Source organism: Dreissena polymorpha, chromosome 12 (assembly GCF_020536995.1).
Source record: "Dreissena polymorpha isolate Duluth1 chromosome 12, UMN_Dpol_1.0, whole genome shotgun sequence".
NCBI classification, from domain to species: Eukaryota; Metazoa; Mollusca; class Bivalvia; order Myida; family Dreissenidae; genus Dreissena; species Dreissena polymorpha.
Genome location: NC_068366.1, coordinates 64,672,686 through 64,816,864, shown reverse-complemented (window position 1 = coordinate 64,816,864; position 144,179 = coordinate 64,672,686). Strand labels below are relative to the sequence as shown.

General features: G+C 35.2%; 6 protein-coding genes and 2 long non-coding RNA genes across 10 annotated transcripts; 5 read left to right on the top strand and 3 right to left on the bottom strand.

The window, feature by feature from the left end:
- The first annotated feature begins 14,577 nt into the window (after nt 1-14,577).
- Nucleotides 14,578-15,415, top strand: LOC127852680 (uncharacterized). The gene is made up of 2 exons (XM_052386630.1): nt 14,578-15,213; nt 15,410-15,415. Exons 1-2 carry the CDS (start codon nt 14,578-14,580, stop codon nt 15,413-15,415), a joined length of 642 nt encoding a protein of 213 aa, XP_052242590.1.
- A 9,000-nt stretch (nt 15,416-24,415) lies between these two features.
- LOC127852936 (serine/threonine-protein kinase ULK3-like) lies at nt 24,416-59,230 on the bottom strand. 2 transcript variants are annotated; one of them, XM_052387016.1, is made up of 14 exons: nt 58,999-59,204; nt 43,221-43,361; nt 40,368-40,488; nt 39,630-39,734; nt 38,362-38,505; nt 37,788-37,870; nt 35,859-36,014; nt 34,581-34,686; nt 33,326-33,366; nt 32,899-33,010; nt 32,485-32,552; nt 31,030-31,105; nt 26,645-26,806; nt 24,416-25,681 (listed from the first exon to the last, which is right to left on the bottom strand). In XM_052387016.1, the coding sequence occupies exons 1-14, from the start codon at nt 59,134-59,136 to the stop codon at nt 25,662-25,664; spliced, it is 1,473 nt and encodes a 490-aa protein (XP_052242976.1). In that variant the 5' UTR covers nt 59,137-59,204; the 3' UTR covers nt 24,416-25,661. The 2 variants fall into 2 exon arrangements, with proteins under 2 accessions (XP_052242976.1, XP_052242977.1); XM_052387017.1 differs by lacking the exon at nt 43,221-43,361 and having other exon boundaries at nt 58,999-59,230.
- Nucleotides 59,231-59,395: 165 nt separating this feature from the next.
- Nucleotides 59,396-82,948, top strand: LOC127852934 (zinc finger protein 474-like). The gene is made up of 7 exons (XM_052387014.1): nt 59,396-59,651; nt 65,973-66,305; nt 72,842-73,915; nt 74,213-74,417; nt 75,582-75,759; nt 77,442-77,622; nt 79,824-82,948. Exons 2-7 carry the CDS (start codon nt 65,990-65,992, stop codon nt 79,979-79,981), a joined length of 2,112 nt encoding a protein of 703 aa, XP_052242974.1. The 5' UTR covers nt 59,396-59,651; nt 65,973-65,989; the 3' UTR covers nt 79,982-82,948.
- A 2,869-nt stretch (nt 82,949-85,817) lies between these two features.
- On the top strand, nt 85,818-92,750 carry LOC127852937 (arylacetamide deacetylase-like). Its single transcript, XM_052387018.1, has 7 exons — nt 85,818-85,983; nt 86,337-86,530; nt 87,691-87,789; nt 88,126-88,246; nt 90,643-90,706; nt 90,867-90,988; nt 92,000-92,750. Exons 2-7 carry the CDS (start codon nt 86,387-86,389, stop codon nt 92,671-92,673), a joined length of 1,224 nt encoding a protein of 407 aa, XP_052242978.1. The 5' UTR covers nt 85,818-85,983; nt 86,337-86,386; the 3' UTR covers nt 92,674-92,750.
- A 3,087-nt stretch (nt 92,751-95,837) lies between these two features.
- Nucleotides 95,838-98,535, bottom strand: LOC127852949 (uncharacterized). 2 transcript variants are annotated; one of them, XM_052387034.1, is made up of 2 exons: nt 98,135-98,535; nt 95,838-97,007 (listed from the first exon to the last, which is right to left on the bottom strand). In XM_052387034.1, the coding sequence occupies exons 1-2, from the start codon at nt 98,155-98,157 to the stop codon at nt 96,332-96,334; spliced, it is 699 nt and encodes a 232-aa protein (XP_052242994.1). In that variant the 5' UTR covers nt 98,158-98,535; the 3' UTR covers nt 95,838-96,331. The 2 variants fall into 2 exon arrangements, with proteins under 2 accessions (XP_052242994.1, XP_052242993.1); XM_052387033.1 differs by having other exon boundaries at nt 98,139-98,529.
- Nucleotides 98,536-99,436: 901 nt separating this feature from the next.
- LOC127852956 (uncharacterized) lies at nt 99,437-103,101 on the top strand. The gene is made up of 2 exons (XR_008036373.1): nt 99,437-100,488; nt 100,812-103,101. It is a non-coding gene; the product is annotated as an uncharacterized LOC127852956 (long non-coding RNA).
- A 32,767-nt stretch (nt 103,102-135,868) lies between these two features.
- LOC127852957 (uncharacterized) lies at nt 135,869-138,868 on the top strand. The gene is made up of 3 exons (XR_008036374.1): nt 135,869-136,042; nt 136,255-136,354; nt 138,409-138,868. It is a non-coding gene; the product is annotated as an uncharacterized LOC127852957 (long non-coding RNA).
- Nucleotides 138,869-141,033: 2,165 nt separating this feature from the next.
- LOC127852950 (uncharacterized) lies at nt 141,034-144,092 on the bottom strand. Its single transcript, XM_052387036.1, has 2 exons — nt 143,797-144,092; nt 141,034-142,027 (listed from the first exon to the last, which is right to left on the bottom strand). The coding sequence occupies exons 1-2, from the start codon at nt 143,919-143,921 to the stop codon at nt 141,532-141,534; spliced, it is 621 nt and encodes a 206-aa protein (XP_052242996.1). The 5' UTR covers nt 143,922-144,092; the 3' UTR covers nt 141,034-141,531.
- Between the last annotated feature and the right edge of the window lie 87 nt (nt 144,093-144,179).

Genomic DNA, 144,179 nt, shown 5'->3' with positions numbered 1-144,179 from the left:
AAGAAATTGAATTAATAAAAGACCCCCCCCCCCCGCACACACACACACTCACACCCACCCCCCACCCCCGAAAATACACATTGGTCAAAACGTTCATGTGTTAGAATTATCTGTATTCACAAAATTTATTTTAAAACGCATGTTTAGAAACAAATATAAAGTTACGGTCAAACTTACAATTAGTGCAATAACCAAACATATAAATACAATACATAAAAAGTACGTTTCGAGCGATAGTTTTCCATGCATATCTATATACCCAACAATGGGTAGTGCTTTCAGCATTAAATAACGCGTTGCTAACAGGCATAATAGCAGCATCCGATCAATATATAATAAAACGCTTTTACCGGTATATTGTCCTATGATATCGGGATTTTCATCTTTAACATGTCTCTGCTTACTTTCTTTCCGATTACTGCTTATTTGTCAGTGATATTTTTGAAGGAAAACAATACACACATTTAAATTGAATTACTTTGGAATAGCAACTTTTTATTTAAAGGTTCGTGTCATGTAATCAAATGTTCCCAATTTTGGCCATTATACTGAGAAAAGAACAATTCAGTCATCACAGACAATATTTTATAAATATTATGCAGAAATGATACCTTGTTTATGTATAATCATCTCTTTACTGTTTTTTTTTTATCGCCACTCTTATTTGTTACTTACTGCATGAATTGTGTTGTTCATTTTTACTTAATTATAATTTATAATTAATGTAATACATCATTGTTGCAAACGGACCAAATTAAAGTAGAGAACTGGATCGGACATTTTTTTACCTAATAGACACATTTTGACAGTTTAACGTTACGTTTAAAAATATATGTATATATGTTCGTTTTTGGTTGAAAATTGCAAACACGTTAATGGCGTCGCACTGGAGTGCGGCGACTAGTATGTAATGCATTTATTTTTCGCTTAAAGGAGAAGAAGTTATTTTACGGATCAATGTATATATTTTTGTTTTAAGAAAATCTTGCATAGTGGTGATTTTTTGTGTGTAAATTAGTGTAAATAAGTACTGCATTTGTGCCTATTACATTTATTACAACATTTATTGCCAATAATGCAAAGCTAATTGTTTTAAATAATAACTGATCACAGGGAAAAGATCTCAGGGACTGGGCAAATACGCGAAACTTTCTGGTTTTGTATAAAAACAAAACATAATCAAAATATATTTATTTTGTAGTTTTTCTAACAATAGCGCAGACTTTTGCTGTTCGAGTTTTGGTTAACGCGTATTTTCTTCAATTTTACAAGACGACAGCGATTACACGGTTTATTGTTTTATTGATAACCGTTACACTACAGTCACTTATAATGCAGTAGGTGCCTAGTGAGATCGGGAATAGTCGGTCGATATCGCCGTATTCGGAAAGCGTTTCGGCTTTAAGCGATATCTACGGTAAATTCCGGAAATTATACTAAATACACGAAATAAATTTGTATTTTTTATTTAAGAGTTAAATATGCTTATCTCTTTAAGATTAAATACTATAAAATACAAATATAAGTTAAATTAATTCGTTTCATAAAATATTTGTGTTCATGACGTCACGGTTGTTGACATTTTCTTAGCAAAATTAAAGTGCGAAATAAAAGCGAGCGATTTGCAAAATCGAAAAAGAAGCAAACACCGATCGACAACGTTGTGCTCGATAACAATTGTTCATTTACCGAGCTCTGCGATGGCGATTTGTGTGAAAATGACTCACGTAAAAGCTATTCGCATTTGCTAAATGGCGTGAAAAGAGTAAGCAGAAGTGGGTGGGGGATGGAAGAAGATTGATTGACTCGTTGAGCTGGAGGTTTTGCAAAACAAATTACAGTATGGTCAGTTTTGTAATCTGTGTCCCATTCCTTTGACAATATATAACATTGTTGGCGAACTACAAAATGGCCTGTTGTTTGTTGTGAAAACCCTGACTGTAGAAAAGTCAACCGTGTTGCTTCAGCACCATCTCAAGATCAGGGGAATGCCATGCTTTGACGTAAATACCAAGCTTGGAACAGGTATGCATGTCTTCATTTTTCAACCTGCCATTTCTATCAATGTATAATGCCATTGATCTTTGGACTTCTTACACATTTTCAGACCCCTTTAAATTACAAGTGTCATTCCCAGTGAATATTTGTTTATCGTGTAATATATAAGGAAACATTCCGGTGTCCATCATATTCAGTTTTCAAATTTAGTTTCGCATTTGTGTTGTTAAATCCAATTGATTGCTCATTCATGGTATTTAATAATGTAATGATGATACGAATGGATTCTAAGAAAATACATTGTGACGTCATTATTAAGTAACTACGGCCTTATTTCGTTTTCATGTTCTTATCATGTTCAATTCTCTTTTCAGCAATGAAAGTCAGTTTGGGCAGGCCGGTGACGGTAAATAACTTACTAACAACTCTAAACATAACGCTTATTGCAAATAGAAAAATCTTAAGAAGATGGAGGCTCGTGCTGGGGAGGCCATCAAAAAAATCTCAACTGCGTCGTCTATCAAGGCTGCCATTGATGCTTATGAGAAAGAAATAGAGTAAGTGTAAAAACTAACTTTTAATACAATGTTATTGACTATTCTGGTGCCAAATTTTAATATTTTTTCTCATCAACTGTCTTCATATTTCCTATTCCAGATGAACATGAAACATATTATTAATAATTGTTTTATTAAAGGCACTATGTTCATAGTTTGGTAAAATTAGATTTAAAAAAAAATTTGGTTAGAACCCCAGGACAGGCACATTATTAAAAATATTTGTGATTGTTATTATAAATTTTAAAAGCTATTCCAAATATTACAATGTTTTAAAATAAATTTATTACTTTTAGTAATAAATCTTATGAAGGAGCATAGGTATATTAAAATTCTGAGCTATTCATATAAATGGTGAATTCTTTTCACAAGCGATAATTTTAGTTCAACGACTAGTCAATATATAATGTGCTTTTTGTGCAGAAAATTGATTTTTCTCATAACCAACGATCATATAAGGCGTCAGAATGAAACTTAAAGGGGAATTAAAATTCATGAAATAAGCATTGTGTGAATTTAATTTTGTATATCAGTTCGAGGTACAGTAATGCCTGACATTACTAAGATTGCTGCTGTGCATTTGAAGACGGGTTTTAAGTTCAGAATGCATCAATTGATTTAAATCGCTTCTGTGACGGACAGTAATACTTCATGGTCGCGATTGTAAGATTATTTGTACTGAATGAAAATTGATAACCAATTGAAGCTAATTGCAGTATACAACGTTTGTCCATTTAAACCACCTAATAGCACCTATTAACGGATACTCACACCTACTTATCATTAAATATGTATAATTTACGTTTACACTGAAACTTAGGCAACGTGAAGCTTCCTGTAGCTATGTGTGCAATAACAACAATAAATCATTTCGCAGTCATCGCTTCTAAGAAAAGATCGAACACAATTACTTATTATTATTATTATTATTATTTATTTTTTTTTTTTTTTTTTATTATTACAGGAATTACTTATCCGAGAGCGTTTTAATTGATGGCGAGTAGAAATTGCAGCTGTTGATGTGTTAAGAAAAAACTGTTAATGGGTGCATTTTTTTTAATTTTGTGATCACGATCAATTGTGACACAGCACAATCAAAGTCTTTTACAGCGGCTACAATACATGCACGCATCACCATGGTTCCTAACGGCGTTTCAAACTCGCGTGGTTTAAGTCACATGCCTCTTCTTAACATAAACATTTAGTGCAAACTGTTCCTATCCAATACGAGAGGTAATATAAATAATCGAAATACGTATGCATTATTTACAGTTTATAATCGTTTTGAAATCATTCTATTTCTGAATTTGTATACGCGTTCCCTTAAATTGTATGTAAAGAAGTATGTTAGTACAAAGGTTTCCGTTTTATCGGTAAGATTATTGTCATCGATAACAATTATTTGAAACCGGATCGGCTGGACAAATTTGTAAAAATCTAAAATACAAATCAGAGATTCGCGGATTCAAGTCGACGGTTACCGCACAAATATATATACTAAGCACTAGTAAACAAGTCAACCAAAGAACAGTGAATAATTAGCTTACTGACCGTGATATGACTAAAAAAAAGACTGTTGCGAAGGGCGGACACTATTAATAAAACCGAATATTCGGGGGAGACTACAGCGACTTGTTTTTGATATCAGGCGCCACCGAGTGACCTCCAGTTTGGTGGTAAATTATGTATTGAAATTATGAAGAAATTATAGTGAAAGACAATTTTGGGTGGGTGTGGCCTATTATGGGCGGGGCGCCCCAGGGTTGGTAATGGGGCCATACATAGTTGAAATTGACCGCATTGCAATAAGGAATGATCAGTATCAATTTGAAGTGAATCGGTGTAGAAATGAAGAAATTATAGTAAAAGGCAATTTTGGGTGGGCGTGGCCTATGTGGGCGGGGCACCCCAGGGTTGGTATTGGCGCCATGCATAGTTGAGATTGACTGTTTTGTCATAAAAGAGGTTCAGTATCAATTCGAAGTGAATCGGTGTAGAAATGAAGAAATTATAGTAAAAGGCAATTTTGGGTGGGCGGCGCCTATGTGGGCGGGGCGCCCCAGGGTTGGTAATTGGGCCATGCACAGTTGAGATTAACTGTTTTGTCATTAAGAGAGGTTCAGAATCAATTTGAATTGAATTGTGTAGAAATGAAGAAATTATAGTAAAAGGCAATTTTTGGTGGGCGTGACCTATGTGGGCGTAGCCTATGTGGGCGGGGTGCCCTAGGGTTGGTAATGGGGCCATGCATAGCTGAGATTGACCATATTGTCATAAGAGAGGTTCAGTATCAATTTGAAGTGAATCGGTGTAGAAATGAAGAAATTATAGTAAAAGGCAATTTTTGACTGCATTCTATCTCTTCTCTCATATGCAGGTGTCCCTTTGCGCCAATTTTTTTATAATCCCTTGTATAAACATTAGATGGATGAGCTAAACCATTTCACAAATGAGTTAACACAAACAATTGAATACTTAATACATATCTGCGCCACTTCTGTGTACTCTATGCGCCACTTTGATTAAAAAAAATTTTTTATATCATTTGGCAGGTTATTTACTTACCTCCTTTTAAAGCTTATTACTTCCCTTGGATTTTATTTTTTTTACCTTTGACCTTGAAGGATGACCTTTACCTTAACCTTTAACCACTCAAAATGTGCAGCTCCATGAGATACACATGCATGCCAAATAACAAGTTTCTATCATCAATATTGCAAAAGTTATGGCCAATGCACCATACCGGGGGCATAAAAATAAGTGAAAATCTCTGACCTGGCCTCACCCAAACCCCCATAACTTTTGACCCAGGGGTCAGATTAAAATTCCGAATAGTGCAGGGTCGCACATATGCTCATTGCTACCATGTGTGTAAGTTTCAAGGTTCTAGTGTTTATAGTGTAGGATGAGATAGTGGCCAGGACGGACGGACGGAAGACGGAGATAACCACAATATTCCAACTTTTTCTCTGAAAAGCGTGGGGGTAAAAATAACTGTGTATGTATATACAGACATAAAGTATATTTATGGCTGTTAAACTTCCCAGAAAACACCGCTAAAAAGTCCCAAACACAGCTAATAAACACATAGCAGCCGTTTTAATGCAAACATTCTGCCATTCTTTGACTCTTTTTAAACCCTGCACGAGTTGAAGACCGTGTTGTTGCATGCCTTTTCGGCAGATGTCTTAATTACGGTATAATGGTCGACAGACACCGATGGATAGTTTCTATATGACGATATCATTTAGGGATAAGCGTGCGTTATTACTATAAAAATACAATGTAGTTCCTATTGATAAATGAACTACGTGGGCGATAGAACAAGCTTATTATATAATTGTTAAATTATTCATATTTTAAGTTAACAACATGTGAATACGGAGAAAATGCAATGATACAAGTAAAAAAAGGAGACCCTACTTTCCGCTCTTATCAAAGGATTGTTCCTGGTTTATGCTCTATGATGCAAATGGAACAAATATAAGTTTTATGAGTAAAAATAAAGTTACGTATTTGTATCAGATCAAATGGGAACGCATATATAAATATAATTGGCGTCGCTCTGGAGAGCGGCGACTAGTATGTAATGCATTTTTTTCGCTTATGGGAGGATCAATGTATATATTTTTGTTTTAAGAATATTTTGCATAGTGGTTATTTTTTGTGTACATTAGTGTAAATAAGTACTGCATTTGTGCCTGTTATATTTATTACAACATTTATTGCCAAGAATGCAAAGTTAATTCTTTAAATTAATAGCTAAACACCGGGACTGGGCACTAAAAAAAGATCACAGGGACTTGGCAAATACGTGAACCGGTAAAACTTTAAATAAATAGTCAACATTTTTGTCGGAATCTTTCAACAGTCACCGTGGTGTAGCGGATGAGGTGTCCGCCTAGCAATCGGGAGTTGGTGGGTTCGAGTATTAGGCGGGAGCATTTTTTCATATATTATTTATTTTATTTATATATTTAAATATATTATATTTTTAATATATATATGTTTTATATTATTTTAAATAGAATTTAAAAATACTGCGTTTTAATGATACCTAAATACAACGTTAAACATTTTTATTAAAATTAATGGATGCCGCGTGGTGACAACGTTAATTAAATTTCTTACATCTCTTAAATATCTTATTAAAAAAATACACGTGTTTTTATATTAACAAATAAATGCAAACAACACACCTATTTTGCATGTATCTTTGTTGTTGTTTATGGTTGTCTATCATAGGCCCTAAGTACTATCCCTACCACATATAGAGCGCGAAGCGCGACACGTATTATTGATTGTAACAATGAGTTGTGATAAAGGAAGCAGCCGCTTATCAAGGAGGAGCTGTGTCCCAGCAACCCGTTTCCCTAGAGTCAAGCACTCCTCGGAGTTTTTTTAAGAACCACATATAGAGCGCGAAGAGCGACACGTATTACTATCCAGGTGATATGGACCCTTTGGTATGGACTTTTTTAGGTGACACTATCAATGCGCATTTTGTGAGATGAAGCAGATTTTTTAAAACCTACACAGTTCTGTTCCATTAATGAAAATTGCACACAGATGCCAGTAAAAAAGGGAAACCAATGTTAATAAAATGAACTAAGGAATATTTGGGGGTTACAACACAAAATCATAGAAAATGGTTATTTGGGGATTATAACACAACATCATAGATAATGGTTATTTGGGGGTTATAACATAAAATCATAGATAATGGTTATACCAGTATCTTTTTCTATTTTGATTAAAATAATCGGCCAATATATTAATATTTACAGTAGAAAAAAAATCGTTCCATGTAACTTCATTGAGTGCCTTTTACACTTATATTCCCGACGCCCTTTGATGCTTTGCATCAATACTTATCTTGTACATATATTAAATTCATTTTTTAATATGATATCAGATTGCTACATAATACATCTATTAAATTCAATGTTTGAAAACAACCTTCCTGAAACATGAATCTAGACGGATACATGCTTTTCTATAGATAGTAATACTCCCTTATAATACCATTGGTATTTTAAATAAAATAAAATGGATAAATCACCACAACAATAACATTGATCAATCACCCTACTAGACACTGTGCATATTATTATTTATAATTAATAATTGTATGCTGTAAAATTAAACTTCCAGATATAATAGTTTCCCAGTTCCACACGGTGAAATTGACCTTGCAACCATGTATGCATATTAACAATAAATATGATGAACGTAGAAAGCAAACATTGGAACGTAAACTGTTTCCTAAAGTGCTTTGGCTTCGGAGGCCAAGACAGTGTGGAATAATGTCTGTCTTTTTGCCGTTAATATTATCTCCAACATGGTATGGAATGTTCCATTCAATGATATTGTCAAAAATTAATACTACGAACCATCGAACTTTTCAAACGTATCCCAACGAACAGGTGTTTTTATGCTTTTAAAATAACGGATAAGATTTAAATTAACAATATCCCCTCCAATCTATTAAAAGTATGCATTTACTTCAATAGTCGGACTAAAATTCAATTATTATGAAAAGAGGATATACATAGAATGACTTCATTCCTCCGGTGGTTATTTTAACAATCCTGTCTGTTCGTTTAGCTTCCAGCGCAAATTACATGCGGTCTGCGATTTTTATGACATTCACATACATTTTCCCATATCGTAATAGAAAAGTAAAATATCACAAAATCCGAAAATTTCATCGCCTTTAGATCCACTGTCTACTGTCTACTGTTTTCATTATTTCAGTTATAAGCTATCTACATCAAACATGCTCTTACAAATCATTCTGAATTATTATACAAACTATAATTATCATCTGGAGCAAACTTTTTTTATTGCATTTGACGTTTCAAAATTAACAGTCATTAAACTAATTTCTCAATCAACTGGTGATGATGCATTTACATGATTTTAAATGTTTAGTTTATATTAATCAATCCAAATTTCAATTTGTCAGTGTACATTTAAAATCCGAAACGAGGTGAGTGTTTGAGTGTAGTACACACAACTAAAACGCATGTGTATCTAATGTGTTCACTGACACGTTAATCGCATTATTTAAGCATTACGCTTTATTAACATTTTTTCTGAACTTCAGTTTTAATTTGTGTATTTTAACATTGAGATTGTGAATTATAGTCATAGTTTGAAGTCTCGTTCCATGTTATTTTCATATACATAACGCATCCATAAATTGCTGCGTCCTGTACACTTGGATTTGTCAGAAAAGACAACTTTTAACTAAACTAGTTATTTACGGCAAAATTGTGAGTTTTGGAATAACATGATGGATGAATTAATGGATTTATGTATGTGTTTGTATATTATGTTACTGTTAAGGAAGTTTCTGCTTTAAATTTGTTCACTGCGATTAATTGTATAACATGAACCTTCTGAAGTGAAAGTAAAACACACTCTTGCAATTTTGCTCAATAGATTAGTGAATGGCCTCTATAGTCGGATCATTATATGAAATTAACTATCAACCATCGGAACATTGCAAAAAGGGTATTGGAACAGATCCTTGTAGGGTACGAGGTCTTTACAACATATTAAAAGTTGACTTAAATCGGACCCCCGATGTGATTTTGGTGTCTATACATAGGTTTCGGGATGCAGATATTTCATAAAGATAATAAAAACATTTATAAGTCTATTAGCTCCCTTCAAGTACATGTACATGAACTGCTACATATAAAACATGTATGTTTGTAATACTATATATTGAAAATAAAATTTTGAAGATAAAAAAAATAAGTCTATAAGCAACACAGAAATTCAATATGGTGTCAAAATGACCGCTAACACAATGACCGCAAATGCATCTATATACAACTAATGACTCAAATTAGATTATGCATATGCCTACCGCAACTGTTTGGTGGACAGGAAACACATTTAAGATCATTCAACACGAAATTTGGCAAGTGTAAGGTATTCAATATGTTATTCAACAACGCACTGCTACATGCTACACACATTTCAGAGGAATTTGACTAAACATGGGTCTAGATGGATAACCTGGTTTTAGTCTTCCGAAGTGACCTATAAGCATTTCAAATTAATCATCTAGAACCCCATGTTGCACTGGTACAAAATTACTTTTCAAGACAGCGCGTATTGTTTAAATATTGTTTGATTCTTACAGCATAGCTCTTTTTGTGTCAGACCATACGTTTCCTGTTTGAGATTCTTGGGTCCCGAGGAGGAGTTGTACTGCTTTACTCTTTTTTGGAGCGAGACGACGCAGCAGATACAATATTTTCTGACATGTTTACTCGAAAGGCTACAAAGAAGAAGAATCATGTACTTGTCCAGACCTTATAGACACACCAACTATCAGCTTATGTTTAGCTTATGGTTAGCATGGTTATGATGTTAATCAAGTCGGTTTACGCTGGGTGTTAGCTGATGCGTTTGCATACAGTGTCCGACTGTCTATCAATATTTTCTGCAGCTGGGCATTTCAATTACCTGCAACCTGCTTATTAATATCTGCAGCAAATAAGCAACTTTGCGGAAACGCACCCAAAAGTTTATCGAAAGTTCGTTGACAGTTCTCTCGTTGTTCGTATGGGCAATCAGGACTGGGCTAAACTAAGAAATAATCCTTTCATTTAGCAAACAATGAGGGGGTCTCTTTAGAGCACATTTAGTATGTAACAAGGCAGTTAGATGACCGAGGAAATTCAAACCCTTTGAACCCTATATGCACCTGTAACATCAGATTAAAAACAATGCGATGCAGAATGTCACAGACCTGGCCCATACTACAAGTTCACAACACAAAAACTCAACTTAGGCCGGAATCAACAGAGATGCTTCACATCTCGAGAAAATGCGGTCACAGATTACAACCTTTTCACCCTAAAGAGCTGATCCTACTCCGAGAAACATTGTATATGGGATAGTTGCTGGGTCAGATGGGAATGCTCATGCATTTCATGAACAAACGCTAAACCTATGGTGAGTTTTACCAAAGAAATAGTTTGTTCATGCAAACCTGTGAAGTTTTTGTCTCGTGATAAAAACAATGCAGGCATGAGTGCTCAGATCAGCACAGCTCTGACTAAAAGGTGATGTTATGCCCTTCTGTCGCCTGGGGATGAAGATATTGGTATTTTAAAGCAACAGTTGAAAGATCCCGTCACAGCACAACAACGTTCATGGGCGAGGATACATATTTACTTAATATCTTGCTCCTGCATTACTCCCAAAAGGACAATATGACCATCTACTTCCGCTCTGATGTAAACACATAGTCAAAGGAACATCACATGTGTTATATATAACCTTGATTAATGTTACTAACAAAAGTATTGTGTATGATGTGATATTTGACAGCTGTATATGTTCATAACTTGGAATACTTCATTATTCAACCGCTTAATGATATCAAAAATTCAATCTTGTCTACCAAACTATGGCGCTTTACATAACAATCCAGCACGTTTGAATCAAACGTTATGGACTTGTGGTCCTTCGCATTGTGTTGGTTGCCATTCTTAGAGCCATGCTGGATTGTGTAACATAATAAGGCAATATGTCTTATGATCTTAATAATGTTGCCCCCTGCCCCCCCCCCCCCCTGATACCTAGATATATCAACAAAATCATCCAATTTGAGTTGATAATAACATAGTTATGATCATTATTAGGTTTAGGCGGCTATCTTTAAAAAGAATCTTTCTGAATGCCCGATTTCAGTAAACTTGTAATGTTTTATAAAAGCACCTCATTCTCTATAAGGATCAGTTACAATACATACTCTATCAATGTTTAGGGGGGGGGTGTTAACGTGTAAATATAGATATAAACAGAAACAAAACAAAAGTATATCGTTTAGTACTGAGCTTATAATATGTGTGCATAGTATAGTCTCTAGTTCGATTTCGAATTAAAATAATTTATTAACGTTTTTTTCTAGTAAACTTATTTTAGACTTTTATTTTAGACTTCAACGTGAGCTCTTCATGAATTTATCGACTTTAAGACAGCTTTCGACCGCGTTTGGCATGACGGTCTTACTACAGATTATGCGGGAATTCAACATTGATGAAGGGCTGGCGCAGGTCATCCAATAACTCAATGGAAATTAGCGTACTCAGGGATGTCTGCTCTCTCATGTCCTGCTTAACATTAAGGAGACCGTAAAAGATCTCAATACCTTTATCACCTCCAACGGTGAAAGACCCATCTTCGACTTGAGATTCGGAAATGCCATTGATCTCATGTGTGGAAAGCGCATTAAACTTCAAAACCTCGCCAACAGACTCTATTAAAGAGCATGAATATACCTAATTAAGGGCAGAACGGAGTAGTGGAAGAGCACGGTGAGCAACACGACCAGCACATGTGCAGACATCATCGTGTACTTCCAGTATGTTACAGAAGTGACACGTTTTTCAGTACATGGCCGCAAGCCTCTCCAAGGATGGTACCAGAACAGCTAAGGTTCGAATAAGAATAACCATGGCGACCGCAGCGATGGCTGGCCTAAGCAGATGATTGAAGAAAATCCGAGCATTGATTGTTTATTTGAAAAGAGTAAGAATAACTTGAAGTATGTATAAAATTACACAGGAGCAGTAGTTGTCATGGTAAAATTACTTAAAACGTATATTTAAACATATAGAATAATATGGCCGTAGTCTAGAAAAATACGTTTAAGTTCTCTGTTGTTCTCATGCAATCTTAAAACACCCATAATGTAACAATCTTAAAACATCCCTTATTTTAATGTTTTATTTTAATACCTATTGATTTTGTTGCACGAAATATACTGTAACAAAATAATGTGTCTTACATTTAGTATTTTCAATTCATACGAAAACTATGGTAATGCTGATTGCTGGAGAGTATTCATATCGTATAAACACAAGCCATATTTGATTTTCTTCATCCTTTTATTCCTAGTATAGCATTATTGCATTAAGTAATTAAATTATAGAAGTTAGGATTCGTAAGTGAATCTACTCTTTCACGTATATCTTTCCGTTTCAATGAAATTACGCAGCGACATATGGATTCAATGCGTCAGATATTTGCGTTTATCCTTGATTTTTAGAAAACAGAAACTTAGTTTTGGAATACACTTTTGCATTTAAGCCGAAGAAAAACCTTAATATGCATTTTGTGTTCTTCTGATTTTAATTAGCAAATGTTAATGCGTATTCAATTTATTTCAAATTTGAAGTACTCATCAAATCGACCATTTTGTTCGAGACAACTCAATTCATGTATGTGCTTTCTAAGTAAACTACACATTAATGGTTTCATTTGCATCATTGTATTATTGCAGACCTGCAAGCACATTATTGTATATCGCAAAATGTAAATTTAGTAATACATGTGTTAAATATACAATGTATGTTATTGAAGACTATATTTTAAGGTTAAAATGGCGGGAAATAAAACAAAAACAACTGCAAAAAACTAGGCAATTATGACTAATTATTTTTCAAACACCATGCAGTGTCTTTTTTAAATAGCTAACGCTTATGTTGTTCCACTTTTTAAAATATACATTCCGGTTATTAGATTGCTGGTGTGTTGTTTCGATTATCGATTAATTATGACCAATATTTGAATGACATGATAATAAGATTTTACCGATAGTGGACGCCTTACAGAAACTGAATGTTCGTAGTGCCACAAATAACGAGCATTACAAAGTGTAATTCATTAAACAGCTATTAGTATTTATTAGCGAAAAAGTCTCGCCATAACACGAAGTTGCTCTAAAACGTAGTATGTTTATTTAAAAAAATCCTCTTATTTTATGACCCATTGTCAGAACTGAAAATTAAATATCTTATTGAAATAAGAAAAATGTTTTCTTAAATAAATTTTAGCTTCAATGATGCTTAAAGTTTAGCTATGTATGTTATTGTTACTAAAATGTATTACTTAGATGTAGTAAAAAAAGAAACTCACGAATGGATTCCTTCATGCACAAAATGAATGTCGAGGCGAAAAGATTGATATATCATATCTTTTAATAGATAATCTTGTACAGATAACGCAAACTAGAAAATGCTCAACGACAACATAAAAAATGTTCACATAAAAGAAACGTAGATTCAAAAGTTTGGCTTGAGTGAGTTTAAGAGTATCTTGAATATAGAATTCACCGTTCTTGCTGCTACATCCTTGTTTTTGAAAAAATAAACACATGTCACATTGTGCAACGGTTTTCTCATGACACAACTCATCATTATTATTCCTTACACACTTTAAAGTAAAGCCTAAAAATTAAAAAAGGGTCAGCACAAATTTCTGACAAAAACATCATTATCTCTATTTATTGCACCGTATTACAAGTAAATATAAGATCGAAATGAGAGCAATATACGACTGAATGTCATGCTATTATTTCAAAAATAACCCTTACGAAATAAACAGGTGCATATAATTGCTTGTTACAGTAAGTTGTAGGAGTTATAGGTACAGGAGCGGTCAAAGTATAGATTAACAATATCACGAATGTGCCTTCCATAAATATGTGAATGCATTCTCAAGAATATAATGCAAACATCGTACATGGCAAGGAAAGTCTATAGCAACTGCGGCAAGTTTATGACGTTGCTTAACAGCACCAACACGCGGTATGGTAATTATTTCTCTGGAATTAGCGGACATTTCTGACGATGCCAGAAGCGACGGACTCAGCGGTAGCCATTGTTAATTTGTAAATGGGTTTGCTATGATCTGAAGTTTTATGGAGGAGATAACGAGGAATCCAAAAAAGATTGTGTTTTACTTGTGCGTGATAATATTTCTGGAAATAAGAAGACACGCGGCGTTGTACTTTTCAGTAAATATATCAGATTGTCTATTATTGGTGTCATTGTAACAAGTAATAATAATGCTACAGTAGTGGATATTTAAAATTTGCTCAACACATCGACGGGTTTGTGAAAACAGCTTGTATTTCAGTGTTTTATGTAAGCGTCGATTTGGTTTGCAGCGTCATAATGAAGATGAAACTTTCTAGAAACATACTTCTAAAATGAAACGCATCGACCGGATAAGCGTTACACACATCGCAGGAATCCTGTATGTGGTCTGCAAGCTAACAGAAGGCTATATTTCCGGTTCGAAAGTGTCCCAAGCCGTTCACATAGTGACAACAGTCTCAACTTCCGATCAGTACGCCGACCATGCATTCATGGTGGAAACTTGCGACAGTGTCCGCGACCGCTGCGTCTCAGACCCGAGCTGTGAAATGCTACTGCACAGCATCAAGACTTTCTGTGCAAACGTCGTGACGGGCGAGAGCTCGACCTGCACAGAGCAGTGTTCCAGGGCCTTATTCAAGATGGCCATGCGTGCATATTCGGATTTCGCTCTCGATTTCGTTAACTGCGATTGCAATGGAAGCTTTACCTGCCAATCCATGAAAGGTTTGATCGAAACGTGCACGAAATCTGTTGTAACGTTGATAAAGGGCGCACAAAGCGGCTACGCCTATAGTTGCCGCCTCGGCTGGTGGATTTGTGCGCAGGATCCGGAGTGTGAACTCGCCAGGATAACGTCGGAACTCGAGTGCCGTACCATGCTTGACGGCATTGAGTGCACGAGTTCTTGTAACAGCAGCATCGGGCATCTCTTCCGACAGCCCTCGGCTGTTGTCCTTAGCAACTGCGTTTGCGACGGGGTCGATCGACTGCCATGCATTTCGTTCCTGTCAAAAATGTATAATCTGTGTTATAATTATCTTGCTAACTTAAAAATGGTCAGCGGACCGGTTTCAAATACGACCACTGCGTACACATCATCTGGCAATGGCCACATGATCCCAATTCTTGTTCTACTTATATTATCAAATTTGCTCTGTTTAGGTTTAAGAGTTTAACGAAAACAGCTTCTTTTAAAACTGCGCTTGTTAAAACAACAACTCCACATTGAAGATGGCCAGTTAGTTTGTTTAATTGGTGTACGACCATTACATAATAATGTTCACTGAAAAACTTTTTGTGTAAAAAATGCTCGGACAATACTGCTTTCCGGTTAATCATTGTGTAGCGGAGAATAAATGATTTTGACATTCAAGATAGAATTGCATGTGCTTGGCGTTCACGCAAATATTTTTGCAATTGTAAATGCATTGAGACATGAATAAAATTGTGGTTAAATGGATGGTGTTAATGAATGTGCTTATTTTGCACATACTTGTACATTTCTATGTTGTTTCTGATGTGTTTATCTAGAAATTTAAGTTTTAATATATTTGACAACACCATGCATGTACCATGTCTTCACGTATGTGTTCGATTAATTAGCAGTATGTTTGATAATATATATAAGCATTTCACATCAAGTTCCATGCAATATATATGTTATTATTGCAGGATATGTGTTTGATTCTGTATACTGCATTTTACAATAGGCACGAACATGCCCATTGATTTCACATAGTATTACGAAAAATAATTTTGCCAATATAAAAAGTTTTGTGTTGCTTTTTTGGTGGTAAAATTGAGGCATTACATGCTAATATGAATTGCGTATAGCGATTATGTAGCGAACGTTTATTTTCTATATATAAAAAACAAGTACACAAAAATGCAATATCATATACATGTACCATTATAGGAGTCTTCACACATTAAAAAAATTCGAAATGTTTTATAATGGAGTATTTTAATGCCATAGTACCGTATGTCTTTTTCTACTACCCTTAAATTTATCAATAAATAAGAGCCATTTCATATGTTGAAAGAACGGTAATTCTATGTTTTATCAAATCAATATAAGCAAAGTCAAAACATCAGCGGGGGATAATTCGTTTTTAACAAGCTTTAATGTTTGCATTTAAGGCTAATATCCAATTGACGTCAATATAACAGGGGACAAAATGCACGACAAACACCAATCTTTAAATCTGGAGTCAACGGTATTAGAAGGATCAATGCAAAACATTACATGGGGGTTAAATCCGGTTTAAGGGCGCCAATAGCTTACACTTCGCTCAGATTTATTTACAAAATTAATTGCTTATATTATTTTGTAGCTCTAAATGAATTAACAATGTAAATAAAAAATATGTAAATTTAACACAGAGTCTACATTTTTTATTCACTTGAATAAACAAGCAATAGTAAAGCTGAATTGACACACGTGTTTCTTAATTGTTTGAGACCCGGTTTTGCATTTTAACAAAACACTAAGCCTTAGAACCCAATGAACTTCATTGAGGAATCTTTTTGCTTTGTTGACAAACACGTGCAAACGTTTTTAAAAAGCTACTACTGCTATGAATAAACGAAAACTTCCAGTATGCATCTCACAAAATAACCAGCTACTGTATTATGTAAATACTAAACGAACTTAATTAAACTGATACTAACTTACAACCAATGCACTGATTATAAATGTCAGAGCAAGTTGAAACAAAGGTCAAAGGTAACTTTATTGAGTTAAGCATGAATTCAGAATAACAATACATCGGGTTGCATTTTCTGCAGATTTGTTTTATTATAGTAGCATAACACGCGCAAATTTTTGTATATACAAATAAGAAATACCATAACAAAGATATTCTTCGTTGTTGTTGTTTGTTTTTTTTGTTGAAGATAATCAGTTGCATAAATGGGATCACAGATTGTGGTTGTTTTAAATGTATCTGTGCAGTTCATAGTTGAATTATCAGGTCAATTATGAGATGTTGGGACAGTTTTGGTAACCTATTCTTAATTATAAGATAATTTCGATAAAGTATCTTAGGATAAAACACAGAAATACTGTGAAAAGGATGATTTGGTAACAGAGCATACGTGTTTCAGCCATATATACATTTATTTCAAATATCTATCACCGTATTCTTCGAACAGACCCATTTTACTGTGCAGGTATTTAATTTATTATTTAAAATATTGTGAAACATCGCTAGCATGCTTACATTTATTGGCAAGAGTGATGGAATTATTATTATCAAATTAATATAATATGGAACCTACCATGTTATAATTGTTAAAAACAAATTACAAATTGTATATGAGTCGCGTTCTGAGAAAACTGGGCATAATGCTTGTGCGTAAAGTGACATCACAGATTAGCCTGTGCAGTCCGCACAGGCTAATCAGGGACGACACTTTCTGCCTTAACTGGATTTTCCTGTAGAAGAGACTTCCTTTAAACGAAAAATACCATAAAAGCAGACAGTGTCGTCCCCGATTTGCCTGTGCGGACTGCAGGGGTTAATCTGGGACGACACTTTACGCACATGCATTAAGCCCAGTTTTCTCAGAACGCGGCTCATATGTACATACCCTGTGTGCATGATTATCATCGCATACACAGAATATCTTCCTTTGTGATGTTTCTTGTCAAAAGATAATTCTCATTTCGCTTAATTAAACGCGATAGCTTTCAATGGACCATTTCCAGACAGGTACATGACACACCAATCTTGATACCGTGCGTTATGAAATGTACATAAGCAATTTAAAGGGAAGACAAGATAAAACTGCAGGAACGACGGTTCTTTTAAATGCAATAATTAAACTTGTTCAAAAGTTAATTCTGAAAATATTATAACATAGCTTTTTAAAAAACAAATAACTGAATAGGAAACACCAATATTTATATAAAACATAATATAATATACTACTGCACAGAATGCAATAAGGGGGTACGTTTTAAATATGAGCACATTTTATAATTATAAAAGCTCAGGCGCTGAAAATGTGCCAAATACCAATTGTCGAACACCTTGTAATGATGTATTGATTTCGAGATTTGAGTGGGAACTTGCTGTAACCGCTTTGTCATTTTGCTTAGAATATAAAAGTTCCACGATGGACACTCAGTTTACATCGATGCAAAACAAAATGCTGCATCCCTATCTTTTTGTTTAATTACTTGAAAAGTGCAATGTCAACGCCAGTTGAATGTTGCATTACGACAATTTATTAATGCGATAAATAAGTACAGTGTATTCTTAATTGACAGAGGTCAATGTCAATATGGATAATATGGGTTGCATGATAAGACTTAGAAAACAGTTTGTATCACATTGTGTCAAAACTAACACCCTTTTGTGTACTTAAAAGCGTTTCAAATGTATGCTTTCGTAGGGCGCGCAGTCTCTTTACACAACATTTCAACTTATGAAGACAGTGAATGATGCTTTAATGATTTGGCTCACTTTAAGCAATACAACAATTAAATGTAAAAACATTATTGTTAAGATCCTAATTCCCATCTACACAAAAACGTTGTTATATTGCAATGTAAACACCCAAGATGTCCATGCAGATGACTGATTGTACATGTCAGCATGATTTCGCGCGCTTTTCGATCAGAACTCTATATTAACACAACCAACACGTTCAATTAAACAGAACACACATGTTGTGTGTACCTAATTTTTGTGTAACTGTTTGAACAGGAATTTTCATACACGCACTGTCAATTTTCATATTCTTACAGTTCCATAATGGAAGTAAGTTGCAAAGTGTGTTTACTTTTTTTAAATTTATATGCACTATTTGACTAACGGTTAAAAAGACATTATTGTACATGTTTTACATGGATAATTGTGCAACCCTCGAAGGACCCAACAAATTCGTGCAATGGCGTGAGCTCGAAAAGAGCGAAAACTTTAAGTATGCAAAAAAAGTTATAGACCATTCACAACAATGGTAATTTGAAAGAAAACAACTTAAGAATCAACCTTTTTACAAGATGTGTTTGAGACACAATGTCCCCCTATATGACGTTTGACCTTGAATGATGAACTTGACCTTGACCCTTCACCACTCAAAATGTGCAGCTCCATGAGATACACATGCATTTCAAATATAAAATTGCTAGTTTCAATATTGCAGAAGTGACATTACATGAGCAATTTTGACCCATATATTTGACCTTGAAGGATGACCTTGACCTTGACCTTTCACCACTCAAAATGTGCAGCTCCATGAGATACACATACATGCAAAATATCAAGTTGCTATCTTCAATATTGCAAAAGTATTCATAAAATAAGCGATTTGGGCCACATATATTTGACCTCTGACCTTGAAGGATGACCTTGACCTTGACCTTTCACCACTCAAAATGTGCAGCTCCATGAGATACTTATGCATGCCAAATATCAAGTTGCTATCTTCAATATTGCAAAAGTACTCATAAAATGAGCGATTTTGTCCACATAATTTTGACCTCTGACCTTGAAGGATGACCTTGACCTTTCACCACTCAAATGTGCAGCTCCATGAGATACACATGCATGCCAAATATCAAGTTGCTATCTTGAATATTGAAATACTGCAAAAGTGTACATTAAATGAGAGATTTTGACCCATATATTTGACCTTTGACCTTGAAGGATGACCTTGACCTTTCACCACTCAAAATGTGCAGCTCCATGAGATACATATGCATGCCAAATATCAAGTTGCTATCTTCAATATTGCAAAAGTTATTGCAAATGTTAAAGTTGGCGCAAACCAACCAACAGACCAACCAACAGACAGCGCAAAAACAATATGTCCCCCACTACTATAGTGGGGGACATAATATTAATTGATGTCTCAATTCTTTAAAAGAAAGACGAAAATAATAGAAGTTTTTCAGTCAACGCAACACCTTATTCTGCTACATTTTACAAGTACATGTAGCTTCAATATGAATATGAAACAATATGATTAAGCAAAATAGATTTGCATCGTTTGACTATTATATAGGTCACCAAATATTTTATCACTGCTTTTTATTATGAAATATAAAAAGTAACTGTTTTGCTGAAGTATTCAAAAAATATTTCGAAGGCCTATTGTAATGCCCTTCCTAATATGCGTAGCTATGTTTGATTCAATCATTGGCAAATATTTCAAGGCTGAAGAGGAGATTAAATCAAACATGTAAAAAAACATTTATTAAATTAATTTTTTGGTACACACACACTATTTTGTATACACAAAACTGCTTGCATGTAAATAATTATTAATTCATTCACTGTGCTGCATAAAAATCTGTGAAATATCCATTTATCTCATTGTTTTACCTAATGTATATATAATGTATATAAACAACTGTAGCATAATCTAATAAACATCTAAGACTATCAATAAAGACCCAAGAAATTGATTACATGTTCCTCGGATTGACTTAAAAAATACTTTGAATGAAATAAAATCATTTTTGCAGGCCCAAAATAAAATTTAAATGAAATAGAACTATTTTAATTTTCAAACTGTGCTTGCTGTGTCTATTTTCTCCATATTCAATTGCTTTCACCAAAGACCTACTGAAGTAATTATTTCTGTTAAGGCTAGTTTTTTATGACAAAGACTGTTTAACTGTTAAATATACAAAGCAAGTCATTTGTATACTTTTGCACCGCGGTCACTGCTTGCGACTATGAAATGTAAACTGCATCATTTGAATACATGCAAAAATATGATCCAACTGGTTGTATTGAGCAAATAAAAGCCCACAAAAAATAAAAATAAGTTATAACTGATCCTTAAAAAACTAAGGCCTTTTTATTGAATAAGCTAAAATTACTTTGTAAGTAATGTTGGTCCGCTAAGATATTAATGAAGGCCGACCAAAATGGCCACCCTTGATTCTCAACCAAAATAAGGTGCTCATAGTTTGTCATCCATGATTGACAGTAGAAGATTCAAAATATCACAAGTTATGGGTAAATGTTCACAATCATTAAAACAATTCTAAGACAAGTCATCTGAGTCAGGTGACTATTTTATTACTTGCAATATATAACACTTTTTGTGTTGAGCAGAAATGTTCAATTACTATGGCCATTGGACAAATGTGTACTTCCAATACTGCTCTTGTTTTGCATCTCTGATTATATAAAAAAAAACAAGATGTGTTTGTGAAACACTATGTCTCCACCCCATATATTTGACCTTGAAGAATGACCTTGACCTTTCACCACTCAAAATGTGCAGCTCCATGAGATGCACATGCATGCCAAATATGAAGTTGCTACCTTCAATATTGCAAAATGTATGGCAAATGTTAAAGTTTGACGCAAACAAACCAACAAACAAACCAACAAACAGACAGGGCAAAAACAAATATGTTCCCCAGTATAGACTGGGGAACATAAAAAGAAAAATCAAGTAAAAAAAACACAAGTAAAAAAAACTGATCTATTTTCTTTGGCTCTACAAATATTCATATAAAACAAGAGATGTGTTTGTCAGAAACACAATGCCCCCTAATGTGCCGCTTTTTTTTAATACTTTTGACCTTGAAGGATGACCTTGACCTTTCACCACTCAAAATGTGCAGCTCCATGAGAAACACATGCATGCCAATTATCAAGTTGCTATGTTCAATATTTCAAAATTTATTGCAAAACTTTAATGTAAGTTTAAAGTTTTGGTGACAGAATAACAGAGTGACGGAATGACAGACAGACAGGCCAAAAACAATATACCCCCAATCATTCGATCCAGGGGCATAATAAAAACAAATTCAGGTTGTACAAAAGCTGCATTGACATGTGAAGCGATGAGAAATAAATATGAAAGACAGCAATCAAAACACAACTAAATCAACAACAACAAAAATATCTGTAAGAAATGGATGCCCCAACATCCCGCTTAACATAATGTATTCTTAAAACTCATGTACAAAACAAGAGTTCCGCGGTCGGAGATGACCGCATTGAAGCCGGATTTTTGATTTAAATGACAGGAAAGTACCTTTCGTGTTTTTGTCAATGCAATACTTAAATTACTGAAATATTGTTCAAAGGTCAAAATGAAATGTAAGTACTTTTCAAGGCATGAGCAAACCTTGTGTTATGTTTTGAATGCATATAACAATTTTAACATTTTAACATTGAAGGTCACAGTGACCTTGACCTTCAAATGAATGACATTGAAATGAGCAGTGGTGATCTTCTAGTACTGGCCAACCTTTATGTCAAGTTTGAAGACTCTAGGTACAAGCATACCAAAGTTATAACATGGAATAAGAACTTTAACATTTTTACCAACCAAAGTTATAAGAACTTTAACATTTTTACATTCAAGGTCACAGTGACCTTGACCTTAGAATGAATGACCTTGAAATGACCAGTGGTCATCTAAGTGTGCTTGCAAACCTTCATGTCAAGTTTGAAGACTCTATGTCCAAGCATACCAAAGTTATAACAATTTTAACATTTTAACATTTAAGGTCACAGTGACCTTGACCTTCAAATGAATGACATTGAAATGACCAGTGGTCATCTTCTAGTACTGGCCAATCTTTATTTCAAGTTTGAAGACTCTAGGTACAAGCATACCAAAGTTATAACATGAAATAAGAACTTTAACATTTTTACATTCAAGGTCACAGTGACCTTGACCTTCAAATGAATGACCTTGAAATGTCCAGTGGTTACTTACTAGTTCTGGCCAACCTTCATGTCAAGTTTCAAGACTCTAGGTCCAAGCATACCAAAGTTATAACAACTTTAACATTTTTACATTCAAGGTCACAGTGACCTTGACCTTCAAATGAATGACCTTGAAATGTCCAGTGGTTACTTACTAGTTCTGGCCAACCTTCATGTCAAGTTTCAAGACTCTAGGTCCAAGCATACCAAAGTTATAACAACTTTAACATTTTTATATTGAAGGTCACAGTGACCTTTACCTTCAAATGAATGACCTTGAAATGACCAGTGGTCATCTGTTAATCCTGGCCAACCTTCATGTCAAGTTTGAAGACTCTAGGTCCAAGCATACCAAAGTTATACCATGAAATAAGAACTTAAACATTTTTACATTCAAGGTCACAGTGACCTTGACCTTCAAATGAATGACCTTGAAATGACCAGTGGTTACTAACTAGTTATGGCCAACCTTCATGTCAAGTTTCAAGACTCTAGGTCCAAGCATACCAAAGTTATAACAACTTTAACATTTTTTATATTGAAGGTCACAGTGACCTTGACCTTCAAATGAATGACCTTGAAATGACCAGTGGTCATCTGTTAATCCTGGCCAACCTTCATGTCAAGTTTGAAGACTCTAGGTCCAAGCATACCAAAGTTATACCATGAAATAAGAACTTTAACATTTTCGAGCACGCCGCCACCCCGCCCGCCCGCCCGCCCCCCGCCCGCCCGACAACATCAATCTATAAGCCGAGATTTTTTCGAAAAAAATCCGGCTAAAAAATACAAAATATTGAATTTTCAAATTCAAACATCGGTTTACATATTTGTCAAGTTTTAGCCCCCAAGCAGCAATTGTTTTTATTTAATTATACATAACAAAGTAATTTGCTTAAAAGGACCATAATTCTGGTTATGTCAACACATCCAAACAAAATATGAAAGCTCATTAATTCACATGCAAGTTGATATGCTTGCAAAGTTTCATTCCTGTAGCAGAAAAACTCTTCAAGTAACAAGCAACAGAAAAAATGGAACAGGTGGATAACTGCAAATCTTTATAACCCCTCCTTCTACAATTGGGGGACATCAATATTACAATATTACAACTAGTGAATTGACCCAAGAAACTAGAAATACAATGCCAAGCTAGGTCATCATCAAGCTTGCATCATAAATGGTCGACGCAAATTAATTTCATGAACCAAATATGGCCTGTTTGACACAACGCTTCAAGACTGCAGGCAAAATCTCAATGTAATAAACAGGATTTTTTTTTAATTTGTTGAAAACCACATTAATAACACAACAAAGTTTTGGGACACACACACAGACACATACAATGACAGACAGGCCAAAAACAATATACCTCCGATCTTTCGATCCAATTTGATGCATAGTAAATAGACTATACGTGTAAACCCTGTTGCTAAGTAGACAAAAAAAATAGTATTAACAATTAACTAATGAAAATACACAATATTATATTTTTAATCTCATTTTACAACAATTTGTGAAATTTAAAGGTGAAATATATTTTTTCAGGCTGAGATAAGATTTGAAACTTGTATTGTTTTCCAGCAGTTTTACAGAGTTGTATATGTTCTTTAGCTAAATGAAGTCAGCTAACTTTTTTTGTTATTCTAAAAACAAGATGTGTTTGTGAAACACAATGTCCCCCTATATGATGTTTGACCTTGAAAGATGACCTTGACCTTGTGAAGGATGACCTTGACCTTGACCTTTCACCACTCAAAATGTGCAGCTCCATGAGATACACATGCATGCCAAATATCAAGTTGCTAACTTCAATATTGCAAAAGTATTCATAAAATAAGTGATTTGGGCCACATATATTTGACCTTTGACCTTGAAGGATGACCTTGACCTTTCACCACTCAAAATGTGCAGCTCCATGTGATGCACGTGCATGCCAAATATCAAGTTGCTATCTTCAATATTGCAAAAGTATTCATAAAATGAGCGATTTTGGCCACATATATTTGACCTCTGACCTTGAAGGATGACCTTGACCTTTCACCACTCAAAACGTGCAGCTCTATGAGATACACATGCATGCCAAATATCAAGTTGCTATCTTAAATATTGCAAAAGTATTCATAAAATGAGCGATTTTGGCCACATATATTTGACCTCTGACCTTGAAGGATGACCTTGACCTTGAACTTTCACCACTCAAAATGTGCAGCTTCATGAGATACACATGCATGCCAAATATGAAGTTGCTATCTTCAATATAACAAAAGTTATTGCAAAATGTTAAAGTTGGCGCAAACAGACCAACAGACCAACAGACAGACCAACAGACCAACAGACAGGGCAAAAACAATATGTCCCCCACTACTATAGTGGGGGACATAAAAACATGTCATATACTGTTTTGTTAGAATCCGCATAATTGTTTTCACTTGTATCAGTTAATGGATTGTTCATTGTAACCTGAACAATGTGTGTTCGTACAAAACAAATTGTTGTGCACACACTGTACAGTACCCTGTTAGTGTATACATTCACAACACAGTCCAAGTCTGTACATCAAAACAGATCTGTAGAAAGTATAATACTGATTGCAACGTGGAAGCTGGTGTTTTTGAGATATCATGGCCCCCTGACACAAAAATAATCTGTTAAACGGTAGATTATTGGAACATTCTAAGTTACACTCAACCCTGAGGCTGCAGGAACCTGTCAATGGCACATGTTCACTGTATGTGACACCATTCTGAAATCAATAAAAACACTCTATATTCACCACAGGGACATACTGATACAGATGTTTGACGCTCAAAAGTACATAAAGGACAAACTTTTCTCTCCCGGTGCATTTAAGTAAAGAAATGAATAAATTAGCTCCCCTAGTTTGCAGTAAATTTAGTGCTAAAATTAAAGCAAAACATGTATTCCATTGTAACAACATATCTGAGCCACGTATCTTTCATAATAGACACATTTTATTTTTATTCACAATATCTGTTGATAACTCTGCACTGACTCAGAAATAGAAATATGTTGAAAGACTCTTCAGCAAACTTTGCTTTTTTCTGACTAAAAAATTATTTATTTTGGCCATTATTGGCAAATATTTCCAATGCCAAGTTGTTTCATCAGTCTTGTCTTCAAATTGCAAAGTGATGTTTTGACACTGAAGTTAGATAAAGTTTTGTTATAAAGGCAGTTAACGTTTCACCTTTGAACAATTTAAATGAGGAATGTCCTTTCAGAATATTCTGTATCTATGTAGATTTATGAATAACCCTTTAAACCCTTTAAACCCTACAGTGTTTCGTAAAATAAGATCATTTTGTGCTAAAATTCCATATTTCAAGAGTAAAGGTAACTTTTCCGTGCTGAAAAAAGTCCTGTTACAACATATATTTATGAGTTCAATCATACTTTCAATGATACATTAATTAGTTGAGTCATATATTTATGAGTTTAATAATATAATTCTTAGTTCAGTAATATATATTATTAGGTCAATTGGTCACATATGAGGTCAATCTTACATAATTTACCATTATCTTATATATTTCAGCTATGTTAAGGAAATAAATGCTAAAATTCAACATTATCTCAAGAGTTTCACCATTGCAAAACTGATCAGAAAATTACAAGCTTTCATATAAATCAATATTGTGAGTTGAGACTCATTTAAGTGCATCTGTAGTTAAGTGACCTGGCCTACCTTGATTCATCATGACGCCCTCTTTCTCCTCAAGGCTGGTCTGCTGTTCCATGTTGTCGTCACACTTCTTCACGCTCAGGTATGACTTGATCCCCTCGGCCCTCGTCATCCACCGGTCCACATTCTCTCGCAGCAGGTCTTTACGTTTACCTTTCTCTTCAGCTGCACAATGGTGGAGAATACAATTCGGAACTTAACATCGACCCTTCTTTTTGGCTAAACAAGTTTGTAGGATACAGTACATAAACATAATAGGTAATTAAGAAAGTAGTAAATATCGCAGGATAATGGGCATATGCGAGGATATACTTTCAATATCACAGCCCAATTGAATGTATTTCAGTCTCACGTCATGGTATATTAAAATTACCCTATATGCAGGAATATTGAAATGGGATTAACAAAACAAACAAAACAAGAGCACCACCTAGCGGATGCAGACCGCTCATCTATTTTTCTTTTTAAAGGTGAATGGACCTATCTCAATACTTCAATCAACAAGAGGGTCTGAAAGGCCCAAAGTTGCTCACCTGAGATAACAAGATATTATTGGGACAAATAATCTGACCAAGTTTCATGAAGATTGTGGCCTCTAGAGTGTTAACAAGGTTTTACCATAGCAATATAAGGAAAAATGCCCCGCCCCCTGGCATCCATGTTTTTCAACCAACCAGCATTGTTTTTGAACTTGTCCAAGATATTATTGGGATGAATCTTCTGACCAAGTTTCATGAAGATCGGACAGTTAAAGTGGCCTCAAGAGTGTTAACAAGATTTTACTATAGCCATATAAGGAAAAATGCCCCGCCCCTTGGCAGCCATGTTTTTCAAGCAAACATAACCATTTTCAAACTCATCCAAGATATCATTGAGACCAATCTTCTGACCAAATTTCATTAAGATTGGACAATAAATGTGGCCTCTAGAGTGTTAACATGGTTTTACTAAAGCCATATATAGCCATATAAGGAAAAATGCCCCGCCCCTTGGCAGCCATGTTTTTCAAGCAAACATAACCATTTTCAAACTCATCCAAGATATCATTGAGACCAATCTTCTGACCAAATTTCATTAAGATTGGACAATAAATGTGGCCTCTAGAGTCTTAACAAGGTTTTACTAAAGCCATATATAGCCATATAAGGAAAAATGCCCCGCCCCTGGTGGCCATGTTTTTCAAGCAACCAAAAGCAATTTCGAACTCATCCAAGATATCACTGTGACAAATCTTCTGACCAAGTTTCATGATGATCGGAAAATAAATGTGACCTCTATAGTATTAACAAGGTTTTACTATAGCCATATAAGGAAAAATGCCCAGCCCCTGTGGCGGCCAAGTTTTTCAACCAACCGGCATCATTTTTTAACTCTTCCAATATATTATTGGGATGTATCTTCTGACCGAGTTTCATGAAGATCAGACTATAAATGTGGCCTCTAGAGTGTTAACATTTAGATTTTACTACAGCCATATAAGGAAAAATGCCCCGCCCCTTGGCAGCCATGTTTTTCAAGCAAATGTAACCATTTTCAAATTCATCCAAGATATCAATAAGACAAATCAATAAGAAGATCAGAAAATATGAGTGGCCTCTAGAGTGTTAACAAGGTTTCACTTAAGCCATATAAGGAAAAATGCCCCGCCCCCTGGTGGCCATGTTTTTCAACCAACGGGAATCATTTTTGAACTCATCCAAGATATTATTAGGATGAATCTTCTGACCAAGTTTCATGAAAATTGAAAAATAAATGTGGTCTCTAGAGTGTTAACAAGATTTTACTATAGCCATACATAGCTTTATAAGGAAAAATGCCCCACCCCTTGGCGGCCATGTTTTTCAAGCAAAGGATATCATTTTCGAACTCATCCAAGATATCATTGGGACAAATCTTCTGACCAAGTTTCATGAAGATCAGAAAATAAATGTGGCCTCTACAGTGTTAACAAGGTTTTACTATAGCCATATAAGGAAAAATGCCCCACCCCTGGCGGCCATGTTTTTAAACCAACTGGCATCATTTTTTAACTCTTCCAAGATATTATTGGGATGAATTTTCTGACCAAGTTTCATGAAGACCAGACAATAAATGTGGCCTCTAGAGTGAAAACAAGATTTTACTATAGCCATATAAGGAAAAATGCCCCACCCCTTGGCAGCAATGTTTTTCAAGCAAACGTAACATTTTCGAACTCATCCAAGATATCATTGAGACCATTCTTCTGACCCAATTTCATGAAGATTGGACAATAAATGTGACCTCTGAAGTGTTTACAAGGCAAATGTTGACGGCCCACAACGCATGACGGATGAGGCACCACGGACAAAAGGCGATCACAAAAGCTCACCATGAGCACATTGTGCTCAGGTGAATTAAAAAGGGGTGTGGGGTTGGTTGGGGGTGGAGATGGATGTATAGTGTAGGGCTGTGGTCATTTAAGAGATGATCTTTGAAAAATAGGGAAAAAAATGGGGAAAAAATGTGGGGGGGGGGTATTCTGAGGTGGGGCATGAGGGATGGTTTGGGAGTCCATTGTGGTATGTAAGGTAAGTGTTGTTTTGTCAAAGTATGAATTAAATCTGTTCATAAATAAATAAGTTATGGCAATTTTAGCAAAATTAATAGTTTGACCTTCAGAGTCAAGGTCATTCAAAGGTCAAGGTCAAATTCAACTTGCCAGGTACAGGTACTGTACCCTCATGATACTAAGAAAGTATTTAAAGTTTGAAAGCAAAAGTCTTGATACTTTAGAAGTAAAGTGGATCTAAACACAAAATTTAACCAAATCTTGTACAGTCCCCTCATGATAGTTAGCGAGTGTTTTATGTCTGAAAGTAATCACTTTGATACTTCAGAAGTAAAGTAGACCAAAACACAAAACTTAACCAAATTTTCAATTTTCTAACTTAGAGTATAAAGGGGCCATAATTCTGTCAAAATGCCAGTCAGAGTTACATAACTTTGCCTGCACAGTCCCCTTATGATAGTTGGTAAGTTTTGCAAGTATGAAAGCAATAGCTTTGATACTTAAGGAATAAAGTGGACCTTAACACAAAACTTAACCAAATTTTCAATTTTCTAAGTATAAAAGGGGCCATAATTCTGTCAAAAGGCCAGTCAGAGTTACATAAACTTTGCCTGCACAGTCCCCTTAAGATAGTTAGTAAGTGTTGCAAGTATGAGAGCAATAGCTTTGATACTTTAGGAATAAAGTGAACCTAAACACAAAACTTAACAAAATTTTCAATTTTCTAAGTATAAAAAGGGCACATAATTCTGTCAAAATGCCAGCCAGAGTTATCTAACTTTGCCTGCCCAGTCCGCTCATGATAGTTTGTAAGTGAGCCATGTTTGAATGCAATAGCTTTGGTACTTTATGAGAAAAGTGGACCTATACACAAAACTTAACTGGATGCCGACGCAGACGCCCACGCTCAGGTGATGACAATTGCTTTTTCTATTTTTTAAATAGATGAGCTAAAAATTGTTTTAACCAGATTGTCATTGTTATGCCGGATATTCTCCCAGTCCCTAATTATCCATGAGGCAGAGTAGGCAACTGCCTATGGGCTCTGTGACTTTTAGGGGCCCTATGAGACTGTGACTAAAGAATTTGTTTACTCACTTAATTAGCCTAATCTAATGACTTGACAAAGCCAATTATTTTACATCAACATTAAGTTTAGATTTAAGGCTTGACATTGTCTTATCGAGTGACACTGATTGCTTTCTAAACTTTTTAATGTAATAAGTATCATGCCATATTGGCATTACGGTATTTTAATGACAAGGTCACATTTTTTGTCTTCAAAGAATTGGCACTGGTAGTATATTTAACAAGAGTGACATTGACTGTGTTCTGGGTTCTAGTAGGCATTAGGTTGACTAAGGGCCTGGGTAGTGGGCCCCAAAGTTGTATTGCCTATGGGCCTCCACAGTGCTTGTGCCAGGATTGTACCCCCCCCCCCTTCATTCTAAGATGAGTTTTTGTACTCCAGATATCCTGTCAACATCTTTATACTATTGGAGTTATGCTTAACAAGAGATTTCCAAGCAATATGGTCCTCTACCGGTAAAACTCCACCATTGTCGGATTAAAAAAATATATATATTTGTTGCCAAAGCAACCAGAATTCTTGATGTAGGAACAAAATGAAATGATGTGCATAATTTCCATATTGCCATCTATCCGTGTTTCAAGTTTCATGAAAAATATTAAGAACTTTTTAAGTTATCGCAGGATCCAGAAAAGTGTGACAGACTGACTGACTGAGGCACAGAGCGCAAACCATAAGTCCCCTCCGGTTTCAATAAAAGAAAGGTAACCAAAAGGGCATAACTTCATAATACTGTATTGAAGTGAAACAGTGATAGGTAATACTCACATTTTAGAAACTGTATGGAGGTGCCAAGAGCAAGTTCGTAATGCTTCAATGCCACTTCATACTCTTCCTTTGCCTCCTAAATTGAATAGGGAATGTTAGAGATGGTTTGGTGGATATTAAGTAAGTGTTATTGCATGCAAGGCGCATGCTACACAAACACCATTAAAGAATAAAACAATTCCATATTTTATTCCTTTTTTATTTTATGCTTTTCTGTGGTGAATATGGACAAATAAGTGATTTAAAAGCAATCAATCACTGTTATTTATAATTTTCACCATTATAATGTGAAAAGACATTTTTAATTTTATATCAAGATGTTATTATGCCAGCAACATACTTCAGTTATACTCTTTTTACATGACAATAAATAGTGAATCAAGCATTGAATAAAGAAATGTATTTAGTAGATTATTGTTTCTGTGTGTACTAAACAATATAAACTGTAGAACAGACACAATGATCTAGAGTATATTTAATGGATTCCGTGGAAAATTGATTTCAATTGATCAGTGATCAGGGAAAATAATATTTTCACGAGTGGCACAACCACAAGTGAAAATATATTTTTCTATGATCACAAGTGAGTTAAAAGCAATATTCCACTGAATTCAACAAATTTGCGTTTTATTGTATGCTTTTTGCACCGTTTATTTACACTATTAAAGTTTAAATGGAGAATTTTGCTGGAATGATGACGTCATTTTGTTAAAAAAAGACTTCATTTCACAGTAAACCACCGGAAAGTATTAAATAAAAATGTTTCTGTGTTTTCAAAAATAGAGAGTTATGAATATTTAACATACTACAAGCAAAGAAGTCTAGGTTTTCAAACAGTTGACTTAAAGTGGGTATGCTCGATTTTTATATGTTTAATTGTAATTTATTGATAAAAATATGTCACAATAACACAAAATAGGCAAGAAAAATTATACATTGAAGACGAATTTCATGAATGCAGCAAAGACAAATTAGCGCCCCCAACCGATTGTGACGAAGATATTTCATACATATTTTCCTACATTAACCGAAGCATTAATGTTTTTATTAGAATGTGAGAGAGTGTTCGTGTATCGTATGAATAGATATCATTGCAGGAAATTAAAATGATCCGTAAAACTAAATTTAGATTCACATCGTACATGCATGATCTACATGCTGGCGAATTCGACTGTATTGACATAATCTATTTTTGAATTAAATATCTGGCTTATTTTGCATTTTTCGACACATGTTCTTCTTAACTTTTAGTTTACTTTATATTGACATTTATGTATAATAAGTTTTTTAAACATTTTATATAAATTTATAAATATTTGACAAAAAAGTGCATACACACTTTAAGAATGGGGATTTCACACAGAGAATTTTGGAATTTCTATCAGATCACTTTAAATTGTGATATTTTACAAAGAAAATAATCAAGTTTCTGACCAGAATATAATAAGCATTTACCTCAATTACTGCAGCATTAGTGAGTTTAATAGCTGCCTGCATTTCATCACAACCAGCAAAAAGATCAACTGTAATAACAAGAGAAAACCATTCTCAAGAAACTGGCCCAATAAACGATTGTTACAAAGATATCCAGCTTAGTACTAGCATGTTAGCCAGACTTTAAAAAAATCTGATATGCAAAAAAAGAACAAATCTTGTACAATTTTTTTTTTAATATCATCTATTTTAACCCCGATTGATTTTCTATGATAACTAATATTTCACTGGTCATAGTGAATTTCCTTCCGTTTGTTAACTTGAAAGTTTTCTGGGAAAACTTGAAAGTTAAGGAAAATTGCATCATATTCATTTTTGGGGGAGGAGGGGCCGATTTGTAACCCATGCTTAAGAAGAAAAAGAAGCTGTGCATACACATTTCTTCCTCTCTGTTCTTGGAGTCTGAGCGTCTCACAGAAGACCCAAGCTCCCTTACTGGCTTCAACAGGGCCTTGATCTCTGCAGCCCTGTCCATGTACTCCTGAACCTGGAACACAGAGAACATTTGGGTCTTGATCTGGGAGACTGCTGGGCTTAATGCATGTAAGTAAAGTGTTGTCCCAGATTAGAGACTTCCTTTAAAGGAAATATACCATAAAAGAGGAAAATGTCATCCCTGATTAGCCTGTGTGGCTTTTTGGTGTAAGACATAAGCCTTTTTGCAGTAAGAACCAATAGAAAGTGTTTACTTTTTATTGTATTATTATACATTTGAACATGTTTTCCTGCACAGTCATTAACACAAAATTGGAAAGAAACACTACTTTCAAACTTAGCTTAAGAGCAAAATATAATGCTTTACCCTTTTCCGTAAGACTTCTTTCTTGGAACTGTCCCTTTCAACTGAAATTGGGTCAAGAGGAATAAGTTAAAATACGTTATTTATAATGACCTGGTGACCTACTTTTCAGACGCTGTAACCCACATACAACTGGGCCTAGATATGGTCAAGATTAACATTCCAATTTAGGTTCATCAAGAATGAGTCATAAATGAGGTATTTGGAGTTGTAAAAATGTTTGGCTTTATTTTTGTCAGTTGATCTGGTTTTGGGAGGCATGTGAGAGAGATTCAAACTCAGCCCACCTATTGGCAAGATAATCATTCTGAAAAATTTTCATGAACATTGAGTAACAAAACAATGGCCTCTAATGCGAAAACAAGGTAAAAGTTGATGAAAAACGAGCCAAGACACCTAACACCTGACAATGGATTAATAACAATTACTTCATCTTGACACAAAAAATGCTTTTGCAAGTATCATGATGATTGAGCCAAACTTTCGACTTCAAGATTGTTCAAAAAAACTTAAATACATCAATATCAGGAAGAATGCCCTGTGTCCTGGTGATCGCATTCTTCAACAGACTGGAACTCGATCAAGATATCATAAAAACAAATGATTTAAGCAAGTACATGTAGGATGATGATTGGGCAAAAGTGTGACTTCAATAGTCAAAACACAGCTTAATTATAGCTATATAAGGAAAACTGCAATGCCTAACCCGAACAGTTCTTTCCATGAATTATGTCAGAAATAATTTGTTGATGTGTGGGCAAAAAATGTAAATTATAGGGTGTTCACAAGCTATTTCTTTAATATGGCCTCAATTAATCCTATTTCAAACTCAGCCTAGATATAAAAGGGAACAAAAGATGTGTTTGTCATAAACACAATGCCCCCTATTGTGTCGCTTTGAAGCAATTGACCTTGACCTTTCACCTCTCAAAATGTGCAGCCCCATGAGATACATATGCATGCCAAATATCAAGTTGCTAGCTTCAATTTTTAAAAGTTATCGCAAAACTTTAACCAAGGTTAAAGTTTTGGGACAGAATGACAGACAGACAGGCCAAAAACAATATACCCCCGATCGTTCGATCCGGGGGCATAAAAATGTTATTTATAACAAATAAATTAAATGTGGCCTTTCGAATGTGAACAAGGTAAATTATGATGACTCAAGACACACAATGTACAAAAGAGGATCACAAAAGTTCACAAAGAGCACGCTGTGCTCAGGTGAGCTATAAACCACCGGATAAGCCTTCCTTACATTTTATGGCAGGGAGGAAATACTCCACTGCCTCACAGTAATGTTTCACAGCAGCGGGGTATTCTCCCTTGCCATCAAGGATCACAGCTTGCTTCACCAAGGATGTCTACAAAACACAGTATGAACTCATTGTTTTCATGTTACTAATACCAGTCATGGCAATTAAAAAAGGCAACACCAGTCACATGGGAATGCACTGAAACCAGGTTTTCCTAATTAATGTACTTAAATTTAACAAATTGTGCAATCCAAGGCTTTGTTTTAGTGTTTTTTTAAATGGTAATTGGGCATTTATTTTCCTAGATTTAGAAAGTGCCATTTAAAGGTGGTGTTAATATTGAAGAAAACAAACTAATGGCATGTAATTTCAGTGCAATACCTCCATCCAAACTCAAGTTATTTAGATTGAAAACAGTTTTTCTGTTTAAAGTTACAGAGAAGTTAGCCTTGATCCAACTGGTTCCAGGTGCAATCCAACTGGTTCCACATGCAATTCAAAGCTAGTTCTGATAATAAAATGCAAAATTTAAGAAAATACCTGAATAAAAAGCTATTGAGTGGTCCCATTTATATATTTTTGTAAAAACAATGCCCTTAATTTTGACCAACCTTGTCCCAGATGAAATTTCTATCTAGGTAATCATATATACTTCCTACACACACAATATCAGCACGATATCTCCATTGCAACTTAAGACGTTGACCTGAAACTATATTTTATATTTTAGTAACATTGACCTTGACCTTATCTGACTGGCCCTAAATAAACTAGGTACTAGGTCTGCATATGAACAACGTTTACACACAATTTCAGAACAATACCTCTATCTAAGCTTAAGTAATTGACTTGAACCTTTTATGCAACATTTTTTTTTACCTTGAACTGTTGCCAGATGCAATACCAGACTATCTATGTCTGCATGTTAGGTACATACATACAACATTTCATTGCAATACCTGTAAGAAAACTGAAGATATTAAGCTTATGCCATTTTTCTATTTAAGAAACAGTGACCTTGAACTTTATTATGTCTCCAACCTAGGTAACCATGCCAGCTTGATTTATTCAAAGTTTTATCAATATTGGTCCATGAAAACTTAAGTTTAGACCGTAAAACAATACTTTCATGCCACCCACCAAGCCACAATAACGAAATATAATAACCAGAATTTTAAACTTGGTATAACACCTGGTTGAAAACTTCCTAGATGGAGAACAGCTGTTACATACAGCTTTTTTTAGCTCATACATCAACGTCGTCAGCAGCGGTAACTTACAGCTTTTTCCAGACATCCAGGTGAAGGGGAATGCTCGAGGTCAAGGAATGGATGCTCAAAGAACTCCCTGAACGGCAGCCTCTTTTCTGGGTCTCGTACCAGCAGCCCTAGCAGCAAGTCCCGACAGTGGTCCGACATATCCACACCATACGGAAGCTTAACATATGCACATTAGTCTTAGGATACATGTTGGTGTCAAATATGAACACCCTATTTATAAATGATACTATATGTATGCAAAGTCACAGTAAACTTGGTTAAGTACAAAATATTCAATGACGTCATTTCGCAGTAAACAGTGAAAATTATCGATAATTTTCACTGATAATTTTCACTGTTTGAAACAGTGAAATTATCAGTTTTAATTCACTGATATTTCTCTATAAACCACCGGAAAGCATAATATACAATGCAATTATACATGTTTCAGGCTGACATCATCAGTTTTTGGACATTATTACAGAAATAAACAATATAGAGTTGTTGAAATACACAGGCGCAAATAATCATTACCTCTATTACAGTTGAAATACCATGATGTCTGTTATTTAGCTTGTTCTAAATATTTGACATGTTTACAGAAATAAAATGACATGTGTTAAAACTAATATACATTTGTTTCAATAAGTATCCAAACTTTTGAAAGAGTGTTAATGATCCTCACCATCAACATTATTTATTATTATTAATTAAGATAATCATCATTCAGGGGTGTCAATAAGCCAAAATCTAAAATCCTAAAAATAAGCCTATCATTTTGGGACCAGAGCAAAAAAGGGTTAATAATTCATGTAACTTTGTTTACTATTGTATATAACTTTGTAAACAATATGTCAAAGTAAAATAATTTGTGTTTAAGATGACATTTTGTGACAATAATCTTAAAATTACAGAAAAAAATCCTCTGATTTACATCAATATCAAAATTGATCCTTAAGGGCCAAAATCCTGATTTCAGGAATAATCCTGAACTTTGACGCCTCTGATCATTGTCAAGAATCGTTCTTGTATTTTGATAGGTTACATGATAAATATTATCTGTCTAATAATCTCCAAGTCTTTTTAATTAAATTTGTACTTCAGATTTTTTACACACACAAAAGGATAGAACAAATATTTTGAGAGTAAAACGTCTTTAAATCAGGATGCACCAGGATGACAATAATTCTCGAGTTATACAAGTTACAATTTATCCAGGTTTCCATACTGAGAAGTGATAAATATTAACTAAAATGTTAAACTTCAAAGAAATAATTTATAGTTGCAACATTAATCATAGGACAATATGTAATGATATTAAGGTTATTTCAAGTTCGCAATTACCAGTAATCAATTTATTTCCAATTGACACAAGTTAAAAAGCATCCTCATAATCCATTTTGCAGGTTTCTAAGATGTACCGCTGTCAGTCAGTCTCTACAATGCACAGAGATGTGATAAACCACCTTGAGTAATGCCGAGTAAAGTTCTATATCATTCCATATTAGGGACTGGCACATGTCCTTCAGTTATCCATGCTCAACTTTTATTGGGTAATTTCACATATTTGCAAAAAAATTGACTTTATGATTTGTGCCTTGTTACTGTTGGCTTACAAGTTATCAATGCTTGAGTCATATATAAGTTTTACTCTAAATTAAAACTGCACCTGTGACAACATCATCTAAGGTCATGCGAAAATGGGTGATATGCAATATGCTGTCAGCATAGATCAAAATCAGGCCGCAGATCCACGAAGCCTGGTCAGGATATACATGTACCCTGTCCACTAACAATGCAACAATACCATATGTTGATTTATAGTTCACAGGGTAGCTCTTAACCTGACTTCATGAATGCTGCTCTGGAGGAATCCTGGGCACATATGGCATAAGGTCCTTTTTTCGCATGATTGGGAACATATCACTAAACAGTTGAAGGAGTCCATACCTCGATAGGTGTGGTGTCCCAAATTTTATCCTCCAGCTCTCGGAATGACTTGGAAGCGTACGGAGCTCTGCCAAACAGGCATTCTACAACAGCAACAGTACACCTGAGGTGATTAATGGACTGAACAAAATTCACCAGTATGAATTGAAGGCGTTTTGTGTTATATTGGATGTTTAAGCGAATAGCAAAAGGCATATATATATATATATATATATATATATATATATATATATATATATATATATATATATATATATATATATATATATATATATTATTTCAGTTTGGGGATACAATAATATATAATAATTTGTTCTGAATTTGGACAGTGTTTAATAATAACTCACATGATTTTCAAATCAGTGTGTGGTAGAATATTATTCAAAAGATATCTTTTTGTACAACTCATACTGGGTTCACTTGTAAAAACTATAAATTATCATAATATCAACCATTATCATCAGCAGCAGCAGCCTTAAAACCAACACACCACCAATAACAACATCCTCAACATCATAATTACCTGCATGGCCATGACAACACAGACATTAGCCATTGGGGAAAAACCACATACCATACAAAATGACCCCAATCGACCACAAGTCGACGCGTGCATCATACTTCCCCCTGCAGATGATCTCAGGGGCCATGTACAGGGGGCTGCCCCTCAAGGCATGGAGCTGATCTCCACTGTAGAGGTGCTTGGCAAATCCAAAATCTGCAAAAAGGTGATTTAGTTTAAACCTATTTATTTTAGCTTGATTGCATCGAAAGCCTGAGACTTATATAAATGCTCTCGAGTCCGTTTCCTAGGCCTAGAACCAGTACTTGCCTGGTGTCTTTGGGGAAGATCTAAAGAACGCTCCCACAGTGGGGAGCGAACCCGTGACATCCCGGCCGCTAGGCGGACACCATATCCATTACACCAATGATCACCAATCAGGTGATTTACATTCATTCTTATATTTTAAAAAGCAATCATTACTAATTAAAGTGAAATTCCATTCTGAAATACAAGTGAGTGGTACAACTTTGATACAAGACATGGCAGAAGACCACAGACCTGCCAGGCATAGCCAATAAACATGTCAAAAGGCCTAGGAGAAAATGCAAAATCCTTAACTTAATGTCTGATGAATTTTCATATTCGTACACATAGTATATGTATTGCAGACTCAATAAAGAGTGGTAACATTTACAACTGTCTTTATTTATTGCCTTCTGTAGGACAGCCCGGTCCATAAATTTTGAAGGAGTTTTCCTTGTTTGTGATGCGTCAAGATTTTAACAATACATAATTTTTCATTTTTTGTTTTTAAAATACATGTATACTTATGAAAAGATGATAAACAAGCAAATTCGTTGAATTGATATCCCCCGCCAATATGCTTCTCGACACAAAAGTTTTTTTGACGGATGGACAACGCCCTTTGACCTCAATGTGTGACCTTGACCTTAGCCCCTAGGATTATGGGTGTTGAATGTGAAGCACCCCCATATGATTGAGAACAACTATGGCAAGTTTCATGGCTCTGGCTCATGTGTTAATGGAGATAAAGCTGTAAGCTTATATAAAAAGCTTTTTTTCAAGATACAAATGGCCATAAGTCCGTTATTAACAGATGGTGTACAATGCCATTTGGCGTGCTTCATCCTGTTATCCATATATATACTCATACCAAGTTTCAATGAAATCTGCCTAAGCACTTCCAAGATATAGCTCCGGACGGACGAACGGAGAGACGGACAGACGATGCCAAAACAATATTCCTCCGCCTATGGCGGGGGATTAAAATGATATTATTACTACCATACTCAGAAATGACCACACCGGCAACTTACCGGCAATTTTGAGGACAGGTTCTTGTGAAGATGTACAGAGGATATTCTGAGGTTTGAGATCCATGTGTGCAACATTGTTATCATGAAGAAACTTCATGGCTGAAACTAGAAGAGTCAAACAGAGACCCAGGTGAGCCACATTGCTTACCTGAAAACAACTTCTTTGTTCTCATGCAAAGCATATCCCTGTAATGAGATATACCTATCAATATTTTAAGTTTTAATGGATTATGATGGTTTCAATTTGTGAAAACATAAGGAATGTTACATATAAGACAGGAATTGTTCAGCTGTTTTATGGTTAAATTTGATTTTAACTACTAACTTTACATTAACATTGAAGGTTAAGAGATAGGCATTGCACTCCACACGTTGTTGGCTATGATTGTTTAAATTTGTCACAAGTAACTTTGAAATAAATCAATACATGACAAGTATATGGCTGAGACAGGAATTTTTGGCTGGATAGAAGGACGCACAGACGGGCATTTCTACTGCTATATGCAACCTTCTTCATAGGGGGGGGGGGGGGGGGGGGGGGGGGGTGCATACAAATATGTGTATGAGGAAACAAGTGAAAAGTTGGCTTATTAATAGTCATTAAGGTAAAGTCTGATCGTGATATGAGGTTTATTTTAAGCTATGATGGCATATTGTGCTGTTAAGCAAAAGATTTGATTTGCACGTTTGGAAGAGGAACCCTCCAAGAAACACTTCCAAGCATATGTTGTATTTTACCAATGTGGCGAAGGAATTTCCTGACAGTGTACTCTGGCAGTGTTCGTTTCTTGCGAAGGAAAAGAGACAGATCACCTCCAGCGCAGAACTCCATAATCAGGTAGATATAGGTGTCATCCCACTATAAAATATTTTTATACATTGCAGATCCACTTTTCTCAGAAAGTATCAATGCTATTGCATTCAAACTTGGTACACTTACTAACTATCATGAGGGGACTGGGAAGGCAAAGTAAGATAACTCTGGTGTGCATTTTGACAGAGTTATGTGCCCTTTTTATACTTAGAAAATTGAAAATTTGGTTAAGTTTTGTGTTCAGGTCCACTTTATTTCTAAAGTGTTTTCATACTTGCAACACTTACTAACTATCTTAAGGGGACTGTGCTGACAAAGTTATATAACTCTGACTGGCATTTTGACAGAATTATGGGCCCTTTATGCTTAGAAATTGAAAATTTGATTAAGTTTTGTGTTTTGGTCCACTATACTCCTAAAGTATCATAAATATTGCTTTCATACTTGGAAAACTCACAAACTATCATAAGGGGACAGTACAGGACAAGTTGCATAACTCTGGTTGTCATTTTAAAGGAATTATGGCCCTTTTTTGATTCAGTTACTTTGAATATATGGTTAAATTTTGTGTTTAGATTCACTTTACTTCTAAAGTATCAAGGCTATTGCTTTCAAACTTCAAATACTTTCATGCTGTCATGAGGGTACTGTACCTGGCAAGTTGAATTTTATCTTGACCTTTGAATGACCTTGACTATCAAGGTAAAATTATTGAATTTTGCTAAAATTGCCATAACTTCTTTATTCATGATTAGATTTGATTGATACTTTAACATAACAACTCTTACCTGACATACCACAATAGACTCCACCCAAACCATCCCCCATTTGTAAAGATCATCTAATAAATGACTACACCCTCACACTATACCCCCCACCCCCAATTTTTTTTTTGAAACATGGTAAAAAAAAACAAATGTATATTTTTTTTAAATACCACCCAAGAATACCACCCCCCCCCCCCAAAAAAAAAAAAAAAATACATTTTGTGTTTGCATTTTTTTCTTATTTTTGGAAGATAATGTAATAAATGACCACACACCCACACTATACACCCCTCTCCACCCCACCCCTCCCTCCTTTGTGATTTAAGTATTCAGATAGGTCCCTTCACCTTTAAAAGAAAAATAGATGAGCGATCTGCACCTGCAAGGCGATGCTCTTGTTTTTATTATTATTATAGAATGATACAATAAAATGACGCAAGTGTTAACTCAAGCTTTGTCACGGACGCGACGAATACCCCCACATGCCGCATTGACACAGAATGTTTTGCATGTTGTCTTCACAAAAAAACAGCCGACAACATGCTCAATGTTTAAAACGCACTAAGTGACCTAATGACCTAGTTTTTGACCCGGCATGGCCCATTTTCGAACTTGACCTACACATCATCTAGAAACAACTTCTGACCAAGTATGGTGAAGATCGGATGAAAACTACTTGAATTAGAGAGCGGACATCATGATGAATGTTAAATAACGCACTAAGTGACCCCGTGACCTAGTTTTTGGCTCAGCATGGCCCATATTCAAACTTGGCGTAGAGATCAGAAAACTTCTCACAAGATTGGTAAAGATATTGGATGAAAACTACTTGAATTAGAGAGCAGACAACATGCTGAATGTTTAAAACGCACTAAATGACCCAATTACCTAGCTTTTGATAAGGCATAACCCATATTCAAACTTGATCTATACATCATCTAGATACAGATTCTGACCAAGTTTGGTGAAGATCGGATGAAAACTACTTGAATTAGAGAGCGGACACCATGCTCAATGTTTAAAACGCACTAAATGAACCCGTGACCTAGTTTTTTACCTGCCATGACCCATGTTCGAACTTGGCCTAGACATCATCTAGATACAACTTATGACCAAGTTTGGTGAAGCTCAGATGAAATCTACTTTAATTATAGAGCGGACACCATGCTCAATGTTTAAAACGCACTAAGTGACCCCGTGACCTAGTTTATGAGCTTCCATGACCCATGTTCAAACTTGGCGTAGACATCATCTAGATACAACTTCTGACCAAGTTTGGTGAAGCTCGGATGAAAACTACTTTTATTAGAGAGCGGACACCATGCTCAATGTTTAAAACGCAAAAAGTGACCCCGTGACCTAGTTTTTGACCTGCCATGACCCATGTTCAAACTTGGCCTAGACATCATCTAGATACAACTTCTGACCAAGTTTGGTGAAGCTCGGATGAAAACTTCTTTAATTAGAGAGCGGACACCATGCTCAATGATTAAAACGCACTAATAAACCTAGTTTTTGACCCGGCATGACCCATATTTGAACTTGACCTAGACATCATCTAGATACAACATCTGACCAAGTTTGGTGAAGATCGGATGAAAACAACTTTAATTAGAGAGCGGACACTTAATGCGGACCGACAGACAGACCGACAGACAAGCTCACTCCTATATACCCCCCTAAACTTCGTTTGTGGGGGTATAATAAATGCAATAGACCAGAAGTCAAAAAACTTGGTTTCATATGGCAAAAGAACATAAACGAACAAATTTTGTATCTAAATATATATACATTATATCTACATGTAAGAATGCGTATGAATCTATGTTTGCTATTTTATACAATGTCTGAATTGTTTCAATCCAATTGCAAATATCATTATTCAATCAATGCAAACAAGTTCAATCTAAATATATATTTTATTTCTGGTTTTCTTCTACATAATATTGCATGATGAGATAAGCCTGTTCAAAGACTGACTACAATTTAAGTTAATGCCAGAACAGATACCTGGAAGTCTTTAAGCTCTACTATATTGTCATGCTTCAGCTTCTTCAACAAAGCTATTTCCGTTAGAAGGTTTTCTGTTGAAGCCTTGTTGAGACTGCTTTTCAAAACACATTTTATGGCAGATACTTCCCTTGTTCCTTTCTACAAGTAAACAAACCAGAAATGTGTCATAGACACTGATGCCCTTACAACATGTTTGAAAAATCTAGTATTCATTCAACAATAAAGAAAAAGACACAGGGCCATAGTTCAGCCAAACTGGTCACATTAACTTTAACTTCATTTATTATCATCTACTCATTATGGTCAACTATCTGTGAATGTTTGAGCAAAATTCAACCCGTTGTTTAAGAGGAGTTAAAAATGGAAAAGTGTGTAACAAGAAATTATACAGTGTTACAACAGTCAAGAATTCTGCAAAAAGCTCTTCTCAGCCAAGTTCTCTTCTTTTTGTCATTTTACTGTAAAAGTTTCAGCTAAATCCACCCAGTTACATGTATAAAGAGTTGAAAAAACAAAAGTTTGGTAATTTAAGTTTGTCAGTTACATCACATTGATGTTAAAAGTTTTGCTTAAAATTTAAAGAGATCTTTTCACGTTTTGGTAAATTGACAAAGTTGAACAAGATGTGTTTGAGAAACACAATGTCCCCTATATGACGTTTGACCTTGAAGGATGACCTTGATCTTGACCCTTCACCACTCAAAATGTGCAGCTCCATGAGATACACATGCATATCAAATATAAAATTGCTAGCTTCAATATTGCAGAAGTGACATTACATGAGCAATTTTGACCCATATATTTGACCTTGAAGGATGACCTTGACCTTTCACCACTCAAAATGTGCAGCTCCATGAGATACATATGCATGCCAATTATTAAGTTGCTATCTTCAATATTGCAAAAGTTATTGCAAATGTTAAAGTTGGCGCAAACCAACCAACCAACCAACCAACAGACCAACCAACAGACAGGGCAAAAACAATATGTCCCCCACTACTATAGTGGGGGACATAAAAAAGTTGTTTCAGATTCGCAAATTTTTGTTTTAGTAATGATATTTGTGAGGAAACAGTAATACTTAGTGTTTTATCCAGGCCGTTTTAGCATGGCGCGGCGCCACGCCGCTTTTTGAAGCGCCTCGCTGCCCCTTTCAAAGCAAATCAGCGCCACGCTGCCCTTTTCAAAGGCCGCCGCCCTGTTTTCCGCCGTGCGCGACCTTATTGATAACATCTTAGTTGCCTCTTAACCAAGCTTCTAAGCCGACTATTATCAGCGAAGATTCGCGCGGTTGTGAATTCGTCATGCGTGAATAACCATGTGTCAATATCAATCGATAATTTCAGTGGCTTTGTAACACTAATCGGTCCGGATACAATCGTGTACAGTTACTTAGGAGACTTGATGAAAACCTCGATGTTTTTCACGTGGAAATTGTGCATTTCATGCATAATTCAGTTATATCAAAACATTTATTTTTACGCGTAATTAAATTAAAAAAAAACACCAGTTGTATCTGTAAAATATTGATTTGATTTCAATTTAATGCAAAACAGTTTTAAGTTAATAAAAATTAATTTACAGGGCTTGCACTAAGCGGCGTACGGCCGTATATTACGCTCGATAATTGTTTCCATACGCCGATTACAAAACCCCATGACGTCCACTGTACTTCCTGAAAATTGGCCATACGCCGAAAATAGCAACCCGTGACATATTAAAGCTGTCGATTAAAAAAACGCTCCGCCTCCTATCCAATACAATTGGCGCAGGCTCACAGTAGATGTGTGTTGATGAATTGACCAGTCGCCAAATTATCGATCGCTCCGCCCACATAGTCACGTGGTCTAGTGATTAGAAAAGTCCGACAAGCAGATCGCAATTATAGCGCATTACGTGAGTGAAATACTATACTTGTAACGATGTATCATGCTCTTTTTATTAAAGCCGCACACTTAACTAAACTGCTTTGTACAACTTTAATACAATCATAAATGCTTTAGAGAGAAATGGCGTAATCAAAATAAATGAGTTAACAATCAGAAACGTTTCTTACCGGTATACATATTATAGGAAGTTGATGAAAAATCAGTGGTAAAAATGAGCATTTATTTCATATTGATTTTGAACTTGTATTAAAACCGTCTGGCAGTGAATCCGGTTGCTATTCATATATAATTTTGAAAATATTTTTATTAAGTGCAAATGACACATCCATATCATGATGGGTTTTTTGTTTATTAAAAATGGTTAGATCTTTGTTTTATAGTGTTATTTTTAAAAAGACACCGATTTTTTAAATTTAGACAGGGGTTCTGAAATATTTTAAGAGTCTAATTGTCCACGGACAAGTTGGACCCACAAATTCACATGTCTGTACCAAAGAAGTACTTGTCCGTACTTTTAAGATAGATAAAGGAAAAGGTCATTACGAATTAAGCAAATAATACAAGCATACACTTTTGTTAACTTATATTTTAAATTATAAACATAGTTAACAAGAAAATTGAACAAAAAATACAAGCAAGATGTGCATATAATAAGATCACGTTTAAGTCACACATGATACTAGTCTTATGTATAAGACGCGCAAAGAATTTAGAGATACTTTTTATGTGGGCTAAATTCTTTGGAACTCCAAATATTACCAATATAAAAAGTAGCTTAATATTTGAGAGCGTCAACAAGTTCGACTAACATGATACCATCTCGGATATTTAATAATCTCAACATGACTAGACAATTCACTTTAAATAAAATAATCTCCGTTAATTATAAGTATATAATTATCCGCTAATAAAGGAAACTCCTTACGAAGTTTACATTTACACACATCGGCAACGTTTCAAGCCAAGGAAAATCAATTAGCCAAGACTCAAAAAATTCTCGTTTCCGCTTGGCGTCGTGTGTTCATCATATTCATACTTGGCTTTTCTCTTCTTTTCCGACGCTGAACTGATTTTATCATTGGTCTGGTTAGCGTCATGGCTAGACGTTGAAGTGGTTTTATTATATAAAAATCGAATGCAGGTCGTTAGAACATGTATGCGGCCATTTGCAATGTACGAAAAGTGTTATCTTAAAATTCTTATGCGTGATTGACTGTTGCTATACACATGTGTGCTGGTTTCTCTATTAAAACGTGGACATAGGTCCCTGATTAAAATTGTTTTCTTATGCGTGATTGGCTGTTGCTATATATACTCGTGGACTGGTTTACCACATTAAATAATTATTATCGGAAAATAACATACCTCCAGTTAAAAAAGTGTGCTAGTCCGCAGATTAATCATAAGCTATTTATATAAACTTCGTTGTTTTTTTTTTTCGAAAAGTATTGAAGTTTCGTTCTTGAAACAAATTTTACCACGGAAATTTTACTTGTCCGCGGACAAGCTAGTTTCTAAAAACTGCTTGCCCGGAAGGGTAAATTGACGAATCGGACAACTCGGACAGCATATTTCAGAACCCCTGATTTAGATATAAATTAAATTTTGATTGTAACCATAATATAATACAGGCCTAATTTCGTGGTTACATTAACAGATCTAATATGCATTTTATTTCATTTATGTTTAATGGGAACCTGCTACATTTCACTATCAATTGGTATAACGGTGCTGTTCACGAACATTCGAATTTAATACATTTAGCATATTATGCATTTGTTTATTTATAGCAAGATGGCCCTTATATGTTAATAATTGTTTAAGAGGGTAACTCATTTAACAGTATTCTAAGACTTCTTTGAAAAGCTATAGTTTGTATAAGATATATATCCTATGGTGTTTAATCTTGTTTTTTGTTACTACATGAAAATATAAAACACAGGATAAAATATACATTCTGGATTTTGTTGGTTTAATTATTCAACAATAAATCTCAAAACTATACATACAATGTTTGTGTGTAACAAAGCTTGTTATTAAGTCACTATACAGATATATTTGTGCCCTTTTTATGGATGTCGCGCGCTAAAGTGCCCTTTTTTGAAATTTTGCACCACGCCCCTTTTCCTTCCTGTATAAAACACTAAATACTGAACATTTACCATGGTCTAATATAGCCATTATATGCATCTTTTGACGATTTAAAAACCTGAAAATTATAAAGCGTTGCAACGCGAAACGATTGAATAATTTGGAGAGTTCTGTTGTTTTCGTTTAATTTTGTGAAACTAATACTATGAAGATTGCTTATATAGAGTATAAAATACGCCGTTCGTACATACTTGGCAGGAAGGCCAAGCGGTCTAATTCATTTTTACTCCAGGACTCCGGGGATCACTGGTTCGAGCCCTTATGCGGTCTACTTTTTTTACTTTTTAAAATTTTATTCTTGATTTTGTACTTGAGCTTTTTAGATCCAATGTGAAAAGGCCCCTTTAAGTTTATATCAATTGTCCATTTGTTGTTTTAATTCAATAAGAAAGTGGCTTATGCAGGCTCATCAAATCACATGTTAAGTCATGTTTGATGGGAAACATAAAACCACTGCAGGATGAAACACACACATTACAAAATGTGCATCTTTTTATAATTAAGTAAGTAACAAAAACAATAAGATTATTTTGGCTTATATTGCTAAATCTTCAAGGAATTCATCATTCTTGATTTAAATAAAAAATATTTGTATTTATTAAGAAAAAGGAACACAACTTCAGAAAAAGGACTTAAACAGGAAACATTCACTGTGAAATTTGTTTTGCTTCAAATAATGTCTATTACCAAACAATGCTTTTTCTAGCATTTTCTATGGATTTTATATATAAATGTCTGAATGAATATAGTGACTAAAGTATCCATGAAAACCATCAGAAAGAAGAATTTTCTAAATTTCTCGAGGTTGCAGGAATCCCTTCAATAACTTAATATAAACATTATAGTTGAAACCTTTTTATTTTAGCTTGATTGCATCGAAAGCCTCAGGCTTATTGAAACGCTCTCATGTCCATTTTCTAGGCCTAGAACCAGTACTTGGTTTCATTGGGGGAAATCTGAATAACGCTCTCACAGTGTGGAACGAACCCATGACAACCCCGTTGCTAGGCAGACACCTTATCCATTACACCACGACGACCTCAACATTTTCATTCATTCATTTTAACCAAACCAGCAAGCTAAGTAGGGTAGAGCAGTGTATAAGTTAATAATAAGCATTTTAAAAACTGCGCAATAGTGAGGAACAAATTATCAACGGGTCAAATTTTAAGGAAGTACTACAATCATTTCATACAACAAAATTACGAAATACATTTTGACTTTTAAAGGTTAAGAACTAGTATATTTTGAAAAACACAAGCATTCTATCATTCTTCGAATTAGCCTATAAGCCCGTAGCCCGAGTCGATTCTTGGGACAGTCAGTCGATCATAAATGCATATTAAATAGCCCGACCGGTCGATTGAATATTTTAGCGTAAAATAATAAACAAAGTGAAAAAAATACATGAACACCGGTCAGCCACTTTGGGTTAAAGACATAATCAATGGAAGTAGTCGGTACAAGTCGTTAGCCAATCAACACCAGGGCTCGAATTTAACTTTTTATTCTACTTGAAAAACATTGCGAGCAGCTTCAATACCAACTCGCAAAATCAAAAACATGCTCGCAAATTTTGCTGGAAACATAATTTAATTTTGTTTTTTTATTCAACAGTTAACTTTGCTTTATCTTTCGTATTGCTATTTCCATCTGTGGGCAAAAAGAAACTAGTTATTTATCACTTCGATGCCATGTCTGTTCAAGTTCAATGAACACATGTGAATTAGTCGACTGTTTAACGTTCTTTGTACCAATACCATCCTCGTATCTGTACTATAAGTATACAAGTCTATATACAAGGTGCGCGCTTCCGCATACGGGTATTAGGATGTTCTATGACCTATGGTTTAGCGTTCAGGACGTCAAACACATTTAGCAATATTACTGGGTTTTTTTCACTATTTTTTTACTCGCAAAAAATTACTAGTGGCTTAAAACTTAACTCGCAATCTGTATTTTTCACTCGCATTTTATGAGTGTGCGAGTGTTAATTTCGAGCCCTGAACACGTCTGAGTTCCACTCTTATGGAGACTCCGGAGATGGACTATTTTTTATTGATTTTTGATTGGTTAGCGGATAGAAAAACAACTGACGACAAATCTTCGCTACTTTCCGAAAATCACTGCAATTGAAAAAGTTTGAGTGAACGATTAGCAAAATAAAGCACTGCAATAGCATATATTTAAGCAATATGTTAACAAAATTATATATTTATTACGTATTTGCTAAGTAACTGGTTTTCATTTTTCTTGAATCATACGATATGCACATTTGATTTCATGTGCAAAACACTTTCATATTCTCGGACTGTTATTTTCGGATACAGTTTTGTTTTTGTCGATTAAAATTTTTTTTTCGACATTCTTTATGAAAATGTCTATAGACATTTAAAGATATTCCGATCTAACTTTTTAGTCTTTTAGCTTTAATTTTTAACGTATTTACACCTCGTCTGCTCGCACTTTACCGATATCCCGAAAGGTTACATATCACTATAATTAGTTTAGGCCTAAAACCACAAAATCCGATACCGTTGGATTTTCGTACTACAATCTTACGTAAAAAATCTTCCAGATTCGAAATCAACAAAAAACAAGACATTTATAAATTGTCTGCATTATTGATCAAATTTTAAGATATTTGTTGGTTTTCCGTTTTTAGAAGCTGTTCTGCGAAGCCGAAGGCAAGAGCTGAGCATCATACAAGCCATTCTATCCAGCAAAACTGACAGTTTTGGTTTACAGAAATCAACAAAGGAGGGATTCCTGATCTATCAAATTTCCAAGCTATACACACAGTTATTATCTGTGGTGATCTTTATTGGTTCTGCTTGTTTACTTGGATGGAACATGTGTGAACTTTTATAGAACTTTGAAAAGTCTATATATGTCTATCTATAAACAAAAATCAGCTATTGTATAATAAGATCAGATGTGCAAACAATGTAAAAGGGTTGTTAAATTAACAATTTGTAGGCAATTATGCTGAAAAAAAAGGAAGTTCCCATGCAAATTTTGTCTGTATATCGACAAGTGTCTGCCGATAATTGTCAAACTAGTAATACAAAACTTACCACAAGTATGTAAAAGCACTGAGTACCTGTGATCATTTTTAGTAAGATAGTGTAATTCTAAACAGTAGCAAATAGCTTGTTTAGTAATTGCATAATGTAATTAATATGATTTCCGTTCTATTGTGTAATTAATAAATTGGTTGTTACTTGTTAATCCATGATAAATGTTTTATGGCTAGTACAAAACCAGCAATGTTAATTTTGTAAAAGGTAATACAATAACACCACTTAGTAATTTCATATACGTAAATATTCTTGAAATGTAGGTTGATGATTGTGTTTTAGTTTTACTTATTTTGTAACTATTATTTTATGTGCAAATAAATGATGTGAAGTGTTTTGTATCTCCACACAATACCACATACCTTTTTATATATGTACTGTGTTATGTGTTATTTGAATGTTTAAATAAAAAAAAATGGATGATATAACATGATGCATTCTAATATTTGCATTCATATTGTAACTATAGAGCTAAGTGTATGCAGTTTAGACTGTGATTTTAGAATTGCTACAAAATGGCTAGTTTTTTAGTGGCGACAAAATTTAAACTATTCAACAATAGTTTGTGAAAGAAAATTAGAAACCTGCAAGATACCTGTATTTATTAAATATTTTAATTGCGAATCAAGTATGTTGTTATGCTGTTACACATAATTATACATTGATAATAAATAAGAAGACAATTAGTGGTGTTAACGTTTCCCAACAGTAGAAATCATTCTTCTGATGAAGTCAGTGATATACAGACGAAAGCTCCAGGTATGGCTTTCAATACGTAGTGTGTGTTATTTGACAGTCTAAAACTTATTGGATTAAACAAAAATCCTGTCAAATTTGTCAATCAAAATTGATTTGACACATCACATGATTTTGATTATGTTAAATCAGTGTACTGTATGCTAAATGCAACTGCTTTAGCAAGCTGTCAAGTTGAATTGAGACATTTGATGAAACAAACTGTTTCCTGAGTAGGACCACAGGGGACAAAAATTCCACTCGTCCGCTCGTATTGACGAGTGAAATCTTGAAAGGACAAGTGAATTTCCCTAAAGCTCTCGTCCTACAGGACGAGTGAAAAAAGCTGATGTTAAAAAATAATATTTCTGACCAGTAAGACTATTTTTCATTTAATAAAATCATTTTCTAAAAGCATATCTATTCCGAAAGTAGAATGCGAATGAACCGGAAATTGTAATTGTAAATTTTATACAGCAGGTGCGCGTTGTTATGCGAGACTTGTGTCCAGAGTAAATATTGGCTTTTTGGTGTAAGCTTTGCGCGCACATGTTGACAGGGAACCATGCGACTGCAGTCACTGTTAGTATTGACTTTTAAAGAATTATTTAAGCGCGAAGTACGGTTTTAAACCAGATTTAAACCAGTCTGAATTTCGTTTGAAAAATGTCTGACATACGAGCGTTCTTAAAAGGGGGCGGGGGCGATGTTCAAACGTCCGAAGCGGAAAGCATGCGAGCATTAGAAAAAAATATTTATTTTGTGTTCCTCATAAATAAAGTAACTTATTTCACTGCTTAGCAGTGATATACTTTAGGAAACTTTATAAGTCATATCAGCCCTTTGCAATCTTTATTTCACACATATTTGAAGGACGAGTGCGTGTGTTTGCAGGACGAGTGAACATTTTAATGCACTCGTCCTGCAGGACGAGTGCAGTTTATGAATATTTTTGTCCCCTGGACCAGTACTTAGTGTCTATATGACGTACCATGACGTCGAAAGTCTGCAAGACCTACTAAGTAGATCGAGAAATGTACTTCGACGTACAATTTTCACCGACCCTTGAGTGTTAGCCAATCAGAAGACACCTTACGTCTGTTGCTTTTAGAGATTTTTGACATTGAACATTATTATTATTATTTATACCGAATTATGCCACAATCGACCGCTTACTCATAGATATTGTGCGTATTTATGAAACATTATTATTATTATAATTTATACCAAATTATGCGACTATCGACCGCTAACTCATAGATATTGTGCGTATTTATTGACCTGGCGTGGCGGAATTAACCTCTGACTTATGCAAGTTATGGTTATCACAAAATACCACCAACGGGGAGTTTATAATACATTATTTATCCCATTAATGCTTGGTAACTGGTTACCGTTGGGAATTTCCAACACAGTAATGCGCTGGACGGTCGTGATACTCCGCCCCGCATGATCATTTCAGACACACAATATGCTGAACAATTTTAATTTTAAAAAGGTAACAATTGAATCTTCTTCAAATTTGTATATAATCTATTTCAATGCATTAAATACTTGAAACTTCTATGTGACGTTATTTTGCCATTCTGATATTTTTATTCATTTTGTCCTCAACTAAAGTTTTAAACATTTATTATGAATAAATCTGAAGGAAAAGCGGCTCAAGAGACTAGTGTTTTGATTGGCTGTTCAGAAAATGTGTACGTAGAAGTACAAACATGTATGTCGAAGTACAAATTGTACTTTGTCGTACAAATATATACTTTGAAGTGTATTTTATATTCATGTCGACGTACAATTATTGTACTTCGACGTACATTTCTCTTTTTAACGTGTAGGTCTTCTTGACTTTCAACCCAAATGGTACGCCATAGTATGTCTTTAGGGTTATCTAAAGAATGCTCCCACTTAAAGGATCAATACAGAGACCTCCCAGTGACTAAGCCAGTTAGCAGACACCCCATCCACTATACCACAAACACCGAACCAGCTATAAATTCCTGTGGCTAGAAAACAAAAAAATATATAAGATGCTAGATCTTCAAGCTTGGAACATGTAACTCGTTTTAAGATTGATTTTTTTGGATGCATTACTAAATTATTGCAACAATTATCATATTTTGAACACAATCATGTCCATATATTTATTAATAATACGGGCAAAAGCCCGCGAAGCGGGCGTTGACCGTTCATACATATGGGAATTTAGACATAAAATTACATAAGAATACCACATATGGATACGTCTCAAAAAAATTTGCCACGCGACATATATTTTCGCGATGCTATTTATGGCCTTGAACAAATCAAAAACACTTTGACATATGCTAAATCACATGTAAATACATACCTCAGGAAAAGTTATATCAATGACATCATAATTGTGTAGCGAATCGCACTAAATATTCTCGCATTATTTGTTTTTCTTCGCAACCGTTCCAGAATTAAGTCATTACTCAATTATCTCCCCTGAATGCTCTTCTTCAGTGAGTATAAGCCGAAGACTGGTTCACTACATATAGTTACAGTCTTTACCAAACACAATTTAAGTGAACATAACCCGTCTTAAATATATTGCCGAATCTTAGATTTCTGTCGAATTTATTTGCTTTGATCTTTTCGATATCTTATTGTTATTATTATCCTGACAAATCACAAACGCTTGTTAAAAAATTATTTGTTTTAAACATTATAGTTGGCATCTCTATTCTTCCAGTATTCTCGCGGTATTTCAATAACGACACCCTACTGTTTATTTGTCAGAATATGTGACGCATTTTCATTCGCTCTCAGAAAGCATTCTATACATAGATGGTGACGTCACTTCGTTATTGTGAGTAAGACCGGTGTGTACACAATGTCTCAGAAAGACGTTTTACGTGTGATTATGAGCAATATTCTGGTAAGTTGTCGTTGTTACCCACCAGAAACACATTTATTCACAAAATTTAAAGATATTCCGATCTAACTTTTTAGTCTTTTAGCTTAAATTTTTAACGTATTTACACCTCGTCTGCTCGCACTTTACCGATATCCCGAAAGGTTACATATCACTATAATTAGTTTAGGCCTAAAACCACAAAATCCGATACCGTTGGATTTTCGTACTACAATCTTACGTAAAAAATCTTCCAGATTCGAAATCAACAAAAAACAAGACATTTATAAATTGTCTGCATTATTGATCAAATTTTAAGATATTTGTTGGTTTTCCGTTTTTAGAAGCTGTTCTGCAAAGCCGAAGGCAAGAGCTGAGCATCATACAAGCCATTCTATCCAGCAAAACTGACAGTTTTGGTTTACAGAAATCAACAAAGGAGGGATTCCTGATATATCAAATTTCCAAGCTATACACACAGTTATTATCTGTGGTGATTTTTATTGGTTCTGCTTGTTTACTTGGATGGAACATGTGTGAAATTTTATAGAACTTTGAAAAGTCTATATATGTCTATCTATAAACAAAAATCAGCTATTGTATAATAAGATCAGATGTGCAAACAATGTCAAAGGGTTGTTAAATCAGGCTTCCTGAAAAGGCCGGTCCTCCGGTCTTGTCCGGCAAAATTCTTTACGGTCCGGCGAAGTTTCTAATATCGCCAGTCCTTGTGACAGGCAAAAAAATGACTTAATACCGAAAAGTCATACTAGCCAAAAGAACGATAACACCCAATTAGAATAACTCTTTTCGTTAGTTTCGAGCCTTTTTGTAATTAAGAACACTATCGCGTCACTAGTTCTTAGGAGTGCTCTCCCTTTGTTTTGTTTTTTTGAGAACGTCAATTTGATTGGTCCGATTATTACCATTTATCCATTTACAAAGGTTGTAACAAAAAACTACACATGGAGAAAATGCTTATACAAATGATCGAAATTGTCAAATTTGAAGTTGTCATCATCATATGTAAGCAATGTTTTGCTTTATGTATCGTCGGAACGCATAAAATAACACGGAAATGTGCTTTTTATTAGTGTAATATCGCATTATCATTTTATTTTTGATAATATAAAACAGATAGTTTGGTAAAAGATTGATATTGTACGGAGAATATATAAGAGTATATTTTGTACAAGTTGACTACATAATTACACATTATATTGAATGAATCACATATTTTAAAATTACAGTGTGTTACATTTGCATAAGAACACATAATGATTTGATGTTATATGTTCCAAAATCAATTACTTATAGTTGTCCAATACTTATACACAGGCTGCACATTGCAATACATGTAAATATGAGTTAAACTTTACTAAATTCTTCAGTTATACACTCGCGCTGTTCGGACAGGTGAATTTTTGTCCGGACAGGCAAACTTTTCCAGCAGCCTGTCCTGTTGACAGGCACCTTTTGGGACTTTTCAGGAAGCCTGTTAAATTAACAATTTGAAGGCAATTATGCTGAAAAAAAAAGGAAGTTCCCATGCAAATTGTGTCTGTATATCGACAAGTGTCTGCCGATAATTGTCAAACTAGTAATACAAAACTTACCACAAGTATGTAAAAGCACTAAGTACCTGTGATCATTTTTAGTAAGATAGTGTAATTCTAAACAGTAGCAAATAGCTTGTTTAGTAAATGCATAATGTAATTAATATGATTTCCGTTCTATTGTGTAATTAATAAATTGGTTGTTACTTGTTAATCCATGATAAATGTTTTATGGCTAGTACAAAACCAGCAATGTTAATTTTGTAAAAGGTAATACAATAACACCACTTAGTAATTTCATATACGTAAATATTCTTGAAATGTAGGTTGATGATTGTGTTTTAGTTTTACTTATTTTGTAACTATTATTTTATGTGCAAATAAATAATGTGAAGTGTTTTGTATCTCCACACAATACCACATACCTTTTTATATATGTACTGTGTTATGTGTTATTTGAATGTTTAAATAAAAAAATGGATGATATAACATGATGCATTCTAATATTTGCATTCATATTGTAACTATAAAGCTAAGTGTATGCAGTTTAGACTGTGATTTTAGAATTGCTACAAAATGGCTAGTTTTTTAGTGGCGACAAAATTTAAACTATTCAACAATAGTTTGCGAAAGAAAATTAGAAACCTGCAAGATACCTGTATTTATTAAATATTTTAATTGCGAATCAAGTATGTTGTTATGCTGTTACACATAATTATACATTGATACACTGCAACTCCAATATATCGCGGTTGAAGGGGTCCAAAGATCGCGACCGTGATATATCCGGCGCGCGATATAAATTGTCAGTTTATGTATGCATGTATATGTATACATTAGCATCATTATGCAATCTCAAAACACGCTATTTACCAACCTTATTCAAGTTTTTGTTATATCCATATGTCATTAATTGGTATAACACAAAACATTATTCCATGTGAGTATTTTCAAATGCGTATAATTAAATTTTTAATCTGAAAAACATTGCCGAGTTTTATTGTTCAAGAAAGCATGCACAAATTAGACCCATGTACAAAATGACGTCATTCATTTCTCATGAAAAGCATGCACAGCATGGGGTTTAATAGTAGAGCATTGTGACTAACTGATCTATATTGTATACTGTATCTAACGCACACAGATTGTTGAGATAGGTCAGTATTGACTTGTGACATTTACTGTTATAATTGTGTACACCTTCATGTGTGCACTGGTGCGTTTCGGCAGTTCAAAGCAAATTCAATAGAACATTGTAACACCCGAAATGACCTGTCATGTTTGACAAATGGGTCTTTGTTTATCGCAGTACACAGGTGTTAATGTGATGTACAATGTAAGCAAACAATCTGGTCAAAACTGGATTATGACTGTTGGATTAAAGTTGGTGAAAAAAAGGGAAAAATACTTGCTTGAAACGGATTTTAATGCATCAAATTCTCAGATAAAAACATTTTATTTAAGGATTATGCTCGTCAGATTTTTGGGAGCCATAGCCGATTCGCGATATATTGGACAACGCGATATAACGGACCGTGATATATTGGAGTTGCAGTGTAATAAATAAGAAGACAATTAGTGGTGTTAACGTTTCCCAACAGTAGAAATCATTCTTCTGATGAAGTCAGTGATATACAGACGAAAGCTCCAGGTATGGCTTTCAATACGTAGTGTGTGTTATTTGACAGTCTAAAACTTATTGGATTAAACAAAAATCCTGTCAAATTTGTCAATCAAAATTGATTTGACACATCACATGATTTTGATTATGTTAAATCAGTGTACTGTATGCTAAATGCAACTGCTTTAGCAAGCTGTCAAGTTGAATCGAGACATTTGATGAAACAAACTGTTTCCTGAGTAGGACCAGTACTTAGTGTCTATATGACGTACCATGACGTCGAAAGTCTGCAAGACCTACTAAGTAGATCGAGAAATGTACTTCGACGTACAATTTTCACCGACCCTTGAGTGTTAGCCAATCAGAAGACACCTTACGTCTGTTGCTTTTAGAGATTTTTGACATTGAACATTATTATTATTATTTATAACGAATTATGCCACAACCAACCACTTACTCATAGATATTGTGCGTATTTATGAAACATTATTATTATTATAATTTATACCAAATTATGCGACTATCGACCGCTAACTCATAGATATTGTGCGTATTTATTGACCTGGCGTGGCGGAATTAACCTCTGACTTATGCAAGTTATGGTTATCACAAAATACCACCAACGGGGAGTTTATAATACATTATTTATCCCATTAATGCTTGGTAACTGGTTACCCTTGGGAATTTCCAACACAGTAATGCGCTGGACGGTCGTGATACTCCGCCCCGCATGATCATTTGATTTCAGACACACAATATGCTGAACAATTTTAATTTTAAAAAGGTAACAATTGAATCTTCTTCAAATTTGTATATAATCTATTTCAATGCATTAAATACTTGAAACTTCTATGTGACGTTATTTTGCCATTCTGATATTTTTATTCATTTTGTCCTCAACTAAAGTTTTAAACATTTATTATGAATAAATCTGAAGGAAAAGCGGCTCAAGAGACTAGTGTTTTGATTGGCTGTTCAGAAAATGTGTACGTAGAAGTACAAACATGTATGTCGAAGTACAAATTGTACTTTGTCGTACAAATATATACTTTGAAGTGTATTTTATATTCATGTCGACGTACTTATTGTACTTCGACGTACATTTCTCTTTTTAATGTGTAGGTCTTCTTGACTTTCAACCCAAATGGTACGCCATAGTATGTCTTTAGGGTTATCTAAAGAATGCTCCCACTTAAAGGATCAATAAAGAGACCTCCCAGTGACTAAGCCAGTTAGCAGACACCCCATCCACTATACCACAGACACCGAACCAGCTATAAATTCCTGTGGCTAGAAAACAAAAAAATATATAAGATGCTAGATCTTCAAGCTTGGAACATGTAACTCGTTTTAAGATTGATTTTTTTGGATGCATTACTAAATTATTGCAACAATTATCATATTTTGAACACAATCATGTCCATATATTTAATAATAATACATGGTTATCAAAAAAACTTAAAAAGCTTTTGCCGGTAAATTAGGTAGCACCTATAATCATATTACATGGTTATCAAAAAACTTAAAAAGCTTTTGCCCGTAAATTAGGTAGCACCTATAATCATATTAAAATGTATGTTAACCTTTTCGGGCTATTGAAACTGTCTTCGGGCTATTAAAAATTCTATCCGATTAGCCCGAAGGGCTATTGGTCTAAAATATTTATTGTGAAGACTGATTCTATGGAATATATATGAACACATATAACGCAAAAAATTAACTATACCTATATGCTGTAATAATCAATGGAATTATGTATAATATGAACAAAAACAACGTAATAGAAACTACAGTCAGCAAATTCGAAATGAAAGTAAAATCTTGATCGCGAAAATACAATACAAATAGACGTATACGAACAATACCTTTCGAAAAGCTTTGTAAACAGTTGCGTATGAACCACTTCCAAGTTTTTCTACAAAAATATAGTCTTTTAACCTCGGTGCTGGGATCAGGGAACCCCCTCGCGACACTGGGGCGCTGACAGGTCTAGCAGATGACATTTCCGCATTCTTTTTTTGTGACTTCAATCTTAGAGAAATATGATTTACCCCAAAGAAATAAAACAACAATAGAATCTAATACTTTTTCTGCAGTTTTTATCTGTGTTTAAACTGAATGTATACATAGTACTGTTAAATAAAAAAACTAACAAAAGAAGATACATTTCAGCGAAAAAAGGCATAGTGTTCATCTCTAAAAAAATAAGATCATTTGTGGTGCTTTCACTTTCACTTTCGGCTAATTAAAGTTTTGTTCTACTTTTTACCGATATGTTAAAAAACGGGTGAACCAAGTGTCCCCATTACATTTTACATAGTTTTAATAATTCTGTTGACACCATATATTTCCCGTGTGTGATTAATGTGAAACAAAGTGTGATGAATCACCAATTTACAATTTTTACAGAAAACAACGACACTTTCTGCTTGGAAATGCGGTTACCATGTGTTTTGAAGTTGTTGTTTATAAATGGCCGCCTTCTGTAGTTACAGCAATAACAACATGCGTTTATGATGTGAGTTGTATAATGCTGCAAAGATTTATCCAAAATCTCTTCTTTTTGTGAACATAAAACTGTATCAACCCCCCTCAGCATACATATTGATATGTTTAATATTCCGTGAGACTACATGTAGCCACTTAACGATGTTGCAGTATAGCACATAAACATATTGAGCATTTGATCAATAGATCTAATGGTATCAATTTTGGTGACCAAAAGGGTTTTTGGAAATCATTTTAAAATTGACCAAAATAATACAATAAGGATAAAAAGTATAATTACTTCTGATTAATATTTAAAAAATGTGTATTATTTTTAAAATAGATTAATTCTCTGTACCAGTCAATTATATTTGACATGCCCATGTTTTGGTGATAAATTGTGAATGGAATCAGTTTCAGTAACATGCATACATTTTTACATAGCAAGTGAAATCCATGAATACAATATTTATTATATCTAAAAATACACATCTTAAATGTTTCAAAAGAATAACTGCAATATTTTCACAGTGATGGGTAGTATTTCTGATGCTATTAAATGTCATTTTATAAAATATAAACTTATGTGAACAATGGCATATTTTACCAATATGATTAAATACAACTTGCAAGATTTTGAAACTTAAAATTAATGAAATAAAAGACATTTCATCCAGTATTTTTGCATGTCAATGATATTTAATAAATAAAAGTGCATCAAGCCAAAATCATTTAAGGACCAGCACCATTTTAAAATACATTGTACTCAAAAACTTTAAAATACATTAAATGATTGAGCTATTGTTTATATTGTTTCAGTTTGTGCTGAATCATTGTGCTATTGATTATATTGTTTCAGTATCTGCATATTTTTTTATGAATATACAATGATTTAATGAATAAGTGATCAACTATTACTATATCACATTTCCAATACTCTGAGTATTCAAATCTGTTACGCTACTTTAAACAAGACTATTGCCAAGCAATATAGTCCCCTACCGGCTCCAACATTGTCAGAAATTCCACCATTGTCAGAATTTTTGTTGTTGCCATAGCAACCAGAATTTTTGACGTAGGAACAAAATGAAATGACGCGCATAATGTTCATATTGCCATCTATCCATGTTACAAGTTTCATGAAAAAATATAAAGAACTTTTAAAGTTATCGCAGGATCCAGAAAACCACCATTTTCAGCAGTAATTCTAGTCTATTTGTTGCCATAGCAACCATAATTTTTGACGTAGGAACAAAATGAAATGACGTGCATAATGTCCATATTGCCATCTATCCATGTTTTAAGTTTCATGAAAATATATTAAGAACTTTTAAAGTTATCGCAGGATCCAGAAAAATGTGACAGACTGACAGACAGAGTGCAAACCATAAGTCCCCTCCGATGAAACCGGTAGGGAACAATAATAAATTAAAACATATTTATATCTTTTGGCAAGTACAATATATAGCAAAATACACAACCAACGACCTCATGGACATATCAGTTTCGAAATACCTTTCCCCTGGCTCAAGCCGGACACGAGCAAACCACTCCATCAAGTTTCTGCCATTATCGACATCCACTTCATACTATCGCCACAGCTTTTTTCCAAGTATAATTGCCACCTGGAACAACCTACCAGCCTCCATCGCTGAATCCCCTGACTTGGTATCCTTCAAGCGTGGGCTAGCAACAACCAGATTCTGAATAAGTTGTCAGCGCCAGCTACAAAGTAACTCCTAATGACCCCTCGTGGCTGTGCCGGTTGAGGTTCAATCCTCTCAGCGGCCACCGTAGCCGGAGAGGCATGAGGGAGAAGGACGAAACGTAGCTGGTGTTCTGCTTTACTTTCCTTCTGTCTTTTAACTATCAAGCTCTTCTTACTTTACTGTCCCTCACTCTTTATTCTTATTCTTTCACCACCCGTTGCATAATAATCATGCGTGATTGCAGTGATGTACAATGTAGATGTAGACAATAGCTCCTTGGGATTATGTTTACACATTATTGGCAGTGTATTAACGAAAAATATAATTTTGTTTTTTTCTCATCTTTGCCAGTGGTCCCATCTGGCCACCAACCTGCTTTCTCCATGCGTCTCGGTTCTGGGCGAGTGTCTCCAGCTGCCCACATGTTTGGCCCATCTGCTTGGCATCAGCATCCAGGTCACGGCGCCAGGTGTTTCTAGGCCGCCCTCTCTTCATTTTCCCTTGGGGGTTCCATGTGAGAGATTGTCTTGTCTTATTGGATGCAGGCTTGCGAAGGGTGTGGCCTATACAACGCCAACGTCTCTGAAGGATATCTTCTTCTTCAACTGGCTGCTGCTTTGTTCTTCTCCATAATTCTTCGTTGGATATCTTGTCTAGCCAGTGGATCTTGATGATCTTCCTAAGGCAGGTATTGATGAAGACCTGTATTTTCTTTATGGTGGTGAAAGTGGTTCTCAAGGTCTCTGCTCCTTAGAGGCGTAGTGGCTTCACGATGGTATTGAAGAGCCTAATCTTGGTGGTGATGCCAATTTCGCTGGATCCCCAGATGGTCTTCAGCCGATGGAAGGCTGCTCATGCTTTTATGATGCGAGTTCTGTCCACCTACTCCAGCACCTTGCCCTTGAATGTGAGGGGTGTGTTTTGGATACGTTGGTCCTGAACACCTTGCTCTTCCTTTTGTTAATGGTGAGGCCCAGTCTAGCTGAGTTAACGGCTACCATGTTTGTCTTTTCCTGCATCTGTAGTTGGGTGTGGGTTGGAAGAGCCAAATCATCGGAAAAGTCAAGGTCTTCCAACTGTTTTCAGAGTGTCCACTGAATTCCATTCAGCTTCTTCTCCGTCAATGTCTTTATTACCCAGTCTATGGCCAGCAGGAACAGGAAAGGTGAGAGTAAGCAGCCTTGCCTCACACTGGTTCTCACTTGAAAGTCATCCGTGAGCTGTCTGCCATGAACGATTCTGGAGGTCATTCCTTCATAAGACTTCCTGATGATGTTGGTGACTTTTCTTGGCACTCCATAGTGTCTCAGAAGTCTCCAGAGAGACTCACGGTCAACACTGTCAAAAGCCTTTTCATAGTCAATAAAGTTGACATACAACAGCAAATTCCACTCCAGGAATTGTGTTAGAATGATGCGCAGGGTTGCGATCTGATCCATGCTCAATCTCTCCTTTCGAAAGCCTGCTTGTTGGTCACGGAGATGCGGGTCTACTGCGTCTTCGATTCAGTTCAGCAGGATGCGATAAAACACCTTTTCTGTGATGGACAACAGTGTGATTCCTTGGTAGTTGGAGCAGGTACTGATGTCGCTTTTCTTGGAGAGCTTGATGAGGTAACCCTCTTTCCACTCTGTTGGAATTTCTTCTTCTTTCCATATCTTGCTGAAGAGTGGGTGTAGTAGCTCCACACTGGTCTCCACATCAGCCTTAAGCGCTTCTGCCAATATGCTGTCAGGTCCTGCAGATTTTCTGTTCTTCAATTGCTTGATGGCGCTGCTGATCTCTTCCTTTGTGGGAGTGCAGCAATTGCTTTGCAGATCGTTTGTAGCTGGCAGAATGTCCGGTGGGTTCGCAGAAGCTGGCCTGTTGAGTAGCTCCTGGAAGTGCTCAATCCACCTCTTCTTCTGCCCTTCTTCATCTGTTATTACTCCTCCATTTTTGTCCCTTACTGGCCTTTCTGTCTTGTTAAACTTTCCTGCTAATCTCTTGGTGATTGAGAACAGATCTTTAGTTCTGTTCTGATAGGCTGCCTCTTCCGCCTCTGTTGCAAGCGTCTCTAGGTAGTTCCGCTTGTCTTCTCTTATATTTTGCTCGACACTCCTATTTGCTTCGGTGTACTCTTCTTGGGCTTTTACTTTTGCGGCTCATGTTCTGCTGTTGTTAACACTCGCCTTCTTTTCTCGTCTTTACGCAACTTTCTGAAGTGTCTCTGCTGATGTCCACTCCTTGTGGATGTAAGACTCTGAGCCCAGTAATTCTTGGCATGTTGAAGTCACTGCTTCTTTCACGCTCTGCAAATTCTGCTCTATCTTCTCTTCTTCAAGCAGCTCCACTAGGACCTGGAACTTGTTGGAGAGAGTGAGCTTGAACTCTTCTTACTTCCAGGTGCCTTTCAGTGTGACAGTGTTGTAACGTTGGCGTAGTCAATGGCTGGGCCTCCCTGTCTAACTCCTCTTCAGCTTTAATTCCAATCTGGCGACAAGGAGATGGTCCGAAGCAAGGTCTGCTCCTCGCTTGACATGTACATCCTGAAGAAAGTGATGAAACTTCCTTGCGATGCACAAGTGGTAAATCTGGTTTTCTGTAGACAGATATAGTGACACCCAAGTTTCCTTGTGTATCCTCCTGTGATTGAAAACACTTTTTCTGATGACCAGGTTACTTGTGGCGCACAGGTCAGTGAATCTCTCCTGGTTGTCGTTCATCTTGCCTAACCCTTGCCTCCCCATGAATTCCTCGGTTGTCACTGCCGATCTTGGCGATGAAGTCACCCATTAGAATGATGATGTTTCTCTTTTGTCTGTCTTGTATGATAGTTGACAGTCTATTGTAAAAGTTGTCCTTTTCATCCTCTTTACTGTCGTTCATGGGGGCGTAGCACTTGATTATGTCCACGTTGATCCTCTTCATTATTGTAAGGAAAGAGGCCGTCAAGATCCGTGGTCTGTGTGCCTCCCATCCGATGAGCGTTCTCTGTGCCAACATGGAAAGCATCAGGGCTACTCCCTGGGTGTGTGCTGCATCCTCCTGCTCATGCCCCAAGAACAACAGTGACTCACGGACCGGAAGTCAGTCGCTTCTGCCCAGAGCCAGTCCATCTTGATTCACTGATCCCTAGGATGGTGAGGTTGCACTCTTTCTCATCTCTGCGGCCACTTGTGCTGTCTTCCGGGTCTCGTACATGGTTCGGACATTTCATGTACCGATGGTGGTTGTGGTCCTGGTGGAGATGATGGTCTTCAGCCTGATTGCTTCTAGTTGACACAGGATTCCGGTGTCATACATCCTCCAGCTGGAGGTCACCATCTCCCAGGTCTGTGATGTCTGTTGTTATTCTGTTTGGCGTTTCTGTAGCAATAAGGTTTCAAGGGTAGGGTAGCTAATATTACGACTAACCCTCATCCTTTTTCAACGCAGGCTTGGGACCGTTCTTGGTGGAGTTTATTCTAGACATAGGAAATATGAGTGATAAATATACAAAGGTTTTGAAAGAAATAGAAAAAAACAAGAAAAAACAATAGAATAAAAAGGAAAACAGAAAGCAAATTAGGATGAAGGATTGTAGATGTGAGGACTAGGATTAAAAACGAAAACGACTTTTCATAACCGGATTGTTAAGTGAATTGCCAGTATTCTTTTATTTAAAAAATATTAATAAAATAATCAACAAGTAATAATTAAAATAAAAACAAATTAAAAAGCAATTAAAAAGTTGAGATACAACACTGGCTATATGTGTGCCACAATCCATAGACCAGTAGCATCTCAACATTAATATTGTATTTGTCTAGTGTTTATGCCCCTGGTATGGTAGCATGTAGCAGTAGCACGGACAGTCTGTCCGTCCTGAATTCTGTTTTTTGAATTTTTTCTTAAACACTCGTCAAATATTTACATGATTATTGGTATGTGATTCTACCTGTACGAATTAAATAATGATCAAGTTTACGTTTTGTTCTGGTCTATTGATTGATTGCAAGGTAAAGGGCCTTGGACTCCGTTGTTGTTTTCCAAAACCCTTCCTGATACTTACCTGATTTAATGTGTGGGGGTCTACCTGCATTACTTTCAAAGCTGAGTTTTGTTTTGGTCCATTGATATTTGACTTTCATTTTAAAATAAACAAGATAAGATATGTCATATTATGTACTCTTCCTACCTCAAAACTTTGAGGTCAAATATCAAAGAGATATTTTAAATTTTTAAGACAAAAGTGGAATAAGTGGGCCATTTGCGCCTTATTGACACATGTCTTATTGTACGCATGAACCAAATCACACTCATAGTCCTACAGAGTTAGCTAGCAAATATTCTGCTTAGGTTCATAAAAGTCTATGAACAGTGCACTAAAACATGAACTAATTAAAACTCTGCAGCGGTATTAGCAAATTGCTGACTAAGTTATTATTTAAAGTTGTCATTAATTCATGTAATGAGTGAAACGTGAGCATTGCAACAAGTGAATACCTCTGCAGAAATTAGAGATAAATCAATTAAACAGAGAAAAAACAACACACACAAAATGTTTTTCTTACTATAATTACTATATAAACCTATTGTTATATCATATAATGTAATTCTTTTTTCCCCATAACTTGTTGCTGATTTACTCATATTTAACAACATGTATTGTTTATTTGTAGCATAGAGGACTGCAAACATGCCCAAGAAGACAGTTGTATGCTACATATGTGGGAGAGAATTTGGTTCCTCGTCAGTAACCATTCATGAACCCCAGTGCCTCCAGAAATGGCAAGCAGAAAATGAAAAACTCCCGAAATCACAGCGTCGAAAGACCCCTACCCGTCCAGAAATTCTACCCTCTGTTGGTAACGGAAGTAACACAGATATAGAGCGATTTAATGAAGCTGCCTGGAAGAGTGCTCAAGGCCAGTTGTTACCATGTGAAAACTGCGGGCGCACTTTTTTACCTGATCGACTGGAAATCCATCAAAGGTCATGTAAAACAGTTAAAGGTGAGGCTTATATGTAATATAATTATACTTTAAGAGATGTTTTCAGTATGGGAAATACTTAAAGTAGGTTGAAGGTGGCATTTTTTACATGTTGCTTTTTTTTTCTTATTATGCCCCCCCTTTGAAGAAGAGGGGGTATATTGTTTTGCACATGTCCGTCGGCCTGTCCATCAGTCGGTCCGCCCACCAGATGGTTTCCAGGTGATTACTCAAGAACGCTTAGGCCTAGGATCATGAAACTTCATAGGTACATTGATCATGACTGGCAGATGACCCCTATTGATTTTCAGGTCACTAGGTCAAAGGTCAAGGTCACAGTGACTCAAAATAGTAAAATGGTTTCCAGATGATAACTCAAGAATGCTTATGCCTAGGATCACAAAACTTCATACGTACATTGATCATGACTGGCAGATGACCCCTATCAATTTTCAGGTCAAAGGTCAAGGTCACAGTGAATCGAAACAGTAAAATGGTTTCCTGATGATAACTCAAGAACATTTAGGCCTAGGATCATGAAACTTCATAGGTACATTGATCATGACTGGCATATGACCCCTATTGATTTTCAGGTCACTAGGTCAAAGGTCAAGGTCACAGTGACAAAAAACATATTCACACAATGGCTGCCACTACAACTGACAGCCCATATTGGGGGCATCCATGTTTTACAAACAGCCCTTGTTTCAAATTGTTGAGGTCTAGTTGATATGATTAGTAAAAATGCTGTTGTTGCATGTAGTCATCAAAGCTTATTCTGTTTAATGTCTCTTATAAGGAACAGAACAGAACTTTATTTAAAAAGGGACAAAGCGAATTATTGTTTTAATTTTTAAATTTTCACATATAAGTAATTAAACATTATAATCCCAGCCTTAAACATATATCAATGAAATAGTACAATGTCAAAACACTATATTTCTAGACTAACCTTTTTTAGCCCCAGTCAAAGGCAGAGGGATTTAGAATTAGCGTTGTCCGTCCGTCCATCAGTCCGTCTGACGGTCTGTCACGTTCATGGATCTCAGAAACTATATAAAGATATCAACATCAAACTTCATGGGTGTTTAGATATCAAGGAGGAGAAGTGCCATGCAAACAAACCATAACCCTACACTTTCTTAAATAAGAGTTATTGCCCATTGTTGTTTTTTTGTATGATGTAACTTTCCAGAGCTATCTCTCAGATACCATACAATACTTCAACATGAAACTTCAGGTGTATTGATATCAATGAGGGTGAGTGCCATGCACAAGAACCATAACCTACACGTTCTTAAATAAGAGTTATTGACCTTTTTAGCTCCACTGGCCAGAGGCCAGCGGGGCTTTTGTCATGGTCCTGTGTCTGTCGTGTGTGCGTGCATGCGTCCGTGCGTTAACTTTTTCTTTAAACATCTTCTTCTCCTAAACTACTGGTCTAATTCTGATGAAATTTCTCAGGAATGTTCCTGGGGTGAACCTCTTTCAAATTTGTTCAAATTATGCCCCTGAGGTCAAATTTGACCCTGCCCCGTGTGGTCAAAAAATTGAAAATTTGCTTATACAAGGCCTATTTTGTGAAAACATGCGGGACAACTCTTCTAAATATTGCATTTAAGTTTACAGTAGTTACTCCCCTTTGATTATTAATGTTTTCATAATAATACAGTGTAGTTGTGTGTATCATTTATGTGTTAATTGTTATTAGAGGTTGGGTGTTTTGAGCTCCACTGGCCAGAGGCCAGCGGGGCTTATGTCATGGTCCTGTGTCCGTCGTGCATGCGTCCGTGCGTGCATTAACTTTTCCTTAAAACATCTTCTTCTCCTAAACAACTGGTCCAATTCTGTTGAAATTTCTCAGGAATGTTCCTGGGGTGAACCTCTTTCAAATTTGTTCAAATTATGCCCCTGGGGTCAAATTTGACCCTGCCCCGGGGGTCACAAAAATGAAAATTTGCTTATATAAGGCCTATTTTGTGAAAACTTTCAAAATCTTATCGTCCATAACCATTGGGTCTAGGGCTATCAAATTTAGTATATAGAGACATCTAATAGTCCTCTACCAAATTTCTTCAAATTATGCCCCTGGGGTCAAATTTGACTCTGCCCGGAGGTAACAAAATTGAACAAATGCTTATATAAGGCCTATTTTGTGAAAACTTTCAAAATCTTCTGGTCCATATCCATTGGGCCTAGGGCTATCAAATTTGGTATGTTGAGACATCTTATAGTCCTCTACCAAATTTCTTCAAATTATGCCCCTGGGGTAAAAATTTGACCCTGCCCCGGTGGTCACAAAATTGAACATATGCTTTTATAAGGCCTATTTTGTGAAAACTTTCAAAATCTTCTCGTCCATAACCATTTGGCCTAGGGCTATCAAATTTGGTATGTAAAGACATCTAATAGTCATCTACCAAATTTTTCAAATGATGCCCCTGGGGTCAAATTTGACCCTGCCCCGGGGGTCACAAAATTGAACATATGCTTATAGAAGGCCTATTTTGTGAAAACTTTCAAAATCTCGTCCATAACCATTGGGCCAGGGCTATCAAATTTGGTATGTAGAGACATCCTCTACCAAATTTCTTCAAATTATGCGCCTGGGGTCAAATTTGACCCTGCCCCGGGGGTCACAAAAATGAAAATTTGGTTATATTAGGCCTATTTTGTGAAAACTTTCAAAATGTTCTCGTCCATAACCATTGGGCCTAGGTCTATCAAATTTGGTATGTAGAGACATCTAAAAGTCCTCTACCAAATTTCTTCAAAGTATGCCCCTGGGGTCAAATTTGACCCTGCCGCGGGGGTCACAAAATTGAACATATGCTTATATAAGGCCTATTTTGTAAAAACTTTCAAAATTTTCTCATCCATAACCATTGGGCCTAGGTCTTTCAAATTTGCTATGTAGAGACATCTTTTAGTCCTCTAGACTACCAAATTTCTTCAAACTATGCCCCTGGGGTCAAATTTGACCCTGCCCCCGGGGTCACAAAATTGAACATAATCTTCTTGTCCATAACCGTATGGCATAGGGCTATCAAATTTGGTATGTAGAGACATCTTATAGTCCTCTACCAAATTTATTCAAATTATGCACCTGGGGTTAAATTTGACCCTGCCCCGGGGTCACAAAATTGAACATATGCTTATATAAGGCCTATTTTGTGAAAACTTTCAAATTTTTCTTGTCCATAAACGTATGGCATAGGGCTACCAAATTTGGTATGTAGTGGCATGTAATAGTTCTCTTCTTAGTTTGTTCAAATTATGCCCCTGGGGTCAAATTTGAAACTGCCCCAGGGGTCACAAAATTGAATATATGCTTATAAAGGGCTTATTTTGTGAAAACTTTAAAATCTTTCTGTCCATTACCATTGGGTCTAGGGCTACCAAATTTGGTATGTAGTGACATCTTATAGTCCTCTACCAAGTTTGTTCAAATAATGCCCCTGGGGTCAAATTTGACCCTGCCCTGGGGGTCACAAAATTGAACATACACTTATATAAGGCCTCTTTTGTGAAAACTATCAAAATCTTTTTGTCCATAAACATTGGGCCTAGGGCTACCAAATTTGGTATGTAGTGAAATCTTATAGTTCTCTACCAAGTTTGTTCAAATTTTGCCCCTGGGGTCACATTTGACCCTGCCCTGGGGGATCACAAAATTGAACATATGCTTATATAAGGCCTATTTTGTGAAAACTTCAAAATGTTTTGTCAATAACCATCCAGCCTAGGGCTATAAAATTTGGTATGTAGTGACATCTTATAGTCCTCTACCAAGTTTGTTCAAATTATACCCCTGGGGTCAAATTTGACCCTGCCCTGGGGGTCACAAAATTGAACATATGCTTATATAATGCCTATTTTGTGAAAACTTTAAAAAATGTCTTGTCCATAACCATTGGGCCAAGGGCTACACAATTTGGTATAAAGTGACATTGTATAGTCCTCCACTTAGTTTGTTCAAATTATGCCCCAGGAGTCAAATTTGACCCTGCTAGGGGGCCACAAAATCGATTATATGCTTATATAGTGCCTATTTTGTGAAAACTTTAAAATTCTTTTGTCCATAAGGCATAGGGCTACCAAATTTGGTATGTAGTGACATCTAATAGTTCTATACCAAGTTTGTTCAAATTATGCCCCTTGGGTCAAATTTTACCCTGCCTGGGGGGTCACAAAACTGTACATACGCTTATATTGGGCCTATTTTGTGAAAACTTAAGAAATCTTTCTGTCCATAACCATTGGGCCTAGGGCTACCAAATTTGGTATGTAGTGACATCTAATAAACCTCTACCAAATTTGTTCAAATAATGCCTCTGGGGTCAACTTTGATCCTGGGGGATCACAAAATTGAATAAACGCTTATAAAGCGCCTATTTTGTTAAATCTTTAAAAATCTTCTTGTCGAAAACCATTCAGACTATGGCTACCAAATTTGGTATGCAGTAACATCTTATAGTCCTCTACCAAGTTTGTTCAAATTATGCCCTTTGGGTCAAATTTGAGCCTGACCCGCAGGTCACAAAATTGAACATTATATACGCTTATATCTTGCTTATTTTGTGATAACTTTTTAAGATATTATTGTTCTTAATTCTAGGACATAGGGCTACCATATTTTGTATGTACATGTAGTGAGATATAGTAGTCCTCTGCAAAGTTTGCTCAAATTATGCCCCTGAGGTTAAATTTTACCAAGCCCAGGGGGTTACAAAAGTGTACATGTGCTTAAATAGGGCCTATATTTAAGTATTTGCACATGCAGAGAATATTCGTTTCAGCCTTTTTTTAGCAGTGGAGCGATACAGGGCCATCATGGCCCTCTTGTTTGTTTTTGTATTGTCTAACTTTTCAGGGGTATATCTCTGATATGTTACAAGATTTCAATATGAAACTGCATGGGTGTATCAATATAAATCAGGAGTAGTGCAATGCATAAAATATTTTTTTAGAATTATACCATATTATATCAAGGGATTTGCATCCTTCCATAAACAAACTTTATTTGGCGAGGGATATCAAGTCAACGAATTTGTTTCTTTCTTTAAACATCTGAAAATCAAACCATCAAATGTCTAGTATTTTACTGGATAACAGAGAAAACTGTTTTCCATTAGGAATATGGTCCAAATAATGGCTATGCAATCACCCAACAATAGTCCTGTTAGTTGTGTATGTGTTGTTTTATACTGGGATGAAATAATTCAGCTGATCTGAGCTAAATTTTTATCAATATGTTATGTGTTGATTAATGTAAATTTTGAACAACTCTTGTAGTACATAAAGTGTTTTCAAAACACAAAACACTGAATCCCTGTTTTCACACTTAATGGGTCACAGGTGAGTATAGCTCATGCTAATGATTCTGATGGGATATTACAATAATATTTGTCACACATTCAAGAGCTAAAGTCAGCAGAAAAAAACATAAGTAAGAAGTTGTGCTATTGTCATAAATCACATTTGCCTGCATGGTTTGAACAGAATGACAATTGTATTATTTTGCTAAAAAGTATATTTGATATAATGAATTATTCATATGTATATATGGTATGAAGTTTATATCTTAAAAATTGATTTTTTGTTTACAAAGTACAGTTTTATTATTTGTGTTTTTTTACTTGTTTGTTTTATTAGGTAATATGGCAAAGTAATTGTACAATAAATGAAACTGTGAAGATGATATATTAATAATTGAGTCTGGTTTTGGGAAAACTTGGGTTAATGCATGTGAGTAAAATGTCTTCCCTGCTTATATATAGCCTGTGCAGTCTGCACCTGCATTTAGTCCAGTTTTCCACTAATATGGAGGCTCAATAATTCTGGATAACAGATGGCATCTTGGAAAAATAATACAATTAATGAATGCTTATGATTTGCTGCTTTACACATGCTTAAAAAGAGGTTATCAAATAAAGAATTATTTTAAAGATGGATAAATAAGTTTTCAATATTGCTTTATTACTGGTACCCACTATTTTATACTGTTATGCAAAGTTACACATTTTAATCTAATATTCAATTTCTTCTCCAACTTAGAATGATAACCTTAATGAGATAACATGCTTTCATTCCATCTTCACAACCAAAACAAATAAACTGGCATAGAAGTAAACATTAATGGTTGATATGTCACACCCGTCAAATATTGGCAAACTTGTATTGATTTTCTCCACCCATGCAAAATTAATATCTAAAGTTCTAAACCATTACCAATAGATATGCAAAATCAATAAATATCCTGTATATACTATGCTATACTGATCTTAACTCTGCCTGAGTAGTTTTCTTAAGATTGTTTAATGTTGACAAAGAGAGTGGAATAAAGTTTTAACGTTAATGTTCATATACAAGACATTTAATACAAGAGTATAGATTTAATTTTGTAAGTGCTGTGTGATTTTTAAATCATCCATTCAGTGAAATGTTGGGATTAAGTGAGTTAAGTGAGTATATTTGATCAATATTGTCTGTTCTTTCACCAGTATTGATTGTGTGGTTTCTATGTTCCTTGTAAGGTTTATATGTTCCATGTACAGGTAAGCAGGCCTTAGCAGGCGGGAAACCAAATGTGAAAGGCAGTGCAGAAGCTGACGTAGATGAGGAATTCAGACCAAAAACCGCAGTTGTGTTGAAGCCGAAAGTTGTGAACGAAACAAATTCTGTTCCTCTGGAAAAACAGGGAACAAGACAGACTGGTAGTAATCCTGGGACTCCAAAGTCTCAGGTTTCGAATGGTTCGGGCAACACATCTAATTCCTTAAAACCGGGAAAGCAGATTAGTAACGAGTCAACGAAAATGAGGGACACACCAGGACCAAAGTTTGTTCTGTGTTATATATGTGGACAAAAATTTGGCGAAGCTTCAGTAAAAATCCATGAGCCACAATGTTTGGAGAAATGGAAAATTGAGAACAGTAAGCTTCCTAAAGGCCAAAGACGTCCATTACCAAAGAAACCAGAGATTTTACAGTCCGGTGGAAAGTATGACATAGATGCTATGAATGAAGCAGCGTGGAAAAGTGCTCAGGACCAACTCATACCGTGTGATGGGTGTGGAAGGAGATTTGCTCCTGATCGACTCCCTGTTCATCAACGATCATGTAAAGGTGCTGGTAAAGGGGGCTCTACCTCAGGACCAAAACCTACAGGCTCTGAGCCCAAATCTGGTCAAGCCTCGGGCCCTGGGGTTAAACGAGAAGGGACTTTTACCTCTGATAATCCTCATCCACCTAAAGCAATAGTCCCTCCAGGTCCCAAATTTGTGCTGTGCTATATATGTGGAAGAAAATTCGGTACCAAGTCCATAGATTTTCATGAGCCTCAGTGTCTGGAAAAGTGGAAACTAGAAAACGACAAATTACCTAAGTCGCAACGGAGACCTTTACCGAAAAAGCCTGAAATTGTTGGTGGGAGTGGGCAATATGATATTGATGCCATGAATGAGGCTGCTTGGAAGAGTTCCCAGGCTCAGCTTATACCATGTGAGAACTGCGGGCGGACGTTTGCTTCTGACAGGTTGGCAGTGCATCAGAGGGCATGCAAACCAAAGGGAGGCTCTGGAGCAAAGTCGAGTAGTGAGAGTGATGGGCCTGGCATGGTCAATCATCTAAGTAAACATTATGGAGTATAGACCTTTCATGAGTATAATGACTGACTTGACTTTGCAGGAAATGTTTAATACCAGTATCTCAAATTAAAATATTTCAATATAAACAGATTTTCTAAACCAGAATTTGCATATATTTTTGTAAACTTACACCTATTACATATTCAATACAGTATCAATCTGTATCAGAAAAAGTCCTAATTCGCTTCTAGAGGTATGCCATAAATTTTATTTTTTATGTAATGATTATATGTTTATAAAAAAGTATATGCTTAAACATGCTTAAATATCTCTTTCAAAGGTGGTCCAAAGCCACCGAAGGACACAGGCAAAGGTGGCCCGAAGACTGTGATATGCTACATATGTGGGCGTGAGTTTGGATCCAAGTCAATTCCTATTCACGAGCCGCAGTGCATGGAGAAGTGGAAGATCGAGAATGACAAACTGCCCAAGGGTCAGCGAAGACCTGCACCTAAGAAACCAGAGGGCATAGCCACTATGTCAAGGTAATTGTGTGTTTAAACATATTTATGTATATTATTTTTAGCTGGACGAATCCTAGCTATACTATGACGTGGTCATCTTTTCTAGTAAAAGTAAATGCGCCACCTATCAAGTTCTCTGTTTCGTCGACAGATATTAACATTTAACTACGCACAATGTCATGTGATTGGGGTCATTGTATGTAGCTTATACTGTCCTAGTGTAATAAGCTTACTGGTAAATGAAGAAACTACAATGTTAATTAAATTCAACTACATTTTGTGAAAAATCTAGATAATTGACTTGAACACATAACTTGTTTGAGTTTATAAATTTTCAGAGTTATGATTTAATACATGTTACTGCTACAGTCATTTACCTTTTGATATGTCTATGTAATCATTTTCTCAGGTGATATACAAAAAATGTTCTTTACACTATCAAATGGAATTATAGTAGATAGCACTGACTCTGGACAGCTCTTGTTTTGTATTCCCTGTCAAAGGAGGAGGGATATAGAATTTGTGCTGTTAGATCATTCTTAGGCCTGTCACAAACTTTTCATGGCTTCATCTCCGAAACTGTATTGATATCAATGATGAAAAGTGCCGTGCTAAAGAACCATAACTGTACAGTTTCTTAGATAAGAGTTATTGCCCTTTGTTGTTTTTGTATGATGTAACTTTTCAGGGCTATATCTCAGATATGATACAATATTTCAACTTAAAACTTCCAGGATATCACTTAGGAGGACTGTCATGCAAAAAAACATAATCCTACACTGTCTTAAATAAGAATTATTGCCATTAGTGGATTTTGCATTATGTAATTTTTCATGCTGTATCTAACATATGCTACAAGATTTCAACATGAAACTTCATAGGTGTATAGGTATCAATGAGATAAATTTCAGTGCGTATACAAACAAGTACTCTACACTTAATTATTTTTTTTATGTATATACCATTTTTTAAAGGGTTTTCACCCATCCATAAATAAAATTTATTTTTAAGGGGATATCCATGTTATGATGCTGCTTGTGTCATGAGCATTATTTGGCTTTAAGTTCATAAAATGTATGTAAATATATCAATATAAAGAGTTTTTCTATCTTCTTATTTGGTAAGCATCCCCACCTACCACCAAGAAAAAGTAAAAACTAGTCAATATAAAAAAATTCTTGACAGGGAACAGATGAATGACATGGCCTGGGAGAATGCCAAGGCTCAGCTGCTACCATGTGACAACTGTGGGCGTCGGTTTGCCCCTGACAGACTTCCTGTTCATCAGAAGTCATGCAAGCCCAAGGGTGGGACCGGGGGAGGAGGGAGTGGGGGAGGGGCAGAGCCTGTCAAAGAAACCAAGGTTTACTTTTCTTGCATATTGAGGAATTCATAACTTTCTTGTTTTTAAACAAAGCAATTGTTATACTCTCACAAACAAAGGTGGAGAGGAGGTATGATTATGTCACTTTGATATTTGATTTGTCAGCTGATCAATTCACATAAAAAGTGAGTGATTATTAGCTCTACTTGCCGAAGGCCTGAAGAGCTAATGTCATGGCGTGGTTTCCATTGTGCGTGCGTTAGACTTTATTCTTGTTTTCTTGATTAAGTCCAAAGTTTTGATCCAATTCTTTTCAAACTTGTTCAGTGTCTTTATATTAATATGGACTCGAACCCTATTGAAAATGGGTTACATCAGAGTAAAAAGTCCAGAATTATCTCCCTTTGAATTTGAGAAAATTGTGAAATAAGGCTTGTTTACGCAATAAAGTCCACAGTTTTCATCCAATCATTTCCCATATTGCACAGTGTCTTTATCTGAATGATGAGTCAAACCCTATTGAAAATTTTAGCAATATTGGACTTATAAGTCCAGAATTATCTCCCCTTGAATTTGAGAAAAAATTAAAATTCAGTTTTTTTTATGTGATAAAGTCCATAATTTTCATCCAATATTTGGCAAACTTGCACAGTGTCTTTGTATCAATGAGGACTCAACCCCTTTTTAAAAAAGAGCAATATCGAAGCAATAAGTCCAGAATGACCTTTCCTTGAATATGAGAAAATTTTGAAATACCGCTTGTTTACCCAATTAATTCCACAGTTTTCATCCAATTATTTCCAAATTTGCACAGTATCTTTGTATCAATGAGGATTTGAACCCTATTGAATATGAGCAGTATTGGAGAAATAAGTACACAATAATCTCCCCTTGAAATTGAGAAGAGTCTCCTTGTTTGCGCGATTAGGTACACAGTTTCCATCTTATTCTTTCCAAACTTGCACAGTGTTTATAGCAGTAGAGCGATTCAGGCCTTCATAGGCCTCTTGTATTGAAATTTCAAATATGTTCTTAATAGCATGAAGTGAGGATATATCACACTTTTCTAGTCCCCTTTTATCCTAAAAGTTATTTGTTCTTAATGAATGTATCAAACACCAAAGCCTTCTTGGGGTATTAGTAATATTGGTAACAAAGATCTAGTTATTTTTTTAATGCTCCCCCAAAATTAATTTTGGAGGGAGCATATAGTCCCCGCTTTGTCTGTCCGTGTGTGTGTCTGTCTGTCCCTCCATGCACAATTTTTGTCCGGGCTATTTCTCAGCAAATAATGACCGGAATTCAATGAAACTTTATGGGAAGCTTCACTACCAAGAGGAGATGTGCATATTATCAGCGGGTTCTGGTCAGATGATTTATCACAGAGTTATGGCCCTTTGAAATTTTCTATAAAAAAAGTATTGTCCCCCAAACTACTGTGCCCTCAAGACGTTTCCTTTTATCTGAATATATAGTGCAATATTCTGACAATAAAAACGTTTGGGGAGCATCACCCGTGTCCGACGGTTTCTTGTTTTTAATCGTTTATTAAAATGTTAAATTATTGAAAATAAAGATTTACTCATGCTCTGCACTTCGTTCAATATAAGACCTCAATGATTGAGTTGTTGCACACATTATAAACAAGTTTTACATTTACTTAAAAAGTATGATTATGCAATATGTGTGTTTGTCATTGCAAGAACTCTCCCACTTTGCAGGCTCCAGTGATCAAGAGGCCTCCCACTATGATCTGCTACATCTGTGGTCGTGAGTTTGGAACCAAGTCTATCGATATACATGAGCCCCAGTGCCTGGAGAAGTGGAAGATAGAGAACGCTAAGCTACCCAAGGGCCAGAGACGACCAGAGCCTAAGAAACCGGAAGTCCGCAAAATTGGAGGTAATTGTTTGAAGCTGGGTCTAGTCAGTAAAAAGATTTCATGCTTTTAAAATTCTTCTATGGTTGAGTTTGTAGATTTTAAGTTGAGTTCAAATCTATTTATTACAGCTCAATTGCATCAAACGCCTTATGCTTAATGAGACACTAATGGTTTTGTTTCCTAGTTAGGATCATTGCTTAGTGTCTTTTGATAGATCCTTAGAATGCTCCGACAGTGGGGATCGAATCTGGGACCTCCCTGTTGCTAGGGAGACACCATATCCACAGCAACACAGTTTTGAGGGACTTAGTTTAGTGATAACTGGGCCTTTAGTTTAAGTTAAATATGTTCACTGCAGATTCAGTTAAATGGAAAAAAAATTAGTCCGTCTCAGGAAAACCAGGCATACTAATGCTTGATAGGTCAGGGCCAGATCGGGTACTACTTAAATGTAACCCAGGTACTCTTAAGTATACTTAAATGTACCCTGGGTACGGTAAATATACTAAAAGGTACCCAGCAAATTACACTGTACCATAGTTTTATTACCCTCCAAAATCCGATGTTGTTAACGTGCTAAGTAATACATAACAAAATTCTCTTTAAACAAAACCTGCCTCAACATTCTTTTTTTAGTATGAAATTTGATAAAATAGAGGCCATTTAAAAAATATTGGCATATATGCGAGTACATTTTAGTTTATTTTCTGTACCCGGGTATGTTTAAGTATACTTCAGAGTACCTAGGGTACATTAAAGTAGTACCTGAGCCGACAATGACCAATCATGTCTTACTATTTGTGCATGAAGAATCTGTCATCATATGAAGATTTCTTCTACACAAAACTCTAGTCTAGGAGTATCTTCCCAGATTATCTGGTGCAGACTGAACAGGGTAATCTGGGACATTTCTATATGCACAGACATTAAACGCTTTTTTCTAGAGACAGGCATATTGATATTTTGTATTCTTTAATGTTTTTACTGATTGTAAACTACATGAAATTTGAAAATACCTTTTTTCCAAAAAGTGCACCTTAGTTTTAAAGTTATTGATTTATGAACACTTGCCTTCTTACACTGCAATAATTTTGTGTTGTCCCACTATAATGTATTTTATAATTTATAATGAAGGTACAAATTGCCTTTTTCTCTTAATCTTGCCTTGAAAATATTTGTATTGTGTACATTCATTATAAACAAATTCCATTTTGTCAACCTTAGTGTTGGTTTAAAACAAAACATTTATTTATTAAAGCGGTTTGCATTCATTTTTATTAGACAAAATGTGTTCAGATATTTAGTAAGTATGTTGGTTGATGTGGAATATTTGCAACATGTTGATTTGTTATTAACATAACTAACTTGATTGTTTAAACTTGTTTTACAAGAACGTTGGTTGATTAGTTTTTTAATTTGTTAATGAAATTTGCCTTTAGCATAGTGTTTTATCATTTAGAATTGTATTAGTGGCAAAAATGTACTCTTCATCCTTTATACTGCTTCACTGCAAATTGCTTATGCTGTTGAAAAAAGTTTAAACAATTATGTAGAGGGAGGTATAATACATTTTCAATAGTCCGCTCTTACAATATGTCAACTGTCAATGAATAGCCAAAATAGGCACTAAATAACATATCAGAAAATGTTGTATTCACCGGTTGTTTATAGATATATTTATTTAATTTTCTTATTTTGTCAGTATTCTGGGTTTATTGTAGAATCATCTTTTGTTATTGACTTTGTACTGAAAATTAGTAACATGAATATTAAAGAAAGATATGTTCATAAATTGACTTGGTAGTGAATTAGTTATATAAACTAGAGTTTCACAACAATCATAATATTTGTAGAGTTAGATTATTGCTCTTGGGAATTGTAAGACAAACTTATGAATTCCACTCATTTAACTCATTAAAATGTCCATTTGAAATGATATTTGCAAAGTTTTTGATTTTTATTAGTGTTTAAGCATATAGATAACAGGACTTTAAAGACATGAGCCGTATGCAGTCTGCACAGGCTACTCAGGGGTAACACTTTCCTCTTTAATTGAATTTTTGCAAAGAAAATACTTATTTTCCATGAAAAATTCCAATTAAGCGGAAAGTGTCGTCCCTGATTAGCCAATGCATACTTAAAGCACATACATTAAGCCCAGTTTTCTCAGAATGATGCACAATTAGCCAAGGGTTACAGCATGATATACTATGTATTCCAGCTTCAGGGAAGTATGATGTAGATGCCATGAATGAGGCGGCCTACCAGAGCGCCATGTCAAACCTGGTCCCCTGCCCAAACTGTGGCCGTACATTCAACCCGGACAGGCTCCCGGTTCATTTGAGATCGTGCAAACCCAAGGCCCCGAAAGATGAATAATTGCAGATATAATTGACTTTTAATTTCTTGATATAAACAGTTCCCTTTGTTTGTTGTTGTTTCTTCTGTGGTTTTAGTCACTGGTTTTATAAAAGACTGTACATTACCTATAACTGAATCTGTATCTCATATAAAATAAGTGTTAGAACAAGTTTGATTGTGAACAAACTCCTTTACAATTTGAAGTCAAGTTATGAACATGCTTTTATTAGCACATCATTAAGGACATAGATTCACAAGTGTTTGAAGTGTCAATTAGACATGTTTTATTACATTTTTTTTAAGGAATCATGTTATTGATGACATTTTAAGATAAATACAAATGTCCTAAAATAAGAAAACTTATTTATTTGCCAACCAAACAAGTCAAAGCTTTTCTGTCAAATCAACAAAATTTGAAATATTTAAATTAATTGGTTTACAGTGTACAGGGTTGTTTATGTTATTAATAGGTAATTATTGTTTAAAACAATAAATACAATGTTGTATTTATCTTCTAAAAGACACTTGCTTGTTACCCATTAAAATGTAGGCCTTAGCAAACATGAGTAAACATTAGTCAACGTTTTGCTTGCCAATATAATGTAACATATAATTTATAATAACATTTTTTCACACTAAATATGAATAGTGACTCGGTTTCCTTTTCTATTTTTACTTATGCATGATTTTTTAGTCGTTCTTTTTTAAATGAACTGAACAGAAATATGAACAAGGCTGTCAGGTTATTGCAGTGGTTGTTACACATGCTGCACACCTAGGGGACCCGGGTTAATGCCCGCACTCAGTGCATGTGAGCTTGGTTACTGGTCACCATAACGGACAAGTTGTGTTTATTCCAGGCACTTTGGCATTGCCCTACAGAACAAGACCACAAAAAAATTGAATAACCTTTAGTAAAAACTAAATAGCTTGAGATTGCAGCACTGAATTTAAAAAAATCAAATCTATCATGAGTTAATTTGGATACTATAGAAGTGGTGCTTGAAAACTCCAAGTGCTCTGGACGCAAGGACCTCATTAACTGCAAAATACACGCATATTATACATAGAAAGGTACTGATTAACAAATAATAATCTGAAATTAGGTATTGTTTTAAAAAATTATTGTTATTTGAATACTGGGGTATTCACATCAGCACAACTATTGCACAAATCCCTATTCATGTATTGAAACAACTCAATGAGAAAATATCTAAAAATGAATAATATTTTTTTTATAAATGTTTTATGGTGCTGTACAACTTACCGGGCATTTGACTTTTTTTATACTTTTCCGTTATATGTTAAACTACCTATCAACCATTTGAACATTGTATCTTTAAAATTATGTTTTAATGATTAAAACAATTTATGTGGAAAGAATTCATAATTATTAAAATGTTACTTTCTAGCCAATAATTAGTATATGTTGTAATGCCTGAAAGAAGGAGAACAAGTCATCTAAATAGTTATTTTACTCATTGATTAGACTACAAAAAAATCATAAAAATATGGTGTGTACAACTGTGTAACTTTTTATGTTCATATAGTTTTTATAATGCTTTTAGATGGCATCTCTTTTCTATTATGAGGAACTTTATTGTACTGCCTGCATTAGTTAAAGTATGTTTGAAATATTGCAGTTGTGTAAACTTTGTAGAACAATACAAGCATAATTTAACAGATTCATTATTTTGGTGTAAGAATCAATAATATATTTAGACGTTATAATCCCTTTTAATATTTGCACATATTTATATTGTTGTGTGTGTTTTATGCTCATAGTATGTGTTTGAAAGTGTTATTTAAAGTATATTTACATTTCAAGAAAATTGTCCATATATTCTGTGATACTGCTTTGATTTTACAAACGTCAGATATCAAACTATTGTATATTTTAGTACATGTCTTTACCCAAATTCGTTACCATACCTACATTTTTTATTAGCTCATCTATTTTTTGAAAAAAAATTATGAGCTATTGTCATCACCTTGGCGTCGGCGTCGGCGTTGGCGTTGGCGTTGGCGTCGGCGTCCGGTTAAGTTTTGCGTTTAGGTCCACTTTTCTCAGTAAGTATCAATGCTATTGCATTCAAACTTGGTACACTTACTTACTATCATGAGGGGACTGGGCAGGCAAAGTTAGATAACTCTGGCATGCATTTTGACAGAATTATGTGCCCTTTTTATACTTAGAAAATTGACAATTTTGGTTAAGTTTTGTGTTTAGGTCCATTTTATTCCTTAAGCATCAAAGCTATTGCTTTCATACTTGCAACACTTACTAACTATCATAAGGGGACTGTGCAGGCAAAGAAATGTAACTCTGACTGGCATTTTGACAGAATTATGTGCCCTTTTTATACTTAGAAAATTGAAAATTTGATTAAGTTTTGTGTTTAGGTCCACTTTATTCCTACAGTATCAAAGCTATTGCTTTCATACTTGCAAGATTTATGAACTATCATAAGGGGACGGTGCAGGCAAAGTTATGTAACTCTGACTGGCATTTGGACGGAATTATGGGCCCTTTATACTTAGAAAATTGAAAATTTGGTTAAGATTTATGTTTTGGTCCACTTTACCCCTAAAGTATCATAGATATTGCTTTCATACTTAGAACACTCACAAACTATCATAAGGGTACAGTAAAAGGACAAGTTGCATAACTCTGGTTGTCATTGTTACGGAATTATGGCCCTTTTTTGACTTAGTAACTTTTAATATATGGTTAATTTTTGTGTTTCGATCCACTCGAAGTATCAAGGCTATTGCTTTCAAACTTCAAATACTTACATGCTATCATGAGGTTACTGTACCTGGCAACTTGAATTTTACTTTGACCTTTGAATGACCTTGACTCTCAAGGTCAAATTATTAAATTTTGCTAAAATTGCCATAACTTCTTTATTTATGATTAGATTTGATTGATACTTTGATGAAACTTCTCTTACCTGACATACCACAATAGACTTCACCCAAACCATCCCCCGTGCCCTCCCCCCCCCTCCCCCCCTCCCCCCCCCTAATTTTTTTTTTTTTTTTTTAAGATCATCTCACAAATGACCACCACACCCTCACACTATACCCCCACCCCACCCCCCCCACCCCACCCCACCCCCCAATTTTTTTTTTTGATTTTTTTTTTTTTTTTTTTTAAGATCATCTCACAAATTATCACCACACCCTCACACTATACCCCCCCCCATTTTTTTTTTAAAACGGTTATGTTTGAAATACCGTCCAACCATCGCACCCAAACCCCCCCCCCCCCCCCCCCCCGATTTTTTTTTTTTTTTTTCGCTTTTTGGGAAGATAATGTAATAAATGTCCACAACCCCACACTATACACCCCTCTTCACTCCACTCCTCCCTCCTTTGTGATTGAAAATGAGAGTCCCTTCACCTTTAAAAAGAAAATAGATGAGCGGTCTGCACCCGCAAGGCGGTGCTCTTGTTTTTACAAGTTTTTGCTTGACTGTTACAGACCATATATTTTATGTTTTACCATTTTTTGTTTAAGAAATAAACACATTTCCACTTCTTTCTATTGTTTTTAATTATTAATATTTAGTGTTTGCTATTTAATCAAATTAAGTGCGGATGATTGATGCATGTCAAGTGTAAAAAGTAAAACTGCTGCACGTCTGTCCGTATTAGTATAAAATGGAAATAAAGCAATAATTGTTCATGATCTCCACATCATGACTTAACATGAAACGAATTGGAACATAATAGCATCACACGGTTCAAAGCAACTCAAGTTAAAACGTTATCACATTGTATCTTCACTCTTATTAGCTCGGCTGTTTTCGGAGAAAACCCAAGGTATTGTCATAGCCAGCTCGTCGTCCGCTTCCGCCGTGCTAAAACCTTAATATTGCCTCTAAAATCAAAGTGCTTCCCCCTACAACTTTGAAACTTCATATGTAGCTGCAACTTGATGAGTTCAACATACCACACCCATTTTTGGGTCACCTGGTAAAAGGTCAAGGTCACTGTGACAAAACTGCACCCACAGCCGAGCGTTGGCACCCGCTATGCGGTGCTCTTGTTTTCATAATATCGTTAACCCAAAACAATCCATATCTAAGTGATACGCACAATACTTTTTAATGTATTATCTTATTTGTAAGGTAAATTAAATTACCAAAATAGAATCAATTTGCAATTCATTAAACTTAAAAAATCAAATTTGCTTTAATATTGTATTCGATATTTACTTAATTCAGTATTAAACGTCTTGCACCACTCCACTTTCCTCTGTTAACCGGTGTTGATACATGATGAAAAATGAGCCGCAAAATACGAAATTGGGTCTTTTGTCATATGGAACGCTGTCCGCTATAAAGTCTAGCTATGTTCTTGGCTTTATTACAAGCAAAAATGCAGCACAACTGATTTGAAAAGCTAAGCAGGAAGCCTTGGTGTAGATATAAACTAGGCTGATAAAACATGCATGCTTTCATGATCGATGATGTATAAACCGATATTAAATGTTTCAACATATTTTGCCAAAGGAAGAATTCAAGACTATAGACATTCATGATAACCCAAATAATATTACAATGTACGCGGACAAAAAGCTCAGATGTCACGTACTACATGTATTGCTTCGAAAGATTGTTACCTACTTTGATTTATTTCATCCTTTGGAAAATGTAGGTGTCTTTTTCCTATACGAAGATTTCATTCTTCTAATAAATAAATTATCTTTATAAGGAAGAATTTGAAACTTTAAAACCTCACTACCTCATATAAGTACATAAATGTACATATCATTCAGTAAGCCGTTTCATGAACTGTACTACTTTTGAAATTTAAATAAAGATTTTCACTGAAATCGCGTGTCATTAAACAATCCGTTATTACGTCCGACTTCATGTGTTTCATGCATTAATTTACAACATAATAAAGGCATGCGAGTTATGGCGGCGTTCTTTGTGAATAATGATCAACGGCATCTAAAATGACATATTCAAATACGTTTCAACTCTCGTGACATTAGATCCCATTGTGTTCGACGAGTTTCTTTTTAGGTAGGCCGTATCGTCAAGCGCCAGCGGATGTGACTGTATTACAGTAACTAAATGATGCAACACAACACAAAACCTGCTATAAATCCCAAAACGCAGTTACACAAACACCATCTGTATATATCTTGGTAAAATGTGAGCATTAAAGTACATATAAAGGACAGCTAGGGCTTCCTGTTAGCGAAGTGGTTGGTACACGCTCTTCTAACCTCGCCAACCCGGGCTCAAACCTCGCTACCGGCGTATGAATGATTGGTTTGTGGGCTCAATACCGGACAGGCTAGGATTCTTCCTCAGAGCACATCCAAATTGACTGTTTCAGTAAGACTTCGAGAGGTATTATTGCAACTAAATGTTAATTTATTTTGACAGTTCGTAAGCTTGTGTTTGTGGTATTGTTTGTTCTTGGAATCGAAATAATTTCAAACTGCCTGTATATATTCAGACGCAGATCAGTTGACGTCAGACTTGAATGTACATGTTTACAAGAGTTTGCTTATCTAACTAATTTAATTATTTCATTAATAAGGAAAACAACTGAAAATTTAAGATTTGTGCACACGGCCCTTCTCTGTCATAAACTCGGTCATTTATAGTTTCATATTGTAAAAAGCGTGTTTAAATATTAACTAGTAGTTTAACATTAAGTTAACTATACTGCACAGCGGAATGCACTAGTACTTTCACACTATAGCAGTTATATATTATGTTTTATGCTCTAAGATGTAATTTATAACTCAATAACACAAACCACCGTGACAATTCCCACCATCACCGAAGTTTCCGTCCGCAGTTGAAGCTAGGCTCTGTGTTTGTGTTCGGATTAAAAACGAGAGTAGCGTGCACGTTCAAAACCCTGGTGTATTTGTTTGTCAACGAGATCTAGATAAAGCATTACCAGTCTGTCAGTATTTGTCTAGGTTTATGAAACTTTGAACTTTGATATGGTCGAGCGTTGCAACAGGCGATTATATTCTGAATCAGGTATGCATAAATGCTTTTGCCATTGTTCTACATATAAAATAACAAAGCGTATTCTTCTACAAAAAGTAGATGTAAAGCTAATTTTACTCTTCAACACATGCAAACTACTGTGTTTGAAATTTGAATTGATTAAAAGCGTTTACCTCCCCTGAATATTCTGTATTGAACTATGTGTACTATAGTGTGGTGGGCACCTTGAGTGTAGAAATAGTTTGCAGGTCAACACAATTTGGGAGTAGCATTATATGGGGTAATCGAATAGATACCCAGAGTGATAGCACTACATCATAAACTTACAACCCTGAAAATAAACTAAATATTTTCAAAATATGTATCGTATACATGTGTTCCAGCACGCGCCCCTGTCAATCTTCACAAGCCTGGCAGCTGATTGGTTGATAGGATGGCGTTACTAAGGAATGCAGCTCTGACGTCACTCTTGGTCGTCCTATTGGCATTCTATGTGCGACCGCGGTTTCCAGAAACGGCCAGTAATCGTGGCACAAAGACAGCGGTTGGCCTGTTCTTCAAGTTTCAAGACCTTGTGGTGGGGCATCTGTTATGTACCTTATCGATGTCAGTAATATCTATGCATTTTCATGAAAAAGCTTAAACGGTTTTTAGAGGTTTGAGTTTTAAAGACAAGGAATGTTGCGAAACAATTTGTTTGAAATTAACTCAAATATTCAGAAAATTTGAGAATGCAAAAAATCTATTTAAGTTTAATTATTATATGCATGCAGTATATATATCATTCAAAATTCAATACAGGATTGGGTCATACATTAAAAGATTTAAAGTCATAAGGAAACAATTATTGCACTTTAAATATTATTTTACCTTCTTAAAAAAATATTTTGTTTGGCATTATAGTCTTTTAAATTATGTATACTTTTTATGTCCCCCACCACTATAGTGGGGGACATACTGTTTTTGCCCTGTCTGTTGGTTTGTTTGTGTGTTTGCGTTAAACTTAAACATTTGCCATGACTTTTGCAATATTGGAGATAGCAACTTGATATTTGGCATGCATGTGTATCTCATGGAGCTGCACATTTTGAGTGGTGAAAGGTCAAGGTCATCCTTCAAGGTCAAATATATAGCTTCAAAGCGGTGCAGTAGGGGACATAGTGTTTCTGACAAACACATTTCTTGTTTAAAATAATAAGCAGATTTAGTTTGCCCCCTTCGAAAAAGAGGGGATATGTTGTTTTGCTTGATGTCGGTCGGTCTTTCTGTCTGTCGGTAGACCAGTTCGTTTCCGATCAATAACTCGTCAACGAATTGGCCGATTGGCTTGATATTTCACATGTGCATTGGCCTTGGAAAGTAAATAACCCCTGTTGAAATTGGGGTCACTAGGTCAAAGGTCAATTTCACTGTCATAGTTAGTGTGAAAATCATTTCTGATCAATAACTCATCAACGAATTGACCGATTGGCTTGATACTTCACATGTGCATTTGCCCTGGACAGTAGATGACCCCTATTGAAATTGGGGTCACCAGTTCAAAGCCCTGTTTTGGGGGCATATGTCTCCGACCGCGGAACTCTTGTTATACACCAGTACATGACTGTTCTGGGCTTTTTTTAATTCTGTACTTACACAGATGTACCAAAACAATTTCAGACTAATTTGGGAGAACTATACACCAGTATTAGACTGTACTGGGCTTTTTAAATTCTGTACTTACCAACACAATTTCAGGCTTATTTGGGGGAACTTATCGGTCTAGATCCTGTGCAAACTGCCAACTCGTTTTATAACATCATACTCCTGCTAGACCAACCTGCCGCAGATGTAAAGGTAGGTAAAGCGCAGTTATATTTTTTTATTATATGTTTAAACTTCATTGTCGCAATTAACTTCGTGCCAAAACAACGCTAACAGCAACAACAACATCGACATCGTTATTGTGAACCCACTCCCTAACTTTAACATTATCTTCGCCGTCATGAGGATCAGAATCAACATACATGCCACAATAATTACGTTTGTCCTATGCAAATTTATAATTTATATACAATTTATAAAATATAAGAAACATATGTTCATAGTTGATTGGACGGTGAGTTTTCACAAAAAGTATTTGTTCAGCTTTTTTTTAACTTCCACTTTAAAGTAATTAGAGTTGTTTTACAGGAGGAGACTATTACCATAGAGGGAGTCGAGGTCTCGGTGTTCCGCCCGACCGAGGAGAGTGACTCGCCCCGCCCAGGCATCATTCACATCCATGGCGGGGGCTTTTGCTCCCTTTCACCCGGTACAACAGTATAACATAAACCTATGAGCAGAGTCATGCTGAAAGGGGTTGTGCAATATGTGGCCAGCGTAACGCCAGGCCAGCCTGTATAATAACGCAGACTGGTCTGGAGTTATTGATTCCGCTAATGAGAACAAGAAACCTTGTGTGACTTTCCAGCTGACTGCTGGAAAATAATGTAATGAATAACTCGATTAAAATCCCTGCCTTCATAGCCAACCACGTTATGATAGTCTAGCCACTTGGTACAATAATTTCACCGTTGTTATTTTAACTTTTATTAATTTATGTAAATGATTTCCTTTTATTATGAATCTAAACTTATACACTATTTTCAAAATATAATAGAAATTGTTACTACTTTTCATAATATAATACTTAAACCAAACCAATAAAATCCTACCAAATCTGGTAGGATTTTCTTGTGATTGCAGAAATTGTATGTGAGAGCACGGAACGAGCAACTCTGCATGGAGATTGATTACCCGGATTTGATTAACCCCGATCATAGCTAAAGGGTAGTCCTTACGTGGATTCGATTGGTCCCGATTATAGCTTTAGGTTACTCCTCCAGTTGATTCGATTGGTCCCGATTATAGCTTAAAGTTACTCCAGTGGATTCGATTGGTCCCGATAATAGATTATGGTTACGCCTTATATGGATTTGATTGTTCCCGATTATTTTTTAAGGTTACTCCTCAACAATTGGACGCTTTCCGATAATAACTCACGGTTACTTTTAGCAGAGCTATGAATGTTCTTGATCATAGCTCAACACCAAACAAAGATATTTGATTGTTTTTAGATCGACTATTATATATGAAATATATATAGTGGAGCTATCCTACTCACCCCGGTGTCAGCGTTAGCGCCTGCGTGCAAATGTTAAAGTTTTCGTACTACCCCAAACATTTTCTTTGTCCCTTGACATATTGCTTTCATATTTTGCATACTTGTTTACCAACATGACCCCAACCTATAAATAAGAGCAGACAACTCTATCAAGCATATTGTCATAATTATGGCCCCTTTTCCACTTAGAATATGCAGCAAATGTTAAAGTTTTCGTACTACCCCGTTTATTTTCATTGTCCCTTGACATATTGCTTTTATATTTTGCATACGTGTTTACCAACATCACCCCAACCTATAAACAAGAGCAGACAACTCTATCAAGCATTTTGTCATAATTATTGCCCCTTTTATACTTAGAATATGCATATTATTGATAAATCTATGTTAAAGTTTGCGTACTACCCAAATATTTCCTATATCCTTTGACATATTGCTTTTATATGTTGCATACTTGTTTACCAACGTGACCCTAACCTATAAACAAGAGCAGACGACTGTATCAAGCATTTTTACATAATTATGGCCCCTTTTACACTTAGATAATTGAACCTTTTGCTTAAATTGTCATAACTTCTTTATTTATGATCACATTTTATTATTACTTTGACAAAACAACACTTACCTGAATACCACAATGGATTCCACCTAAACAATACCCCACGCCCCTACCAGAATCCCTCCCTCCCCCAACCTCAAACCCCTCCCCCCAAAAAAATAATAATTTATATTTAAACATCGTCTAATAAATTACCACACACCACATTATACCCCCCCTCTCACCCCCACCGCCCCTACCCCCCACCCCCCCCAAATTTTTTTTTAAACATCGTCTATTCTATACCCCCACTCTCACCCCCCACCCCTTTACCCCCCACCCCTCCAAAAAAAAACATTTTTTTTAAACGTCATCTAATAAATTACCACACCCCACATTATACCCCCTCTCACCCCCCTAACCCCCACCCCCCCATTTTTTTTAAACATCATTTAATAAATTATCCCCCCCCCTACCCCCCCCCCCCCCCCCAAAAAAAAAAAAAACAAAAAAAAAAAACAATATTTTTTTTTTCCTTTTTTATTTTTGAAAGATCGTCTAATAAATTATTGAATATGAACAATTTCCCCATGATGGCTTACGTTATACTGTCAAGCACTCGAATAGTCGAGCGCGCTGTCCACTGACAGCTCTTGTTAATCATAATTTTAGATAGACCTCGCAGACATTGGATTGGTTCATATTTTAGCTGCTTATCATCAAATCTCTTACTTCATAGCATACCGCGTTGTAATGTGAAAAATAGTATATTCTTTTTCATAAACTATGTTTTAATAAAAAATATGTTTCAAGTGTCATAATGGATTACTAATTTTTCATAATAAGTGTTCATTAAGAAGTCAACAAAACCCACCGCCACAGGAGCGATGTAATTTTATCGCATTGGTAAATCGCATACAGCAGTCAAGATCATAGAACATTTTTTTTTATGTCAATACATGTAACCGCTTATTTTACTCACACATATTTCTTCTTTATTGTCCAGCCCACTATGCTAATTACATAAGAGAAATGGTGAGGAAGACAAACGCAGTCGTGCTGTCCATCAAGTAAGCGCTTGCATTGTTTTGTCAACTTTATCATTTCGTCGGCGAAAACGTTAAAGATGCCATACTGGTTTCATTTCTAAATAATTTGTAAATAAAATTTAATTAATTAATTGAACCGTTTCCATTTGAATGGCTGTATCCTTTTAACCCATGTTTTCAGTTATCGACTGGCTCCAAAATTCAAATTCCCCATCCCTTTTGAAGACTGCCTGATGGTTACCCGACACATTTTGAACAACCCAGAAAAATACGGCATTCACCAAGAGAAAATAGGACTTAAAGGTAGAGCTATCTCTACTTTGTATGTCCACGTGTGCAGTAGGTAATGAGCTAAAACAATCCAACAGTTTGTTCATTCGTCTGTCCCAAAACTTGTCCACAATCCAAATTGCCCACGCATTTAGGTTTTGTGAAGTGACTATGCACAAAGGTCCATCTATATAGCAGTAAGCACCGCATATTTTGCCATGAACCATATGAATAAGTGTGTGGTCAGTGTGAAAGATGTAGGTCAAAGGCAATGTTAAGCATTTTAGAAGGAAAATAGAACTCCATTGAGCTCTAACATCACATGCATGCAAACGAGCCGCGTCATGTGAAAATCCGTCGTATGCCTTCTGCATCAGCGCAATATAGTCAGTAGCTACTTGCATGACGTTATATGACATAAGACCCATTTCCGCATGTCGCGGTTCATGATAGGATTTTGAAAAACCGGTTCAGACTGTTCACCTCAATATGGAGTTTAAATTACAGTGTCTTTTTATGCTGCCGGTAGGGTGGCATATAGCAGTTGAACTGTCCGTCTGTCCGTCCGTCCGTCCAAAAACTTTAACATTGGCCATAACTTTTGCAATATTGAAGATAGCAACTTGATATTTGGCATGCATGTGTGTCTCATGAAGCTGCACATTTTGAGTGGTGAAAGGTCAAGGTCATCCTTCAAGGTCAAAGGTCAAAAAACAAAATCCAAGGGAAGTAACAAGCTTTAAAGGGAGATAATTTCTAAACCTGCCAAATGATATATTGAAATTTTATTTCAAAGCGGCGCAATAGGGGGCATTGTGTTTCTGACAAACACATCTCTTGTTTACATATAATTTATATCTGGTATAACTTAAATTTCGTAACACATCTTAATAGTTGCTCAGAGTTTTATCCCTAATAAACTTGTAAGGCGGATAAGACCAAGGTATGTAGATCAAATCGAAGTTGTTTACGGATGCAGCAGACATCCGCATCGGTTAAATTACAAATTAAGTCGATGTATGTCTCCTGTTGTTTGTGTTCAAGGTGACAGCGCGGGTGGCAACCTTGTAGCGGCCGTGTCACTCAACATTTCCCTTGATTCCAACTACCCGGAGCGAGCAATCAAGTTCATGTCTCTTGACTACCCATCCCTGCAAGCTGTGGATTTGCGGCTTCCAAGCTTCCGGAAGTACGAAAACGGTCCTTGCTTCCTGAATAAACCCCGGATGCTAAAATACATGCTTCGCTACGCATTTGGGGATCTTCGATTTTACGAATTTTTCAACAATAACGAACAATATAGCTATCTAGATGAGAAGCTAAGAGAGCACGTTGCTTCATCATTACTAACAACTAATGACGAAGATGCTGAATCAGACACGCCTCTATCAGGAAAGGCTTCTGTAAATGCTGACGAAGTGAAGGAAATTCTGAGCGTAATAACACATCCAATGTTCTCGCCGCTGATTGCACCGGATGAAGACCTGGCCGCGCTGCCACCCGCCTACATCATGAATTGTGAGTTTGACGTGCTCCGAGATGACGGCTTTCTACTAGCGGAGCGTCTAAGACTCGTGGGAGTAACGGTTGAGCATTCGTACGTCCCCAGCGAGGAGCACGGGTTCATCATGATGGTGAAAACAGAGGAATCGGCAATGGTCGAACTTAACAAATTCACACAGTTCTTTCAAAAAATATTAGGACTGAATATATTATAACCCACGCGAAGAATTTGTCACATGCTTCTCAATTTGTGTATACGCTTTTACGAACCAAATAGATTCCATAAAATGTACTTTTTTGTATATTTTCTTGTGTCTGACCAGAAAACCAGAAGAAACCTGTTGTCGGCCATCCTGCGTTACCAACGTGGTGACGTCAATGTCAAGACTAAAATTGTAAAACCGGTAAGGGCAAAAATAACCAAATATCAAGATCGGCCGGTTGTTAGAAACTTGCAACTGATTAGGCCCTTAAAACGACAAAATTATGCATTCGTGGCAAACACTTTTACAAGTCAAAGTCAATATAAAAGCAAATCAACGGACAAGAGATAAATGTGAAGATATGCATACTTCCAAGGTCCTGGACAACAATATACGTATAATGGGGAATGGGAAAACAACATTTTAAAATGACTAAATGTATTCGACTGTTGCTGTATTAACTTCACCTCTAAGCGTAAAAACAACAACATTGTTTCGGAAACAAACAACGTTTCATAGCATTCCTCACAGATGTCAATTTTTCTCATATCTACTTGTTATCACGGAAACAATTGAATCCTGCGAAGAAAACATTTTTGGTGGCCGAAACCCCTTTTTTTAAATTTCCACAAACGTCACAAAATCTTCTACGTGGTATGCTGAAATGCATTTGACTTCGATTGCATTATAAATTTTACGATAACCGCGTATCACGTCAGATAACTACTGTCGCCACTTCTTTATGGGGATGCATGTACCCGTAATTACTGTAAATTTTCGGACACTAAATTTTCGGATATCCCCGTAAGCCAAATTTTTTTTATAATTTCGCGTCTCTAAGTATTCAGACAGTTTTCGTCCATAAGTAATTAGTAATTACACTTACTTGTTGGAAAGTTTGTTTAACAATGCTATTTTACAAGAATTCTGCCTAGTTACGCTTATCTATCTGATGGCACGTCGATCATGTGTTTTACAACCGGATTAAGATCATAAAACCTGACAGACGAATGCCCTAAGGCAATGGACCATTACGTTTGCGTTATTGGGTAAATAGCTGTGAATATTGGATATAGACTATTGTTTCACCAAACATCTTAAAGTGGAATATGTAAAAGTAATTAAAATTATATGGCGTAGTATTTTACAAGAACTCGCTATTATTCTTTAAAACATTTACGCTATACACATTGCATACCCGTACCTGATCATCAATACAATATTTTTAGTGTGTCTACATTTTCGAACACCTGTATTTCTTTAAATATTAATTATATCTAAAATAATGGAGACTGATTTTGAAAGTGTCCTTAAATTTAGAGTTTTTACGGCTGTATAAACGACCCAATTACACTTGAAAAGTGGCGCTTTGGACCGGAAATTAGAAAACAAAATCAGGGTGAATAATTTATGAATTTGTAACATTTTTCTCTTTAGTGCCTTTTTGAAAGCAATCGTTTTATGTCGTAAGTGGTTTCATTGGCTTGAAATGTGCTCGTCACACGGGCAAAAAAAAATCGATTTACTGTTTTAAACTAGATGTCACAACTTAAAAACGTTTCCGTGTTTCCAAATGGGGTTTTATAGTATGTTTCTGCACATGTGTTGATGAATTTATCGTCGCCCTATCAAACAACGTCCGGTTTTTAAACTAAGGTGAACTATGTTGAAAAATACATGTACAATCTACTGACCTTCTAGTTTTCGCCATCGTATATTTTTCATTTAAATATTTCCGGACGTTAGCTTAACCTCGGACGCAAAATAAATCATCTTTAAACAGATGATGCAAGTGATCAGATTCCTGGATAAATGATCTTACTACTATTATTTTTAAAGTATATATAAACCATAATGTCACTGCGCTGAATAAACATTCTCTAAAACGGATTATACAGATATATTAACTTAATTATATGTATGTGATAAAGGTACACACGTTTTGATGTTTGTCATGCAATGTCATGATAGCATCAAGTATCGAAACCAAAATATAGCAACTTAATTAAGCGGAACATGTTTAAAAAATGGTCCAGTAAACAAACCTAATTGTTTTCTATATGTTATGACAATCCAATAACGTTTAACCTTTATGGTGATTTTAAAGTCATGCATGATCCCGTTTCCTCCACTCGTTAGCGGATAATACAAACCATTATCGTACTATGTTTTAAATAATTTTATTGAAAATCGATATAATGGCAGTTGCCTTAATGCGATTTAAAAACATATGTGTAAATAGGTATATTGAAGCATATTGTATTTGATTGCACAGGTGGTTAGCATGCGACTATGATATAATTTGATTATAAACATCATAAAAATTCACTATGCCTTATATTTATAATAAGGTGTTCAACTCGAAATGACCCGAAAAGGGGTTGCATCGCTTGGAACAGCTATTACTTCATAAATTTTGCAGCGATTTTCACGAACTTGGTCTTATTCAACGCAGAAATGAATTTCCTTTCTGGAAATGTACATATCTTGCAATATTTTTACAAATGCTGAGTCAAATTTCAAGAAAATACACGACACACAACTCGCGCGACCTACTCGTCAACGATCTGACCCGATTTAATTATGAAATCTTCACAACGTAAAGACACACCTTCGCGTTGGCCCCATGAAATCACTATTGTGTTTAAAATGTCGGCCAGTTGAAATTTATATAAACAAAGGTTTCAAAAGGCGCTGGACATTCAGTTTGATGCATAATGTAACGGCAAGAACGGTAAGAATGTTTTTTCTTACGTTTAATTAAATTATGGTATCGAGGTCCGTAAACTTGCAGGGAAAGTGCTCTTTAATCCGTGAAGTTTTCAGTCTTTGACATAAAATGAAGAAGCATTTGAGACTATTGATAATTATGATTACTCATTAATGTGCCTTTGGCGGCTAGCTCAGTTAATTGAGCGCTAAACTACATGATCCGTTAACTTCATATACAATGCCAAGTGCGGCCGCATAGTCATACAAATTTCAGTGTGACTGTTGCCCCTTTAAGTATGTGACTTAGTACAAGTTAACACGCTTACCCAGTTAACGCGCGGTGTTAACTGGCCGCTGTTTAATGACTGAAACATTGTCAGATACCGCGAAAAATCAAGACAAAAATCGCATTTATTTTCATCACATGAATATATTTAACACCGACTAGCACTTAAAGTGTGAACCAATAATTTAACACTTTATTTACAAGCAATAAACACATCTCGTACCGACTAGCAATTATAGTGGGAACAAATAATGTAACAAGTTATTTACTAGCAATGAACACATCTCGTACCGACTAGCAATTATAGAAGGAACAAATAGCGTAGCACGTTATTTACCAGCAATTAACACATCTCGTACCGACTAGCAATTAAACTGTGAGCAAATAAGTAAACACCTTATTTACAATAAATAAAAATATTTGATACCGACTAGCAGCGAAATTTTGCACAAATAATCAAACATATTATTTACAACACATAAACTCATTTGATACCGACCAGCAATAAAAGTTTGCACAAATAAATAAACACTTCTCAACTTTCGATGAAAACAAACACTTTTGAACATTCGCGTAACTATCATATGACACATGAATACAAAACTGATTTACACCAGCAAATATACGGATTAGTCCGTAAAAGATACTGAAACCCTGTCGCACACCACACGGTTACAAAATATTGCACCATGAATCGTTTTTCTTCCGTTCACTGGAATCTGTTTGAATCGCCGATGCTGTAAATCGTACATTTGAGCTTTTGTAAGACGACTGATAATTGTTTTCTTCTCTGGTCGTACTTGTGTTAGTTTCCAGCAAGTATTGACTGCCTGTTTTAGCGGATGTGACACAGCTCTCTTGGATTATCGTATCCCGGTTCGACTGCTGTTCGTATGAGTTGGTCGTGACGAAACTAGGAGGCGAATTGTAGTAAACCTTCCTAGCTACGGCTGAAGCATAAGTATTCTTACTGGTATCGTTATATGAAGGAGGAACTGATGACCCGGGGTAACTCTCCAAGGAGCCGCTATATATTCTTGTTGTTTGAATACAATCGTCTGAATCATCCGAATAACACGTATCCCAATTCCCATTCATCCTCTTGTAAGCCCCGTCTGGTCGTTTGTGCCAGTACCCGCCAGGGTTTCTGCGTACGTGCACTGAAGCGCCTCCATTGGTTGACGTCATTTTCGCGTCCGGAATGAAGAAGCCTACATCGACGTCGATGTGACGGCAGGCGCCAAGGCGCTCAAGCTCTCGGAATACCCAAAGGCGGCGGTTGTCGACCGTCACCCATTCTCCATCGTAATCAACCACAATGATAGGCGGAATCTCATCTATGCTCGTCCTGTAACCGAAATGTTGTTTTGTCAGAACAGATAAACAGCGACTTTTTTAGTAACAGAACTTCAGAAGCAACCTCTACAGCACCAAACCCGATTAAAAAATTATGTGATAACTTTAATAAGAATCAAGAGACCCGGTTACCATTCAATTGCATTTTTCACCGCTCCAACACATAGCATGAAATATATCAACACTCATTTTTTTAGAGAATAATTTGGAAATGCTAGATAAATGTGAAGCACTTCTTGTCAGGCTTCGGTCGGCAATATTAAGCTCCTTTTTATAAGTGTATTATCGTATGAACACTTTTGTTCTAACATGATCATGTTCCCGTGGGTGGGGGGGTGGGTAACTTCCTGTATACGGGTAAATAGGGGATGTGCTGATTTTATGGGGTGTGTTTTTCGACTAATATTATACAATGGGTATGGTTTTGAGCATCTAAGTAAAGATAAGGGTATTGAAATCATAAATTTGCTTGTATATAAATGCATATAGATTTGAAAGTATCAGTATCAAAATGGATATGATAAATGTCATTCTTGTATATAAATGGGTATCAAAAAGTAAATTTCAGTAGCGGGAAAGATATAATAGCAAATTCAATAAGTATACTGTATTGATATGAAAGAGATTAAATTTCTAGTATGAAATGTGTCCACTTTATCAAATTCTAGTGTTTAAATGGGTCAAGTTTATCAAACTTCTTGTATTGAAATGGGTCCACTTTCTCAATGGTATCGTATACAAATGGGTATGCTTTTTCAAAAATATTGTATTAAAATGGGTCTAATTTATCAGAGTTCCGGTATAAAAATGGGTCACATTTCGGAAGTCTCAGCGGGACACCCCTACCCTAAAATTTGGGAAGTTACCCCCCCCCCCCCCCTCCCGGGATCATGCTGAACGTCTTGCGTGAAATGGGTAATCTAGGGTGTGGAGGGAGGAGAGGGGGTACGACACGTGCATGTTTACGCCACGATCGGTCACTATACATATAATTACGCATAAATAGTGTTTGCCCTTGGTAATATATATTTATATCTATCATAGATAAGTATTCGTACATTATTTTTTACCACATATCGACTAAGAATCACATATTAAGAAAAAATATAGAATACATACTTACCTTCCTTCGCAAATATCATCTAATGTTTCTCCTATCAATACCCCGCCATAGTCGGATTTATCGTCGAAATAATTATTTATTGAGTCCTGTGAAAAAAGAACATCCGACGGTCGAATTCGCATTTTATAGATCTACTCCAAGAAAATGTTTTCGAATTCAGATTCTCTGCTTTTTATATACTGTTAATATGTACTACTGAGAATAGCATTTTCTGAAAATGCCTACCTAGGTTTTTATGGAAATGCGTTTTCTAAAAATAGATGTTTGTTTTCTTGTTTAGTTAAAATAAATAATTATTCATTGAGTCCTGTGAAAAAAGCACATCCGACGGTCGAATTTGCATTTTGGTTTACTATATCTATACTTCAATAAAATGTTTTCGAATTCGATTTTTCTGCTTTTTATATTCTGTAAATCTGTACTACTGAGAATAGCATTTTATGAAAAGCCTATACCTACGTTTTATGAAAATGCGTTTTCTAAAAATAGATGTTTGTTTTCTTGTAGGTGTTCAATCTGTGAATAGAGCATATGGAAGGGAATATCCGCCAGTCCATGGTCCGTGTATATACCGTCTTTTCGTTTTTCGTTTTGCATTCGACAACACGAAACACGAAAATAAACGCATATTAGTTCATATAGCGCGTGTACGATATCCAGGGCGTTTCTATTTTTAACTGGAACTCTCAGCAGTAAGTCATGACGTCACTCGTTTCGGACAAACATTTCGGAATCGCTCTGTGTAATGTACATGTTGCAGCTACACTGAGTGAGCAAGGTTAAAGGGATCTTTTCACGCTTTGGTAAATTGACAAAATTGAAAAAAGTTGTTTCAGATTCGCAAATTTTCGTTTTAGTTATGATATTTGTGAGGAAACAGTAATACTGAACATTTACCATGGTCTAATATAGCCATTATATGCATCTTTTGACGATTTTAAAACCTAAAAATTATAAAGCGTTGCAACGCGAAACGATTGAATAATTTGGAGAGTTCTGTTTTTGTCGTTAAATTTTGTGAAACTACGAAGATTGCTTATATAAGGTATAAAATACGTCAAGTATGTGTACTCGGCGGAATAGCTCAGTAGGCTAAAGCGTTTTTACTTCAGGACTCTGGCAGGACTCCAGGGGTCACTGGTTCGAAACCTGGTCCGGGCAATGTTCTTTTCCTTTTTGTAATTTTATTCTTGATTTTTTACTGGAGCTTTTACGAACCAATGTTTACATTTATCTATATAAAGCATTTAATGAATAAGTTAAAAAATGCCAAAATCTGTGAAAAGGCACCTTTAAATCTGTTTTTGAGATAAATATCGGGAAAAAACATGGTTACAACTAAACATTGCTGTTACGGAGATTGCAAAAGTGATTCAAGAACATTGAATAACGATGAAATTTTCTTTATTGGTTTCGGTAACGGATTTCCAAAGCAAAACGTTGATCGTGAAAAGTGCATGCGTTGGGTGCAAAACTGTGGACGTAAATACTTTACCATCGCAAATGTTAATAAAGATACATACATTTGTTCACTATATTTCGTTGGTGGAAAGGGTCCGACAGAAGAAACTCCAGATCCCGTTAAATGTGGAATAGAGCGTAGTGTTTTCACGGTTAGCTCTTTGGGGTTCGTTTACAACAACAACAATTATAACTTTCAACGGCACTAAATACAATACTCACGTTGGCATCGACTGGAATGCTCGTCAGGATGGCACCAAACGTCCTCGTCGTCTTCGAGGGAACTCGTCGCCGTCGGCTCGGCTCGTCTCGTCGGTTGCACGTCACAGAATGGAACTTATACATGTACTTCTGGGAATACACCTCCAGGCAAATACGTACTTAAACACACAGTCACCGGCTTACATACACATATACTTCTGGGAATACACTTCCAGGGAAAAACGTGTCATTGACACAATCACAGGCAACTCACAGACTCACATACACAGTCACAGACTCACTTATATCTTCTGGGAATGGCCTTCCAGGTAAATACGTGTTGAACACACATTAAATACAATATAATACAATACTAACAGGCTCACAGCTAGACACTGGCTAACATGCACAGGCTTAACCCCCTGGAACTACTATCGTACTCAGGGTTACACGCACAGGTTCACAGTTACAGGCTCAGAGTTACAGACACACATATACAATACAATACCATATACAATATACAGGCTCACAATTCCTCACACAATACTCACATTGGGACATAGGCACATAAACCCATCTACTCACATCAACGTCCCGTGCACAAGAGACCGTATTATCTCGTGCTACCCAGCATGCACTATACCGATTTGTCGCTGGTTCCCAATTACGGGCACCGGCACAACAAGAGGTAAAAATTGTCTAGAAATATATAAATAAATTGTGTAATGGCGGACAAATGCCACTACTGTATGCATGATTAATTGTTGTGTTGGAGTTAGACGTGTATGAATTTCAATACTTACATATATGTGTAAACAAGTATTTTTGTAGGTTAAGTTCGTAATATTGGATGATTATATTATATAATACTATACTAGGAACTTGAATAATAGGCTATACCCTAAAATAGACGTAACTGCATGGTTTTAGCATAATGCAGTTTGTGAGTGAAGATAATGCCAATTTTTATTAATTTATTAGGGCCTAATTGATTGATTTTTTTTTCAACAGATCATCAGAAAGAGAAAGAAACCTGCAGAAAGACTGCCCTACAAGTCAGCTAAACAACAGAGCATTGAAAAGAATGAAGCCGCCCAAACAATGCTTATGTTACCAAAGGCTGGTACAAGTTCAACTCCAGATTCATTAGAAACACAACTACCACAAGAGAGCACCTCAAATAACCCTACGTTGCCATCATTTACAAGCATTTGAATAAACTGCAAACCCCATGTACAAGAGAGAGAGAGTGCCAGACAGAAACACCAACTACAACCGATGTTGTCAGGTTGAAAATTCAAAACAGAATTTTGGAAAACAGTATCAAACTCTCCTCTGAAGATAAGTTCGAGATTAAAAAGCCAAAGAAAAAGCAATCTCCTCTGAAGATAAGTTCGAGATTAAAAAGCCAAAGAAAAAGCAATCATCTGAAATGAAAAATGCACAATCAAATCCTATCACTGAAACTTTCTGTGTGGACACCTTCAAAACTGATGATAAAGCATTCAAATTCTACACTGGTTTGACTTATATTCAGTTTGTATGCCTATGGAATTTCTTGGGAGACTGTACACAAAAAATTAAATTTTGGAATTCTAGTGTGACAAACCCAGACAAGACCCCTAGCCGTAGACCAGGGCGTAAGCGACTTATTTCACCTCAGAACCAGTTGTTTATGCTTCTTGTTCGTTTGCGGCTTGGACTGCTGAATCAAGATTTGGCATACAGGTTTAATACAAACACACGACAAGTATCGTCAATAATAATAACTTGGATTCAGTTGCTTTATAAACAGTTTTCAATGTTAAAAAAGTCAATGTTTGCTTCCAGGAGGAAAGTTAGAAAACATTTGCCGAAAAGTTTTAAAAAATATAAGAATATTTGCTGCATTATAGACTGTACTGAAGTTCATGTGCAATCACCTGGAAATTTTCAAGCCCAGGGCAATCAGTACTCTTCTTATATTAAAGGGCTATACTTCGTATAAATTTCTTGTTGCTGTAGCCCCAAATGGAGGTATTCTGTATGTTAGTGATGCCTTTGAAGGCAGTATCAGTGACAAAGAGATTGTTAAAGAATCAGGCTTTTTAGAATTTCTTGATCCAGGTGATGTTATAATGGCAGATCGTGGGTTTCTCATAGATGATATGTTAAATGAACGTAAGGTTAAAATGATTCGACCTCCGTTTCTTGGATCTAGGCATCAGTTAATCCCACAGGAAGAGGCATTAACTAAAGATATTGCAAAACATAGAATTCATGTAGAGCGTTCCATTGAAAGAATTAAAAAATTCAAAATTCTTCAGAGAATTATTCCACAGTCTTTGCAGCCAGTTTTTTCCCAGCTAGTTTTTGTTATAGCTTGTGTAGTGAATTTTCAGGAACCTCTTGTTAAATAAAGATTAGGTAAATGGACTTGTGATTAAAGAAAAAGAAGTCAATTTACATTCATATCCTGTTCAATTTATTTCATATAGGCAAAAGGATACAAAATAATATCACTCAACAAAGTTGTTCAACATATATTTTGTAAGGCTATTTTCTAGCAATAATTTATCTCAAATTTATTACAATTTTATAAAATTGTAAGCAATAAATGCATGTAGATGTATGTGTGATGTAAGTAATTATTCCTGTCTAATTTATTTTTCAACCTCTCCACATAATCTCAAATTAGATATATGTGAATCAAGTATAAATACATGAACTACGTCAAATAGAATAACAAAAAATGTAGCAATGAAACATTATCCAGGAATCTAGAGAATTACATGTGTATTTATGTGAATTTTATTCATTCACAATGTAATTTACATATGAGTCGTGTTTTGAGAAAACTGGGCATAATGCATTTGCGTAAAGTGTGGTCCCAGATTAGCCTGTGCAGTCCGCACAGGCTAATCAGGGACGACACTTTCCGGCCTAATTGGATTTTTGCTCAGAAGATACTTCCTTTAAACGAAAATACCATAAAAGCGGAAAGTGTCGTGCCCGATTAGCCTGTGCGGACTGCACAGGCTAATCTGGGATGACACTGTACGCACATACATTAAGCCCCGTTTTCTCAGAACGCGTCTCGTATGTATTTACAATTAAACATCAAGTTTGAAATTAATTCATCTTTGCATAGTGATACATGTATCTAGTAAGATGATTTGTATGCATTCTACTGAATATGTAGTTTTGTAAAACATGAAATAAGTTATGTGCTAAAAAATGTTTTCGAAATTGTTACAATAGCAGAAAAAATCTTGCATTATAATTTTGTGTGGCACCTAAATTTTAATAAAATTGAAAATAACTACTTGTTGCTGTCATTACTATTTTGATAGTTATTGTAGTAATTAAATTGAGCAATTTATACTGCACCAGAACTGACTTGTCATCACAAATAACTGACAACTCCTACGCATGATACAAGAACAAGGGACTGTTTCAATAAACATCGTAGCACTGTAGCACATATTTACTATATGATACATTTTTCGAATATGCTACCGGCCCTGTACCCAAGACTGTTTATAGTCCATTTATTGAAACTTTAAATCCTTAATTAATTTTTAGGCAACTTAGCTCACGAGGTGATTTCAAATAACTCTGGACAGATATAGGAGTGATGAAAGTTTAATAATTTGTCTCTCAAATCAATCCAGAAAGCTTCATCAAATCTGATTCTTTTAAAAAATGTCTCTTTGCTGGACCAAACAACAAAATCACAAAAGTTTAATCCTGTTACACCCATTTGCATTTGTATTTGAAAGAAGTAGGGATGTTTTTGCTTCAATTTTATCTCACCGTCACAAACTTCTAAACAAAAAGTTTTCAACTGAGTTGTACTGAGCAAAGTCTCAAAATCAGATATTTTCTTGTCCTCTAACATTTTTGGGCATTTAATTTCCAATATACCATATGTCCCATTTGCTTCATCGAGTCCTAAATTTAACCCATCTGGGCTGCAAGCTAATTCAGGATTCTTCCCATTTACCCAAAGGCCTGTCTCAATTGCTTGCAAACGTTCACCATTAGTTGATTCCCTGTAACTTTTTAGTGCCTTTGCTTCATTCTGTATACCGTAGCTGAGGGCTGCTGAAGTTACTTTTTCAGTGCTCCAAAGCTTTCTGTACAGAAAATTTCCAACAGCGATTTCAGACTGAAAATTAGCTACAGTATAACATTCTGAAGCTGTGAGCATTACTCTCCTCTCTGAGTTCCAACGTTCACATCTTTGGTCTTCTACAAGAAGAGTAGGATGATTGGGATCAGATGACGCTTTAAGGTTTTCAAGGAAAATCTGCCTCCACTCCGATTTTCCTTTAACCGAAACAAATACAAAAATCAAAGAACAAATCGACTTATTTATATCGTTTTTCGTTTTACTAATTACAAAACAAAACACGAAACGTGTATTTCTATTCCTATTTCGTTTCAATTTAAATTTAAAATAATCAATATTTGAAAATTGAAACAAAGCGCCTGCTCTCATTTATAGTTCTTGATTGGATGAAACGATACACGAAAAACGGAAAACGAGGGGCGCTGCGCAGCTTTTATTTGGATGATAACTCATGATTAATCTTAGTGCTCAGTTCCCTCCCTTTGAAACTATTATTTTGAATAATAAAATGTTCACTATTACATGTATTATAGAGGAAGAATAGACGAGTCTTGGCACAGCTCTTTTTGGCTAGTCTAATTGAATAATGAATAGATCAACAGTAAAGTTATGTACCAATATACATGCCTGCTTTTGTTTCAAGTCATTGGATTTGATTTAATGTATAACATGCATTACAATAATCATTGCACAATAAAATATCTTTGTTCGGCGTAGCCTTTCTCTTCAAGTAATAAACAAAAATCGAATTATTTACTACACTGTATTCATATCTGTTTAAGAAATGAAATAAAAAATCCACATTATTGCTAAACATATACACATGTACATTCAATTAGTATGGTGAATTATTCCTAAGAGCATGCACGGCCTCATAAAGCCCTGTCATGGCACGTCGTGTGCCGTCCTGGCTCATACACTTCGGGTAACTGGCTGGCGGTGGGCTTTCGTACCAGGTGTCCATGCAGTTCTTGCATCCAACCAGTGATTTGCAACAAGTTGCAAATGTAGGCTGCGACACTGGCCCTGAATGTATTAATTTATGTTGTTATAAAGCTATCGGTTCACGCACTGAGTTCTTTTTAAATTTTATCAGCATGATTATATTTGGTGCTCCCTTTATAGAATAAAGAAAATTTGCTTATAACAATTATAAAATTATTTGAAACTCTTTGCGAGAACACATAATTCAAATAACAGAAAAATCAACGCTAAGTATAGTACATTATGTCAATGGATGTTATTTTATAAGTTACAACTATGACGTTGTTACAAATTTATTTATTTATTTTTAATAACGTTTTTGTTTGGTGTACAGATTTTGAAGGACTGTTAAAATGAACTGGATGTGTATAAAACGAATAAAATAATACACTTTTCGACTAGTAAATGTACTTTAACAGATCATGCAAGCGAACGCTTGATGGCGCGCTCCTCATATATATCATTGACTCAGCAAATCATACACGTATTGTTACAAATGTAAACACTTTTCTATAATGGCATTCGAGTTTCATTTTAGGAGACAACCAAGGTCTTAAACGGAACATTTCAACGAGTGCAAGAAGATTCTATAGGCGTGACGCATGATATTCGCCTTCTTTAAGTAACGTAACGTTTAAAGGGAAAACTAAATTAAGTGCGATATAATATCATTGGAATGTATATATCTTGTTAGCATTAACTATATCTTGGGCGCTCTTTCAGGAACATTAAATATGTTGTTTAATAAGTTATTAAATTGGCAAATTTATTAATTATATTTAAGTTAATTTCATTTTCTTTAAGTGCAAAGTGGTTTCATATAAGGTGTCTGGTTATAACTCTTGTTTTAGAGCTAAAATCACTAGACATATCACAATGCAGTTGTTAAATGCAACATGTATTTGTTGAACGAATTGGAAATTATATATTAGACACCTTGCACTTTACCGTTCCATAAGATTAAAACATTTTTTTTATTTATTCTATAATGCAAGGTGACGTTAAAAGTAGAACATAGGGATATTTTAGCAGCCGCTGCCGATTATTGTGTCCTTAAATTGTCATGCGGGTCTAACGGGTAATACAAATAGGAATACGGGACTCAGGGGACGGGGTATTGCAGCTTTTAAAATACAAGGAACTCCCCAATGATAATAGGATTAAAACGAATTTGTTTTTTTGTTGTAAAATAAGTACTGAATTTACATAGCATAGGGGCAAAGAACAAGAAGTGTCATAAGAGGCTAATTATAGCCCTTTCTAATCGGCTGGATCGGCATGAAATACCGGCACGTTGGAAAACCGTTCGATGTCAAGATTATGATCATTTCAAATTGGAAAAATGCAATACATGGAAAAAAAACTGAAAATATCCACGTCTCTGTCCCTTACGGGCGTGTCTTTACCTCCACGAAAAAAACACGTAGGAAGTCATGCTGATGGAAATAAGTGATTATTATGTAAGGGAGAAAAATACGCGCAAAAAGCCACTAAAGAGTTACCTCCCCAAGACAGCAGCACATCCCGCAAGCGCCACTCGTTTTTCGTTTTTCATATACCGTTTTTTCAAACCAAGATCGGTAAACGAGATCAACAATCCGTTCCAATTTTTAAACATTTATTTTTGTCATATGAATTGAAACACAATATGAACAGGGAAATCAATTTCGTTTTTTGTTTTATAATAAGTACAACGAAAAACGATATAAAGAAGTTAATGTTGTTTTCGTATTTTGTTTAAGTTTCGGTTATTAGAAAATCGGAATATGAACTTATATGCGTTGATTTTCGTGTTTCGTTGTTTCGAATGTTAAATGAAAAAGGAAAAGGCGGTATATACACGGACCGTCCATGCATGATGTTAAATGACATTCTCATTTTCAATAATGTCATATGCTTTATGATACATGGTCTTAGCGTTTTGTCTAGTGGCATTTGCTATGCAAACTTTATAATTACTTTATATATATCTTTACTGCGGGTGTGTTATTGACAACTGCAGTAACTGTTGAACTTTTGGAATTTGTATTAATGCTTATTCTAACAGCGTTGTTTGTTTTACTATGTGTATTTGGCTATGATGCTACTAAATTTAACAAGCTGTTAATATCTTTGTGGAAATATATTACCTCTTAAGTCGATTTCTAGTGCGTCTTTGGTTAAGAATTAGTCTTCCATACACCGCCATTATAAATAGTTCACGATCCGAAGGGGGAACCAGTATTGAAAAATCTAATTCCAGCGCAAATTGCAGCAAAAATTACTTTTGCCGGGAGATCACTCTTAACATAAAAATAAAAATCTCCGGTATCAACCGTGGTACCAATCTGAACTCTTCGGACAGTGGGCCACACCAGACGATCGCCGGTATGGCGGAATTGTCCGAGGATTCCCGATTGCCGTGATACATCGACTATTTCTGGAATCCTTCGTAAAAAGCGGCGATAGAGTAAAAAACGTCGACATAATGCCTATTGTTTTGATTGGATTCCCACTATCGAGACCTTATTCCTGTTGTAAAGCACAGGTACTTGAAAAAAAAATTTGGTTATAGATGGACCCTTCCTGCTGGCAACCACAACGACATATGTGTGCATTGTTTGGTCGTTTATGCTGTTGCATTGTGTTATTCAATACACCTGTGAAATCATCGTTGGATACCTTAACTCTTATTATATATATAAGGACCAATTTTTTTTTCAAGTACCTATGTTGTAAAGTCAATGCTTTGAGAAAAATGATGCCCAGGTAAGTTCTATTTTTTGTGATTTATTTTCGCTATAAAAGGAACTTAAAAGCTTTACGTGTCTCTGTTGTAACAAGAATCGCATGGGATTTGATTAGGTTTGAATTTTACATCGCGTCAATAGTAGTTCATTTATAGACGAGTTATTGTTATTGTTAACATTCGAGATTTTCCGCGCATGCGCACTGACTGGTTTGCAAAAGCACCGGTAACAGTAATGTAAATAATGTGTAAAGGGCTTTTGTTTAGTCAATAAATCGATACAAAAAATCCGAAATAAACATAAACAATCTCAAATAATAGGGCAAATATATCATATTTGTTATCAATTAATGTATATTCATAAATATAAGTTCCTGTTTGTAAAAAATACGAATTAGTTATTAGCATCAGAGTAAACGTGGTCGGAAGACTAAATACTTTCTGATATAAAAATAATCAAACAATATTAATTTGATATTTATTATAAGTGGTATGGATATTGTTATTTTTTTCATCAGCGATCGAAAGACTCAGAGGTGCATTTTATCAATTATTAAACAATTAAAGCCCTAAAAAGCGGAATATATTACAATTTTTAGATGCTGTGGTTATTTTCTTTTTCATTGAATGAATGTTCGTTTCGTTTACATTGACAACAATATTAATAAACTTAAGCATACAATTGAAAAAAACCGGCAAATTATGCAGTCTTTGCATGTATATTGAAATAAACTTTACTAGTGATACGGAATGATACAATTTAGCATTTTTAAGATACAATATATCTATATATTTAATTTATTTCACACAAGTATGTTTAACGCTAATGTGATTGCTTGTTTTCATGATGGTGTTTTGTATACTTCAGTAACGCACAATCTTTACGTAATCGCGGAGTTTGCATTTGGCGGTACCCACTAAATACATTCAGGTTCATGTAGAGGCTTCAGTTTGAAAAATGTGGGACCCCTAGCATTGAACTCAAATTTGACTAAACGAAGAGTGCCACATTGAAAATGTTTACATATTTGCTTAAAAACAGTGGTTTTCCTTCAAACTGCTACCAATTTTGTGCAGCAAAATCTCATACCATCGACAAAATCAATCAAAATACAAAGCGATTTTAACACAAAAATAGACATTATTTTCAAAAATCTGAATGATGTTTATTCAACGTATTTCGGCGGAAAATTATATAACTAGTTAATAATATCGACATTATGAGGGCAAGTTACGCTTAAATAGTATTTTTTTTAACATATCTAGAAATATCAAAACTCGAACACATGTCATTTCATGACGATGGGGGCAGCCGATTTTAGATTAATATAATTGAAAGAAACATGATAAAAACTCACTCATCGCTGAATTGACATTTCAAACGGTTGACGATGACAAATGCATTAGATTGTAATCTTTCCGTTGATGTGTGCAAAATGCATGATCAGACCTCATAAACACTCCAAAAAAATAACTTTGTAAGAAGCATTTCACCAATGTTTACAATTGTTGTCGAATCACATGTACTTGTATTATTGCGCATAAAATAGTACGCTTACAGACTTACAGAAAGATCGATACGAAACTCCGTTCAATTCATCACGGTATACTTTTGTATTGATAATATATAATAATAATTCGCTTCAACAACCTAAATGTAAAAAATAGTTCTTTTAAACGAAGTTTTTAATAACGAAAGTGAAAACAACGGAAGTCGGATGGATAATATGTGAGATGTACTTCGGCTCCAGAAAAACAATACATATACACTAAAAAAAGACGTGTGGGGGAAAATGTTCAGCTGGAAAATATTTGAAATGGGGTAAGTGATTATATCTCTGTGTGATCATTTCTGTTATTAAGCGCGATCTCTTCCTGATTAATGTTAACAGTTGTTTTACAAGTCGCGACCAACTGTCAAAATAATGATGTGTTTTCTCAGGTATGTGTATACACATACCAGGTTTTCTTACTACTTCACGTGATTTCGACCGATTTGTAATGCACGTTTTTTCTACGGAGCACAGCGAGTGCCACGCTTTCAAAATGGGTAGAAGGAATCGATATACAGATGTATAAAAAGATTCGGTTTGCCAAAAGGAACACACTATTCAAAACGGTACAAGGACAGTAGTTGTTCAGGAAGGAAGAAAGAAAAAAACTATGATACCTAGCTGTGTATTTCTATGTAAAACTATGATTTCTAGAGTCGTCTGCACAAAACTAAAAAAATCTTGTTATTGATGAGCAAAATCTCCTTTTATCACAATGATTTCTACCCAGCCAAACCTATTTCTTTATATTTGTTTACAATTTTTTTATGTCGTTTGCAATTTCTTTCAATTTGAGATGGTTTAAAATTTTCCATTTGGTTATAGCAAAATTGTTAAGCCCTTGAAATAGAATGGTGACTCTTATTATCCACCATACCTGGATTTTTAAAAAGTAGTTCAGTTTAGTTATTTTTAGAATTTTGTTTAGGAAAATTATCCAAAAAATGCAGTTGAATAATAACTCATTTGTTGTTTTTTGACAATAATTTTCTGTGAAATGTTGCTAACTTGACCTTGTATATGTATATAGCTTTGTATTTATTCAACTTACGGTAGTGCATATCCTTCCTAACTTTAGATTGAGATTTTGTAAATTATATAGTGTACAAATGTATTGGTTTTAAACAAAAATATGAATAAAGCAAAACAATATTGAATGTCAAAAATGTGTTTATGTTATTCTATCCGTCTTTACATTTAAAATGATATATAGTTTGACCATATTGTACCACATTGAATGAAGAAAAACCAAATCAAAGTTTTAATGAATTTTATCCCTCCCACGAATCTTAATTGTGAAGCAGTAAAAGTGTACAATATTTAAAATTTTAAATTATTAAACACTTTATTATTATGATTAAACTGGCTAATAATAGATATATATCTATATACAAGTTCCTGTTAATCCATTTCGGACAAATGTCTTCATTTTTTCATATACAATGTATGTTAACATATTTTATTTAAGAAACTGTTTCGTATTTTGGATTTAATACTTGGCTGAAATGACTGCTCAATATGCCAAGATATGACATGGAGGTATCATAAATTTTGTTTAATGATCAGACTTGTCTGTCAAATGTGGTTTATGCAGGGACCCTAGGCAAGTATAGGTCCCTGGGTTTATGGCACCTTTTTTTCTTTGTAATTGTCTGGACAGTACGTATCCGATCATAACGAGATAATCGGTTAGTGATGAACAAATGTGCAATTAAACATCGGGTTAAAATGCTGAAACAAAGAGTGTCAAAATTGGTGTGAACAATTTAATAAAAATCATTACATGTATCAAGAGAACTTATTTAATGTTAAACAAGTTTTAATATACGTATACAGGTTAAAATCAGTTACTTTATGTTGCGTACATAAAATTGATCTATGTGTTGTTCGTTTTCATCATTGTTTGTGTTTGTTCATTAAGTTTAATTTTTTTCTGAAAGAAGGTTTTATTTGAGAATTTTTTATTAAAAAATGGTCGCGAAGATGAGCCATGTAGAGATTTTTGTGGTAACCACGTACCGAGCTTGTATATTGTGTTCCACTCCTGAGTTCGTTGCTATTAAAAAAAAATAACAACAATATAATCGTTCCAAAAATGCATTTGCTTGACTGCTTATGTTTTATTCAAAGACAATTAGTAAAAGTGTATGTGATATGGTGCATGATTATCAATAAAAACGATGATTATGTCAACCTTCTCTATATGCGCTAATATGAATTCAACCTCTTTTTGCCAACCAGTGGGCGGAGTCTAAACTTTGCAGGTGCGCGTGACGTCACGCGTTAACTCGTCTTTATTGCAATGTCCGGCTCATTAGTGCTAGAGGAAGGCCCCAAGCTTAACCAACTAAATCAATTACTTGGGTAGGATGGTGGTCCAGGGATATAGCCTTGGGATACGAAAGTTATTGGTTCGAGTCCTGTGAAGAGCGGGGGCGGCCCATTTATCTCTAATTACCGCTAACAGTAACAGCTTTTTCAATTATTACAGACAGCCACCAGTGTGTAACAGAGATATTTATTAAGATCAACATAAAATGACATATAAAGATTAGAGTCACAAATGGATATCAGAGTGCGATACCCTAGCTCTTTCTATGAAATATCTATGAACTGTCCTGTTTCTTTATCGTGCTCTTTGCCAAGCACAGATAATTGGGCTACCCTCTGGGTTTCATACAAGTTCTTAGACTTTTAGATTGGTGGTGGAGTGTAACATCACTGAACAACAATGCATCAATCAACATCAGACACAAGTAGGTCTACTGGTTAGGTATCCAGGTGGCAGACTAGAGAGTGATAGTATAAATTTGGAGAATTTATTTCACAATTGGACACATACTATTTAAAAAATGATATCCTTTATCTTTTCTCTTTAATACTTTTGTTTTTGAGTTCACACCAATTTATATTAATTAATAATATTTGCCAGAGTTAATAGTAAAAAAGTAAAACTATCAATGCAATATTCAAAATGTGACCATGCAGTAATATATCACTTTGTTATGACCACACATTTATATTGTTATGGGAAAACAGACTCAAATGAGTAAGGTGTTGTCCCAGATTCATGAGGCTAATCAGGAACGACACTTTCCACCTAATGAATTTTAGTAAGAAAAGACTTCCTTTACACGAAAATACCATAAAAGCGGAAAGTGTCATCATAAAAAGCCTGTGCAGACTGCACAGGCTAATCTGTGAAGACATTACACACATGCTTTAAGCTGTGTTTTCTCAGAATGAGGCTAATGTATTTATCACTTCACTTTGTTTGCATAAAATGGTATGTTTTTGATTTACCATCTTTTGTATTGCATATGCATATGTAATTGTGGTTATTATGGAATGTTCCTGGGCGAGAAACACTGTCCTAGCCTTGTAGTGGTTTGCAATTCAGGGATCATGACAAAATAACATAAAATCTCCATACACATTACAATTATAGAATTGTAGCTGTATAATGTTTATTAGTAACATCTTTTCGTGTAGTTCAGTTATATTGCGATCCTCTCATTGGTGATGGAGGAAGATCCCTATCACTTTACAACTAGATCAAGTATTTGGGGAGAACGATGGTCCACGAAAATCTCTCTGCCTTGGGATACGAAAGTTTTTGGTTCAAATTCCGTGATAGGCAGTACAACATCTTTAAACTCTGCTTACTGCCAACCCCTTTTTCAAGCATTAAAGGCAGCTATGTACCACAGTCTGCACCTGGATATCTAACAAGGTCCTACTGGTTAGGTATCCAGGTTTCAGAACAATGATTGATTAGTATAAGTTTGTCACAATTATTACATTCGCTGGCTTATTATGTGAAATAAAATGATTGATGGCAAATTCCTGATTGTAAATAAGTATTCAACCTGTCAAGAAGCATACCTTAAGCTTATAATTCCTATTGTGTGGAGTATAGTCAGTTCATTTGTTATTTTAGACTGAAACAAGAGCTGTGTTTGTGAAACACAATGCCCCCTATTGCGCCGCTTTGAAGCCATATATTTGACCTTGAAGGAAAGTTATGGCCAAGGTTAAGTTTTTGGACAGGCACACACAATGACAGACAGACAGAAAGACAGACCAAAAACAATATACCCACAATCATTCGATCCTGGGGCATAACAGTGATGTCATATGCCACACTTTTAAATTTAAGTGCATAAAGTAAGTTAATCAGTCAAGTATTGTTTCTTTGTCCCTTTAACATGACTAAAAGACTTTGGAGAGATGAGTAAATTAGTCATGTTCTTGCGTAAGTGTGAATGCCATCCAAAATCCGTATGTCTGCTGTGTTATTGCAGGTCCGGCTGTGTCCAATGTAGCTTGCTAAGGTTCTAAACATGCGTTCAGGGCGATGCTAATCTTCTAAAATGTTAAACCAAGGCCCTGGTGTCGTTTAGGGGGCTCCATCCAGCAATTACTCCAATGGTGGATTCAGGACACCCTTTATGACCAAGGTGAGTGCATATCTTGTATGTGTGTTCGTTTATGAGGTTTTGTCATGACAATGCGGCATTGAGTGAGGATCACATAAGAAAGCATTCAATATACCACTGCAATATCAGAACATCCGCATCCAGCTATTCTTGTGAAAACAATAATGTTAAAATGCATCTATAGATTAGCCCTTAAATATTACGAACGATTCCTCTACTATTAGTGCATCTGATTTTGAATTTTCTTGTATTGTTTTTGGTTTATTTTCCCTTATTAAAATAGTACCATTTTAAACAAGTTATAAACAATATATACCAGCTTTTTATCTTTGAGATTTTGATCACAAAAATGTCTAAAGGAGAAATTTACTCCAGAAGCTCATGCAAAAATGGGTCTTAGGACATATCAGCGCGGTGCTGCCGATATGCCTCTACCATCCGTACACTCTGATAAGGAGTCATAATGTCCCCTTATGAGACCACGAAACTTTACGTGACTTTATGGCAGACAGGTAGGCAGATGCACAGGCTGGTCTCCAGTTTTTCTGGTCGCATCTGTTGAAGTTAGATTCTAAGATCCATTCGCACGACGAGGCTCATAAACATTAATGTTCAACATTGTAGTATCTGGGTCTTGCTCAAAACGCAGTGATGGCAGTGAAGTGACCGACACCATATGGGTCTCTTTATCATCAGATTTACCACATCATGACTAATCACGGGTTTGGTGGAAAAGACTTCTCGTCTGCTTTTAAATTATTGCTCGATTAGAACAAGCAAAAGACATGATAAATAACATCATTATGTACTATTATTATTTCCTAAATGTATATACTAAAAATCATGCCAATACATGAATGAACGTTTATTAGAAAACTATTGTTAATGATTCAAGAAATTTGAAAAATGATTTTAAAATGTTTTTTTTATAGATAATACAAGATTTTTTACACTTGAGGTAATGATTTTGTAAAAAACACCCTTTTGTTAGATATAACTTAAAATATAATTGTTTATATTTACCTGGTGAAATATTTTTTTTAATTATAAAAAGCTTTTGTTCAGCCAGAAATGTCTTAGATAAAATATTTTTATGTAATGTTCACACTGTACAAAGGGTGCAGATAACCAGACATCAAACTGCGTGTCACCGGTTGTTACATCAGTATGAGTTTGTGTTTATTTTGTATGTACACATATATTTTGAAGGAGTCGAAGAGGTACTCTAATTTTCTATCTTGATGACTGAAAAACGTGCATTTTAAGAAAGAGCTTTATATGACAGTGCCTCTTCAAAAGTCTTCATTTTGTTTCCATGTTATGAAATAGCATTTAGAATACTTGTACCTTTTAAAAGATGCAAGCAAATGGGAATGTTGTTTATTGTAGTTGTTGTTGAATTCAATATGAATTGCTATGAATAGAATAATGAGAACTGTATGTGCTTCTTTAGTATGGTATTGTTTATAATAAATACCAGTTTAATTTACCATATAGTGTGTATAGCCTTTTAAAGTTTACATGAAATGCCAATTGTATTGTTGTTTTGCAAAGATGATTGCATCTTGTTGTAAATAATGAATAAATCTTTTTTATTTGAACAATTATGAGACTTTCAATAAATTGCAAACCAATATTGTTGTTCTTCATTGGATATATTTCTTAACAGTGCATTGCTTTAAGGTTTCAGTCTGGCTCTGGGAAAATTGGACTCAATTCATGTGCTCAAAATTTTTTCTCAGATTAGCCTGTACCGTCAGCACAGGCTTATCAGGGACAAACTTTCCGCCAGAGACTTTTTATATCGAAAAATTCCATTTAGGTAAAATTTCAATGCTGATTTGTCCTGATTAACACTTGACACACATGCTTAAGACCCATTTTCCCAGACCATGGCTCAATTATGTTGTTGCTGTGTGTGAGGTTGAGCACTCTATAACCAGGTTTAAACCCCCAATGCTTTGCATTGACCGTTCCAAGGCGGTGACCCCAGCTTTATTCATATTTTGTGTTTATGTTGGTTTGTATTGTGCTGTATTGTGCTGTTTTGTACTGTTTGGGCAATCGGTCACTTGCCTTAAATAAAGGACCAACTAATTGTTTTTAATGAAAATTCAATACTGCTCCAGCAGCTGGAGTTTCACTTCTTTATATTGTAAGGACTGTGGATGAAGCCATCCATGATGATATAGCGTGTCTACATAATCTAAGTAATGAATAACCTTTTTTACAATTTTATTAGGAAATATATGTATTACATGGCATACTGGTTAAATATTAGGATGAAACACACATTACATAAACATCATCTGAAAACAAAATGATCTCTCTGGTCCTGTTGCTAGTGTATTCCACATATACTGCTTATGACTGGTCAAATGCAACTTAAACATGATCATACAATTGTTTTCAAAACAATCTAAACACTGGTGCAATATAAGTTAAAAACCTACATATACATGTGAGATTGCACTTCTGTCTTGTTATATGTAAATGCCTGGATGCACAATAAATAAACTGATTTATATTTGTTAATTGCATAATACTTCATCATGGTTGTATAATTTGTGTAAAATAAATGCATAAAACCACAAAGAAATAAAAACCCGTCATTTTGTTCGCCAAACTTTATTTTACACATTTGTGGACCACATAAGCTAATCTGGGACGACACTTAACACACATGCATAAAGCCAATTTCCGCAGAACGCGGCTTAATTTGATTGAATACATGTACCAGGTCTACTTAACCTAGGCTGTTCACTGCAAACAAATTATAACTAATGTCTAAATATCAGCACAACAAAATAGAAAGGCAAGAAATGTTTACTAAAAAACTACACCATTTAAATCTAGCAAGAACATACATGCTTACCAATCTATAAGATGTGTGAAAAATTTGCTTGTAAAATCATTGCAAGATAAGTAAAATAATGTGAAATAAATCATTTTCTCTAATATTATGTTCAGCTTAAGCATCCCAAATGCTCAAATGGTAAACAACAAATTGCTGCATGATTGAATAGCCAGTTCAATATGTTCCAACTAGCAGAATATTTCTTATTAAGATTGGCCTTATTTTTTTTTCTAAATCTTAATAAAATTCCACTTTAGATATTGGATACAGAGTAGCCAAAATTCTTAGCAATAAAACACATAACACATTCTATTATCATTATCAGAACAATTAGACTGGTCCCTGAAGGTTTTAATATTTAGCATGATTTATGCGAGAGCTTAGGCCTTATTAAGAAACGTTAAGTATATGCAAGTGTATAACTGATAACTTATTATAATTATTTACCTTGGATTTAAGGGCAAAAAAACATATTAATTCTGTTACGGATACACGCAGAGTTACCGGTATAACCTGTGCAGTTTGAACCTGACTCAACTTGATACACATGTTAATTTGTATACAGTACTTATAAGTGCCGTGTTGTGGAATCTGATTTTCTGTAGTGCAGCGCTGCTCTTTGCTGTTGGCTATATCTGCAAATGTATTCATGAACATTATTTTGTATTTATAAAAACAAGTCACCATTATGTAGAGTAATCATAGATTCGAGAGATAATAACTGTTACGTAGTCAGATATTACGCTTGTTTCTATACATTTTTCACAGAAGTATGATCTTATCTGCTTTGCTCATCTATGTACCATCTTTATGGGAAATCTTCACACCCCCCCCCATTATCCTACATGTATTATCATCTTGATGTGTTTGTTTGTATGGTGTTTTGCCCGTGTATTTAACTTACATTTAGGCAAAGATTCGCTTAATTATGCTTCCAGGGTTTCATCAGTACGTACTAGGCTAGGCTCTGCAGTATCGCCTGAGAAAACTGCCATGAAAAAAATCAGCACCGCACCTGAGGATCGAACCCAGGACCCCTGAGTTACAAACCGTAAACATTAACTGGGTCACTGAGCTACACATTATAGATGCAAAAAACATAACAAGATCGATCTACCATTTAAGTATATACAAGAAAAATCTCCATTAAATGTGTCTGTTTGAAGACACCTGTTAGGTAACTGTTCAACACATACTGTGATCAACTCAAACCCATTTTGGTCAACTTATACCTGTTTTTTTGGTCAACTGGTACCTATCCAAAGTAATCTCGTACCCAATATACCGAAACAGGTCTAAGATGATCAACATATATTGATAATAATATAAAACAGTATCCGAAATATTAACATTTGAAATGTTGAAATTAAACAAGAGAAACCATTTAATTCCAGAAAAACATAATTATTTTTGTTCGTAAATGAGGTAACTGTGCATACTTATTTTCTCACATTGCTGTCCATTTTAATTAGCTCTTTGTATGAATTTCCATGCCGACTTGGGGATAAACTAGTAAAAAAACAAAAAGAATCGTTTGAATAAGATACAATTTTACCAACATAGGTATCAACCGATTTTATTTAGATAAATGACAGTGTTACGAAGATATGCGATGAAAACATAATGAAATTAATAGTTAAATTCAAACAAGCCAACAGTTAGACGTTTTGATCATCGTAACCCACTTTTGTTACAATGATACTATGGGACGTTTGACGCGTTTACAAATGAAAACAAGATTACGTCCATTAACTTTAAATAGACCTTAATCACAAACCAAATGACAACTCAACGTTCGAAATGGGGATTGCAATCGTATGCAATTTACGTAATAAACAAGTACACTAAACAAGTAACCTTTACCTGAAGGTCACATAACCCCAAACCGGAACTCCTGTTTTTAGGGTTACATGCAGTCAGTTTGATACTTAGCACACATTGTTGAGTGCATGCTGTCTAGGATTTGTAAAATACATTGCAAATGGTTAGTTTTGGTATCAACTTGAAGGTATATTTGTAAGCAATAAGAAAATAAGCCATTTTTGTGCTCTACTTTTTGTGTTGATGGTTCCCGGCTTTGAAAGTAGGTCATACTATTTGAGCCCAAAATGGTTGTCTGCACAGCTGTCAAAACCGGTTTGCCTATTCTAAGGTAAATATTTTGAGTTAGCACGCATAGAATTTAATGACATGCATTAATTCAGAAGATTATGCATTTATCTTTCCAATGATGTATAATGATATAGTGAGTATGCGCTTGATCATGGTAAAAATGGATATCGAACTTCAACTATTTTATATGTAATATAGAAGGAAATTAATTGCGCATGCGTAACCTGAATAAGAACAGTGGAAAATACGTTCAAAACGACGCGGTAGAGTAATTCCTCTGGTAGATATAAAATACAACACCGTTCTAAATATTAACCTTTTACGAAAACTACCGTTAACGACTGACAACTCTGGTTCTCCGTCGTGTATGAATTCGGTATTATTAATGCATTCGTCTTAAAGGGGCCTTTTCACAGATTTTGGCATGTTTTGAAGTTTGTCATTAAATGCTTTATATAGATGAGTGTAAACATTAAATTTTTAAAGCTCCAGTAAAAAATCAAAAATAAAATTTACAAAAGGAAAAAAAAGCAGCCCGCAGCAGAGCTCGAACCAGTAACCCCCGGAATCCTGAAGTAAAAACGCATTAGCCAACTGAGCTATCCTGCCAAGCATACATAAGTCGCGTATTTTATACGTTATATAAGTAATCTTCGTAGTTTCACAAATTTAAACGACAACAACAGAACTCCAAATTATTCAATCGTTTCGCGTTGCAACGCTTTATAATTTTAAGGTTTTTAAATCGTCAAAAGATGAATAGAATTGCTATATTAGACCATGGCAAATGTTCAGTAATACTGTTTCCTTGCAAATATCATAACTAAACCGAAAATTATCGAATCTGAAACAACTTTTTTCAATTTTGTCAATTTACCAAACCGTGAAAAGATTCCTTTAATGCATTCGGAATTCGGCCTTCTTCGTGTGTGCTGCTGCCTAATATTATGCTTATTGGTTTCGCTTAGTAGAACATATAAAAAATTCCATTTTCTAGCAATACTAAGTATTGAAATGATAATATTTCAGCAACAAGAAGATAGCCACATGAACAATTTAACAGAAATAATTCATTTGTCATTTACTCGAGAGAATACATGATAAACGTACATCGCGTAAACATTTAAAAGAAGTATGCAAGCACTATTTCACTAACTGATAGAAACAAGCATAAAGACGCAAGGAAGACGCAGTTATTTTGTAACAAATACAATAAAGCAAAATGCAGTTGTAATTTAGCAGTATACAATTGTCATTTAGCAGTATGCAATTGTCAGTTAGCAATATGTTATTGTCATTTTGCAACATGAATGGACTGGCGGATATTTCCTTCCATAAGAGCATAACGTCACTATGCTATTGTTTTCCCGTCTTTTTTAAGCGGAAAAAACAAATTATGTTTTTCGGAATTCAATTAACGAAAGCCTACTGTCTACCGCCAACGGCCAACTGATTACTGTCAACTGTTCATTACTGACTGCCAGCTGCTTAAAGACGCAAGGAAGACGCAGTTATTTTGAAACAAATAAAATAAAGCAAAATGCAATTGTAATTTAGCAGTATGCAATTGTCATTTAGCAGTATGCAATTGTCAGTTAGCAATATGTTATTGTCATTTGCCAACATAAATGGACTGGCGGATATTCCCTTCCATAAGAGCATAACGTCACTATGCTATTGTTTTCCCGTCTTTTTTTAAAGCGGAAAACACAAATTATGTTTTACGGAATTCAATAAACGAAAGCCTACTGTCTACCGCCAACTGCCAACTGATTACTGTCAACTGTCCACTGCTGACTGCCAACTGCTTACTGCCAACTGTCTACTGTCAATTATAGTACTATATTTATATAGTCTAGTGTCTATTGCCAACTGTCTACTGTCTACTGCCATCTACTTACTGTCAACTGCCTACTGCTGACTGCCAACTGCCAAAAAAGTCAGGAAAACAATAACATAGTGACGTCATCCTCTATTTATATAACAAACATAAAACTTAATCTAATACGAGGTGTAACATATATGGAGTAAATATTTATATGATATCACCTTCACAAAATCAACTGTTCCCAACTCTAGATATAAATAAACCTATTTAACTACGACTGGCTTTCTGGCTGATTTTTTGTATTGTTATGTCCCACGCGACTTGCTCCAGTCTATTTAATTTTACAGAGACGTAAGGAGCATGTTTATTATCCAAACACTGATCCTGTTTTGTATTTTTTATTAGATATACTATAAAATTATAATATTTTTCTTGCAAAAAAACATAAGTACATGATAAATTACTGTAATAGTTATTGCAATTATAAAACTATGTTTGACATAATGTGGTCATTAGGTATTAACTACCATGTGACACTCAGACGAAAACAGCTTTATTTCGTGTATTTATTAAAATTGATCTTTGTTATAAATGGGGTATTTTATATTTACTTCAAACGCATGCTGTTATTGTATATGTATGTTTCTGACGATGAGCTTTAAATGCTTAGTCTAATAAACTATTCTGTTCTGTTTTGATAAATTTAATTACTTTAATAATTTTTGAAAAAAAAATAAATATTTGTGTAAAACAATTTAATTCTAACTTTGCTGTTCTTAGTGAATTGGGCAGATTCTCTCTAGCCGTTTTATTTTAACTTAGAGTTTTGTGTTATTAGATGCAAGTTGTAAATAAACAAACTTATCTATCATACCAAGTTTTTATGGAACATATTAATGTTTTAAGTATTTAACATTGTACGAAAAATAATCTATGGTGTCAGTCTGTGAAGTCAACTTTAGACTAGAAATGGCGCGGCAGAGGCCGACGCGTATCCCCACGCCGCATGTTTGACCCAGGGGGCACCCCAGGGTTTGTAATGGGGCCATGCATAGTTGAGATTGACCGTTTTGTCAAAAGAGATGTTCAGTATCAGTTGGAAGTGAATCGGTTGAGAAATGAAGAAGTTAATGTAAAATAACATAAAACAACAGATGTGTTTGTCAGAAACACAATGCCCCCTCCTGCGCCGCTTTGATTTTTTTTATCATTTGGCAGATTCATTATTTACCTCCCTTTAAAGCTTATTACTTCCCATGGATTTGTCTTTTTACCGTTGACCTTGAAGGATGAACTTGACCTTTCACCACTCAAAATGCTCTGCACCATGAGATACACATGCATGCCAAATATCAAGTTGCTATCTTCAATATTGCAAAAGTTATGAACCAGAGGTCATATCAACATTCCAAATAGTGCAGGGTCGTACATATGCTCATAGCTACCATGTGTGCAAGTTTCAAGGTTCTAGTGCTTATAGTGTAGGAGGAGATAGTGGCCAGGACGGACGGACAGAAGGACGGACATACGGCGGAGATAACCACAATATCCACACGCTTTTCAAAAAGCGTGGGTATAACAATCTTGGCTTAGGTTATATGTTTTATATAGCTGATTTCACGTGCGACATTGCTTACATGGTTACCCAAATAACTAAAGACCAATTTGTTCAAGAATGGAGCGATGCTTTAGCTAAACAGTCCAAAATTGAACTTAACTATAAATTGTAAAAAAGCTTCGAATATGAAAAAATCCTGAGGTAAATGGTAAGAATCCAAATGAGCCAATTCGATTAAGTTCCCATTGTCTTGAAATTGAAGTTGGTAGATAGGTAAGTTGTCCCGAATTGAACGCACGGATAAACTCTGTAAATATAATGTTTGTGAATCCGAATATCACTTTCTAATATATTTTCCTTTAAATAACGATTTACGTATAAAATAAATTATCCGGACATCATGGCATACCATAAGTAAATACAAACCTATGATGTATTGTACTTATGTTTTTAAGCTATAAACATTGCAAAATGTTGGTCGAATCGTTCAAACTTAGAGGTGAGAATTTAAATAGTCTAGCTGTTGTATAAACAAACCTAATTGTATTTAAAAGCCACACATATTATTGGCTATTAATGTCATCGACCACATTGTGTATAAACCATCTTTTTAATGGTTACATGTATCGGTTCTATGAACATTCAAGTTCATATCGTTATTAGTTTTCGAGTTTTTACCCAGACATTAATAAACACATATCATGCTACCCTTCCTGCCGTACAACCTGATCACCCGTGTTAAAAGCCCATTAACACTCAAAATCAATAATCTCATGAATACGTCGTTCTTCAGACGCTGCCCTAAGCCAGTATCGCGTTCGCTGATAAATGTTCGGATATCGCGGCGTGAAATCAATATGGAATATATTGTCGCGCAAAAAATAAAAACGAGCATGTTGTATCTCATTAAATCTATGTTACCAGACCACATCGAGCGTTGAAATTTTAGCTCATGCTATAAGGATCTTCTTTTTTTTTATGAATTAACTGTAGTTTTCAAAATATTATACAAAATATTCTTTGATTTTGAGTATAAATGTTACTTTAAAACTGTAATGTGCTGAGTTATAATGACAATATATATTTTAAATAAACAGTTGAGCAAGAATGAAATACATCTTCTTTTGCATAAAGAAAGTATTTGAATTTAAATATCTAGAGCTATTTTAACTGTATAGAATTACGATCCTATGTCTTAGAACAGAACAGAGCAGAAAGTTTATTTACGACTTAAGCATATACAGCTCATCGTAACAATAACAATATAGCAATAATCAATACACATAAATTCTCATGCGTCAAAATAACAACAATTTTGTTTATGCATTTTTACTAATACATGATTTTTGTGAGAATGTAATATGTAAGAGAAGGCTCTTTATTAATTTTTAACAAAAGTTAAATGGATGCAAAAATCCGTAATTGATTGAGAAAAATAATGCGGCTAGATAATACATACAAAATTCCAATTCTGGGTAAAAAACTTATCTATAAATTTTCGGCTCTAAGTTTAAATGCTTTAATACAGAAATTAGCAAGACGTATCAGTATAGCTTTTCTAGACTCATTCAATAATTGTAAAAATTTAAACATACTTGGTCTTCTTCTGTAAACATCAGGTATAAATGCATTTCTAAAATTATCATACAACGGGCATATCAACGCAAAATGGTACTGATCTTCAATTTCATTAAGTGTATATAATTTACAAATTCCTTCATTTCTTGGAATGTTTTGGTGCCTACCAGTTTCTATATATAGCACATGAGAAGATAGTCTTAATTTTGCTATTATGTTTCTAAATTTAGAATTTTAAAATTTTTCTAAGTAAATGGATCTTTCAAAGATGGGTTTCAATTCCTTGTAAAGAAATAGTGATGAAGTGTCATTAACATCAGTTCGCCTTTTTGAAATAAACAAATCGAGTAATCTATTGCGAAACAATACAATAAAGCTGTTAACATTAACAGATTCTGGATAAATCCACACGTCATTAAAACCTGACTCTTGCAAAAGTTTTCGAACGTTTGATGCCCATGACTTTGAGTGGGGGTAATCACATGCTTCTTTACATTGTCTACGAATAATATTGTTTAAAATACAGTTGGACGATTTTTTCATTGAACAATTTTAAGAAATATTTAACTACTCGTAAATATCTACATATATACATCGGGTATCTACCAACTTCGGAATACAAAGCATTTGCATTTGTAGAGGTTTTCACATTTAAAAGCAATTTGCAGAATTTGCGTTGGACTCGCTCAATATTTTCAGCTTTAGTAAATCCCCATACCTCGCTTCCATAATTAAGAATCGAGGCAACATATGCATCAAACAGATTAAACATGATTTTAACAGGTAATTCAATGATTTTGTAATCGTAAATAATGAGTTCATCGCCCTAAGCGCTTTGGCAGACAAAGTATTTGTGGCTTGTATAAACGCGCCACTGATTGTCATAACTATTCCTAGATAATTAAAATTCTTCACGATTTCAAGAGCATTGTTGTTATAGATCCAATTATATCCCTTTTTAAATCTACCTTTATGAAAGATGACAATTTTTGTCTTGTCAACATTGACAGTTATATTCCACTTCGTGCAATACTCAAACAAATTGTTCAGAGAAGATTGTAATCCTTCAGCGGATTCAGATATTAATACTGCGTCGTCGGCGAATAATAGAAGATAGATTGATAATTGATCAATAGTAATGCCCGCATTTATATCAGCTTGCAAGTGCAGCTCAATATCATTTAAGAATAATGAACACATTATCGGCGAACATATCTCACCTTGTAATAAACCGATGTCGGATTCAAAAAGTTCTGAAATACAATTCATATGCTTAACACCCAATTTAATCTGATTATACAACGATCGGAAAACGGACAACAATTTACCATCGATACCCGACTTAATGAGCTTAAACCAGAGATGCATACGATTCGTTTGGTAATATGCTTTTAAATAATCGACAAAACAGCAAAATAGTTTTTGTTTATTGTTTAAATGACTTTCAATCAATGATTGAAGGACAAATATTGCGTCTACCGTACTATAGCCCGGCTTGAAACCGAACTGCGCGTCTGTTAAAATGTCATTAGCAGTGGCCCAATTTTGTAGGCGTTCGTTTAGTTTATTAGTAAATAATTTAGCAAAACTACTCACAAGGGTTATACCTCGATAATTGTTGGGTATAGACGGGCCGCCTTTTTTATAGAGGGGAATAATCAGACCCGTTGACCAGCTGTGTGGGAATTTCCCAGAGTTAAGAATATGATTAAATAACAATTTCAATTCGTTACCTATTACATGTACACTTTCTTTAAAATATTCGTAGATAATATTGTCCGAAGAACACTCCTTATTATTACCTAATCGCGTTGTGGCCTTGACAATTTCTTCCAGTGATATGGGTCTATCGAGTTCCGGGTAGGAGCTTTTAGAGTTATGGTTGCTGTCAAAATTGCGAACAAAATTAACACTTTTCTCATTATTTAAACTTCCTTCATTTTTCGCCAGGTTTTTAAAGTGTTCAACGAATTCTTTTCAAATCAATTGTTTCTCCGTTCGGGTTCGTGGATCTTTTCTGGAACATTTTCCAAAATTCTTTAGGTGATTTTGATTTCATACTGTCCATCTTGCGTCCTAACGTACGATTAAAATCTGACTTGCATTTACGACAATAATATTGGTATGCTTTCTTTTTTCAAATAATGACTGGCGATTAAGCTCGTTATTAATGGTATTGTATTTGTATAAAGCATCCTTATATTCTTTACGTTTTCGTTCACATTCCGCATTATACCATTTTTGTTTATTTTTGTCGTGTGAATCAAACTTATTTGAAACGGATTTAATAGTGCGTGCAAAATACGGATTACCTTTAGAAGTAATATAATGAGTAAAAATTGAAACTAGGTCCTCTGTTTCATTGTTATGACCTCTGGTTCCCGCGTATTAGACTTGACTCAAGATTTACAATGTCGCTCGATAAGTCGCGAATAAAAGCTTCCCTGTGAATAGCATCCCATTTAATAAATGTTCTTGGTCCGCGCGTATATTTTATGCTAATTGTTTCAGTTTTTAGATTATATTCAATCGGAGCGTGATTTGAAAATTCATTAAAATCTCTTACTTCAAAATGCACAATATTTTCAAAATTAGCCGACCGCGTTAATAGATAGTCAACCAAACTTTGCCCATTGTGTGTAAAACACGTTATTCTTCCAATATTCTTATCTTTCCGGTAAGATTCGCAACATCGTTGCCAAATTTACATATTTCAAGGACCGGGAGATGGTACGGAGAGAATGGAAACACCTGTCAGGAACCGGATGCCAAATGTTTGAGAAGTTCCCACCGGAAGTGGTTGAAAAGCGCCGAAAGTTAGTGCCTTAAATGAAGGACGCCAAAAAAGAGGGAAAACGATCTTGGATCGTGTACGATACCCTGTACGTGGACGGTAAACCAGTGAAACAATAGGAGCACGACGGGGATGAACTTTCTATCCTTTCGTGGAACATTCATGGCCTTACCAGAGACAAAAAGGAAAGTCCTGACATTGTGAATATTTTAAAACAGTCTGATATTTGTTTTCTTTACGAATCATGGTGTGATTCTAACAGTAATATAAATCTAAACGGATACATTTCACATAATTTTTACCGTAAATTTCCGCATAGAAGAGCCCGTAGAAACAGTGGAGGAATTGTTTTATATTATAAAGAGCAATTAAAAGATGGAATACAAATAATTAAAAATCATTTTGGTACAATCATTTGGCTTAAACTTTTACCATTTATTTTTTAATACACAGAACGATATTTATGTATGTGGAGCCTATATCTGGGGAGAAGATTCACCTATGTACAACAGTATTAATGTCGATTTATTTGATATTTTAGAAAATGATTTGTTTCTGTATGATAGCTTAGGAAGTGTTTTTATTTGCGGCGATTTTAACAGTAGAGTCGGTCAGAAAAGTGATTTTATTATATTTGATAAAGTAAATGATTGTTGTGATTGTCCTGATTATGTTTTCGATAGCACACCTGCACGGGCCTCCAATGACAGGTCACATAATTACCACGGGATAAAATTGTTAGATCTTTGTAAAGGTACATGTTACCGAATTATTAACGGTCGTATAGGTAATACTGATCAATATACATTTTTGTCCAATAATGGTTGCTCAGTTATTGATTACTTGTTAACAAAAGAATGTAATTTCTCCCAGATAAAGTCATTTACAGTATGTCCATTCAATGAATGGAGTGATCACGCCCCACTGCATTTTTCACTGAACTGTAATAACATTCCCCGAGGTGGTTTATACTATTCAGAGACTAGGTATAAATGGGATTCTACGTTTAGAGAGGAGTTTCGCTCACTACTTTTTTCACAATTTCTTTGTTTAATACCATTGTTAATACCACAGATTATTTAAGCAGGGATTCAGTGAACAATATGTTACTTTTATTTACAAACAGTATTCGTGATATAGCTGACCCTTTGTTTTCGAAAGAGTGTATTTTTAAAGATCAGGTTGCTTTTGAAAATTATACTAGTCGTAATAAGGAGTGGTTTGACAATGATTGTATAGATGCCCGTAATTTATATCTAGATGCACTTCGATGCTTCAACACTGATAAAACATTTAACAACAGAATAGTTTTATGTGAGAGAAAAAAAAAGAGTATAAAAATATTGTCAGAAAGAAAAAATGTTGCGATTATAAACGAAGAATGGATAAAATTACAGAATTAAGGAAAAGTAAACCAAGGGAATTTTGAAAACATTTTAGGTCAAAAACCAATAGATCTAATGATATACCGTTAACTGAATTCACAGATTATTTTTCGAGGATTAGCTCGGATAATGTTGGTGCATCGAATTTAGAAGCGGAAAGTTTTAATTTGTGTAATGATTTTAATCTTCCTAATAATGTATATCCTGAACTAGATGAACCGATAACGGTGCATGAAATAACAACTGCTGTAAAATCACTTAAGCGATTTAAAGCTTATGGGAGTGACAACCTTTTAAATGAATATTTTATAAAATCTATTGACATTCTGTCATCTTATTTATGTGATTTATTTAACAATATACTAAACTCCGGTTATTTCCCGGACCAGTGGACGGAAGGTATTATTATCCCCCTTCATAAAAAAGGTTCCAAATCCGATGTTAATAGCCTAATTATAGAGGAATAACGTTAGTGAGCTGTTTGTCAAAATTATTCACTACTGTTATAAATAAACGCGTTGAAAATATCTGTACAAAACATAACATCATTTCGGACGCCCAATTCGGATTTCGAAAAGGACGATCTACTACTGACGCAATATTTATTTTCTTTTCTTTGATAAATCATTATTTATTTGAAAACAAACCTTTGTATGTTATTTTTGTCGATATGATGAAATGCTTTGATACTATTTATAGAAATGCTTTATGGTTGAAAATGTTTGAATGTGGTATTCAAGGCAAAATATTAAGAATTGTGAGGGATATGTACCAAAAAGTTAAGTCATGTGTAAAATCATTATCTTCAATTTCAGATTACTTTAGCTATGCTGTTGGCTTACGTCAAGGAGAAGTTATGTCGCCTTTGTTATTTTCTATCTTTGTAGAAGATCTTGAGTTGTTTTTGCAAAATAATATTGATTCAGGTTTGCAACTAGATGACATTGTTTTAATTTTATTACTTTTTGCAGACGACATGGCCATTGTGGGTAAATCACCAGAAGAAATCCAGAACCATTTAGATAATTTATATACTTATTGTAATACATGGGGACTGAAAGTTAATATTGATAAGACAAAGATAATGGTTTTTCGAAAAAGAGGCGGATTATTGCCAAATGAAAAGTGGACATACAATGGCCATGCTATAGAAACTGTAAATGATTTTAATTATTTAGGTGCTGTATTTAATTATACAGGTAGTTTTAATTTAAATCAAGAACATTTAATTGGTAAATCTCTTAAAGCATTGAATACATTGTTTTGCAAATGTCAAGAATTTGATGTAAAGCCAAAAATTCTTTGTCAGTTATTTGATGCATTCGTCGGGTGTATTTTAGGTTATTCATCAGAAGTTTGGGGTTTTACGAAATCTAAGGAATTGGAAAGGATGCATCTGAAGTTCTGTAAAAGGCTTTTAAGAGTTAAAACTTATACATGTAATGCATGTGTTTATGGTGAGTTAGGAAGATATCCTCTTTTTATACATAGATACATGCGAATCGTACAATATTGGTTTAGTTTAAACCTATTTATTTTAGCTCGATTGCATCGAAAGCCTAAGGCTTATATAAATGCTCTCGAGTCCGTTTCCTGGGCCTAGAACCAGTACTTGGTGTCTTTTGGGGAGAACGCTCCCAAGGTGGGGATCGAACCCGTGACCTCCCGGTCGCTAGGCGGACACCATATCCATTACAATATTGGTTTAAAATAGCAGCCTCGGATAACATAACTATTAAAACTGTATATAATATTGGAGTTTCAGATTACGCCAAAGGCTGCCGAAATTGGATTTATAACATCAAGAAATTATTGGATGATTACGGATTAAGTTATGTCTTCAATAGTGTCCATGATATTGATTTTAATTTTTTAATTCCATTATAAAGTCCAGAATTATAGATTCATGTAAACAAAATTGGCACCGTACACTAGAAGATAGTTCAATGTTAGACATCTATAGAACATTTAAGTCAAATCTCGAATATGAGATTTACCTAGACTTAGTTCCGAAACATTTAAGTTTTTTTTATGCCGATTAAGATTATCTGTATACCCCCTTTGTATACAGACTGGTAGATATAATGGAAACACTATTGCTAGGCAAGAAATATATTGTCTTTGTTGTAATACCACGGATATTGAGGACGAATTTCATTTTGTATGTATTTGTTCAACATTTGTTGATTTAAGAAAGAAATACATGAACAAATATTTCTATAATAATCCATCTGTTATTAAGTATGTACAATTGCTACAATCAACCAACAGGTCTGATTTAATAAAACTGTGTTTGTTTGTTAAGGAATCAATGAGTATTAGATTGAATTTGTTAAATCGTATAACATAATTTTCTTATTGTTCATCCTCAGTACTTCTGTATATATTTGTTTTGTAAATATTTATTTTCGTTGACACTTGTTTTCTGCGCATATACATGTTGACATATATTAATGCTAACCACATGTGATGTTGACGATGTACATTGTGAAAGTCAAATAAAATGACTGTCTGTCTGTCTGTCTGTCTTTTATGCAATCTACCGTTAACAACTTTGTAGCCATACATAAATCTAACAATGCGTCCCCGAAGCGGTTTGAATTCAAATCACAAGTTGCTCTAGGCATAGGATTGTCAATGTCTATGAAATCGAGATTTATTAAACTACGATCATACGCAATATAATCTAACTTTCGTCAAATCCTTGAATTTGTATCCCCCGTTACATAAACCGCACCTTGCTCGCTGAAATTATTAATATCCGACTCAATAATCTTAAAAATATCCCCATCAAATCGAGCGTGAACAGGCGAACTTTCGGGTGCTATATATGTTACCGTAATATACACATCATTTTCAGTATTAAAATAATTTTTATCAAGTTTAATCCATAGTAGACAATCTATTACATTTTTTTTGCAACAGATACTCCTTTTCGTATATTATCTCTCATGTACACAATAATTCCACCACTTGCACGTTTCGCACGCCTATTTTGATAGCGTCTATATGAATGTATGGGGTCACTAAATCCAGACAGTTTAATATAAGATTTTGAATTAGTCAATGTTTCGGTTAAACAAAATATGTCATATTGTGAAAGCAATTTCACAAATTCCGGTGATGAAATCTTTTCAGCTGTGTGACCTTCAACGTTCCAGGATACACATTTCACAACACTCCCACATTCCTCCTAGGCATTCGGCTTGTGCTCTCGGCCGTCGATGAATAGTTTATCCACCCTTAGGTAGGCCTCCTTATTTTCTTCTCTCGCCTTCTACATGATTGGAATAAGCTTCTGTCTGGTTTCCATCACCTCCCGAGGGTGTTTTTCCGAGATACCATACGGGGTCCCTTTTAGCTCCTTGGAAGCCTTCCGCACTTGTTCTCGGTCCGGGTAATATGCAAACTTGGCTACAATAGGCCTAATTTTTGCGCTGTTGTAACGCCCTATTCTATGGGCGCGTTGCAATTTGATGTTTCTGGATGCGTTATCAATTCGCAATTTCGATTCAATAAAGTCCAGTATTTTTTTTTCACACTGTTCATCTTTTTCCTCGGGAATTTTGTAGAAATGTAAATTATCTCGCATGCTTCGGCATTTAAGATAAGTGACTTCATGTTGCATGAGGTGTTTATGTTCTTTCAATCGTCCAGCTAATAATTCGCTTACCTTTTGTTTTTTATCTAAATTCTTGAGCATAGTACTGTCATATTGGCGGCTTTGTTCTATTTCTATGATTTTGTTTTCAATTTGTGATACTTTTTTATCCATGCACTCACATTTTATCATGAGAGAATTCATTGTTGATTGAATGGTTTCTAATTGGCAAAGTTTTTTATCTATATTGTCCATCCTGCTCAAAGGCATGTTTAGCACTGTGGTTAGATCTGTATTTTGCTGTGAATACATAACATTTGGTGTTGCTGGCATACTGAATTGTCCATATCCCGGTGACGCCATGTTCATAAATTGACCACTGTGAAAATTACTGTTATTGTTAAAGTTGCATGGCTGCGGTGACATTGTATTGAACGATTGACTTGCCTGCAAAAATGAACCGTTTATCTGTGGCGAATGACTCACGTTAGCAGGTGTAGATGTCGATACTCCTGAGATATGTGCACAAGTCCTACTTTCCGCCATATTGCCTTTTGAACGTGTACTCTTTCTCTTTTGTGTTTGAACTTGAACTGTCCCAGGTGAACTGTTTTTTCGCTTTTTAGGCATTTATAATCCACAGAACAAGTGTACACTCATTTTTCACATACTTTCACATTTCAAATATTGTTTACCATGTTTATAACTAATTAAATATATAATTTTATCTCCAATGATTTTTTTTTCAAACTACCGCGCTGACGCATGCGCACTTAGATCATCAAGGGCAAACGCAGCGTTTTCATTTTAGAAAGACAATACTGCATCGACCAATGATGATCCGATCAAGATATTTACATATACAAAGTATTTTTTAATAAACACAAATTTGTAAACTGTAAAAGAGTAAGTTCCTTAGTTTTAAGCCTTATTTATATTAGATGTTAGCTTATTATATAAACTGTCTACGATACAGTATTTTACACTCTTAGAGTCGGCCAGGCTAAGTTGTTGCGTTGTTTTATAAGTCAAAACTTATATACTGTACAATGTCAAGAGTAAAAAGGTCAATATGAGAGCGGAATACTGATGTACGGTATATATTGGCCACATCTTGGTATTTGAACGAAATTGTTAACGCAATGAACCGATCGGCAGAACAATGCAAATCAATCCAGCTAGATTGAACGTGCATTTGTTGGAATTGTGGGGGTTCATTTCGACTGTTAGGTGTTGGGAAATTATGAAGCGATATGAATTTATTTTGTAAAAAATTGACGGTAAATGTACCTTAATCCGCCGCCTCTTTTATCTTTTTAAACTGAGTGTTATTACTATGTCTATGCATTTCCTAAAAAAATGCATCAAGTTCAAAACAAAAACAACAGCATTGTTTATACGGATGTCATTTTCAAGTTTTAGGGGCGCGGTTGTGAAAATGTATATCAATAACATAGTTAAGCTTATTGTATGTAATGTTGACTTTTGTTTTTAATCATTACTCAATAATATCTAGAAGTTTGTTTTTATTATTGTGGCGCAAAGTCTTTACATACCCCTTAGTATTTCTAATATTTATATTGTATATTTAGAGCTCGGAAACTCGTGCCATGTGTATGGGAAAGAAGCACTTTGCCAACGACAACATATTAATTCACTTTCAAAGCTCAACGTGCACTCGAGTGTTTAATTAAATGTTTTTCTGATTATAAATAAATCGTTTTATAACAATTACTTTGTCTTTATATAACATGATGAATTGATTATGTAATGGACACAATGCAGGGTCTCAAAAAATGCGCATGCGCATTATAATACATATATTTCTCCCATTATATATTTAAACAAACAAAACGAATATAACATTTGTAATATAAGTTAAGAGTGGTTGGCGGGTTTAGCCACCAGTCCCATTACGTTCGAATTCATTAGGGCATCTATTCATAAAACAAAATGCCATCACCAACAGAGAACTAATCATATTATTTAAAGTAGTTATATGCAAATATACTCAATTATTTCATGAGCACAGATGGTGTAATGCATTTTGTGTTAGATTTAGATTGCTGTCGTCTATAACAACTGAGAATCTATAATTGAATATCAAGAATCAAAGAAGAATGTTTTAGTACAACGTTGTAAAAACACGGCGGACATCGAGCTCGTCATTACAGTTCTTCATTATAATAATAATTTATTAGCCTTTTTTAACTTTTTAAGTATGTTCTAGAAATGAAATTATAATGCTTTTTCGAAGTTAATGAGGTCTTTTATCGCATGACTCATTTACGTCGAAATACACATACAACCGGTTTGAAATCAGCTGGAAGGACGTGTGCCTCTACAGCGCCGGTTAAGCTTTGTCTACGGCGATGGTCTTGGTTAAGCAATATTGATCATACAAAGATCCATCAAACTTCATAAATGAGGGGAACGTACTTTTAATATTAAAATGTTTAACGTAAGGCACGCGTAACCCAATTCGCCTTGCGGTCAGCTGGAGGAGTTAGAGTTTCATACGGTTAATCATTTTATGTTCTCTTTAATCATCAATATGCTAACAGCAAGCAACGCAGTAATTAAGACGTTGCGACTGGTTAACTGAGTATTATTTAGACAATATCGTTTCATATTCCAAAACTTAACAACAGAACATGCTATGATAATAATGTACCTTTATCGTTCTTGAATAAAGACAAACAATACGACGGAGACAAAATATGTTCAGTAAATATAGACTTGCACTTAACCAATCAAATGGGTTTTCTGTATCTACTGCTTCAAATGTGGCACTTCGCAAGCCCGCAACCCAGACTGACACAGCAAGCGGGGCCGGTCCAGACCTGGCAGTGGATGGAGATTCATCCACGTGTGCAGCAACAGCGTCTGCTGCAGCAGAGTGGACGCTTGATATGATGGATTACTTCATCATAGACGAGGTGTCGATACATGTTGGTATGCCTGTATTGTTGTTCGCATGGCTAATTTAAAAACATTGCACGTACCTTTTTAAAGAATGATACACTGGTATTAACGAAATGAATAGCATTTAACACAATAGCAATGTGATTATATTTGAGACAATTGATTATGATATATTCCATTGAATCTTTGTTGGAAAGCGTTGCGTTACCGTGTTGTGTTGTCTTTAACAAACGGTATTTACAGGTTTGGAATCGGTCTCACAATGGGCGACATCTGCTGTTGCAAGCTCAGATGGGTAAGGGTATACTAGAAACTATTTTACTTTGGTGCTTAAGACGCCGTTTAGCTTACATCTAAACATCAGATCTGTTTCCTTGCCTTGGGATTAACATAGCGATGTGTAGTAAAACATGTTGATTTTGGAAAAATACTCAAACAAACAAGTGCACTTTGAGATTATAACAATACTTGTCTGACAAGTAAAATACACATTTTTTAATTGCTGCTGAATAAAACATGTTTAGGCTGATAACAGCAATAAACGAATACTCATGACAAAAATACTAATTCAAAACTAATGACGTTTATCACAATGTCTTGTGTCTTATTATTTACAATCCGTTTTGTTAACTGTAATTTATTAATATTTTACTTTGAACAGCACTTACATTGTTTAACCTCCGCGCAGAGATTTGACTTGAACAAGCATAGCTGGATCAAATCCCGGCGTTTATAACCAACCGCGTGACGATAGCCTCGCCACGCGTTACAATAATTTGCCCGTTGTTATTGTTACTTTTTTGAATGTGTAATTTATTACCTATTTTGAACATAAACTTAAACACTATTTTCAAAATATAAAAGCAAATGATACTACTTGTCATCATATAATACTTAAACCAAAAAAAATCCAAACATACCAAATCTGGTAGGATTTTCTTGTGATGGCAGAGATTGTATGTGAGAGCAAGGAACGACAACTCTGAGTGGAGATTGACATTTTTCTAACTTTACTGATTGTGTTCTATATAACAAACATAATTACATTTGCTTACTTAACAGTGATAGCCCGAAGGCAGAATATCAGCTGAAGTGTGCATGCTATTTCAGACTGACATGCACGCAGCGATTTGTTTTCTTATACAAACAATTAACTAAATATATTATACATGTAATTTAAACACTTATTATGTTTTAATTCCCGTCATTGTACTTTGCTTTAGACATATTGAGGGAGATTGCAAACCTTGACAACAAAATAATAAAATCCGAATACCAAGCTTTTATCAAACACATTTTATTCGCTAAGCATTGATACATTTGACATATTGGCAAAATGAGGTAAATGTATGCGATTGTTTGAAAAATTATACACGTGTAATATGTCAATATATTTTAGTCAGTGGCAAGAAAGGATCACCGGCCACAACGATGGTGGAAACTACTGTGGGAATTGGATAGAAGTACGTAAAGTTTTGTCTGACTAACAAGTTTAATTCTATTTAATAGCATGCGTACAATATCCCCATTTGAGTCCTGTGTATTTCATATTTTAAACAAACGTAAATTAAATAAATGAAATAAATAAAAAATATTTTTTTCCAAGGTTGAGTTTGCGAAGAGAGTGACAGTGTCAAGAGTAGACATTTACGAATGGATCACGGTTTCATACAATCACATGGGGACTGGGATTATTAAGTGCTACGCTGTCTTTGGATGGGAAACAATATGGAGCGCAACATCGAATTCCTTTCCGGGTGGTCCACGAATATTTTCTCCAAATCTGGTAGGATTCGTTCCTCTCTTTTTCAGGGTTGTTGGTAGTTGGGATATCGGTGTGTGATGTGTTTGTTCGTGGCTTTGTATTTGTGCGATTGAGTGTGGTGTGTGTGGGGGGATGTGCTTGCGTGTGTACGTGTGCTTGTTTAAGTGTAAGCGTGAGCAAATATACAGATTTAACGGCTATGAATGCGAAGGTTTTTTTACCTATTATTTCAGATGAAGTCATGCTTTTCCAATCGAATCCGCCTGGAGCTCATAGACGCAACTTGAGATTATATCTTGGACATTGATGCTGTTAATTTACATGGAAGCGCAGGTGAGTAATTTAAGAAATCTATTTATGAGCCAAGTGAGTCAATATAAATGAGACAATGTCCCTATTGTCTCTACGGCGATGTTGGAAAATGTTCCAATGTCTTGTGTCACCATGAGAAAAGTTATAGCATTGGCTCATTTTGTGCCGAGATTATAACAGAATTTTATATAAATAAATGCTTAATAATGATAATTTGCAAGTCATAGATTGTTGTAAAAGACCAACATAATTATCCAGAAATGCTTTGATTCATACACTGTTTCAAACACTGACAATTTACAGTGTCAATTATTGTATATTGTCATGTTAATAATGAAGTCGTTTTTCGGCGTTTTACTTGATACTAAGTGTTGAATAAGCGGAGAAGACGAATAAATGAAACCTCGATGATTTCACTATATTTCGAGTGAAATGAAAATGTTAGATCGTTACACGCGGGTTTGGTGCTACGTTTTGGGGAATTAATTTCTATAATTGGGTAAATATATGGAAATAACATAATCGTCCATGTATAATTTAAAATGTTAAACAACAGACCACAAGTAATACAGTTAAAATAAATAGTTGTTCATTATTGAGCGACACACATACATAAAATAAAGCACTATTTTCCCTCTATAACAATAAGCGACATGTGCGTCTCAAAGTACGTAACTTTATTACGGCACAATACACGAAACTGTATGACGCACAACCGAAGCTCGGTCGTTTTTTATGTATCGTCAAAGACACATCAAATAAAAATAAATTGTGTAAATTTCATGCAAGATCGTTTTGACTTGACATGTGTGGTCATATAAGACTGATTTTATGAATGGAGTCGTCCACACACAGCAGAAAAAAAGCATAAATCAAAGATTTGTTGATTTTGGTAGATCTCTATTTTGCATTCACGCGTGGTCATACATGAAGAATTTCTATGAAAACACGTGAATTCAAATTGATTACCGACGGAAACCATCAAATAACCTCCATATCACATAATTTATAGTAAAAATTGTTTAAAATATGCAATGGGTGTATGCGGTAGCCAAATGTATCAGATCGCCGTGCTTAAACGCGCCCTCAAACGAAGGTGAATGCATTTGACGCATTCTGGCGCATTGGGTTAATTGATAAAATTCAAAGCATTTCTGTCCCAAAAATATGTATAATGTTTTCGAATTTTAAGAGCCGCAATATTATACAAACTATTCGAAACGAATGGTTACCAAATGCAACGAATGGTTACTGTTATTCGGTCGAAAGATTGTGTCCCGAAAACAATTTTGTTCCTTTCCGTTAGCGCTTTACAGCGCACAGATCAAAGTTTATGCTTAATGTTGCTCATGCTAACGAATCTTTGCGCACTGTGAACAATAAAATCGTCTAAATTAGCGACTTTGTTCGAAATAAGAACGAATGATCGAACACTTAACATAAAATACCAAAAGAGCTAAGGGTCGACACCTAATATCAGAGTTGGTTCGGGTTATTGGAAAACAAATCACGAGATCAACACAATAGTTTATATTAGGGATATAAGTCTTTATATATTATCATGTAGATATTGTCAATTATATGTGTCCTTTAGAATGATGTCATAAGCAAATTTGCATAATTCATTAGGTATTATTCTTGGGTTGAGCCAAGACATCGCTCGGCTATTCTGGCGAACCAAGCCTTTACGTTGGTGAGCTAAGGATCATACATACCAGAAAAACGATAAATTACAAGTTTCATGTCCATCTACATAATATGGTATTCTGCATTTCATTATATGGATGTTATCTTTAATCAAACATATATTTAATTTCAAAATGTAAGCTCGGCAGTTGAATAAATATATAAAAAAGCGCAACAATTTTCGCCCGAAGCACCGCATTTAGAAATATAAGTAGGATTGTGTACGTTTTAAGGAAAACTGCATTCAATATTAAGTTTCACTGGAATAAGTTAAATACGCTCGCATCATACATTGTTGTATAATATAGAAGTCCTGTTCCATAATTCAATAACTATTGAACAGTGTAATAGATTGTTTCACTGATATACATCTTCCTATTTTAATGCAGTTGTTGCTAAATCATATAAAATCGAAATGGGACTGACACGTGTGAAGGAGGCGGAGAGTATCCTGAGCCGATCTACATACAGCCCAGCCACGTGGAGGCCCGCTGACAAGGGACCTTACAGACATGTCAGGCTTCAGGCGAATCCACCAAACTACTGAAAGTTTGTGAGGTCGAAATCAAAAGATCCCCCCAACCAAGGACACCCCGTAATCATGAGCTTTACGTTAAAAATATCATGCGTAATTGTGTGGTCTCCTATATATAGGATGATTGAGAGTTCATGTATTTTATTTGATATTCATGCATTCAGTCCCGATACCCGTGTATGATATCCATTTATAAGTTCATATAACACAAACATAATTGCGACATATTGCAAGAATGGTCCATCTGACACTTATGTTGAAACAAGATACATACTCAAAGGTCAAACAGTTATGTTATGGATGAAGTATAATATGAGTCGTATTCATTATGCATGTGCGTTAAGTGTCGTCCCAGATTAGCATGTGCAATCCGCACAGGCTAATCAGGGACGACACTTTCCGCTTTTATGACTTTTTTTGTTAAAACGAAGTCACTTCATAGCAAAAATCCAATTTAGGCGGAAAGTGTCGTCCCTGATTAGCCTGTGCGGACTGCACAGGCTAATCTGGGAGGACACTTATCGCACATGCATTATGCCCAGTTTTCTCAGAGCACGACTCATATGTTTTTATGTCTTTGTTTATATGAATTTGGCCAGTTCAGTCTTCAAGGTAGTGAGCAACATGGAGTGCGCGATCAGCTGTCTGCGTCAACCAGCGTGTGTGACCGCACAGTTCGACAAGGCGACGCAGAGCTGCGCCTTGTTCAACGCATACGAGCACACCCATGACCCCAGTAATTCGAAAACAACAACTGTGTTCCGATTTGCTGCGTTTTTTTTGCAAAATAGCATTAATTTCATTGTCATTCCACCAAATTAGTCTTATTGTTAGGTCCTCACCAGGTAACACCAACATGCCAATATAATTGATGACGAAATATAAGTTTCAAACATATAAATAATTCTAAAATAAACGGTACAAGATATATTTTAATCATGGATGCAACGCGTTTCATTAAATTAAATTCTTCTAGTTTTCTTTTAATTAAGAGTTAATATTCGATCCATGCAGATTTGTGTTTAACTGTTATTTGGTGTTTTCGTCTAAGTGCTGGGGGGAACAAATTGTTAGTAGCAAAACAGGAATTGTTATGACCATTTTATTTTAACATTTTAATATTTAAAAAAAATGAAGATAATGATTATGAACACATTTTATGGGTTCCGTTCAGTAACACCTTTTCATTTAAACATTTCAAAATGGAAAAAGCAAAAGATAGATTCACCCTTATGTTATTCGTATGAAATCAAATTCATTAACACTTGATAAACCGGAATATAATGTTGTCATGCACAAATTTTCATATATTTTTTCAAATTTAGAAACGTGTGTTTCTGTGTTGTTGTTCTTTCAACGTTCAAAAAAATAGTAATTAAATGTTGTGTTTTAGCATGAACTTCGTTAACTTTCTGAAACTGTTGTCGAGTGAGTGTATCAGTCAGATATGTAATATAGCATATTGTTTATAATTTGATTGATATAACAAAGATCTTATCGTAACAAGTTAATATCGACAAGCTAATAATATCATCGAAGGTTCAGTTGTTGAACTGTTCAAATGTTTACAGTTTCGATACAATGACGTGAAAATGGAGTAACCTTATAACATATAAATTGCAATAAGATAATTGATAGTGCTATTTCTTCGTTGGTAGACCAGAACTGAATAGAAAAGAAAAGTGTTTATAACTAACCTGTCTAATTAAAATTAGTATAATGCTTTATAATGTATTTTGTATTAATGCTATGTTATTGTTGTACCCACGTTTGCATCTTTCGGAAAAAGTAGAACATTGATATATATTGATATATATATATATATATATATATATATATATATATCTAGCATTATCATCAATAGCATCATTTCAACATACAAAACACTCAAACTTTGGTGCGTTAGATGTTTTAACAAGACTATTGCCAAGCAATATAGTCCCCTACCGGCTCCACCATTGTCAGAAATTCCACCATTGTCAGATTATTTTTTGTTGTTGTTGCCATAGCAATCATAATTTTTGACGTAAGAACAAAATGAAATGACGTGCATAATGTCCACATTGCCATCTATCCATGTTTTAAGTTTCATGAAAAAATATTAAGAACTTTTAAAGTTATCGCAGGATCCAGAAAAGTGTGACTGACAGACAGACGGACAGAGCGCAAGCCACAAGTCCCCTCCGGTGAAACCGGTAGGGGACAACAATGCAACACATAATATGGACATAATTGTCACTGAGTTTGTTAACAGGGCTCCATACTTACTTTTGAATGTACTTGTCTTAAGTCTGTCTAATGCCATTTAAGTTTACTTTTTCTTATGAAAAGTTATTGGTCCTGACGTAAAACTGTAACTCAATAAACAATGTAACTTGTCCAGTTATTTATAACATATATGTCGTGGCATAACACGATTAGGAGGGTGTACGTTTACGGTGTCCCTCGTTATTTCAGTATAATTAAAACAAACAAACAATTTAAATATATCTATGTGTTTACTAAATAAAATAATTTTACGAAATTTATATAAAAAAATCTTTATATATGGCACCATCAAACAAATGTTGTTTGGTTCAATGAGATTTTCTACGAAAAAGTTAACGCCGATAGCGGCACGTTTTCTCGTATTTGTAGGAGAAACAAAACTGTATCTATTATATAGGTATCGTTTAAACGCATCTGCACAGTTTAATGATTTTTTCAAAGAGTTTTAATATTTTGTCTAAATAAAGTGGTTTTCTGAGGTCCAGCATAAATTATTTACACTTGTATAAAACTCTACTTTAGTTTATAATCTTCGGCTACTTCTTCATAGCCTGGTTTGGTTGTTGTAGTTTTTTATCATCAGCGTTCTGTTTTACTAGTAGTAAGATTGTATACTCTATCTTTAATGTCAGGTACAGTGTGAAAAGCGCTTTAATGTGTACAAGTGCAACAACTGACATTTAAATATGATAGAAAAACGGCATTGGTATTAAATGGATACATTCCATACAATTACTACTATGAGCATCATACACAAAATTGTTAATATTTTTTCACACCACCCGTCGTTCTCGCGAGGTTCCGGTGACGCTCTCTTATACGAATTTGACGAAATACTTTCTTGATACACGTACTGAGGCAGTTGAACTCGCGCGGGCGGCGAAGGGTAGCTGTAAGAGTTGCTACTGTACGACCTCGCGTTGTTGGCGTCGTATGAATTTCGTAACGCGATGTTGTCGTTGTTCATGGATGACAACCGGTTAAGCCAGTAGCTGCCCGTGTGTCCGCGCACGCGCACCGTAATGCCGCCGTTAGTTGACGTGAGTTTCTCGGCCGGTATAAAGTAGTCTTCATATACGTCGATGTAGATACATTTCCCGAGCCACTCAAGCTCACGGAACACCCATAGGCGCCGGTTGTCGGCCGTAACCCATTTCCCTTTCCTTTCCACAACCGTGATGATTGGAATACTGTTCATGTTTGTCCTAAAGAAAGAAAAACAAATTATGTACAATAATCAAACCGAAAGCCAAAGTTTTGAATTGACGATTCAAATTATCTTACGGAGGTTCCGGATATAGTCGGCGTAGCACGATGGGTTGATTAGACACTACACCTATCTTGCCGAGAATTCCGGAGTTAGTCGATTTTTAAAAAAGCATATTTTTAAATTATGAATACTTGGCGTTTCCCATTGCAAAAACTTCACATATTTTCGGGAACCGTTGACGTGTTTAAAACTTGAATTAATATCATCAGGGGCGGATCCAGGGTGTCTGGTTGGGGGGGGGGCGGGACGGGATATTGAAAGATTTGCTGGGGATTCAAGGGCCGCTAGTGCCCCTGGTGGGTGCAGCCCCCCGGAAGCTCCACGATTTTAGTGCTTTTGAAGGCCTTGGTAACCACTCTCTCGAGCATGTCACGCCTTATGTACTTTCATCAAAGAATCTTCTTATAATGCCAAAAAAAACACACCCGGGCGAGAGAGAGTCTAAAGTTAAAACATTTAGCGATTTTCTGTGATCAGTGGGAAATGTTGTGTACGAAAAATGACTTAAAATAGGGGTTTTAGATCTTGCTAAGTGTTAAAACATCAAATGAATTGACTTTACGTTGGCGATTTTAGGGGGGGGGGGGGGGGGGGGGCCGTACGCCGCGACCTATGATCATTATTCTTCGAGCACACCATATCAAGTTGGTTGTTTTAAACTGCGCATTAGGTATATATTTATGATCAGTTTTTTGTTGTTATTTATTCCAGAAAATAGTTCTAGTCTTATTTATAAGACGCGGAAAGAATTTAGAGATACTTTTATATGGGCTAAATTCTTTGGAGTTACCAATATAACGAGAGCGCCGATGGCGTTAAAAGCATAGGTGCAAGATACAGGGAAGAATGGCGTCACGTGGTATAATGTAGTTCGATATCGCCATCCGCGAATTTCTCAAATCAATAATTTCAAACAATTACCGACTATTTAAATAGATAATCTTTCCATTTACATCAGAGTTTGAAACGCTTATGAAAAATAATTACCCAAGCCTTTCAAAATTTAAGCACGGACAGATCTGTATCTTTCCACAAATGAAAATAGACGCTACCCTATTCGTCTGCGTCAAGAATTTGTCGTAAAACTTGTGGTAAGCGTTAGATGCAGACGTGCACAACAGATTGAGTTCTGAATACAGATTTCTGAATGCAGATTTTTATAGAAACTCCTCAAAGCAGTTACTTCCCTTGCTTCGCCCGGTCAGTAACTTCTAGTATAAGGGAGGCCACTGCGTAGGAGATTGAGATTTATAGTGCAGATAGAATTGTTTTACGAACGAAATTTGTTTTAGGTTATAAGAAGATTTTTAGACATAAAACGGTCTTAGAAAAATTCACTTAAAACGGTGTCAGCAATATTCTTGGAAGAAAACGTTAGAAAAACGTTTCCAAATTTTTTTTGTAAGAATGACCATATACTAAATTAAATAGATATTTCGTCTGATTTTTGATCAGGTAAGGCTTCATAATGGGTAACCGAGCGATGTGGATTTTTGAAATGTGGTATATACCATAAGCATAGGTGCGTAAACGCACCTATGCTAAAAATTAGCTTAATATTTGAGAGCGTCAACAAGTTGGACTACCAGCGACCCAGAGGGTCGATAGCTGGGAGTTGCATTATTGCAACTAAGATTGCCCAGCGCTAGAGCAAAGTTATGTCTGAACGTATCTTTATGTGTGCATGGTCGAGTTAAATCTTACCTCCCTTCGAGAATATCATCCAATGTCTGTCCGATTGATACTCCGCTGTGTTTACACCTCGCGTCGAAAGTGTTGTTTATCGAATCCTGCGAATAATGAATATCGGACGGTCGTAATCTAAGCATTTTGATTCGACAGTTTCAAAACGAAATAACAGTTTCCAATCGCTTCCCTGCCTTTATTACAAAAAGGCTTGGTGATGTAGTGAATGCATTTTCTGAAAATCTCTTCTTTCGTTTACGTGCAGACGTGCACAACATATTGAGCTTGGAATACAGGTTTATAGTGCAGATTGTGTAATACGCAATGAACAGTGCGAGGTGTTTATTTTGCGGCTCCGTTAGAATGGATTACGAATGTTATGAAGCCCTATTCGTCTGCGT

Bases quoted from the DNA above. Each gene is read 5' to 3' on its own strand.
- LOC127852949 (XM_052387033.1), bottom strand. From the start codon at position 98,260: ATGCGAATTCGACCGTCGGATGTTCTTTTTTCACAGGACTCAATAAAT. The intron at 97,008-98,138 runs GTAAGTATGTAT...TTTCGGTTACAG, and splicing joins GATGATATTTGCGAAGGAAG to GACGAGCATAGATGAGATTC.
- LOC127852680 (XM_052386630.1), top strand. From the start codon at position 14,578: ATGAAACGCATCGACCGGATAAGCGTTACACACATCGCAGGAATCCTG.
- LOC127852950 (XM_052387036.1), bottom strand. From the start codon at position 143,921: ATGCTTAGATTACGACCGTCCGATATTCATTATTCGCAGGATTCGATA. The intron at 142,028-143,796 runs GTAAGATTTAAC...TTCTTTCTTTAG, and splicing joins GATGATATTCTCGAAGGGAG to GACAAACATGAACAGTATTC.
- LOC127852936 (XM_052387016.1), bottom strand. From the start codon at position 59,136: ATGTCATCTGCTAGACCTGTCAGCGCCCCAGTGTCGCGAGGGGGTTCC. The intron at 36,015-37,787 runs GTATGGACTCCT...GCATATGTTAAG, and splicing joins GGGACACCACACCTATCGAG to CTTCCGTATGGTGTGGATAT. The intron at 25,682-26,644 runs GTAGGCCAGGTC...TATTGATTTCAG, and splicing joins GGGCGTCATGATGAATCAAG to AATGGTGTCACATACAGTGA.
- LOC127852934 (XM_052387014.1), top strand. From the start codon at position 65,990: ATGCCCAAGAAGACAGTTGTATGCTACATATGTGGGAGAGAATTTGGT. The intron at 73,916-74,212 runs GTAAACATTATG...TCTCTTTCAAAG, and splicing joins TGGCATGGTCAATCATCTAA to GTGGTCCAAAGCCACCGAAG. The intron at 77,623-79,823 runs GTAATTGTTTGA...TATGTATTCCAG, and splicing joins GGAAGTCCGCAAAATTGGAG to CTTCAGGGAAGTATGATGTA.
- LOC127852937 (XM_052387018.1), top strand. From the start codon at position 86,387: ATGGCGTTACTAAGGAATGCAGCTCTGACGTCACTCTTGGTCGTCCTA. The intron at 87,790-88,125 runs GTAGGTAAAGCG...GTTGTTTTACAG, and splicing joins AACCTGCCGCAGATGTAAAG to GAGGAGACTATTACCATAGA. The intron at 88,247-90,642 runs GTACAACAGTAT...TTTATTGTCCAG, and splicing joins CTTTTGCTCCCTTTCACCCG to CCCACTATGCTAATTACATA.